Source organism: Furipterus horrens, unplaced genomic scaffold, assembly GCF_987537825.1.
Source record: "Furipterus horrens unplaced genomic scaffold, mFurHor1.1.pri manual_scaffold_3, whole genome shotgun sequence".
NCBI classification, from domain to species: Eukaryota; Metazoa; Chordata; class Mammalia; order Chiroptera; family Furipteridae; genus Furipterus; species Furipterus horrens.
The window spans coordinates 207,273,373-207,417,551 of NW_028327173.1; positions in this window are offsets into that span (position 1 = coordinate 207,273,373).

Below are 144,179 nucleotides of genomic sequence, written 5' to 3' on the forward strand. Positions count from 1 at the left end.
ATAATGATAAAAGGCTAAAGTAACAATTCCAAAAACCAACGGATCTATGAAGATAATCTCTGCATATACATAGCAAAACCCGGCAGCCTCCAGGAGAGCTTGGCAACCCTGTCCCTGCAGTAGGGGATTTTGAAGACAGTTATCTTAGTAACTGACAGGTATGGAGGAAAATATTAATGAGGACAATTGCAGCAATACAGGTTTGAACGTGCTTGAAAGTCAGCATCACACAGACAACCTGGGTTGCAGTCATGACATTGTTACCAGGGACACCAGGGCAAGCTATTTGATCATGCTTTGCCTAAGTCACCTCATCTTTAAGTGGGTAGGGTAATAGGGACTCACTTATACACACTTATGTGTATAAAGCATTTAGAAATTACCTGATAAATAATAGTTCTATATGTAGTAAACATTATTATTTTTTAACTGAACCAATGAACACTTATAGGCTACTACAGCCAACAATCATGGAATACATGTTCTTTCCTAACACACACAGGATATATATATATATATACACTTTGACTGCAAACTAAGCTTAAAGTAAGTCTCATTCAGACTACATTTTCTGACCCCAATGTAAGTAGATTGGTATCAATATCAAAAATGTATTGAGAAAATTACCATATTATTGAATATGTAGCAATATAGTTTTAAACAACTCATACATTAAAAGAGCAATTATTTAAAAAATTAGAAATATTTAGAGCTGAATACTTTGAAAAATAAACTTTTCAAAATATGTGTGATATAGCCAAAGCAGTGTGAAGAGGAAAATTTATATCCTTGAAAAATTATTCTATAAAAGAAGATTGAAAACTAATGAGCTTATTCTCCATTTTCTCCATTTTAGGAGATTAAAAAACACAACATAATAAGGACAATAAATTACAAGAAATAAATGCTTTTTATAAAAAAGTAAAAAGGTGAAATTAAAAAACATGGAATAAAGACGATCAACAAAGCAAAGCCTAGGTATTTTGAAAAAATAAAGAAAATAAAACTGATATAGAAAGAGAGTAAGCACAAATAAAAATAAAAAAGAAAAGGGATGTTATTCCTAAGCCGAAGATATTTAAGTGATGATAACAGGTTATCATAAGCAACTTTGTGCCAAAAATTTAACATTTTAGGCACAATGGAAACATTCTTAGAAAAAAGTACTAAAGTTCACTAAACAAGAGTTAGGCAAAACACGAATGGCCCTATAACAAGTAAGGACATTTGGTTAAACCTGAAAAAAAATCTCTCCAAATACCCCTGGCCACCATGGCTTTTCCAGCAAACTCTACCAGAGATTTAAGTAACAAATATTCCAGTTTTACACAGATTATTACAGATTACAGAATAGAAGAGAAAACATCCTAACTACTTTGGGGACAGATAAACCTCCACACCAAAAAGCCTACAAAGATGTTATTAGAATAAAAGTTATAGATCCATCTCCCTGTGAATATACATGAAAAACCCTGAAAAACTGAAGAGCAAACAGAATCCAGCCCTACATATACAATAAGGACCATTGATCCTGCCCAGGTCAGGGCACTTTCAGGAATGAAATTCAGTAGGGAAGTTTAGTAAACGTTCTGGACTCAGATTCAATCTACAAAAACCAATCACATTTTTTATACACAGACAACAAATAGATGATTTAATTTAATAAATATATTATTGCTAATAACATCAAAAATATAAGGAGTTTAGACCACAATTTGAAGACCTCCGGCCAAGATGGAGGCCTAGACGGACACACTGCATCTCCCTCCACAGCTAAGAAGAGATACAACTACAGTTACCTCAAAACTAGAGACAACCAGAAGTTTCAGAAAATCAAACTGCACGGAAGTCCAACAAACAAAGATATAAAGAAGAAATACTCATCCAGACAAGTAGGAGGGGCAAGGCCAGGGCAGAGAGGATGCGGTGTGGCGGCAGCAGCAGTGCTGGTAGAGGCAGGCCCGTGGAAAGTGCGGTCACACATTTTAAAAAGTCGGGAGGGACACCTGGGGAGTGCTCCCAGCACCAGACCAGACTGCGCAGCTCACGGTCCCAGCACCGGGGAAAATCAAGCCTCATTGCTTCTGACTGTGCAGACCAGTGGGGGTTGGGGCAGAGGAAGAAACTGCCAGTCTCAGCAGAGTCTGCTTGTTTAAAGGGCCCCCACGGTCCCAGAACATCTGCAGACCCATCCACTCTGGGAACGATGGCCAGGGCAACAGCTAGAGGGGCGCCAGTCCCATACAGAAGTGGGAGAAGTGCCTGGAAAAGGGCGAGGGCTGAGCAAGCAGTATTGTTCCCTCTCAGACCCCTCCCCCACACACAGTGCCACAACATGGTGAAATAGGTCGCCCTATACTGACAAATCCCTAAGGCTCTTCCCCTTACAATGCAACAGGAGTGACAGCTCTGCCTAACACACAGAGGCAAACAAACACAGGAGCCTGTCAAGATGAGGAGACAGAGAAGTATGGCCCAAAAGGGGGAATGGATCAAGGTTCCAGTGAGAGAACTAAGCGATGAGCAGACAGCCAACCTCACAGATGAGAAGACAGCCAACCTAACATATGAAGAGTTCAGAATACTGGTGATAAAGATGCTCACAGGCTTGACAGATGTGCTTGAGTACGGCAGATGCATAAGGGAAGAAGTGAAGGCTATGCTAAATGAAACAAAGGAAAATCCACACAAAACCAATGGTGAAGGGAAAGGAAACCAGGGTTCACATCAATGATTTGAAACACAAGGAAGAAAAAAAATAGTCAACCAGTACAGAATGAGGAAACAAGAACTGAAAACAAAATGAGGAGAGGCTTAGGAACCTCAGGGACAACTTTAAACATGCCAACATCCAAATCATAGGGGTGCCAGAAGGAGAAGAGGAAGAGCAAGAAATTGAAAACTTATGTGAAAAAATAATGAAGGAAAGCTTCCTAAATTTGGTGAAGGAAATAGACATACAAGTCTAGGAAGCACAGAAAGTTCCAGACAAGCTAGACCCAAAAAGGACCACACCAAGACACATCATAATTAAAATGCCAAAGGTTCAAGATAAAGAGAGAATCCTAAAAGCATCAAGAGAAAAGCAGAGAGTTTCCTACAAAGGGGTGCCTATAATACTCCTAGCTGATTTCTCAAAAGAAACTTTGCAGGCAAGAAGGGACTGGCAAGAAGTATTCAGGTGATGAAAAGCAAGGACCTACAACCAAGATTACTCTATCCAGCAAAGCCATCATTTAGAATGGAACAGCAGATCAAGTGCTTCCCAGACAAGGAAAAGCTAAAAGAGTTCATCCTCACCAAGTCATTATTATATGAAATGTCAAAGGGACTTACTTAAGAAAAAGAAGATCAAAATTATGAACATTAACATGACAACACACTCACAACTATCAACAACTGAATCTAAAAAATAAGAACAAATCCAACTAAGCAAACCAGAATAGCAACAGAATCACAGGTATGGGGATCATTCACAGGGTTATCAGCTTGGAGGGGGTGGGGGAGAAATGGGGAAATGGTGCAGGGACTAAGACGCATAATCAGTTGGTACAAAATAGACACGGGGAGTTAAGAATAATATAGGAAAGGGTGAAGCCAAAGAACTTATATGGACAACCCATTGACATGAACTAAGGGGTTGGGATTGCTGGAGGGAAGGGGGGTACAGGGTGGAGGGGAGCAATGGGGAAACAATTGGAACTACTATAACAACATGGTCAATAAAATATACTTAAAAAATATAAGGAGCTTAGAAATATATCTAACAAAAGATGATCAAGGTTTTTATGAAGAAAATAGGAAGGACAAATATTACAAAGCCTATAAAATCTATAAAAATTGAGATACCATGCGTATATGAATTGGAAGATTCTGTATCATACAGAGGATTTGTCTCTCCAAATTTATCTACAGAGTCATTGTAATTCAAACACTATCTCAATAGATTTTGTGGTCATGTAGATTATATGTGGGAAAATTGACTGGCTGATTCTAAAATCTATATGAAATTGCAAATGACAGAAAAAGAGAGGTTCTTCTGCATGAGAAGAACACGTTTGATTGGCTCGCTTTTGCAGATATCAATAATTACTTGAATAATAGTAATTAAGGCAGTGTGATATTATTCCCAGGCCAGGAGTATCAACCAATGAAACAGAGTAAGAGCCAGAAATGAATTGCGTGTGTGTGTGCACCTGCACACCTGTGTTCATTTTATAAGCAGACATGGCGTTACAGATCAGTGGGAAAAGCATGAATTTCTAAATACATGGTGTGGGACAATTTCTGTGTATTAAAAACAAATAAATTAGAGTTTTCTATCACGGTATACAAAAGAGTTTCAGGCTTCAAAGTGCATATGAAAGGTAAAATGATAAAAGTGATAGAAGAAAATATAAGATATATACTAATATATTTGTGTAAAGAAAGATTTCTTTAACAAGGCCCATAACTAAAATCCATAAAGGAAAAGATTAATAAATTCAAAAGATAGCAAAATAAAGGAACGCATAACCTCTAAAAACGGCAAAGATATTTACAACGTATGTAATTGAAAAATGATTAGTATACAGAATAAATAAAGTACTACATGTCAGGATGAAAACGCAGGTGACATAATAGAAAAACAATTAAAAGACTTGAACAGGCATTGCACGAAACAGAAACCTCAGTGGCCGATGACAGAGGCGGAGATGTTTGATCTCCTTGCTAAACAGGGAAACGAACCTGAGAGCCATAATGAGATGCTATTTCACACCCAACAGCTGGGCAAAAATTGAAATATCTGACAATAATAAGTTTTGGCAGTGATAGGGAACAAGAAGGCGCAGATTGGTAAAACTGGTGTGGGAAACAAGTAACCATGACCGAGGGACACGGAAAAGGCACATGGCCTTGGTGCGGCACTTCCTCTTGGTGTGTGCCCTGGAGAGTCTCGTGTGCACGCCTCTCTGCAGACATGGGGAGTACGCAGCCCGCAGAGGTGGGTACTGGCACAACAAACTCAAAGAGCCCCAACGCACACAGAAGGGGACTACAAAAGCGTCTCCTGGCGTCGCCACTCACTAGCACACTGCTCAGCTGTGAGAAGAAATGCAGCACAGGACTCCCAGCGTGGAGGGCTCTCAAGAACGATGCTGAGCCCAAAGTGCAGAAAGCCCTCCCAAACCCCACAACAAGCAACGACCGGGAAAGAGCTCACTTTGAAGAGAACCCAGTCCATATGATTTCATGTATCTCAAGTTCAAAAACAGACAACACTGAGCAATACCTTTGAAGCACACAAACAAGTCATGAAACTACTCAGAAGATAAGAGAGCGTTCGACAGAAAGACAGACGGCTGTTCCAGCTGGTGGGGGCATGGCACCAGCATGGGGTCTGCCCTGGGCGGGTCACACAGGTGCTGTGTTGTATTTTTATATATTTTTATATATTTTAAGAAAACATGTATTCACTCACTAGTTTATAAACGTCACTCTGTAGGTATTTATAATGTAGTGAAAAAGCAGATGTATACAGAGCTGATGACGGGGAATGTTCCAGTGTTGATGAATATGCTGTAGACGTGCGAGGAGTGGTATTCGCTGTCCCCTGGCATTCTGGAAGGCCATGGGGGCGTAAGGGAGGTCAAAGCATCATTGTGTCCATAGTGATGAGAACATCCTGGCTTGTGAAAAAAGGGGGAAGAGGGAGCACTTTAAATGGGGTGGATTTATTTGCACTTTGAAGGGGGCATTTCAGAGTTGTCAAAACTTGAGCAACTTTGAAGGACAGTTAAGCATGAGATGAGTCACGGGGTCACGTACGTGGCAATGCCATGTTGTGGTTGATGATGGACTTGGGTTGGATTCTCCTGTCTGCCTATTTGCTGGCTGTGTGAGCTTGGAGGAGAACTTTTATCACCCGGACACTCCGTGAGCTTCTCCATGGCAGAGTTAAGACATGGCAAAACTCACAGAGTGGTCTTGAGGGTTAAATACAGGAACGGCTAGGACGTGCCTGGAATGTCCTAGGCCACAGTGAGCGCTGACCACTGTCTTATGGTTGCGCTTGTGGCCGTTGCTAGCGTTGATGGATATAAAGGACGATGAACGCAGGGCGCAGGGTGTGAGGATCAGCTGGGACAGAGGGAACTCAGAGCCTGGGGCGGCTGGAGCCCAGTGGCTGTGGGGTGCCGGGGTCAGCGGGGCCACGGCAACCAATCGGGAACACATCCTGATAGGACTTACGTGCCACGCTAAGAAGTTCCAACGTGCCTTCAAGACGGTCAAGGGAGCCCCTGCAGCGTGTTAAGCAGGATGGGAGCACAGCCGTGGAGGGTCTTGAATCTAAGCCATGAGCCCTTGATGTCCATCAGCCCAGGGTGGCCGTTTTATGGGTAGGAAGATCCTACGAGCTGCCTCCGGGCGGAAGGTGGCTTGGCAGGGGCCAGGGTGGGGAGCAGCGGGACAGGCATTCGCGAGGCTGCCCTTGCTAGACATGCACAGGGTGCGCGGAGGCCCGAGATCCGGGCGGGGCTGCACAGGAAGGGACTGAGGAGCCACACGCAAGCCGCGTCTTTGACAGGATCTCTCGGCGGCTTCGGCTCAGAGCTGATTTCAGATGCAGAAAAGGGAAATGGGGGTGCACGGGGAGCTCGCGGGCCGGCGGGGAGGACGCTGCGCTCAGATCTTATCTGGACGCCCGGCTGTCATCGGAGCTGCTCAGAGCAGGCGCTTCAAAGCCTCCGGGGCGATCCCGCGCGCGGGCTGTGCCGGCACACACACAAAGCGGGCATGCATTATTCAGGGGGCACGGCCGCTCCACGCCGCCCTCGGAGCCTTGGCAGCGGCGGTCGCCCCGTCCCCAAAAGCCCACTGTGAAGCATTACAAACAAACAGGATGGAAGCCTTTACAGTCACTCCATGCTGGCGAGATCCACAGTCATAACAGGAAATCATGCATCTGCCGCAGAAAGACTCTCAGAGACAGTGCGGGTGTCGTTGACCTAAATTTCAGGGCCCCAGCCTAGGCCTGCAGAACTTGTCAGCAAAGAAATGCTGATGCGAGGCAGATTCGAAGGGTCTGCAACTCTTTCTTTCTTTCTGTTTTATGAGAATTCATTGACATAAATGTTTGCTGACCCTGAAACCTACTTCTAATTCTGCAATCAGCTTCCCCAAGGAGGTGCAGGAGCAAATAATCACACAAGGCGTCTGGGAAGAGGGGAAGCCTGGCTTGCTATTGGTGGAGGCTGATGTCATCCGTGCCGTGCCCGAGCGAGGTGACGGTGGGACCCGGCTGTGCCCTCCAGGGGCCTGCCTGCCTGTCCGCAGTGCCCAAGGGGCGGCCCGGGCATCAGCCACCTTCCAGATTCAGCCCCACCTGTGACACTGCTGACTAACGGGGCCTCCCCCGTGCGGGCTGTTTCAACGGTGAGAACATCTGTCTCTGGGACTGGATGCTTTTTTTTTTTTTTGGTGCTTCTATTGTCTTGTCCATTTTCCTAGCACTTGGCAATTACATGGTTCGCGAGGGCCTGGGCATGCAATTTAAGTCAAGTATCATTTTCTAGTTCCGAAATAAGCTCCTCTAGAGGCAGGGGCCAAATGACTTGCCCAGGATCTCAGCACATAGCTAATACACAGAGTTTTCTTAGCTGTCCTGTTTCTTTCCCACTCCAATAATACATCTTTTCAGGCCATTTCATTCATTTATTACTTGTTCAGCAATAACCTACTACATGCAGGCATGATGCTGAACGCTAGAGACACAGAACTTAATAAAATGTGGTTTCTGCTGTAAAATGCTCCCAGTCCCATAAAAGAGCAGACAGGTTATCGACCAGAAATGGAACGCTGTGATAAATGCCGTTAATGGTTCTAGGATATTCTGGAGAGGAGTCCTGTCACCCAGGTGAAGGTATTCAAGGAATGCTTCCTGGAAGAGGTGACGTGGATACTGATTTATCAAGAGAATAATGTGGATTCAGTAATATGAAAGAGGAGGGAGGAGGATTTGGTCAGAGACCGTGAGGGTTACAGAGAGCATAGCTCCTTGCAGGGGATCATTCATTTTGCTGGGGGGAAAAGCTACCCCGCTGTGAATGGCAAGGGGTAGCTACAACAACCAGCAACATGCTAGGCAGGTGCCAGGAGTGTTCAGGGGTTCCGAACTCTTGATTTAAATCATCGAGTATAAAGGACGATTCTTGAGGGTGGTCCCTCGGAACCTCCTTCACCGTTTAGCTGACTGAGGACTAAGGAGGTGAGCGACCTGCCCCATCACAGAGCTGGCCGGCTGAGAGGATGAAGATTTGAACACCTGGCCCATCTGGACCTCGCTCTCTGGCCCAGAGTATGTGCCATGGACTGCCGCCCCCTCAACATTTCCCCAGGAGACTTGTCACACTTCCCTGGAAACAGGGTTCTGGTCACCCAGAGAGGAAGCAGCAGAGGGACGGTGTGTAGCTTCCTGCCCGACAGCAGGCCCTGTGGCCCTCACCTCCTCGGTTTGCAGCTGGAAGAGGGGTGCCATGGGGCCAAGTGTGGGGCCTGGCAGAGCAGGCGTCAGTGTTGCCCAGGCGGCGAGTCTGCAGCTCCCAGTCCCTCTGTTGTCCTTGTCATTCAGAGCTCTGGGACCCATGTCCTGGCTCATGTCTGGGGGTCAGGTCTCTACTTGGAGCTGTCAGCCCTACCCTCCGCCCCCACTCTGGTGGTCCAGAAGGGGAAAGTTTTATTATAATAGTGTGTCTTTAAGACTCATCCCATGTATCCGTGGAAGGAGAGAGCTGGCCAAGCTAAGGCCAAGGAGAGTCTCTGCTTGTTGTCATCCAAACACTGCGTCTTGAGGAAACACCCAGGCCACAGCGTGGCCTGGCTGAGAAAAAGCAAGTGTGGCCAGCTGTTCGTCAGGAAGTCCCCTGCGCTCGGAAGAGAAAAGGTGGCCCTTCCCCTGGCAGACACAGTCCTCAATCAGGCGGCTGCCCCCGCCGGCAGAGCTCGGGCCAAGGTCCAGGCCTGTGGGGACGTGGTGGCCGGGGTGGGCTGCAGGTCCCTCAGAGGCCGGGGGAGTCCAGGCCTACCTGTCCTAGCAGTGTGACCCTAGATGAGCAGAACTGTACTGTGTCATCACATTCTGGTCCCAAGCTCTGGGTCAGGGCTAGCTCAGGCCCCAACTCTGTCACCAGCGGTGACAGTGAGTGAGCCTCCTCTCGGGTGCCCCATGTGCAGCATGTCCTACAAGACAGTGACTCCCACCATCGGTTCCCTCTCACCGAGGCCAGAAGTGGGGCTCAGAGAGGGCAGCTGACTTGCCGGGGTCACCCAGTGAGTGGGTAGTGGAACGAAGCGCAGGCGGAGATTCTGCCAGACCCTACTCTGGGCTCTTGGACAGATGACTGAGCCCCTCTCTGTGCCTTGGCTTCTGCATCTGTGAAGCGAGGGCTCAGGAGCTCCCTGCTTACCTCCGAGAGGAGCGAGAACCGCCTGAGCGGGGCAATGCACACTTTCTGAACGTCTCACAAACGTTGTCTTTGAATGTTCTGCCTCTAGAATCTTCTTCCCCATCCCCATACCCTTTCCCTATCCTCACCTAATTCTTTCCTATCTTTCTTTTTCTAATTGCGTATTTTTTTTGTCCATTCTTAATGCTGCATTCAAGCACCATTTTGGAGAGGTGCTATCTCGTGTCCCAGCCAGGTTCCCGACCGGGGTTTGCCACATCCCCGGTTGTGTCCCCTTACCTGCTTACTGTGCTGGCCCACGGGCCTGCTGACGTCAGACCCTGCACTCCCGACAAATGACTGGGTGCTTCAGAGCGCCAGTCATTAACCTCGTCGGCTCCTTCCCCATCACTGTCCAGCACTCACTGCTAGGTGTGTGCGGCCGCTCCTCCCTCTTCTGTGTGCGCTGCTGTGCCGGCTTCCTTCTCCCTGTGTGTTTTGACTATGTTAATTGATTCCATCTGATTACATTAATCATAAGTAATTGAGATGTAAAATAGTTTTCCGCTGAAGTTTTCCAGCCCTTGTCACAGGCAAGAGAGGTCCCCAGCTCCGACGGTCGATTCGCGCTGATACAGCGTTGGCTTCTCATCCAACGTAAGTGCGATTCATGAAACCCCGCACTTGTAGGGGTTCCTTGATTTATTAAAAACATCATTCTGTTATCATGTTTAGATTAACGTATGAGTCCTTTTAAAAGCTATGATAGCTTGATGAGAGTTAAGAGCGAATACCTGATTTTTGTGATCCTGGACAAATGAACTTCACTGGGCTTCCTGTGAAAGCCAATCTTTAGACCTAGTGTTTTTAGCTTTAATTTAAAAAATTTGAATGGGTGATTTTTAAACGACACAGAAAACCTGGTTGTAACAAAGCATGATACATGTCATACCCATAAATCATACGCAGGCGTAAAGGGCAAAGACTTCCTGCCCCAGCCTGGTCCGGCCGTCCTCTCTCTGGAGGGTATCAGAGGCCAAGCGGTGTCTTTCCAGGACTTTCCTTACACATTTTATATTGCTATGATTACATACCCACGGGTATCTGATTTAACTTAATTATGTTTCACTATTAGAATTCAACTACACTTTTGTTGCACAAGTGACTTTCACCAATACATTCTGGACAACTTTCCACGTCAGATCTGTCTGCTTTTTAAGTGGTCTGCTATTCCACATCCTATGTACACAGTGATAAGCGTCGTAAAATGTATTTCACTTGCCGGCAATTTCTAACTATCATGCATACACGGAGAAGGTTGCAACAAGCGGCCTTGTGCACCTAGTATAGTACACACAGGACAGGCTCTGAAAAGCGGAATTCCCTGGTACTCGGTTCTGCTGGGAAAAGTCTCATTGTTATTTATTTTGCTACACACGCATTGGTTGTTGGAGGTGGTTGTTCGGTTTTCTTGTCACGGGCGTATGCGGCCCAGAGCTCTTGAACTCGGCAGCACTGCTGGGACGCTACCTATGTGAGCCCTCCTAGGGCAATACACAATTTGTCCGTGAAGATTTCACCTGCCTACCTAAGACAATCAAAAACCTTTCACAATTCTCGTTGCCTCTGCCCAAAGCAGGCCTAACCGCCGATTCCCGCGTTACTTTGTTTTGTGTTAAATTGGGAAGAACAGTGAGTCTAGTTCATTCAGGAGTATTTTCTTCTTTTAAAAATATTGTAAAAGTGGAGAGAGACCAATTTTTTTTTGGCTGCATTTCCATGGTAACTGTGGTCTGAGCTGTCCAGGCAGCAGTTAGAGCATGAGATTAGGAGTCACAGGGACTGGGTCCTACCTCTCCATGAGATGCTGGGCCAGTGAGTCAGTCTTCATGCCTTGCCACCTCTCCGACTGCTGTCTCAGAAGGAGCAAATGTGGTCAGGACGGTCCCGGCCCAGTACTCAGGACAGTGAGCCCAGCAATTATTAGAGCGTTGGTTACTGAGGGGTAAGTAACGGAGGCCGCTGGCCTGAACTGTGATTCAGACAAACTTGTAGTTGAAATCCTGCTCGGCTGCTTCCGGGAGGAACGATCTCCAGCAAGTTAGTAATTCTCAGATGCCTGATCTGTGAAGGGAAAATATAACAGTGCGCACCTCGCGCAGTGGTTAGGAGGCCTGACAAGAAGACAGAGAGAGTGCTTGGCTTCATGCCCAGCAGGTAGTGAGCACTCACAGAATATTAGCTGTCATTATTCCCGTTGTCAAAAGTTTGGGACAAGCATATGTTATTGTCACACTTGAGACGGGAGACAGAACTAAGGCACTCCATACAAAGAGCTACCTATTGTTTAGATCCCGCTGATGACCAGTCGGGCGGGGGGCTGAAAACCCATTATTTTGTCAAGGGTGGCAGACAGCTCCACTCCTTCTGACTGATGGTGACATTTCTTGAGAAAAGAACAAAGCAGCACACTGGAAGGTGACCTCACCTTGCTTGTGATTGGGGTTGGCTTTGACACCTCCACTACAAAGACCATAGCTTTGCTGAATTAAAAATAAAGTTGGGAGCCCATAAAGCCAGAGTGAATGAAATGCATTGTTGGACGTGACTTTCCCTTATTTGTCCAACATGTGCATAAGATAATGCCGGTGACACTTGTCAAAGAAATGACATGTGGACCTTTAGGGTCGCTTCCACGGAAGTCGGGGATGGGAGCCGTGGCAGCTTTCAATGGTAACATAGACTTGTAGATGCCTTGTTTGCTCCCAGCGCTGAGCACATGATTGCACTCATGGCCTCCTTGGTTAGCCATTTGGAAGAGAGAAAATGATCTACTCAGCACCAGAAAGAAACCAGAGCTACCACCGAAGTCCCAGAGGGGACCTGTAGGGAGAACTTGCTGCCTTTCCTTTTGTAGGTGATGAAACAGAAAAGGGACTCACCGAAGACTGAAGGCCATATGGAATAGAAATAATAAAATTATTGGATTAAATCAAATTATCACTAGTACAATAAATGTAAGTGAATACAATTTGCTAGTTATAACAAAGGTATGTGTATAAAAATAATTTCCAGCTATCTTTTAAGTTATATATATAGGAGGTCAAAAGTAAACAGGTTAGAAAAAAAAAAAAAAGACAGTAAAAGAAAACAGTTTAGGTAGAAAATCTCAAGGAATCCTCAAAATATTGCTAGAAATAGTAGATGCATTGAGCAAGATCATGAGATATACTTTGTAAGACAAAAATAGATAAATTATTTTTTCTATGTCCTTGTAATGAATATATGGGCACCAAAATTCAAAATACAATACAATTTATAACCTCCCAGAAAAAGAATATTTAGGTGTAAAACTTATGTAGGATTTGTATGCTAAAAACTATACAGCACTGAAGAATAAATGAAGAGCCACACCACATTTATAGGCTGGGAGACTCAACAGAGTAAAGATGTCATTATCCATATATTGATATTCAGGCTTCGTGTAATTTTTAGCAAATCCCAGTAAAGGTTTTTGGTAGGTAATGACTAGATTATTCTAAAATTTATGTGGAAAGGCAGTGGGACTAGAATTTCTAAACCAACTTTTAAAAAGAAGAATAAGGTGGGGGCAGAATCAATCTACCCAACTCAAGACTGATTATATAGCTACAGTAATTACATCAGTGTGGTCTTTGCAGGAGCACAGGCACATAGATCCGTGGAACAGAATAGAAGACTCAGAACAGACCCACACAAATAGGTCTAATAATTTTTTTAAATGTTACACAAGAATTCAATGGAGGAAGGACAGGTGGCCTTTTCAGCAAACAGTGCTGGTGAAGTTAAAGATCCCAAAGCAAAACCAACAAACAAATCCCCAAAAGTAATTGACCTAAGTTTTATACTATCTACAAAAAATAAATCAAAATGGATGAGGGACCTAACCGTAAAACTATAAAGTTTAAGGAAAAAAACATAGGAAAAAACCCGCAGGATCTAGGGCTAGGCAAAAAGAATTTTTTTGATTGAATATAACAAACACAATCCTTACAAGGAAAATTGACAATTTAGACTTCATCAAACTTCATTTTTTTCACTCTGAAAAACACATTGCTGAATAGATGAAAAACTAAGCTGCAAAGTGGGAGAAAATATTTGCAAAAAACCTATCATTGAAGGGTTATTATATGAACTATACAAAGGACTTTCAAAACTCAAAAATAAAAATAAAAACAATTAAGAAGTGGTCAAAGACACGAAGAGACATTTTACTGAAGAAGTTTAATACAGGGTGGGGCAAAAGTAGGTTTACAGTGTTTGTATGGAGAATAACACAATGATTAATAAATCCTACAACAATACACTGTTTCATATACTCACAACTATAACCCTACTTTTGCCCCATCCTGTATATGCAGTAAATAAATAAATCAAGAAATGCTCAGCACCCCTCGCTCTTTGAAAATCGGAATGAACACCACAGTGATCCATCACCTATCAGAATGGCTACAATAAAGGCTGGGAACAGCATCAGATGGTGAAGAGGATGTGGAGAAGTTGGGGGATGTGCCAGGCACCTCTGGGGAACAGTTCACCAGTTTGCCACGCAGCTGCCATCTGACCTAGCAATTGCCCTCCTGGACAATTCCAGAGAGAGGAAGACTTTCGCTCACCCAATAATCTATACACAAATGTTAATAGCTGCTTTATTCATACTAGTCCCCGGGTGGGAAACTGCGCCCATGTCCTGCAATGCGTGCGTGGGGGAACGGCGGTGCAGATGTGCTGTGTGGTACGCGCAGGGTCAGAAAGGAATGCACTCCCGAGACAGGCAACAGCCTCGACGGATCACGGAAGAATTAGGCTGAGTGAAAACAAGGGAATCCCAAGAGGCTACCGCGCTGCGTGATGTTATTTATAGAACATTCTTGAAATGAGAAATTGCAGATCGGGAGAACAGAGTCATGGTTGTCAGGGACGGAGGAGTGCTGGGAGGGTGGGGACGTGGGTGTGGTTCTGATGGTTTGCCTGAGGGTCCCTGTGATGAGGGGAACCTTCGGCACCTGTCTGTACCCCTGTCAATATCCTGGTGGTGATATTGTCAAGGGTTTTGCAAGATGTCGACACTGAGTGGAACTAGGGAAGGTGTGTATTTCTACTTTTGTCTTATATCCTTCATGGTTTCTTAAAATCACATGCAAGCCTACGATTATCTTAAAATAAGGTATGAAACAAATAAACAAATAATTTTTATCTATATTCTATTTACAGGTGATACATCTAAAGATAATGATACAGAAATGTGGGAAGTAAAAAGATTTTAAAGATATGGTAAAAATACATTGCAAAGGACAGCTGGAATAGCAATATTAATATCAATATCAGGAAAAAAATAGACTTCACCCCAGAAAACTCTAGGGGAAAATAGTTTCATTAGATAATGATTAAACCACCACCGACAATTCTCTGGGAAGAGATAACAATTCTGAATCTGTATGTACCTAACAATATACTCTCCAAATATATAGAGAAAAAATGGGCAGAACTATAATAATAATAGCAAGTTTCATTTATTATAGGAGATTTTCACATTTCTCAGAAACTGCTCATCAGGCAGATAAAAAGTTATTCAGGAAAATTCAAGCAGTAAATATAAACTTCATCCAATGACACCTATGGTGACAGCAACAGGGAACTGGGACATACAAGCAGCCTTCTGTAAGGGTGTACACAGCACCCAGATTTTCGGGGGGTAATCTGGAACCCAATGTTCTCTCAGACCTTGCAATGATTTTTTCCCAGTTTTATCGGGCTATTCTTGCTATAGAAGCTGTGTAAGTTTAAGGTGTACAACGTGATGATGGTCACCCCAATAAGTTAGTTCACACCTCCTTTACCCCACATAATTGCCGTTTTTGCATTCCGGAGATTGTTAAGTCTCTACTCGAAATAGCAACTTTAATTTTCATTGTTTCAAAGGCAGGCCCTCTGTATCACTCGTGGTGACCTTTAGAGGTTGTTTCTCCAACAAACCGCTGCTGCTGCTATTATTCAGGCCATTGTTGTTCTAATTGCTTTAATGGGTACTGTTAAAACACAGGATACTTTAAAAAGTTGCAAATGGGTTCTGATTCTTTAGTTCTTCCTGACCCTCCCATTGCTCAGAATAAAGTATGGGGTGATCATGGTTGCTATGGCAACTCTGGGGGCGTGGAGATGTGTGTAGGTGCGTGTGGGGGTGGGGGCTTTTATAAACAAGGCCTTCTTCTAAATGACCTTGAGGCTGGCGCTTTTCTATCCACTTAACAGAAGGATCCACTGAGCCTCAGGGATCTGGGGAAACTCTCGATGCCCTGGACTTTTTCACTTTTCATCATTTGACTCCAAGTTCAGGACATTTTTCTAAGAAAACGTACCCTCCCCTCCCATTCCCCAGGACGTGACGGAGTTGGGTTTCTTTATGAATTGATATTCTCCAAATCTCTGGGTCGGGGGTCCTCGTTTAGAGAACAGTAACATGGCTTACTTCAGGGGAAGAAAAGTTTTAAGCTCTCGGCATTAAGATCCTGTCAGTAAGCCCTCTCAAATTATATGCTTCTTAAGGAAAGAAGACTCTTTAATAAAAATAGATCCTGCACGACATGCTATTCTTTATAATTGGACCAAAGATCACAAAGAGCATTCACTTACAAGATAATCTGCAAATGAACGAACAAATAATAGAGTAATCACCCCATCCTTATTCCTTGAAGCCTCTCCACGCCAGGAGGCCTGTTCTCTCCTGATGACCAAGCCTGACCCCTATTAATTTTAATAAGAGTTAAGTAGTCACATCAAGGAAAGTATCAGTGAGTATTCACAGCAAACCAGCCCCGGAGATTAAGACCTCCACTTTTGGCTTTCTGCTTAAAATAAGACACGTCGTCTGATGCTTATCAGCGTCTAATTGTGTGTTGTGTGTGTGTGTGTTTTCCTGCCGGCTTTTTGCAGAGAAGGCAATTTGCAGATCGTTGCTATCTGCCTCCCGACGAGGAAGAGATAAATTATATGAGAGGCAGTGGCGTTTGGCCCGTTTGATATCCTTTGCTGATAAACTGAACTGTACCTTCATAATTAATACCCGATCTTTTCTAAGTGACTCCATTGCACTGAAGCTGGAGGATATCTGACTGTAGTGAGAAATTGACTGTTTTGATGCAGCTTGCCTTTTTTCCCTTTTTTATCACTATCGTGAAAAAATGTGCATAGAACAAACCTACCGGAGGTTCTGTTGGACAGCGTCAGAAAGATCTCTCGGTTTTATGAAGCAGCCACTTCAAAGATTCGGCAGAGACAGACTTGCTTCTGTGAGCTTTTTAACATGTAAGTGACATTTGCCTGCGTTTAAATATGGCTTTGTAAGGCTGTGCTTGCAATCAGATTGCAAAAAAAAAAAGCCTCACTCTTAGAACCTGAAACCAAAGAGAAATAGATCCTCCTTTAATTTGGCTCTTGAAATAGGAAGCTGAGGGCAAGCCAGAATCAGAGAAATCAAATTAGATTCAAAATTCCTGCTCTCAGAAGGCAAGATCAGGACAAACATTTTGTCCCGAACGACGGAACGAAACAAAGCAAGATACGATTTAGTGAGATTTGGTGACGGAGACGCGAGACCGTGCTTTTGTGCAGGACTCCGTGACTTCAGAAGTATTTAGCAAACTGGTTTCCCACGCCGCCCCCTTCGATGGCGCTGGGATTATCAAGACCATTTTGCAGATAAGAAAACAGGCTCAGTGAGGCATCAGAACATCTCAAGACAGACTGGGGCCAATATGAGGGCTTCTGAGACCCACCACATTCAAGGCAGACTCCTCCACATTTTACGATACGTGGTAAGTCAAGGAGGGCGAATGGGGAGTAGACAGAAGAGAAAAGGAAGAAGCCCATGCCATCCCGTGGGCGGGTCATTCTCAATGTCCTTCATCTTCCCTTTCAGAGAACCAGCCATGTTGCTGGATGTTTGAAGGCCACCCATCCCGCTTCATGCTTAGCATCTCTGTCCCTCTGTCTGCACGGCTGATGTGGTGTTTGGCTTCCTGTCACACTCCCCAGCTGTCATTCCCACCAACAGAGGATCAGTTCCCTGCCCACGAAGAGAAGCTGGTGCAAATCCTCAGGGCCAGGAGGGGACAACATTTTGGAGTGTCCTTGGCATCCAGAGAGCCCCAAGCGCAGGTGACAAAATGTGTGGGCTTTTGCGAGGCAGCTGAGCTTCTGGGGGGGCCACAGGGAGAGTTGGCGAGGTGCGTGGCTGAAACCCCGAAGCTACCCTTACTAGACGTCATTATTTTTAACTACCTGCTTTGCAGAAATTTTATGGGGAAACTGAAGGAAAGCAAACTGAGACCCTGTATTTTTAAGTACCTTTTAACGAGTCGAGTAAGCGCAGACGTTTGCTGTGATTTCACACCACAAAGCCGTCCATCCAACCATCCCGCCATGCCACCGTCATCCATCAACTACCTATAGGATCTCTTCTTTATGTAAAAATCTTATCTACTCTGGAGCTTACTGATGGATAGAGGCAAGAAGTGACAACACTTTAAAACGCACTTTGAGGTGTTGAACGTCTCTGCAGAGAAACGTAAAGCAGGTTAAGGGGAGAGAGAGTGAGGAGAGGATCCATTTCAGAAAGCAGAATGAGTGAAGTCATCTCTGAAGAGGTGGCACTGGAGCAGAGACTTGACCAAAGAGGTAAACTATGGAAAGGACCAGGGAAAGAACATTCTGGAAGAGGGGTGTCCCAGGGAAGGGGAGTTTAGGGTACATACACACCACGGTCCATTGGAAATAGAACGTACTCTGGGACCTCTGACCCTGAGAAAGTACATACATGAATGTTCATCCCCAGCCGCCACTGACCAGCGTTGCAATTTGAGGAAAACTATATCTCCCTCAAGTTGTTGGCCAGCTTTGGAAATAAGGGGATAAACTGAAAAAAATGAGTCTGAGTTACGGCGACTAAAAATTCTGATTTCAGGTGAGGTTTGCCTCAAAGACTCTATAATCATTTTTCTTTCTCATTTCCCCCCACCGTAGCTCCCATTCAGATTAGAAAGCTATGGTGAGTCCCCTTTGAGTGCCAATCAGTGCACCAACGGAAGGTCCAGAGAACCCCAATGTCAGGATGGAGTGATGATATTCCTCGTGCGCTCTTAACGAAGTATCCTTAGCGCAGATACAAAATCATTCTTCAGAGTGAAAGCCAGATGCGATGCCACAATGAGGGCAATCATTAAAGACTCTTAATGTGGTAAACGGATAGAAGTTATTCTACGGAAGACGGCTCACGTGGTGAGGTGATTCTGTGGGCAACTTTATGTCCATATTCGATTGAGATATTATCATGGAAAAAAGATTGGCACTAACTTTTCAAGCCAGAATGTTTAGGAGAGATTACCTGTGTTCTGCCTTATAAATAGATGGAAGGGATGGGTATTCAATATCAAAAATTTCAGATTTATTTTTTTCAGAAAAAAAGGGCATTTACCTTTTCTCTTGAAAAGAAAAACAAAATAAATGCATGATTATTCAATAATATATTATTAAATCCATTAAGTCAATTAAATTAAATATTGCTTTATTTTCTTTCAGTGTTTAGGGGTTTTGTCCTAAATCTGTCAGTTGCAAGAATATTTAAATTTGGAACATTTATTAATAGCTGGGTGCGTGGTGATGAAAGCTCTCCTGTTGAAGAAAGACCACAAATCTAAGATTAAAAGACTGACGATCAGGTCACAGTTCTTCATTTGCCAGCTGTGTGACCTAGGGCAGGTTATGAGGCTTATCTGAACTTCAACGAACTAGTCTATGAATCTGGGCATCACACTTGTCCTATTTACTTCACAGAGTGAGAAATAAATTAAAAAATGAATAAGATGACTCTCAGTATCAAAACACTAACATATATAAAAACGAAGAGAGGGAGATAAGAGAGAAGAACAATTTAGAAGAGGGGGGATGGGAGATATAAAAGAATAAGTTAATTCTTACTCATTTTAATCCTAATTAGAGTAGGGCTCTGAACAGAGGATTTGAGCAGCAGTGGGTCGTAACCTGGGCTGATGTCCTCTCTTTGGCACGTCTAATACAATTTCCAGAGTCACTATGTCCCTTGGGTTTATTTATTGTCCTTTTTATCTTCACTTTCAAAGGGTAAACAGTCCTGAGAGGGAGCGTGTTGTATTGCTATCAGCCCTCATTCAAACTTTACAGAATTACCAACACCTAGGAAATAAGGCCAGATTCCTCTAGAATTTAAGGGGTCCCATGGCTGGTCATTAATGGCAAATACAGCTCATATGATTTTGCATTTCCTAGTCCTTCCTAAAGATGTGGATTCACTCCAATTCACCCAAATGTAAGAGACGGCTGGAGGAGCTTGTGTCGAGACTCTGAGATCTTCCCACCGCCAGGGAGGGGGGCACGGACCCCAGACATGCCTGAGAAGTGGGGCACCTGTGGACTGGGAACATCAGAGGAAGGGCTAAGGTGCTGAGGGCTGGAGCTGTGTCATGGAAGCTCACTGAGGTCCTCTCAACAACCATAGGAGACAGGCATTGTTTTTTTCTAGCTGGCGGTTTAAAAACTGAGGTTCAGAGCATTGGAGTGGCTTTATCAAGCTCATAACTGGTAGACGCGAACCTAAGATCTAGATCTCCGATACTGAAAGAGGCACTTTTGGGGGTACATGGCCAAACTATGCAGTCTTAAAACCCTGGCTAAGCAGCATGGGGTCTCCACTGCAGGGTACGGAACACAGCGAAGAATTTTGTTTTGGGAAGTGCTTTGATAAATATGGGCCTTTGATTCAGTGGCAATAAAATGTTTCTGGAAGATCAGTCTGGAGGTAGCCGGAATCTGGTTCGCAAGGGCAGCAGGGGGGTTAATCAAAAAGAGGCAGATGCAAGAAATATTTGTAGGAAAGGACAGGCAATGAAGTTGTCAAAGGCAGAAGAGAGACCAGGGTGAGGTGAACGACCCAGCATGTCCACGTGCGACGGGGAGAAGGAAGAACCGGGCCCATGGAACACGGGAAGAAAGCCGCAGCTACGAGGGTGTGTGCCTTGGGGTTGTGTGTAAAGGACAGGGTTTGAGTGCACAGTGATTTGGCTCTTCCTGGAGATCGCAATCATTCCCTGACCCCCTAAATCAGCATTTGCCCCCCAAAGTTAAAATCCTCAAGCACACGGTGGGTGGGGTAACCGTCTGTGGGCCCAAACTCAGCCAATCATCAGTGCGCGCTGAAGCTGGGGTACAGCTCAAACCCAAATCAGGAGATCAGCCCTAACGGCTCAGAGTTAGGGTAGGAGTGAGGTTATCCTTCAGCAAGTGGGCGCCGGCTGGCTTTTATCACACTTATTAGGAGCAAAACCCTTGCGATGAGCTGACAGGTGAGCCGCCGGAGACACAGAGCGAGGAAGCCCAGCCAACTAGAGCTGGCAGCGCCTGTGAGAACTGTCCCAGCAAACCTTCTTCCTGGTGGTGGGACAGGCCTGAGGCTGCCTCGCCTGAAGTCGGAACCACCCACTCCCTGTCTGGGCGCCGAGGGCCATGCTCGCTCAGCAACCCTGGCGACTTTTTTGGTAGAACTGCCTATGGAAAGTGGCTATTTTGGTCACCATGAGCATTTTGTCACCAGGGTCAATTGCTCCCTGAAATGAAGTCAATTAACACTTTGGTAGCTGTACGTCTGATTTTTCTGAGCTTAGTTAGTGTGAGTCCAGACATGAGGTGTAAGGGCTCTTCTTCCACCTGATGGTGTTGCCTGAAATGTGCCAAGGGGAACTGCAAATTCTGGTGTAGATGATGATATACCCAAGAGTAGCTCTTTCCAGAGACCTTCCTCTGTAACCTTAGGCTTTTCTCTCAGATCATAATACTCCATTATCTCTTAATCTGTCAGCCTGATTCACCTCCACGTCAATTCCTTATGGCCAGATCTCGGTCATGTGTGTTTAAGCTATGACTTTCATAAGGAAGCAGTGAGCAAAGCAGAAAGGAATGAGTAAGTGAATGAATGAATGAATGAATGAATGAAAATTTGCTCACTTCAGTATATCAGGGTCCTCATTCTGATGTCCTATTTGTGTGTGTGTGTGTGTGTGTGTGAAATACTTTTCCCAAAGCCTCGCTCCCACCAAAATAAGCTGGTACAAGCAGGCGTTGTTAAAAATGTTCCGCTGTGCTCCAGCCACACGGCCCTTTATTAATGACACTTTCAAGCTCTGTTATTGTGCTCAAATTGGCAAAGGGGAGTCATGCGCTCGCAGAATGTAATTTAAGAACCAATAAAAGTTGATTACATACATATGAAACGTATGGACCAGGGGTCGGAGTCTTGGACGGATTACAAAGCGGGTGTCACGTTTCCTCTTCTGCACGGGGTTTTAGGGGAGGCCCGCACAAAGCCACAAACATCCACAGCGTCCCTTTCACTGAACATCATGTAAACAGAATCATGTTCTCATTCAAACATACATCTGCAAGACCACAGTTCAGAAAGGGGTCTCAGCTTTATAGCGACTTTACTCTAACTGTAATTAATTAGGAGGTACAATAGGTGATCTTTAACTATGAAGAATTAAAATAAAATAGACTGTTAGTTCCCTGATGGGGAATGTGGCAGCTGGAGATCCATGAGCTTATGGAACAATGATCTCTTTTTACTTGAATGCACAAGCAAAATAAATAAATAAATAAAAGCCATATTTCCCTCCCTTACCACCTCCAAATTATGGCATTTACTGATAAATATTGAGATGGCTTTTTTTTTTTTTTTTTAACAGCAAAACAAAGTGCCTAGGTAGATACTTGGCTAGTTTTCTCCGAAGCCTTGGCCATGGAAGTATCCAAGTCTTGTTCCAACCTGTGTTGAAACACAGCCACCTCTGGGTAGGGACATGGCAGCTGTGAGCCAGCCCCACACGGCACAGCTGGTTTTGAACAGGAAATGAGGGAGACCTTCTCCAGGGAAAACTCCGGGGAGTTTTTGGTGAGCAGAATGCAATTACCCAGGCTGGCAGTGGGCCAGGGTGGGACGATACCCGCTTGACTGTAGCAAAGGCATCGTGGGGCCCTCTCCCCCCCAAAACGGGCTTATAAACAGAAGACAGAACGAGAATGTAATTATGATCATCTTAATCACTGCAAGGTAATTATGATTATGTTAATAACTATACTATTTTTCAGTAAAAATTCTTTAACTTTCCAAGGTTGAGAGTGAACACCGGTGGACTCAACAATAGAAAACAGCAGACTGATAACAAGTGATCCCTCACAGCGGGGGCAGCATCTTAAGTCACACCTTCAGACTCACTGACAGATATGCACGGATTCCTCAGCAGGCGCTGGTCACTGTGCTGCTGCTGGTCAAAGGTTGGCCTGCTTTGGCCAACAAAGAGAGCAGGTCGAACCCACAGCATCAGGAGTTGTTTCTAGAGCTTGTATTTATGTGTAGACTTTCACAAATCCTTTTATAGCCATTTCCTCTGTGGCCACATTGTAATTTGAAAATATGTGTGCTTTTATTAATCCCACTTTACAGATGAGAAAACTGAGGCTTAAAGAGATGAACCGACTTGTTCACAGTTATACATCGGTGTCAGAATAATGACACCACGTTAGTCCCCGCACTTCACCATTCTTCTGGTGAACATTTGAATAATACATAATTCTTCCCCTCTAAAAATGCTAATTTATGTTTCTCAACATATTTTTAGTGCTGGATTTAAAATTATGTAAGATGTAGTTTTGAAGTTGGAACCATCAAAAAGTTCAATCATGACTAGTTGACTAGAAAATATATTTGATAATAAAAATTCAGTTCAAAAAATGGATTACATAATCCATTTTTGCTAAACATAGCCTGTTAGAATCTAACGAGAGTCAACTCTGAAATCAATCACTCAAGAAGCTAAATTGTTAAAGTTCTCGTGAGCTGGTTTCCTGATAAATGGCACTCTTTGACGGAGTGTCTGGGTAAATACAGTGCACTCGTGATTGATCCTCAAGAATTTTGAGTCATTTAAAAAAGAATATTTCATTTTTATATTGATATGTGGTCACAAGGAATGACACACATGGATTCAAATTCCAGTTCCACCACTACCTGAATGACCTTGGATGTGGTCTTTCATTCGGGAGTGAGGCATCAGGAGGCAGACTGGGTTGACATTATATGCATAGCTGTGGATGACTAAATGATGTACATGACAATGTTCAGGATGACATTGGCTAAACAATATATGCTTCAAAGCTTAAAAATAATTTCCAATAGTTATTTCTAGTTACCTACCTTTTATCAAAATAAAATACTAACAAAATTGATAACACACTTTTCGATAAATATATTAATTTTCATGATTGTCCTTTTAGATTTAATTTGGATTTTTAAATTGAAAGGCTGAATGAACTAAATCATATTTGGGATTTGAAGACACAAAAATCATTAAAAAAATAGAAATCAGGAGCACAGCGGAGAACTGTTTCAAATGATCAGCAGTCCAAAGAACTTCATTTCTATAAAAAATATCATTTACCTAATATTTGTTAAATGCCTACGAAAGGACAGGTAATGTGCTAGATGATGAGAATAAAAAATTTTAAAGAGAAATAAAATGCATACTCCTTGATCTCACAAGACTTGTGGAATAATGGCTAAACCGATGTGGAGACAAAGTATTTTCATATAATACTTATATTTATTTATAAATGATAATAGGTTAAGATCAAATTCTCATGGAGACTCTAGTAAAGGTTCTAGATAGTTTCCATTGCCTTGAAACATCACTGGTCCTTGTTTACAAATTGATGGTTAAACTAGGCAAAGATAATGCTGGATGGTAGACCTGGTTTATTCAGGTGTTATAAGTCTTTCTCAGTAGCTTGTTCAACTAGGAGAATCCATGTACACACCCAGGAATCTGACGTGTAAGTAAGGTAATACTGCTTTCCGATGTAGACATTGGGCATGCTGGCTCCAGTCTCCCACACCATGCAAAGCCCACAGTAATGAATGCAAACATCTTGGCCCTGTTCTTTGGAGGGCCCACCAATTTTATGAATTTAACCAGAAGGAGGAGTTAATTTCATGAATCCATGATTGTGCTCCGCAGTGCATACAGCGCTCCATATTAAAGCTAGACGGGAGCAGATCTGCGGGGCACGGCCAGTTCAGAGCGGGCACCTTCAGCATCTCGTCTCTTTCTCGTCATGGCAGATGGAGGCACGTGAGGGACGTGGTAGAGAAGGAAGGGAGGGAGGAAGAGAGTAAAACTACAGGCTGGGCGTCTCCCTGATATCAGTCAAAACCTATGTCCACAATGACACATCTCCATTTTCAGCATTCCTGCCCCAGGTCTCCTTCCCAATTACATCGGCCGCGTGTGTCAGAGTTTCTGCAGAAATGGATTCCCACCTCTTGACTAATCCGCAGTGACCTACCTAAAAATGTGGAATCTAAATTTCTTTCTTTTCATTGTGTGACTTATGACCTTTGGGAAAATCACAATGTTCATCATCCATTTTATTTCAAACTAGTCCTATCTAATTCTTGAAGCATATTTAGAAGTTGAAGAAATCTGGCCAGGCTTAAATTGAAAAGCTATTTTGTTGCATCTCCAAATAAAACCTGTACAGAGAAGAACACAGGGCAAGACGGTGGCAGAGGTTTAGAGTGTGTTCTAGAGGAGCTGGTGTATGATCTCGGGAAGTCCCTGGTGCTTTTAGTTCTCCAGTGAAAAGAATGGACTCCACGTCTCTTGCGGCTACATGACTCACCACTCACAGGCGATGTCTTTGGTCCTGATGACTCACAAAGTCATTACTGGGTTCATACAATCTTCAGATCATTTAACGAGAGTCTCAGGCTGCAAAAATGACTGTCATTCCCCCTCTTTTCTCAACCAATGGAATATTGGAGGGTCTAAGTGTTCCCTTTCCTTTTCTTGAAGAAAGGGGCTACCTTATAGCTTCATGGCATCTGCATAGATAGATCAGTATCCTTGTCACTGTAATCTGAGTCAGCATGAAAAACATGTAACCAGAACACACACACATCCCACTGGAGTGGATGACATCATGGAGGCATTCCCCCATGTTTTTATTCTTGAGTCCCTTAGGGATCAAGATTTGACATGCGACTCTGGTAGGAGATGATGAATCGGGGAGTGCCACTTGGAAACAGGACTTACATAACACGCAGGATTTACATAACCTCTTTTGTGCCAGTGAGAGAGAGGGTGCTCAGCTGCAAAGGGGCCTTAAGAAAGTCATCTTGCTGCTTTTCATTTCACTGTTCCTTTCTAAGAGACCTCCCCGGGACCCCCAGGACAAAGAGCTTGGAGGCCACCTTTCACATCAGGCAACGAGCCCCACCCTGCACCCTGACCACGAGAGTGCACCATATTTTTCATTTCTTCAACTTGCATTGGCAATCTGTTTGAGCATAATTTACACATTTACACATTTTAGAGAGCAAGGCACAGTCATGCAACTTAATTCCAAAAAACATAAGCCCCGAAGGCTGCCTCTGCATATTAGCTTTGCAAAGCATATGAGCGCCTAGCTGAAATCCCTTCCATGACACACGTCTGCTTGGAGTCAGCATCGAGAGGAACCTGCTGTTTGTCGCTCTCTGGAGTGGTCATTCAGAGTCCTATCTGCTTGACCTTTCACTGTTGGCTCGGGGTGAGCGGGCCTTCATCCAGGGTTCGGCCTACCTTCCAGGCCTCCAGGTTCATTAGCATCCTATAGGCAGTAGGAGCTCTGCCCGAGAAGTCACTTCTGCCAGCAGAGCAGGTTTTTGCCCCACCCCCTTCCATTAAATGTAACGTGATTGGTTTACCCTCCCACACTGACCATTTCTTTTAAATGGGCTTATAGAGCTCAAGCGAAAACAGAGTTGGTGCCTCTTAGCCAGTGCAAAATCTTTGTGATTGTATAGAAATGGGTACCAGGGTAACCTCTTCTATTTCCGGCCTGATGACCTTGAAGACGGACTGTCCCCTTCTGGGACCACATTTCCATTTCTATAAAGAGAAGGGGAAAGAGTTCTCCAATAACCTTGTGGTAAGGAATCGTGATGAAATGACATGGTGAGTCCTCAGAGGACGTCACTTCTCTTCCTCTCCTGGCCAGCTAGTGGGAGGTGGCACTCTCTCGAGAAAGGACGAGGGCAATTCACTTTCGGGACAAAGTGTGCCTTGCGTCTCTAGAGGAAGGTGTCTCTGAAAGACGTTGTTTGTGACCGCCTGTGACAGTTGTCTTGCTGGGGTAGAGAGGAATTGAGTTTCTGCAGTAGTCAATTGGGCAGCTTCCTTAGAAGTGGTGATTAAGGCAGATTTACTGGAGGGCAGGATGACATTTATATGGACTGGAGGCATTTTCCAGTTCATTTTGTTTGGGGAGTAACCTTTCAGAAAGGGTAGATTTAATTTAGGGAACACTTCATTAGGCGGGGAAGTGATCACTTGAAGAAATATTCTTACAATGAAAAATGCCATCATCTCAGGAGGGTGTGCTCAGTTTTAAGAAATCTGACAGTTAAGGGAATTGAGGATTTGTGGGGGGTGGGTGTGCTTCTTTGAGTTGGTTGTTTTTGAATTTCTTTTATTTCTTGCATTTTTTCTTCCTGTTTTTGATTTTGAATAATCCATGTCATAGGACTGTCTGTTTACTGCTGCTGGATATTTCTGATGAAGTATAAATGATGAGGGCCTTATAAATGGAGATGCTTTGGGTGCTAATTTGTACATTGAATTTGCTCAAAGAGTAATTGATCTTTCCCCCTTACCACAAAAATCCACCTCTAGTATTGGAGCTACTTGGGGATCCTTTAGGTTGGCTGTACACTGACTCTTAGAGGGAGCCTTGAATGTCTAGCAGAAAATGCCAAGGCATAAGGCTGACTTCATTAACTTGGAAAACACAGTAACCCCTTGACTAAGCTTTCCCTTCTTGGCCCTTACAGAGCGGAGCACAGAGGTGCATTGATCTCTGGGTGGTCTTGGGCAAGTCCTTAGGCCTGAGGAGGTGTTTCCTGTGTTTTGCATTGTGGTGGTGTTTCCTCTGCTCCGTCCAATACTTTCCTTGCTAGGTCTCCTATTTGCTTAGCTGAGTGTTCTCTTAGGGTTCTTTGGGCTCAATCTCCAAAAGACTGTTCAAAAACAGGTCCCAAATATCTTTTCAGTTCTCCACGTTGAACTCATAGTGTTGGTCCGAGTACTGAGAGCAAATTCACCTTTCCCCTTCGGCAAAGCACCACTTCTGAAGATATCCCAGTACAGCCGTATTTAGTACCTGCTGTGAGCTGCCTTAAGTTGTATGCAAAAAACCAGTTAGCTCCCCTGTCCCTGAAATAGTCCCTGGGCTAGAAAGACTTCTCTAGAAGCAGGCCAAAGGCAGTAGGTTTCCTAATAGCACAGTCTATTCTGTATGCCAAAGCACTGTGGTTTTAGGGCATGATTGGTCAGAAAACAGCCTGGATGCAAGCTTCTAAATTTTGTGAAAAATTAAAATATTTGTAAAATAAATCTATTGCTTGGTATATAGTTTAAAAATTATTCCAGGCAAAAAGTTGCCTTTTTTTTTTCTCCTTCTCTTTGAAATTTGCAGACATTAAAAAAAAAAAAAAAATCTGGGAGCAAAGGAGACGCTGTAAAACAAGAACTCTCATAAGCTCATTGCAGAAGGGTAAACTGGTGTAATTTTTATGAAAGGCAACCTGCCAATATGCGTCAGGAACATTAAAGATGTTGGTGCCCTTTGGCCTGGTAATTCTATTTCCAGGAACCCACTCGAAGAAAGTAATCCAGCAAAGATAGCTATTATCCATGAATCGGCTTATTTAGGCTTTACTGTAATCATGGTGAAAAAAATGGGAACTACAAAATGCCCCCAACCAGGTGAATGATTAGGTAAAGGATTGTATATACATATTAAGTTATGTAAATAAATAAAATTTAATGATAGGAGAATGTTTATTGATGAAGGGCAAAATGCAGTGAATTCAGCTCTATAAAACGTGTATGTAGAGAAGATGATGAAAAGAAATCAGACCAGAATGTTTATTATTGGTTATCATCTTGTTTTGGGTTTATGGGACCTTTTCCCTTCTTTCTTTATACTTTTTGGTATTGTAAGCATGAAAAAAAATTCAAAACATTCTAAGCAGTAACCATCATTTGGCTAAAATTGTGTGTGTGCATTTGTGTATAGTGGAAGAAATCTGAGTTTTTTTTTTTTAAAGAAAAATAAAATATGTCTAGCAAGAAAGAGGAAACAAAGAAATAGTTGAGCTAAGTTCACATTTTTCAAACCTACTTGTGCTTCTAAAATAAAATGCTGCCTCTGCACACACTGGGTTCCTGGAAGCTGACCAAAATCTGTTCAGTAATATTAACTCCACTTCAAAAAAGGAAGAGAACATATTGAACCGCACTGACTGATGGTCTGGGCGCTTGGAAGAAATCCGTTGGTGAGTACCAAAGTGATGACATGCATGCTTCTATTTGCATTTTGAAAATTGACAGATAATTGAAAAGAATCAGCATATGAAATTGCTCAGAGGAAGCAAGATGAAAATCTCAAGGAACCTCGCCTGTGGAGGCGTCCTGGTGCCTGAAGTCTGGTGACAGAATGTTCTAGAATGGTACACGTCTTTAGCTATCATCTCACGGGTCCTCTCTTCACTGAGGGCTGGGAAGGGCTGCACCTGGCTGTCTTGTCAGGGCAATAGCAGGGCCCCGCATTCAGAACTTCCTGCGAGATTGGAAACGGTAGTCCACTGTGGTGCCTTTTCAGGTTTCAGAGAACAGCGTTAGTGAACATTATTCACTTTTAATTTAATTTATTAGTTTTTAACTAGAAATGGTTAAGACTGGCTTTACATGAAGCAAATATCCAATATACGTGTTTTTAAAGGATTACAACAATCGAAGAATATTTGAAAGGTTGCAGACATACACACTGATTAATTTAAAAATCGAATCCAGTGGAAATACAAAGTACTGACTTTGTCTCTGATTTTAAAAAAATAACAAGTATGGAATAAAAAAGATTTGTGGAGGGAAGGAGGTGGGGAGAGAATGGAAGGATGAAGATGAGGAGGAAGCAGAGAGAGAGGAGAGAAATTTTACTAACAGTGGCATGCACTTGGGGTTGGAGCTGTGTCAGTTTAGACATAAAATACGTACATGAAAATATAAATCTGGATTCACTGCCTCCCCCTTCCCCCGGGGCAGGGCTGAGGGTGTGGAGAAGCAGAGAGAATTGATCAGAGAACAGGGCTTGCGTGTCTATACTGGAGTGTGCCAGTTTCCCACAAAATGTATTTATTTAGCAAATGTTACTCAAAACAGCTTGGTAGCAGATGAGATTTACTTAATGGCAGTAAAACAGGTGAAACACTCCCTACATTTTTTGGTTTCTGTTTCTGTTTCTATCAAAAAAAAACAAACGAACAACAACAACAAAAAAAAACGGAGCTAGTTTCAGCTCTTGACACACTCAGAACCATGGCGTCTATCTGGGGAGAAGCGCAGATTTCACTTTAGGAACTGGCTTGGAAATACAGATTTCTCTGTTTTCTCCAAGCAGTTGATGGTTTTCTAACCAGGGGACAAGAGCGTCAAATCCGGATTCGACTCCGCGTTATTTTTAGGCCATTTTGGTGTTCTGACGGCCTTCCCCTTCGAGGCGCGCCATCGCGACTTGGCACAAGTGGCTGAGTTCTTCTAAGTCGTCTTCGCCTCTTCCTGCGGCAGCCCGGCTGCGCCTGGAGTGTCCTCCTGGTGAGGAAGAGCGCCCACCCCATCTCCTCCCAGCCCTTTCATCTGTAACCTTTCCACAAGTAAACGCTAATTGAAAAAGAAAGAACACCACTAATCTTGGAATTTAAATGCATTTAACAAAAGCAATTTCACTCTAAAGCGTCGTTTCGCCACTCGCTTTCCCCTAACAGATGTCGAGAAGCTGCAATTCCTATTAAGAACACTTGACTGTTTACGCAACCCGGGAACTTCAGCCCCAGCCTGCATCAATCTAAATGCGCTTCGAGACGTCAGGCCCCGGAAAAGTGCAGACGCTTCCGTGGTTATTTTTAAATGTAATCTTCACATAAAAGAATCACAGCGTTTTCCCTTGCACTTTGTCATCCTCGCTCTTTTTTAACGATGGCATCAAGCGGAGGCCGAGAAGGGGACTGTTTATGGCCCGTGCTGTTTAGGTTGCTCTGGGCGTGAGCTGGTGGGTGGCGCACGCGGCGGATGGAGTTATTAGTTAAGGGTATGAACTTGATCGGGGAGCAACGAGCTGCCCGGCCTTCGGTAGCTCCGATGTTTCACATCCGATCCTGTGTGCACGTGCGTCGGTGGGTGCTCCCGGACACAGACCTGGAGAGAGGGGCTGGAGGCTCGGGGGGTGTTACTGTGTAGGGCTCCCCCGCTTGGTCCTGGCTGGCAGGTGGGGACAAGATGAACACACGACCACATGTGGGTCTAGGAAACTGCCTTCCCCCTACCCCCATGTACATGGTCTTATCCTTTGAGTATCTCTGTATATGCATCATTTGTTTAAAATCCCTTGGCGCATAACATACATGTTTGGCATGCGTGGGCTGTGTGGTTTTACAGCCGTGTGTCTGCCCTGGGTTACGGGAGCTCTTGTCATCCTGCCCGTGCTGAGCTGCATGGTTGGCGATGATAGACTTTTCCTGGCTTCCCGGCATTTTGACGTGTTTTCTCTTTCCACTTCACTGTCTCTTTTGTTAACATTATTAAGAATAGAAGGGGCAGATGAAAACACAGGTAAGGAAATGGTGTAAGTTTGAAACTGGAAAAAGCAAGCATTCCCTGTTTGGGCTGGAACTGGGACATGTCTGTGCATCGGGGACAGGATAATAAATCGACTCCCACCGTCGAGTGTGTCACCTTGACTCTGCATAGCGACTGGGTGACGGGGTGGTTGTTTGCTTCATTTCATAGATGAGAAAATAGGGGGCCTGAATGGTGGCCTTGCCCCCAAAGCTGGTCTGTAAGGGGCCAGACGAGTACTAAAGCTCAGGAGCTATGCCACAGAGCGCGCAGGCTGCTGGCGCTTTTCCGCATGTACTCCCTTCTCCTGATCTTCTTTTAGAGATGTTCATTCACGGCAAGCTCCCACGGGGCAGAAGCTCGTCCTGATTTAGTATGCACGGTCCCCAGGTCCTGCACCCTCCAGCTCATCGTATCCGTGTGGTCGAGCGATGAATCCTGGAACTAACACACACAGTAATTGTTAGAGTCCCAACCCTATCTGCCTCTTAGGTGTGTGAGTTTCTCTGGCAGATGCTGATTTTTCTGGCCTATCATGAAAATACATATGTGTGTACATGTTTCTGGAGCCTTTGGGCCCTTGCCTCCAAGTCAGCTGGTGCATCTGATCGCCACACTTAGGAGTTCAGCTGTGTGTCTGGGAATCTCTGGGCGAGAACAGGGTTGAATTTGGAAGTGGGCAGCCCAGGCCCGTGGACGGTCTCGGACTTGACACAAACGGGGCTGTGTTGGGGCTTAACTCTCCAGGAACTTCAGGAAAATGGTCTTGTCTAAGGCTCAGTGTCCTCACGATGGTCACAGGAACGGTCTGCCCCGAAGAGGGACGGCAAGGGCCCAGGAAGGAAAGTGTGGTGCCAGAGTGACTTGTCCCATTAATGTGCAGTAAGTGCCATTTTAATTTAGTAGGAAGTATAAACTCAGAAATTCAACATAGCCAAGCACGGGGGTTCAGACCGTGTGTAGGCGTAAGTGTTTCTGTCTCCTAATTGACTCCTGTCTCGCTCTGTTTTCTGCTTCTCCTTGTCCCTCTGTCTTGTTCCTGCCCCTCTCTCTGCCTTTCTGCTTGCTTCGCTGCCCCAGCTCCTGCACCCCCTCTGTCTTCTGTCATTCTTTCTTTGCTCTCTTCCAAGGTTCCCCAGGTCTCCTTTTCCCACCCCTACTTGCAAATCCCATTCTCAGGTTTTGGTGGGTCCTTGGTGAGAAGGACCACGATGGCCCAGTGGGGAGCAGACGCAGGCCAGTCTGTCTGGAGGCGCTCTCCAGTGCAGAACGCTGACCGAGGTTTGTGTCCTGCAGACGCTTCGGCTCTTAGAATCCCTCTGTGTCAGCTGGGAGGCATACCCCAAATCTACCTGGGGAGCCCTGAGGTGCACCCAGGTTTGGGCTTCTCTATGCCTGAGTGTCTACAAGTCTGGCCATGAGAGAACTTCCCAACAGGAGGTGACAGCAAGAGATGGTGAAGCAGGGAAGAGGGGACACACGAAGATTTAAAATCTTAAAAACAACATACTCCAACCCCTTTCTTTTATGGAGGAAGAAACTGAATTTCAGAGTTCAAGAGCCTTTTCCAGTCTCTGAAGCAAAGAAGACAAAAAATGCTCAATTTCTTTAATTCTCAACTTCTCTCATTTTCTACCTAGTATTTTACGGGACACAGGAAGGGACAAGGGCAGGTTTCAAAGATGAGAAGGAAGAAAACCCCACTGAGGGTCTCCTGGCGATCAGTCTTGCCAAGGAGTCCAGAGGCTGAACTACACACTCAGTTTGAAATCAAAAGGCCCTTTGTGAGCCGCGTGACCTTGAACAAGCCATTTGACGTCTCCAGGCACTTTCTCTAACTACCCAGCAGCGGAAGTAGATCTAGGTTTAAGCTCACCGAGCATCTGTGGGCTCCTGCTCCCCTGGGACAGTTTGTAAGCCGTAGACCGTTCAGGTCTCTCAATCAGCTTCTGGGTTACCTTTCACTCTCCGACTTTTTAGATAATGGAGCGCAACCTGAAGTTTCCTGCCCTCGTGCCCTCTCACCGTCTTCATTCCGGAGACACAAACTGAGAGTCATGGAGGAAAGGAGACTTGGGAACCAGATGCACTCGCGTTTGAATCATTTTCTTTACTACATTCTAAATTTCTTTGCACTACGTAATGACGCTGAACTTTAGCTTCCTCCTCTGTCAGTGGAGATAAGGAGGCTGAGCTTGCAGGAATAACGGGGCTAAGTCAGAGGGTGTATACGAAGGCACCCAGCCCTATGCTGGAGGAACGGACTCTCCAGGAGGCAGAAGCCAACGAAAGGCGCGCCTAAGCACCTGCTGGGCTCCACTGGAGCTGGGCTCTGAAGGCGGGTGAGCAGCTTAAAGAAAGATGCAAGAATCTTCCCACGTAAGTCATTCAAGAGAACACACTGAGCCTCCCACTGGGACTGAGTCATGCTTCTCAGTTTTGAAACTGTCAGAATGTTTGGAAAAACAACACGAAAACTATTACTGGTGTGCTCAGAAATTAGGAAGTTCTTAATGAGGCAGGAAGAGGCTGGAGGAGCAGGGACCAGTCCCCCGGACTGCTGACATTGTCCATGTGTTCCTGTGCAGCAGGCCCCAGCAAGACCCCCGTGGACAAGCCAACGGAGAGAGACAGGCGGGCCATGCCCAGTGACATGCGTGTTCTGTCCACCAGTTCGTCTATGCGAAGCCTTAGAAGAGATGATGAGAAGAACAAACAGGAGGTGAGTGAGTTGTAATTATTTAGATCCTGTGCTCTTCAATATTAATCCACGTTGCTCATGTCCAGAAGACAATAAAGAAGGGCTTTGGTAGCATTCAGTGACGTGCTAAGTACAAGTTCTTCCTGTCATCTTGCCCGTCATTTACACGGTTGAGCATCCTTGTGCAAAACTTCAGCCAGACTTTCCAAAGCCATCGCATACACTCTGCTGGCACTCAGCTTTCTTAAAGACAAAACAAAACAGAAAAATGAGCTCAAGTCCACTGTCACAGCGTCCGGACCCCCCCTTGCCCTGCAGAAGGAGCCCCCTGTTGTTGTGGCCCACACGCGTCTCACTTCCCTGGCCCACCGCTTTTGCTTCCACACCGGACATGCCCTCATGGTGCGTTCCCATTGTGCCTTCATTAGGAGCCCCCTGACCCTGTCAGCCCTGGTCGCCTCCCCTGCTGCCTGGGATGGGCAGGGTCTCCTTTCTTGTGCTGATTCTTCTTCCCAAAATTGCACCTCTTTCTCCTCGAGCCTACTCTTTCCAACTGCGCGTTAGGGCTTCTGATGATGCAATGGGACACTTCTTGGCTTCCCAGCCCTCCCTGGTGCCACGCAGAATGCTGTGCCCATGAATCCGTGTCATGCACCTTTTGGTGAAACCGTTGTCTTCAAGCTTCAGTCACTGCAGATCTGTGCCTCCTGGGAGGGCGTGCCATGCTCTCTTGTGCATTTCGGAACCGTGTGGAACAGGTAGGGATTCTGGCTGGGCTGCTTTCTAGATGTGACTTTGGGCCAATTACGTAAGTTCTCTTTGCCTCAGTTTCCTCCTCTACCAAACAGAGAGATCCATACGGCCTGTCTCCCAGGGTGATGTGAGGAGTAAATGACTTAACTCATGTAATGCATACAACCGGGCATGGCCGCTGTTAGTGCTCAACACGGGTCAGCTCTTAGATACACAGGAAATGAGTAAGGAGACTCGGAGAGTCATCTGTCCAATCGCTGCTGATGCAGGTTGAAAAACACATGTGCAGAGAGGCTGAGAGCCCAGGCCAAGGTCATATCCATGTGACCAGCCTGGGATAGGGGCCCAGCCAAGACCTCTGACTCTTTGTGACAGGGAACTTCATCGTGTATTTGTGTGTATATATATGTGTGTGTGTGTGTGTGAGAGAGAGAGAGAGAGACACAGACAGACAGACAGGCAGACAGAAACAGAGAGAGAGAGAGAGAGAGAGAGAGAGAGGGAGAAAGAGAGAGAGAGGGAGAGAGAGAGAGAGAGAGAGAGAGAGAGGAGGATCATAGGATGAGGAGAGAAGGCAACACCTGCCTGCTTCCAAATCTGAGCAGATTTCTAATTAGGATAACATTCAGCTATTCTTATGACAAAATATAGAAACGGAGGAACCCATCCCTGGGCCTGCTCAGAAGCACACGGTGGCGGAAGGTAATCAGGCTTCCGCGAACCTCTGCAGCCGCCCGGCCCAGAATCTGGCTCGCGCTATCTTTGTTGCCCTATCTTTTCCCAGAGCCTTTAGCAATCACTAACAATCCTATTTACTCTGCGTACAGACAAACACAGTCACCGTCACCATCTCACCAGTTTTATCTAATATTGAAATTTCTCTCCCTAAGAGGAGCCCTGAATATATTATGATATCTGCTGAATAAATGATGTATGTAATATACTGTGCAGAGATGGTGTTTATGCAGCGGGCTCTAACTCAAATGGAGGAATCATTTCGTTTTCATTTGAAAGGAAATTCAATTGGAAACATTTTCAAAAAAGCGAAATCATGTTTTGTTAAAAAAATATTCTTGCAAACTTTTGGACTCAAGACCATTTTTTTGTTGTTGTTTCTCAGTGGGATTGACTGTCCTATAATGTCAAGCATATTTTTCCTGCAGAAATGGAGGCTGTCTTCTTGTTTCTAGGTGAGGCAGGGCCCGCTAGTAGCATCATCAACATTGTTTTCATGTATAATAGGTCAAACACATCTGATAGCATTTGAGACTTTGCAAAGAATTCTTTCAACATGTCTTGGAATGAAAGGGGGGTTGAAGGGGCTCTCGTTTTGCAGAGGAAGAGGCCCGTCTACACCACAGGCAGTGTGGTCAGGCGGTCACTGAGCCCTCAATGGCTCTGTTGGCGGTACTGAGTGTTTAATGTCCACAATGCAACTTTTCTGTTCCTCGTACGCTGTGTGCCAGGCAGCCACAGTGGTGGCAGCAGTAATGGCATTAGTGGAATATCCTTTGCCTATTAACAGTTTAGAGAGTACTGTTTGATTGCCACCACATCCAGGGATACAATGGGGACCTGAGGCTGGAGAAGAAGAGTGGAGAATTCATGCAGGGTGTCATGCGTGATGAGGGCAGGACTTAGGTTTGGACGAGTGCTTCTGTACCTGGATGCAGGTCCTCCAGGTGGTCTTGGTGAGTTATGAGCTCTGGACCTGTTTGCTTCCTCCCGAGGCCCCGACCCTTGTGGTTCTAAATCCTGAAACAGAATTTGGCCGCCGCTGTTTTCACAGAATTGAAAGTCAAGAAGAAGTCAAGTCTATGGTGAACGAAGTGCTGGTCTTTATTTCTCTTTGTTTTCTCACCCTGTGAATTTGTTCCCACATTCTATCTCCTCTCAAAGACCAAAAAAATAAAAATAAAAAAATAATAAAAAATAAATTGAACAATCACAACAAAACAGGAAACCCTCTGGGATTTCCTAAGCAGATCTTTTCCATTTTCAGCCAAGGAAAGCAATTTGCAGATGACGCTCAGAAAGGGGAAGCAGCTTCCCATAACCACAAAGCTAATTAATGGCAAACTGAAGACCAAGACTCGGGTCTTTTAAATTGATCCTTCCATTAGGTCCTGAGACTGCTCCTTGGTGCGTCTTCAGCCCGTTAAGACAAAGCATCCCAACCAACTAATCACGGGTCTTCCCCGCTGGGTCTGTTAGCCTTCCCAGACCCCAGTCCTAGTGCCCCAGAAGATAGCTCGCGAAGAGTTAGGAAAGTAGGGCAAAAATCTTGCTTTTTTCGTATCCCAGAGCCTGCCGAGAAGCACACATTTGGGGGCAGCATCCCTTAAAGCAAGAGTCTTTCATGAAGGCACAGGGGTGGGTGCAGAGAAGGTCAAGTAAGTTTGAGAAAACTCTGGTTTCAGCAGAATTCTGGAGTCAGCAGTTCCTCTGAAGCAGGATTTCTTGGCTTGTTTAAGGGGCTAACATCATGAATGTCCAAGAGAAAAAAGGGTGAAGTTTTTTCCAACTTATTTGTCTAGAGATTATTTTTTTCCCCAGAGATGCTTTGTATGGCTAAGGGTTCATGGTCAGCGAACTGTGGTCCTCAGGCCTATCTGGGTAGCCGTCTGTTTTGTAAATAAAGTTTTATTGCCACACAGACCTGATTACTTGTTGACATTTTCCCTATGGCTAATTCTGCTCAACAAGAGCAGATTTAGGCTCTTGTAACAGGGACTGCATCTGGCCGTTTACAGAATAAGGACATAGTCCCTGAGAGAATACTAAATGGGCTCCTTAGTCTCAGTATTAATCCCCACAAATGTTAGAGACAGAGTAGTTTTCCCCTTCTTCATGGTGGCATGGGTCCCTCCTTGCAGATGGTCACTATGGACATGCACTTGGAGTTACAACTTAGAGGGCATTTAGTTTCCCACCCACAGAACAGTTAGGGAAGACCTGGCCTGTGAAGGAGACATCCTTGAGGTCATGAGGATGGGCAGGCACAGGGCAGGACCGGCTCCGTCTGCTGGGTGACGGTTTCTTCTACGTGGCGCTGCGTGGGAGAAGCTGGGATGGGAGGCAGTGTCTCTGTCTCCGAGTGCGTTCTGATTGGAGGCCCCGTCACAGTTCCCCAGAGAAAAGAAGGGCCGCTGAGTTCCTGCCTGGTGTGTGTTAATAGTTCCGGGGCCTGGCAACCTGGTTGTGCTGTAGGTTTAAATTTAGCTCTCTGTTCTTTAATTTTTTTCCTTGTTGAAGCTTGGCTTCCAGTGAAGTGAATATGAAAAGGATATTATGGGGAAAATCAACCCGCCTGGCTGATTGTGTTCTCCCCAAACAAATGTGATGATGAGCGAACACTTTCATTTACATAAACAATCAGGCGAAAGGGTCTCACGACATGCGAGCATTTATAGTTGATGACATCGTGATCGTAACCATAAATAACAATATTTTTATTGTTGGGTCATAAACATCATTACTCAGCATGTCTGAGGTGAGTGGGCACTTAAGAGGCTAAGAAGGAGATGATGAGGGAGACTCCAGTGGGTGCCCGGTGACGTGGGAGGGGACAGCCTTGCCAATGGAGCATGTGCAATAAATGTCTTCGCCAAGGGCCCGATAGGAAATATGATGAGGCCGTGAATGTCCTGGGATCACTTTGGGCAAAGGAAACTTATCCAGGCAGAAAACTGATGACACTCACCCCACAAGCCTGAGCTGAGAGACAAACAGTGCCAGGCTCTGTCCTTAGTGAGTGTGTGGTTGGGCAGGGTGACAAGAACACCCACAGGCCAAGGGGCGGCAGCGTCACGCGAGGAACGTGTCAGAGCAGAGAAAACAAGTTTTCTTGAGGTGTTGTTGGGCACGTGATTCTGATTTTATTGTTCTGCCCTGTGGCTTTGTTTGGTGTTTGGGCTGTTTATCACGTAATTTCAAATTTTTAGTTTTAAATTCTTATATTGAAGTCTGACATATTTCCATGCACTTATTAACCTTTGGAACACAGGCGGATGAATTTTCTATATGTTCACATTTCCCTGACCACCACCCAGATCAAGACACAGGACATGCCAGCAACCTAGAGGTGGAGTCTTTATTTTTAAATGGGGGATTGTTGAATGAAACAGATAGTTGAAACCCAAGCATACCCTTCTAGATTAACCAGGAGGAAAATATCCTAGAGACAAAAAGAAAAAAGACTGGAAAAGAGGCAGGATGTCCAGTGGTCACAGCTCACAGGTCACAGGAACCCAGCCCTGCCATTTACAAATGGCTGTGTGTTCCTGCCACTTGCCTCCCTTCTTGGAGGCTCAGTTTCCTCATCTGCAAAAGGCAGGTGGCAATACTCATCCATGGAGATAGAACTGCAAGGCAGTCGTGATGGCTGTGCATGGTGGCCTATCAGAGCAGGCCCAGGAGGACCTGGCCTCCTGCGGGAGCTGTGGGGATTAGCATCATCTGGTGAGGATATCCAAAGATCACACTCTGCAGTGTTGACAGTGGGCATAACCACTAAGTAACAATTTACTTGTCGAAAGAAAATAAAATTCATAAAGGAAGGTGGGGGGCATGTTGGTGATAAAGGACCATGCATTGCGCAGTTCAAGGTGAGTGTATTTCAAGTAAAACTGTGGCATTTCAGACTATTTAAAAAACCTAGGGTTCACCGCTGATAGATGTCTGTCTATTTTTTGTCCCATAACGTCTGTGCTCTGTCACTTGGGTCTTGGTCATTTTCTGGGAATAATGAATGTCGGCCTTGGCTGATGTGAGAACATGAAATTTCAAGTGGTTTCTGAATGATAAAGAGTGCTTCTGAACTTGAGGACAATGTTTTGTCACCTGGGATCTTATTATGCATTACCCCCAGGTGATGGTTGATTTTATGTGTCAGCTTAGGTGGGCCAAAGTGCCCAGGTCGTTGGATAAACATTAATTTGAGGTTTCTCTGAAGGTGTTTTGTTGGTAACAGTAACTTTTAAATCAGGAGACTAATCAGTTGACTTTGGGTAAAGCAGATTGCCCTCCATAATGTTAGGTGGGCCTCATCCAATCAGTTGAAGGCCCTAATAGAAGGAAGCCTGACCTCCCTGAATGAGAAGAAATCATGCCAGCAGATGGCTTTTGGACTTGAACTGTAGCTCTTTCCTGGGTCTCCAGACCGCTGGCCTGCCCTGCAAATTTCAGACATTTAAAGCCCCCACAATTACATGAGCCAGTTCCTTAAAATCTCTCTCTCTCTCTCTAACCTCTCTCTCTCAAAATACACATATGCTCTTGGTTCCATTTCTTAGGATAACCCTGACTAATACTCTCCAGACAACCATCCAATTTTGGTGGTTTTCATAATGCTAGGCAACCATCTCTTTAAAAGAAAACAATGGTCTTTGAAGTCCTGAAGGCCAGGGTTGGAATGCTGACACAGGCACTCACTAGTGTTTCGCAGCCACAGAAGTCTTAGCTTTCCTAAAACTTCCTTTCCTCATTGACACAGGGCGGTCATGGGCTCTATGCTCTGCTCTACCTGAGAGAATTAAATGATGAGTCATATTACCTCTAGACGATGGTGAACACTGCCCGCATGTTGGTTCCCCCTTCTTTATTCTATAGACAAGCCACATTCTCTCAGACAGAGGAAGCCAGCTAAGAGATTACTGGGGGTGGGGGTGGGGGGGGAAGATGATTGAAACCCCAATTCTTCTCTGGTAATTCAAGTTTTATCCCTATAGCTAAGCATCATCAGAAGCTGGCCAAACTTCTGATGATGTAGGCAGGAACTATAACTTGGAGAAAGAAAATTCAATAAGAGGAGACAGTTACAAAATACGTTTTTGGGCCCTAAACATTTTGGTTTATTTCCCACACTAATGCCTTAATGTATAACATGTCTTAACTAGTATTTGGCTATTTTACAACTGATACAATCATTTTGTCGAAGGTTGTAGGGTTGATTTCTTTATCTTTGTGAAAAAAAAAAAAGTTAGTGTACAGTTTTCTAACTTAGAATACTGGAAATCTATCCCACGGGCCTTTCAGCTACAAAAGATCTCAGAAAAATGAGTCCTTCACACCAATCTGAAAGAATTAAAAACATGAATAACTCTCAATGAAACAAGAGGATGAAAAATAGACTTTTTTTTCTTTCTCTGAATTCAGAATCAAGTTTTAATATTTTCCTTATAAATACCTTGAGTATGACTTTTCAGTTTTTCAGTCCTCCAAAACAAATGGCTATTTTCTGTGATGATGACAATCATATAGTGCCTAAGGGATTAAGAACACATTCACTTGCACGATTTCCATTAATGTTCGATGAGCTCCCTCCAGAAAAGGAAAATTATTCCTTGATTATCTCCTTTTTCGTTGAAGGATCTGGAACGCACGGAGGAGGGCTGTCTCACCCAACATCGGGGAACTGAGGGGGCTGGGAAACTGAGCTCTCTCTCTGCCTGTGCGCTCTTTTGTCTGTGATAATAAACTGTATGTCCAATGTAGACACATCGAACAACCAAACTGAGGTCCAGCTCCCTCCCAATGTCTGCATCCCCCGACCCTGCTTATTCTTGTTCCTTCTCATCTTTGAAGACACATCCATATCTGTTTAGATTTTGGTAAATGAAGACTCATTCCCACCCAGAGTTCAAAGTTATCAGGAGTCCCTCCAACAGGTCACAGTGCAAGTGAGCAGAATGGGCATCTCCTGCTTAGAGGTCAAGTCCTCCCTCTGACATGCATGCAGCCCAAGTTCCTTCTCTTTGGCCTCAGTTCTCCCACCTGAAAATGGGAAGAACAACAGCCAGTTAGCAGCATGATGATGATGATGATGACGATGATGATGATGAAATCTGTGCCCATGTACAAGGGTTAGCGTCAAGCATAAAATAGGTGCTTAATAAATTAGCAAACAAAGAAGGATGTCCATGAAATGGTGTGATTTCTGGTTCAGCTGATCTAGCCACTAAAAACAGAAAAAGTAGAAGATGTTCAGTGGGTCTCCTGTTTCGGAGTCTATGCCAAGTGTTTGCATCAACATTAAGTCAATTCAACCCCACTTCAGCGTCTTGGATAAGCATCACATCTGCCATTTTGGGAGAGAGGGAGTGAAGAGTTTTAGCATCTTTCCAAGAGCAAGGACTCCAGATCAGTGGAGGGCTAACTAATTCCTGTGCTTTTTCCAATATGCTGTTTCCCTCCAGGGTGCTTTCTGGTCTACCCAATGCAGCTGAATTAAGGACCAAACGTGGTTTTGGTCCCAAGGATTTTTTTGTGTAGCCACAGAGGGGGAGAGTTGGAACTGTCAAATAAAAGTAGGTGGAATGCATCCAATCAGCAAGGACAAAAGGAAAAAAAACAGGTACGCAGATTGTGCACAAATATTACTTGCTTTGAACCTAATTGAAAACTAATAAAGTTGCAACCATAAAGTAGAACATTTTGTAAGATTCCATCAGATATGGAAGGGAGGGAGTATCACCCAGTATCCATGAAATGCAAAGGCGATTTCAAAGCTGCATTTCAAGTGGTGGCAAGGGATCCCCTCGGACTAGAAATGACCTGTCCAGGGAAATGGTAGCCGTTGGTGCCAGCGTGGAAGCTAAATGCTGGAAATGCAGCCAGAATCGCAGTCACAACATACTCTTCATCCCATTTCTATGCCTGTCGTCACCACTGCAGACGGTTGATTTGTCCAGAGAATTCAATTACCCTTGGCCTTGGAAGGCTGTGTCCTGTGGTTTATGTGCCCCTTACTGTCAGCCCCGACTGTCCATTCAGTCCTGGGGTGGGTGGCATGGGGTGGCTGGATGGCAGCCGTCCTGGAGAGCACGTGGACAGGAGGCCGAGAGGAAGGATCACTTTGTTTTGAAAGTGATGGAACTGATCATATGGTCCAGAATGGGTGGTCCCTAGGAGCCCCCAGTAAGAACAGCACGGTTCATTTTTATAGCAATGCATTTTATACAAACTCTTTTGTCAGTGGGAAAAAAGGTCCCATCTGACATGATTGCTGGGGAAGCCTTGTTCTCCTTTCTCCCTCTGGCCCCTGATATCCTCATGCCCATCTACAAGAGCACGTAAAATGCCGGGCACGCAGGATGGTAACGAGGGGGCAGACTTTCCCAGACATCAGAATTTCAATAAGGATGGAATCGGCCTCCCAAAGAGGACAGCGATCTCTTCACAAACACTGTCCTTTGTCCGGAGGCGCACAAAATCCCCAAATCCCTAAAATATTTCATCTGCAGATAAGATAATTTTGCTCCAGCCTGGGCTGAAAAAGACAGGGTGAGAAAGCGGTCTATCAGATGTAGCCAGGCAAGCCTGGTTGCTTAGGGAGAAGGTAAATTACAAGGTTCTATCTTATCTGTATTTCAATTAAAATCTTACTTTTGGTTCCTAGCAGTGTGACCCGTTGAAGTCTTTCCAAGGGAAAAAAATGCCATTTCAGTAGGAGGACGTTGGAGAAATCTTTAATGGGCATTTCCACGTATGATACAAGCTACTTTTTATGTGTGGGAGGAATGAAACTGCTCCCAAACAAAAAAGTGTTCTTTCCTGTGGTGTCTTGGTGTGAAGCCCAACAACTAGTGTTGAGGAAAGCAGGTCTTTATTTATAATATTCCAACCTGGGGAGGGCAGTGAGCACTTCAGCGCAGGCCCCCGTTCTCCCGCGGAACCCGGCACTTCCCTTGCTCCCCAAAAGGCTGTAAACTATAAACCAAAACCACGCCCAGAAGTTCCTCGGTCCTTATTGGTCAGCTGTCTCCTTCAGGATCTGGCGTACGATGTCATCAGCCGCCCTGTAGCGGTCCAGGAAAGCATGTGCACTGGATCACGGTCAAGTCCAGGGAAGGCACAAGTCCCAAGAGAGTCCCCTTCACATGCTCCAGGTTTCCAGAGTCCCAAAGCCCAGGCTTCGGAGTCTGCTGAAGTCGGCACAATTAAAGCAGCAGCAGGTCACCTTTCCTACTAGCTCAGGCTGCGTGGCCTCCCTCTCTTTCTTTCTGACTGCACGGCTTTGCGCCCTTTCAAAACCGCATAGTTCTCTCCTGCACATGGCTACGGCCTTATTTTTAAATCCCTGACCTTGGCCTGTGACGCAGTGGGCGTGGTAACCGGTTCTGACCATGTGCAAACCTTCTGCAGGCCCAGGTAAGCTCTTTCCTCACCATTCCATGGTCAAAACCCCTCCCATCTCCTTGGGGCCTTGGAAGAACCAATGCCATTTGCATAACTAAGACACTAGCTACCAGTTATAGTTATGCAGAGACATCTTAAAAGCTGTGCTCCACTGAGTCCCCTCCCCCATCCCCAAACTAGGGGCTCTGGGGAATTTTGGGGACCCTGCTCTGTAACAATACAAAGAATATTTCAAAAGAGATGGGAAACTTTACAAAGGTGTGAAGGGCAGTGGATACATTACCCTGGCGAATTCTCTCTTGCAAGGTCTCCCCCCCCCCACCCACTGAGTCCTCATTTGAATATTTGCAAACCCACCCCAAATACTTAAGAAATCACGGCAAAGAGGGCGGAGGGGAGACAGCCAAGGAAAAAGAGTTAGGAGCTATCTGGATATCTTGTCAAAATCCTTTTAAGGTGCTAAATTCAGGGTCAGGTTTTTCTCAGCAAAGGTGGTGGAAACAGAGAAGCCAATGGTCAGATTTCGAAGATGTTACCCAGAAGAGTAACTTTTATTGAAATAACCTGGTAGAGCTCTGTGAGATTAGGTGCCCTGAACCACCGTAGACTAAATCAGGAATCGAGCAATAGATCGATCGGTCAGCCAATCAATCAGCAGAGCTCTGTGCGAATTGGTACAAGACCATGTTCCCAAGGAAGACTGAGGGAAGTGTAAACTGTGAGCTTCCAAGGCAGGCAGGAAGGAATGAGGAGTTCTTATGCGCGTAGGGCTGTGCTGTGTCATGACGGGCTGGGTGGGGGCGGGGTGACGGGGCAGCTTGCTCTGGGCCGGAAGGAGCAGGTGTGGGTTCCACTCACTGGCTTTGCTACAACCGACCCGGGCAGAGGTCAGTGAAGTTGCTCTGTGAAGAACCAGATCATAAATACCTCAGGCCTGGTGAGCCATGTGGGCTTGGTCACAGTGACACCGCTCTGTGGGTACCGAGCAGAAAGAGCCACAGATGACATGCAGATGAGGAGCTGGGCTGCGCTCCAACAAAACATTACTTACAGACACGGAGACTTGAATCTCACAGAATTGTCACCTCCTGGAATACCGTTTTCCTTTTGATTTTTTTTCAGTCGTTAAAACATGCAAAAACCACTCCCCACTCAAGTCCATCCCAAGGGGACAACGGGCAGGTCTGGCCTGTCGGGGGCGTCTGCCTTCTTACCTTCTTACCATCAATGCCAAGTTCATCGCTGAAGACGTGGCTGAGAGACAACACGGGCTGGAGGGCGGGCCCTTTTCCTCTTGCGGTTCAGTCCTGTCCGGACACTTCGTTCGGCTAACTGGTGACTGTTGTGTTAACTAGCAGCACTTACCAGGAAAGGCGATGGGATAATAAGGTAGGGAGTGAATTACCTTACTGAGCTAACATTTTTTCAGCACTTTCCCCAGGCCAGGCAAGGTTCTGGGCACCCACCCAACTCCTTAGCCCTTAGGTCAACACAGCGAGCTAGGTTTTATTTCTACGGCTGCCTTGTTCCTGAGGAAACAGAGCCCCAGGGACACACTGACCGCCAGAGGGCACAGAGCTGAGGAGAGGTGGATCCAGACCACTGCAGGCATGTGGGGCAGACTGAGAAAGGTGGGAAGTGCCCCGTGGAAGTGCCGATCTGAAGCCCACGAGTCCAACTGCCCGGCCTCCCCGTCGAGCCTCCACCACATTTCAGCTGCAGGAACAAGCTTCCTAACCTCTGAGCCCCGTTTCCCCATTGGTAGAACTGAGCCATCATTGTATCAATTTCATAAAGTGAGGTTGAGGAGTACGACCGTCTGGTCTATAATCGGTATCTAATAATGTTGGCTAAATGTTATCCTTAACCGTGAATGAATCATCCTAAGTTTTTGATACTTAGTGATACGTGGTGCTATGTTACATCCTTTGCTTTGAAATGATTTCTTTCTGATTTGCAGAGATTTTTCTTGAGTCAATTTTTGTTTTGTGTGTGTGTGTGTCAGGATTTGGCAAAGGAGGCCGTGCTCACTGCATCCATAAACATCAAGTTTATGATATTTTACACAGCTGCGAAATGTCCTGAGGATTTTTCCGATGGCCCCCAGATCTCTCCCAGGAGTTGTCACACAGTCCCAGACTCCACTGGTTCTGGAAACAAGTGACAGGTGGCCCTCCTGAGAGAATGCAGAATCGGTGGGCTCGAAGGGCCCCGGAGGGGGACCTCCCCTGGCACCCCTGCCTCTGAGGGCCCCACATGCCAATCCCCGCCCCCAGCGCTCTGGGTGGGCAGCCCGTTGCTGTCACCTCAGGAGAGACCCATAGCATCAGCTCAGCCGGGCTCCCTCTGGCTTCCTGCGAAAACCCCTCATTATTTTAGGTAATGGAATTCCTCCGTTGCGAGCACTTCTGTTTTCTTCTCAGTTGGTTTTCACACCAAGCCCAGAGCCATCGCTGCATGCCCCCAAGGGCTCCCGTCGCGGAAGCGTTGGTGACCCCCTGGGGTTCACAGCGCCATTTTCTGACACTCAGGGTCTTTCAAAGGCTCCCTCGTCCGCGGGTGCAACAGTGCCTCCTCAGTCCCCATTACTACCTTCCAAGCACGTTAAGAAGCACAATTCAGCCCCTCAGAAATTGGGGTACACCTGAAAGCCAGCGGCACGCTCAGGTGGCAGGCCCTCCTCACTCCCCCCCAGGGCTGCCACCCTGACACCGTCATCTCGGCCTGCACGTGCGCACACATCGAAGGGCCAGCCAGCCCTGCAACTGGGAGAGTCGCAGAGATCAAAGGAACCGGGAGAAAATGGCGCAGAGCCTTTTTAGACCCCTAAGTCCCCAACGGTTATGGGAGGGTGATAAACGAGTCGGGTTTAATCACATCCTGAAGAAGAGTCAGAAATCGGCCAGTTTCACATAACAGTGGGACCTAGTTCATAGCCCAGCGCCCATGACCTTGATTGTGTTGTGAATTCTTTTAAGAATTGCTGGATCAAGAATGGTCTCGATGGCAGAGAAAATGACAATATATGGGTGGGAAAACCAACCACCAAAAACACACACTCTCACTGAAGAAGTGATTCAGGGCAGTTACAATCTGTGAACAAGTTTTGAGACTACTATACCCATATTTTCCCTTTTATCATGAGAGTGACACACGATAAAACTCTGCCTCCTAAAGTGTAAGGGGTTCCTTCCTCTAAGTGTCAAAGAAAAGTTCTAAGCAATCAGAAAGCATCATGCCACAGTCTTATGGTCCATGTTCCCCCTTAATTTTTCTTCATGGCACATAAACTGTTGTTTCATCTTTCAACTGGGGTCCCCTGAGAGTCTATAAAATATGGTGTGTGACCCTCAAGGACTCTCGTGGACAGGGGCGCACCACAGAAGGAAAGCGTCTTCGCCCCTGAGGACTCACAGTTGAGAATATGAGGACGTCAGCCCCAGGTCCTCTAGAAATCATCTCTCTGGAGCACCCCTTTCTTCTCGGCGCACCCCTCCTTCTCCTTCAAGGCTCAGATTAAATATCGTCTTCGCCGCGATATTTCCCAGAGCGTGCGTCATCCGTCACTGCCTGCAGAATTAACAGTTTCCTCCCCTGGGCCTCTCTAATGTCTCCGCTGGTTCCAGTATCAGGTGCTTTGGTGTAAATCCTGGCATCTCTGCTTGAACAGGACAAGGAAGGCTGCCCGATCTGTTTCTTTACCTTCATGTGCACGTGTATCTCATGCTCAGCTTGCACGGCCGACCTGGGGATTTAATACATTAATACCTGGAGGGCACTTAGCAGAGCGCCTGGCCGAGGGACAGTCGAGTCGGACATTATCGTGCCCCATGTCAGCACTGAGCCCACTGTGCTTCGGGCTCGCTGTGCCACGGGTCCCCGCGTCAGCTGCCGGAGAGCCAGACTGGCGTGTGAAGCCAGCCTCGTTTTACCCCCCGTGTGCAGGGCAGCATCTGGCTTGGAGTAGGGAGCTGATGATTAAGCCTTTCGATAATCATTGATTAAATTAAATACCTAGGATGAATCAGCCAACATTCTCAGCTCTGGTCGTAGGGAGCTTGAAGAATATTTGCTGACTAAATTAACAATGATTCAGTTGGCAAAGAGTGGGTGATACCCAAAAGACCACTAGGCACCCTTTGCTTGGCCAAAGGGCAGAACTCTCTGGAAGTCATCAGCTAATAGCAGTCCATGAACTCAGAATGCAACCTTTGTTGAGTTTTTTGTTTGTTTGTTTGGACTCACAAATAGTCTTTTAAAATTGCCGCCAGTACACACGATAGCAAGCTGTCCAATGGCACTTGGGCCCAACCTCACTCTTTTAAGGGACTATCCCTGACTCGGCAAGGATCATGGGACTCTTCATCGTATACAAGCTCTCCACCTGCAGGAGTCTGGGGGATGCAGATGCCAAGGCACCCAACTTCAGTGACTCCCTGCCTCTTCCTCTCTTCTACCCACTGTCTCAGCTGTGGAACTCCCTTCCAGCCTGTAACCTCTCTCTTTGCTCAACACATCCAAGTTTACTTGGACTTTATTCCTCTTTTGATTCTTTGTTGGTTCTATTTTGGCTTCTCTGTGCCCTTCCTCCCCAAGAATGACTTTCTAGGTAGCTCTTGAGTTCATTGCCATCAGTCTTGGGAATCTGCCTTTTCTTTGACACCTTCATAGGAAAACTCCCCAGTTCTCCTCACCCGGTAGCATCAACAAGAAGTTGGTATGTAAGCATTAGAGCAGCTCACCAGGGACCTCTGAGTTTCTGTCTTCTGGGCACATGGTACATTTGTTTCTGGAATTCCGTTAGTTCTGGCCAATGAGTTGTGAGCTGAAGAAACAGGGATCACTTCTTGCTATGCTACTTATTTATATGTAAAAGACTGTCCAGGTCCCTTTGTCCCCTTGCTTCTGTGACCAGCATCATCAAGACGGCACCTGACTCATCCCTGTGAGTCTTAGAGTGAGAAGGTAAGCAGCAGAGCCATTGGACAGGCATGGAGCAGGAGGAGGGGATGAAGCTTACTTGTTGCCAGTTACCGATATCGGAGGGTTTCTTTCTTCAGCCATAACCTCTGTTTCCTTTTGGATTATTAGAAGGACCCATGAACTCTCTTTATAACATGGATGAAATCCTTGCGGCATTTTTTTGCATGGCATCGGACAAACATTTCAAGATCTGTAGATCTGTAGCGTCTGGAAGATGCTCTGTGTCTCCAAGTTGTGTGTTGATGAATCAGTTCTGGCATTTATTGCAATTGAAAAGTAGCCGGAAGCTGTCTAAAGGAAATTCCACTCTGCAGGGCGCGGGGCCGGGAATTAGGTGCTGGTGGAGGCGGCATTATGAGCCATTGTGTTTGAGGTGGGGTTCGCTTAGATTCATTCATAGTGTGGAGTCATTTCCAGATGCCAGTCGCCCCTCTGCGTGCGGCAGCAGCGGCTAATATTTCTAAACATATTTCGCTCAGTGACACCTTAATGGGACACAATAACACCAGGCCTCCCTCTTAGAAAAATGGATACTCTCATTTCTCTAAACACTGGGCCTTTCCCTTCAGCCATTTCCATTTAAATGCAAATTTCAATCATGTCCACCGTTCTGGGTTCCAACATGGAGCGCATGCCACTGCTAGCAGCTCGAATCCAAATTTCAAGGGTCTGGGAGCTGTTCCCTCTGGGGGGTCCCAGAAAAGCTTAAATGGATTCTTTTTCTCTTGTCCCCTGGTTGCTGAGATCCGTCTCAGAGGGAATCTTTTGCGTCCATTGGGAAGAGGGGCTAAGTCAAAAGGAAGGATGGTCCCCGGAGCAGGAGGCCCGGGGGCTTAGGTGTCACCTGGAGCGCCTGAAGTGACCCAGTGGCATTTTGATGTGCCTTGGCTTACACGCTTAATCTTGGATCCTCAAAGACAGAATTCAGGGCCCAGGGACCCCTCAAAGGGCGCTGATGTACGATGGCTGCGTAGCATTTCTTTCTTAAGACAGATCTCAGGTTCTCAGCACAGGACTCTGTCATCCGCAAGTCCTGAGTTGAGTCCCTACTTCCCTGGTCTGATGCCTGATAGATCCTTCCTTGCCTACAGACCAGCTTCTGGGGTGCAGGCCAGGAGGCAACCCCCTGCCCCAAGTAGTACAGAAGCATTGGCGTAACTTTCTGAGGTGTTTGCTGAGGTAAGTTCTTAAGAATATAAAAAGGGGTTGCTATGGGCCTCCATTGTCCAACCAGTGCACAAGCTGGGACCCAGGGGAAAAGACCACTGGGACTTCCGAAAATCCTGGAAGCTTATCTCTCAGAGGAAAGAGCATGTGTTCTGGAACCATAATGCCTTGGTTCAAATTGAACAATGTTGTTTTCTCGCAATGGAGTCCTGTTCAAGTGCATTGATGCAGACCTCAGTTTCACAAACACGAGTAGATCCAAGAATAGTAATTGTAACTCACAGGGCCATGGTCAGGATAAATGTGCTAATCATTCAGGGAAGAGGCTTAGGGCGGTGCTTGACCCCCAGGAATGCCCTGGGCATCCTGAGGGTACAGTGCAGAGCCCAAGGGGCTGGGTGCACATGGTCGAGCCCTCTGAAATGAGCAGAGAAACCTTTCTAGGCCAAAGGCCTTTTCTTGCCATGGGATGCAGGATGGGCAGGAAGGCTGGCACAGTGGCCTGGCTTGTCTTGAGACCAGAGAAAGCCCCTGGGAAGCATCATGAAAGAAGAGAAGGGAGCAGGCCTGCTATCAAAGGGGAAGAAGCAAAGGGAACTTCTGCAGCCCGAGAGCCCATGTGGGAGACTTGGTCCTCGGGGCTTTCTGTTCCGAATCCGCGTGTTCTTGCCATCACGAGTTGCTGTAATTTTCCTGAACATTCTATTCCCTGGTGGGCAGTGGGATGTGTCTGAGTGGAGACACCAGCGTGGCTCTAGGCTGCAGTCATGGGAGGAAATGTCAGGGCCGGGGAGGGGAGGCCCTGGGCCGTGCAGGTGGAACAGCCCTGGGGAGCGTTTTTGTGCCACCTAACTGCTTCTGAGAGCAAAACTCACCACGTGAGCCTGACCCCTGGTCACGCCAAGCACTGGCTGCCGGGTGAAGAAGCAGAGACAGCTGAGACTTATGGAGCAGATAAAATACAGAGCTGAACAGATGTGATTTGGACCGACCCGGACCTGGGAGCAAGCGCGGGAGGGTGGGACATGCCCGCCTCTTGGTCAAGGGACCCAGAAAGGGGCTGCTCTTCAGCTGGCGAGGGTTTCGGGTTTCCTTTTAGAGTGCTGTTAGAGAGATGGGGGTGCAGACACGACAGACAGCAGCAGATGGGAGGAAAGGGATTGTGACGAAGACGGAAAATCAGCCCAACGGCCGCAGAAGAACAAATCAGAGAGAACCGGGGACACACTTGCCTGGGTGGGGTTCTTCTGTGAGACTCTCCATTTCTTTCTTTTTCTTTTTTTGTCGAGATTATGAATTTCTTAAGAGCAAGAACTAGGTCTCAGTGAGAAGAGGGCAATGCTTGCTATGTGCCTGTTGAACAAACAGGTGGGTAAACATGTGGATGAATGAGGGACCTTGGGTGTGTGCCACGAAGGGCTTCTCCTTTCCTCCCGCTCATCGTCACCATCACCAGGTCTCAGGTGTGCACCCCTGTCCCCGTGGTGCCCACTCTCCAATTCCCCAGCCCGCTGGCCCCATTTTGTCGTGTGGTTTCTGCTCAGATTTCCACCAGCTGACCCCAAGGGGCCGCTGTCTGTGAGCCCTTCGCTGGCCACTGTCTGCCGCTCAACCCTGGTTCACGATATTCTCACACCTACCCACGGTGGGGACCGGCCGAAGGGGTGTTCGTTGGGAATCGTGCGGTCACCGCCGCACCCTGGGTGACCGACTGCAGCAGACCACAGGGAGTGGTGATCTGCTTCCTTGTCTTTGCCCGGAAGCAGAGGCTGACTCGTGGCAGATGCCCAATAACTATTGATAGACGTTATCAATGGCTCTTTATCAACTTTCCTATAGCTACGCTTTGTGGGGGCCCCGAGGCCATTCTAGGCCCTGGTTCTTCACACACATCACTGAAGAGCTTTGTGCTTCTATCAAAATAGACATTGCCAACCCCACCTGATAGATTAACACACAGGCACACTCAGTGGCTCTTTTGGAACAAAGCCCCTGCAGACCCCAGAAAGTAACAGGAAAGGTCCAAACTTTGTGGGCTGGGACCAGGTGGCCAAGAACCCAAAGCACAGAGGACACGCAGGGCAAACATTTAAGAACGCCCCCTTCCCAGAGCCAGTGCTCGTCTCCCAGGCCAGGAATGTGCACCGCACGAGGGGGCTCGCTCTCAGCAGATGGGGAGCCCTCCCTGCTGGGAAGGGCCGTGTTAACCGGAGTCAGATGTTGCATTTTCAGGAGACAGGCCAGTCCCTGTACATTTGGGAGAACTTGAAAGAATTCTGGAAGAGCCATAAATCTTGGCCTGGAGCCTTTTATCAACCTCTAATTTATCATGGTCTCTTAATTACTTTGACTGGAGAAATCGTAATCCATATGTATTGGAAATTTGGTCTGTCCTGGCCTGGTTTTCATGACAAGGGCAGTTCTTGACACATGCGCTTTAACTTACAGTGATTCCACTTGGCGGCAGCTCGCTTCTAAGTCCCTTTGCCGGTAGCGCTCACTCACCTAGCAGACACCCCACCATCTTCTTGGCGCCATGTCCTGCGCTTGCCCGTTAGGTCCAAGGAGGAGGAAGAGAGTCTCAGGCTCAAGAAACCTGATATCCACTGGAGAGAACAGACAGCCAGATAATTCTCCTTGACAGTGATAAATGACATGGAGGCCAAGTAGAGGGTGTTGGGCAGCCACCAGGAAAAGGCACATGAGTAAGTCCCAGGGCATCAGGGAGGGCTGCCTGTAGGAGGCAGTGTCCTGTCTTGAGACTGGAAGATCTTTGAAAAGTAAGGACCATGCAGAGGCCTGGAAGAGGACAACATGGAATGCTGGAGAATTAAAATTGGCCAGATGTGGCTGAAACTGTAGTAGGCGACTTTGTAGGCATGTCGATAGGGTCCCTGTAGGACCTCTCCTCTGAGCTCTTGACAACCTGATGTGCCTACTTGGCCCCTCTGGTTGGTTGGTTGAGGAGCCATTGCAAACCCAATATGGCCCAAACATGGCCCCAACTCTTGCCGTCCTTCCGTGCCCTCTTCTTTGCCCCAAACCCACCCCATCCCAATTCTTCCCCATCTCACTCTGTGATACTGCCATGTTTCCATTTGGTTGGGCCCTGTATCTGAGAGCCAGACTTGCTTTTTCTCTCTCCCAAAACTCCCTCATGCAGCCTGTCAAGGAGTTCTGGTAGTTTAGCTTCGAGATGTGTTGCATCTGTTCATGTATCACCCCTGCTACTGCCACCGTACCCCGGTTTCGGTTTCAGCCAAATTAAGAAATTGTGCCTCTTTTTTCCTCTTTTCTTTCTTCTGCATCTTATCCTTCAAGTCTTATACTAACAGCTGGGTCTTAGCCAGCCAAATTCTTCTTCATGGGTGCAGGGGATTTGTTTTGTTTACTGCTGAATCATGGGAGCCTAGGTCTATGTACAGAAACTGTAGGTGCTCAGTAAACATTTATTGACTAAGCACCCAAACATGACAACATCTCTCTGAAGGCAGAGGAGAAGGTCCCGTTGTAGAATGTGAAGTCATGTTCTGTCCCAGCGTTCATGGCTTTTGTTTTCTTTTAGACTTCAGTAATTTTATTGGAAGATAAGATCCACTGCCAGAGACAACAAGAAATGTTTGCAGCGTTGCTCAGGGATTGAGTGAGCTATGTGGACTTCAGAACTACCAAGCCATTAATATTACTTTTGAACTAAAAATTCCCTAGGCAGCAAAGGAACTCAGATGCCAATCACCAACCACCAGACAGTGGGTCTGCTCCCAGTTGGTGGATGCCAGTACAGAGTTGGCTCTCCTGTGTGCTTCAGGGCTACCAAAGACTAGTAAACACAGAAATGATTTGTCGTGACACCTCCGAAACATATCCTCCACGTGTGCGGTGCTATCCCTTTGTTGTCTGGTTATTTAAGCAACGCATGTTTGTTGTACTGTAGAAATAATCTGGCCAGAATGACAAATATAATCATGTAGTTGCTATTTCTGGGTTACTGCAGCGTGCCAGGCTGTGCTCAGAACAAGTTAACATCTTTCTTTTTTGTAAAATAATTTATTTATTTATTTGTTTGTTTATTTATTTATTTGTAGAGAGAGGGAAAGGAGACAGAGAGGGAGAGAAACATCGCTGTGTGGTTGCCTCTCACTCGCGCCCCCAACTGGGGACCTGATGTGCAACCTAGTCATGTGCCCTGACTGGGAATCGAACCAGTGACACTTGGCTCGCAGGCTGACGCTCAATCCGTTGAGCCACAGCAGCCAGGGTTTAACCTCTCTTAATGCTATTGTCACAACCACCCTAGGATGCAGATATTATTATACACATTTTACAGACTGGGAGGCAGAGGCACTGAACAAGGGACCACTTCCTCAGGATGCCACTGCTGGTAAGTAGGTTCAAACTCAGGAAGTCTGGTTGTTAACCAATAAGAATAACCAAAAAAAATTTTAATCTTATTCATTGCTATGCACTGAACTGTGTCCCTCCAGAAGTCCTATGTTGAAGCCCTAACTCCTCCTACCTCGGAATGTGACCGACTATCTTTGGAAATAGGATCTTTAAAGAGGTAATGAAGAAGGAACACTGAGGTCCTATGAGTGGGTCTTAAACCACTGTGAACGGTGTGCTTATAAGAAGAGGAGATTAGGATACACATTAACACCAGAATTACAGGCACACAGAGGTACCGCCATAGGAAGAGGAAGCAGAAGGTCCTGTCTGCAAGCCAAGGAGAGAGTGCTTAGAGGAAATCCACCCTACTGACACCTTGATCTTGGACTTCCAGCCTCCATGACTGTGAGAAAATAAATGTTCATTACTTGGATGCCCCAGTCAATGCATATTGATATGGAAGCCCCCCCCCCCCCCAAGACTAATATATCTGCCAACATAAACTGACACCAACTATAAAGTCATTCAGTCATTCAACCCACGTATACTGAGCGCCTTGCACATGTGTCTGTGACCATGCTAGGCCATGGGTAGACAAAATGCATTCTCCATGATCTTTATTCTGAAAGAACGGATTGTGCATGCTTGTCTTGGAGCAGGTTCGGAGCTCTGCCTGGGGGAATCTCAGGGCCCCTTAGGAACAGGAAATAGAGTGCCACTCTGTGATCTGAGGACTGTGCTTATTAATGCCTAGGGGATGAGTTCTGAGACCCTCCAGGACACAAACTCTGCCAGTCCTCTCCTCTCTGGGAACACACGGTCCCCCCTCCATTTCTCCCACCACGCACGATCTGCTGCAGGAGCCGAAGAAACAGTGCGTTCCATGTGCCTAAGAGAAACAGAAGTGAGGCCCTGGCTGCTGTGGCTCAGCGGATTGAGCGCCGGCCTGCAAACCAAAGGGTCACCAGTTTGATTCCCAGTCAGGGCACATGACTGGGTTGTAAGCCAGGTCCTCGGTTGGAGCCTTGCAAGAGGCAACCACACATTGATGTTTCTCTCTCTCCTTTTCTCCCTCCCTTCCCCTCTCTCTAAAAATAAATAAATAAAATCTTTAAAAAAAACAAAACAAAGAAAAGCTATGAGTGAGCAGTTTCCAAAGTCCCCATCAGCATAGCACCAGGAAAGCCTGGGCTGATGTTTGTCATTTGGGGGAATTTTTGTCAGTCCCAGAATAGAACAATTCATACTCACTTCCCAGGTAAGGGCCTTATTTTATAGTGGAACCTGCCTCTGTGCGTCTGGGTCTGGGCTGTGGGCGTGGGCCTCTCCGGACGGTAAGCTTCAGTTCAGGGCGACACCTTCCCCCTTGTTCAGTGTTCCTGGTGAGCTTGCTTTCGTTAAGGAGCAAGAGCATTGAGACGCTGCTGAGTATCTAGTTTTGTATTCTCAGTAAAGTAGGCCCTGGCTCCAAGCTTATTAAAGCCGCCATGTTGACCAAGATTCGCTCAGGACTTGAGATGTTGCTTCTGATTCTGCTGCACATGGATGTACATTGGTGTGCTCTGGATAACGTGTTGTGCGAATGGCAGTTTGGGGTTCAGATGTGTCCCCTCTGTCTGGGCCGCCCCTCGTCCTGAGATGGCCCCCTCTCACCTCTCTGCTCGCTATGGGATTGGAGACTCTGTGCTGGCACCAATGTTTCTTTAGAAATCGAAGGTTTCCTTCCGATGTGGCTCCGACTCGGCCCTCCCCTTGGGTACTCGGTGGAATAGTGTCCCCCGATACTCATACCACCGAACCTCAGAATGCAACCTTAGTTGGGAATAAGGTCTTTGAGGTATAAGATTAAAATAAGATCATAATGGATTAGCATGGGCCCTAATCCACTGACTGACGTCCTTATGAAAAGAACAAAGGTCACTGGATGCGGAGCCATGCACGGAGGGGAGATGATATAAAGACAAATATGGGGAAACCCACGTGAAGACAGAGGCAGACACTGGATGCGATGTCTCCAGGCAAGGTCAGTGGGGGTGGCCGGCAGACCCCCAGACGCTGGTAGAAGGCGTGGAGCCGATTCTCCCCAGCAGCCCCCAGAAAGAACCAATCCTAACAACATCTTGATTTCAGACTTCCAGCCCCCAGAGCGGTGAGTAAACAGAATCCTGTTGTTTAATACCACCCAGTTTGTGGTAATTTGTCCCGGCCACCCTAGGAAACCAACATGCCTTCTCATTAACGAAGCGGGATGCCCTTGTGTCTCTCCATCGATCTCACGGCGGCCCCCAATTTTCCAAGGTGGGGAGACTTCCACTGCCCGTTCCAGGCTAAGTCCTGCCTTGGAGGCCAGCTCTGTGTAAGGACCTGCCTCTGACCCCATGAAGGAACTGAGGCAGGTCCCCCTCACATAGCTCCAGTCTTGGCAGCTCTTGGCTCTCTCCCTCTCCCCATGAGTCCCCTCTGTGTCACCCCTTTGGCTTCTGAACACATGGTCCAGCTTCCTGTCACTTGCAACTACATTTCAGTGTACCCTGAGAGCCCCCATGACATGTCAAGCTAGGGGCGAGGCACAGGGAGAGAAAGCTGGCCTCTCAGGTTTGGTGGCACGTCCCTGGATTCCTGTCTGCTGGTGTCTTCCGTCGGGAGTCAGACTCTCTGGTTGAAGACACCACCTGCTGTGGGCCTCAAAGCCTGTTAGTCCTCAGGGCTTTTGAATGGGATGTATTGATAGGGATGGGTTCCGGGTCATGGACCTCCAGTCCCAGTTCATACGTATGATGGGTCCTGCTCTCAGGAGATAGAACATGCAAAGAGAATTCTTGAGTGGCTCAGGTAGCCTACTCAGGTGTATGTTGGAGGAGAAGCTGGAGGGGCTGTGACAGAGGCCAGATGCAGAGGGCAGATGCAGCCATAGGTGGGGTGGTGTTTGGAGGCAGAGCCAGTTGGAGATGAGGAAGGATCTTCTGCCAGGTGGGCAGTGGTGTGTCTGTAAGAAGTGGCGGTGGGGGCGCAGGTCAGTGGCAGGGGATAGCCGTGGTGAGGGCATAGAGTCTTGAGTAGGACTTGGTTGGCAAAGAGATATTGGTGATGAGAGATCTAAGCAAGCCGACGTGAGGCGGGGGTGGGTGGTCTCCAGGCATGTGAGAAGAGGCGGAGCAGGAAAGAATGTAGGCAAGAGAGAGAGAAAGACCCTCGGATGGGAGCAGTCTGCCCCCTGGAAGCACAGGGTCCTGCCTAGGGGCCAAGAGATCAGCCCCCACTCATGACTATACCCACGAGAGTGGAGGAAACTCCTGGCCCACCACGCAGCGCTAGGAGCAGGGTACCAGATTCCACCGTAGGCTTTGAGGTGAGTGATAATTCGGGAAGATGCAAAACGGAGCATCCAAAAGTACAGGAGCCCGCATCATGGTTGGCCTTGGGCTCGGTCTCCAGAGAGCGTACCCAGGATGCTTAGATTGTTCCAGAAGAACTTCAAAGACCAGCTGCAGAGGGGACAGTGGAATGAGCGGAGTGTGGAGCACAGCAGGGTGGGAGTGTTCAGCCAGGCGGGCCATCTAGCTTCTAGATACCTTCCCGAGGGCCTGTCTCTGCTGAGTGCACTCCTCCCGTCCACGGTGAGTGGGGAGGGGGGTGAGAGACTGGCTGCCCCTGTCACAGTCTCAGTGACTTCTGATGGGACATTGTGAGGAATCGGGATGGCCCGATTATAAAAGGTGACCATATGGTGTGTTAAACCACATGGCGTACTGGAAGAGCTGTATCAGAAATAAACAGCAGGAAGTGATGGAGGAAGTAAGTCACATTGACTTCTTGGTTATTGCCAAGGTGATAAGATTATTAACATATCGAATAGATACAGGGTGGGGTAAAAGTAGGCTAATAGTTGTGAGTACACAAAACACAGTTTATCCTTGTATTATTATTTATTAATTATTGTTACTACTTTTCATACGAACAACTGTAAACCTACTTTTGCAAATACACACACACAAACACACACACACAGACACACACACGCCTTGTAGAATTTAAGATCAGCTCTGAAGGAGAGGCCACGCAGGATATTAAAAGTTTAACGAGGTGTGGTTTCAGAGGTGTTAACATTTGACAAGCAGACATAGCAGTAGCCAAAATCTTATAATCTGAAACAGACGAGAAGTGACGGGCTCATGGGCTGCTTGCTCAGAGCCCCGTTTGGGGCTGTGGGGATGTCCTAGGAGGAGAGAGATCTGACCTGAGTTATGGGCCAGCCTCTGAGCCCCCTAAAATAAGATGAGCATGCGTGCCTTGAGGTTTTTGTGGCCCGATGGGGAAATGAATGGGGACTCCCGGCATAGCACTGGGGCCCTTGTGGGGGCCAATGGTGGGTGCTTCCAGGGGACCTTGGGGCAGGCTTTGCCATGGTTGTCTAGGAAGGTACAGAGGGGGCGTGTTTTGTATCATGCCAATGGCTCATGCTATCAGTCCTGGAGCCTTCCATAATAATTTCATTTTGCCAAACTTTAACATCTGGTTGAACAGCTCAGAGGGTAGCAAACCTGACTCAGCCACTCCTAATGGAGTAACTCTTTTATGAAGGGGGTGGTTCAGTGGCATTTCTGGAATGTGTCCAGGTGGCTGGTTTCTACAGGAGAACAGAGAAGGGAAGTAGGTTTGGCTGTGTCAGCAATTTAAATAAGGCCCCAAGGGACCTGTGAGAGGGGCCCAAGGAGCTCACCTTCCCAGCCAGCTTTCTGGATTCTTCTGTGACACGTACCACCTGTCCTGCCCATGTGGGTGTCACCTCTAGTTGCTCTTGGTTGATTAATGTGCACGTTGTTCTCCCGGAAGATTTCAAGGTCCCAGAGGGCAGGCTGCAACTCCTGCACAATGCGTGATGGCCATGCATTGACTCATCCACTCATCCATCCATCCATCCATCCATCCATTCACGCCTCCATTTATTCATGTTTTAGCTCTGAGAAGCACAGACGGTGGTCTTGATCGAAGGCTGGTCTAGGCTTGACTCCCACCCCATCTCTCACTGTGCATCTAGTATTATTTGCTGGAAGAGAAAACGTAGATAAAGGGGTCCTGTCCCTCAGAAAGCACAAGTTTCAGAGAAAAAGACTGGTTTGCAAAGAGCAGGGGACTGATGATGGGTTATGTGCTGTTTTGCATGGTGGCAAAACTCACTGGGACGTGCTGGACATTTTTTCTCTTGTCACGGACTCTCTATGTGCTTTGCATGTGTCCGTGCATTCAATCCTCCCCAAACCCAAGAGATCAGTATGTTGTGAAAAGTCTCCACTGGACAGCTAAGTTAATGAATTTATAGAACTTTCTTGAACCCATAACAGTGGCTGATGTTTGCAAAGCCCTTTCCAGTGGCCAGATCATCCCATTCTTATCCATCTAACCCTCCCAAGAGCCCTGCCCCAGATAAAGACATTGAGCCCTGAAGAGTCTAGGAAACGTGTCCAAGGTCACTGAGGCTGGAACAGATGTGCTTCTAAGTTTGGGGAGCTTTCTGTATCAGCAATGGTCCCCTCAGTGTTCCTCTGAGCGTCACCCAACTAGAAAGGCAGGACATCTGTCCTGGAGTTCGGCAGAGGCATGCAGGTTGCTGTGATCTTGATCAGCTCAGGCAAACCCATCCCACCCTTCCCATGTGCGGTCTACGACCCCCTTTCCATCCCTATCGGGACCCCTGCATTTATTTCTGGCACCTTCCTGCTGCATCCCCCGATTGTTTCTGATCTCTGTCCAGATAGGTTTGTTTGCATTTTTTTCAAGCTGCATCTCATTTTTGACTTATCATGCCAGCTTTGATGGGTCCTCGCATGAAGACTTCCCCTTTGATCATGCTCCTGGGCCGTTATGATATAGGATGTCTTTGGCAAACTTTATTAACCTGCTCTCAATTCATTAAGGATGCTGCAAAATCAGATCCTTCCCACCCTGTACTCCATGGACAAAACCCTTGGACCACTAAAAGCCATCACTTTTATTACATTTGATCTATTTCTGAACCTGAATTATCATTTATGCTCATCCGCATGACGCTGGTGAGTGCCAATTTCCAAAGTGGGAAGTCCACGTGATTTCCTGGCACCAAATGCGGGTACTTACCCTGGCTTTCTTCATCTGGTTTTACAAACTTATCCAAAGGAAAAGACTTCTCCTTCACAGCACATGTTATTATTTATAGGTACAGACACACTATTATTTTATATTATGATTCCGAATCTTTCCAGTGTTTCCTGCAGTCTTTGTTCTGTTGTTTCTCTTATTGGAAACTGTCCTTTGATTTACCGCCTGGGATTGTTCTTTCTTTTCTTGAACATTTACTAGCTGTTAGGCATCTGGTGCAAAGCCCTGCGCCTTGAAGGACACAGACAAGGGCAAGACCCATGAGAAAATGACTCCGCCTCCAAGAAGGGGGCTAAGCGGCTTTGCTCGAGCTGCCCATGTGAATTTACTGGTCCTCACTGACACTAGACTGTGGTTGAGGGTCTACAGAGAGGATCCCCTTTTGTCTGAGTAACAGTGTGGCGGGCAACGTTCAATAATCCACCCACTTAGATAAGACTAACGGAACTATGAAACCAATGCGCGGGACTCCATGAGCTAGAAACACTATCTGCAAAATCCAAAGGCAGCCTATGGAGTGGGAAAAACCGCTTGCAACTCCTATACCAACAAAAGGTTAATATTCAAAATACAGAAAGAACTCATACAACTCAAGAGCAAAATCTGACTTAAAAACTGGGCAGAAGACCTGAATAAATATTTTTTTTTTCCAAAGAAGACATACAAATGGCCAACATGTCCTGGAAAGATCCTCAATGTCACTGGGCATCCGGGAACTGCAAATGAAAACCACGGTGAGATATCACCACCCGCGTGTTAGGGTGGCTACCGTCACAAAGTCAAGCAATAGAAGTGTCAGTGGGAACGTGTAGAATTGTAAATTGGGGCAGCCGCTCCGGAAAACAGTATGGAGGCTCCTCAAACAATTAAAACTAGAACTAGCATTCGATCCAGCAGTCCTGCTTCTGGTTCACGATGTAAAAGAAATAAAATCACTCTGTTAAAGCTATATCGGCCCCTCCGTAGTCATTGCAGAATTATTACAAGAGCCAAGATATATGAATAGCTTAAGTGTCTGTTAATGGATGAATGAATAAAGACATTGTTATAGATAATGAAATGTTATTCAGCTATGAGAGAGAGAGGAATCCTGAAATTTCTGACAATCTGGATGAATCTTGAAGGTTCTCTGCTAATTGAAATAAGTCAGACAGAGAAGAACAAATACTGTATGCTATCATTTATATGTGGAATCTAGACAACTCGTAGAAATGGAGTACAAGGGTGATTCTGAGGGGCTGGGGGTGAGGAGAGAGGGTAACGGGAAGATGCTGGTCCAAGGTACAAACTTTCTGTTATAAGACAACGAAGTTCAGGGATCTAATGTACGACACCGAAAGTTGCTCAGGGAGTCGGTCTTAAACGTTCTCACTCTACTCCCTAACTTTTTGAACATGCTTTTAAATAGTAATACCTCCTTCCATGTGAAAATATTTTTCTTTTCTCTATCATTATGATTTTGAAAAATGTCTTATTTTAGGCCCTTGTTATCTATTTATATTCTGTGTTTAGCCCCAGGGCAGTCAGATTCTCAGCTGTGAGTCGGCAGGTGGTCAGCTCTTTCCGGTCCTCAGTCTACTCTATGGGCGGCCTTGTCACAGGCGGAGAGAGAGGGAGCACTGTTACTAGTAGCAGAGTCAGAGCCTTCATCCATCACCAAACTTCTAGAAAACAAGAACCATGTCCTTTTCTCCCAATATATATCCCCCGTGCCTAGGATGACGGCGGGCACCCAATAAAAACTTAATAAATATTTGATGAGTGAGAGGGTGAATTACTGAATCTCTAACCAACTTCCCAGCCATTCCAATCTGCAATGTATATTAAACATTTACCTCTTTTAAAAATGGTTTCCATTTACTCAACCCCTCCTTCCATGCTCTGTGCTAAGCACTTAACAGATGATAACTCATTTGTTCTTCTTAACCACAAATCTATGTGTTTTTATCAGCTGCACGATGGAGCTGAGAAAACGGAGACTTAGAAAAGTGAAACGTTTTACCCAAAGATCTCAAAAGAAAAGGCCCACACCACCACCACTTCCTCCCCGAATGCCCACCCTTGCTGCTTGCAATTTGGTCTCCTCCTCCCATTGCTCTTATTAAAATTTCTGGCTTGAGGGTTCCCAGTGGCTTTTTGCATCAGGAATTAGATTTGCTCGCTCGTAACAGACTGTGCTGTAGGGACTGTATCAGTTTGCTTGGGTTGCTGTAACAAGTAGGAGACACGTAGCAGCTTAAAAAAGGAGGGGTTCTTTTTCTCCTGCCCCCTGGGGTTGGAAGTCCAAACTCAAGGTGCGGGCAGAGCCCTGCCCTCTCTCCCAGCTCTGGTTGCTACTGATCGCCGACCGTCCTTGGCATTCCTCAGCTCCCAGCTGCTCACATGTGGCCTCTGCCTGTGTCTGCACATGGCCTTCCCCTCTTGGTGTGTGTCTGTCCTCAAATTCCCCTCTTCTTACAAGGACACCAGTCACATCGGACAGGTTAGGGCCCCCGAAGGACCACACTTTGATTATAGCAGCAAGATCCTTATTCCCTCCTAAGACCCCATTTGTCATAAGTTCTGGGGTCCAGGACTTGAACATCATGCACAGAAGCCACTGTCCCCTGCATGGGGCCTCTGTCCTAGAGGTCACTTGTGATTTAGGATGGCTGCTAAGCCAGGCTCCGTTCTGCACCCACGGTGGTTTGATGATAACACAGCCCCACAGGGCACGTGGCTTAAATGGCAGAACTGCACCATCTCACAGCTCTGGAGGCCAGAGTACAAACTCAGTAGGGGCCAACGGGGCTGTTCCTTCGGAGGCTGTGAGGAAGGGTCTGTTCAGGTCTCACCTGCGTGGACGGAGGAGATGGCCATCGTCTTCTTGTGTTCCTTTATTCCATCTTCCCTCTGTGTGTGTCTCCGTGCCCAAATTTTCTCTTCTCTCAGGGCACCAGTTATAGTGACTCATGGCCCATTACAATGGTCTTACAGAGCTTGATTAACTTTGTCAGAACCGTGACCTCACCCAACGGCACATTCCAAAGTCCTGGAGGTTATAGGGCTTGAGCCTATGGACTGGACGGTGCATGACCCAGCCCGTGACAGCTTCTACCTAAGAAGTTCCTCGGAAGAGTCCCTTCTAGCTCAGTGATCACACTTTGTTCAGTGACCGAACCTACATGCAGGAGTAGCTGGGCAAGTGGATCTCTCATCTCACCGGGAAAAGGGGGTGAATGGGGCTCGGACGCCAAACTCACACGTGAGCCACATTCTGAGGGCTTCTTATTTTTTTCACCCCCTGAACTTCTGCAGCATCGGCCTATTGACCATCCCCCCCCCCTTAGAATTCCCATGGCAACAGTCCCCTCCCTTGGCCCTCCAGGGGCTGTGAGCCCCAGCACTCCTGCCCAGGGAGGCACTGAATTCTGGCATCAGCGCTGGCCTGCACCAGGACAGGAAGGCCTGGTGGGGGGTGGGCACTTGAACTCCAGCCTCCCAGGCTAACCCACTTCCCAGGGCCCGTCAGCATGCCTGCCCTGTGCCACGGTCCCGGGTGTGTCCTCATTGTGGCTCCTGGCAGACGAGGGGTGTGTGGTGGTTCTAGACCCCAGGGCCAGCACACCGACTCCAGGCCGTTGTGACCATGCAAACCCTTCCCACGCCAGCAGCACACACATCACCTCAGCACTGGGGGGCTGGGAAGGATTCTCGTGAACTAGTCCTTCACCCCCATGAGATGGAGTGACTCTGACCCTGCTGCTGTGCCCTGGGTCATTCCCAAAGCCCCACGCCTCCCAGATGTAAGAGAAAAAGGCCCTTCGGTCAGGGTCAGGGTCAGGGTCCTGCTGTTCCCATCACATCTGCACACGCACAAGGAAAGTTTTCCCCACGAGTCTCCCCTTTCCCCTCTCCTCTCCCTGCAGGACCTGGCCTACCCACAAGGCTTTCATGTTCAAGACCAAGGTGTGGCCCCCACAGCCAGCCGCCCCGATCAGCCTCCGCCCCAGGTCCCGTCTGCCCTTCCAGCCTCCTGATGGACCCGGCACCCCGGCTGCTCCATCCGTGCCTGAGGTCAGCAAGCACAGTCATGACTCTGGGTTCCCCCCAGACCCTTATCTGCCGACCCCTGTGAGCTCCCTGGGCAGCAGAGCACCTTCCGTGGTGACAGGTGGGGGACGGACAGTCGGACCGTGTGAGTTCAAATGCCGGAGCCACCGCAGCTCAGCCGTCTGAACCTGGGCAAGGCGCCCGCCCTGGCTGTGAGCACACATTTCCTCTGGTGGCTCGCTGAGTGGTGATCGCTCTGCAGTGTCTGTGACAGTGTCTCCCACGGAGATAGCGCCCCTCATCTCCCTTAGCCACACAAGGGCGTTTCAGCTGCTCTCCTGGCCTCTGGCTTCCTCCTGTCTCATCTAATCACTACGCCTTGTCCTCAGTAGGTAGCTCTGGATGATCTCCTCTGCTCAGGAAACTTCAGGGGCTCCCACTGCCCCCTAGTTTAAGCTCAAGCTCCTCACCTGGGCCTTCACAGCCCTCTTCATGTCTCTCACTGGGTCCACCTGGGTCCTTGAGGCATGATGGGCAAGCCCGTGGCTCCCCCGCCTGACATTCCCTCTTCCTCTTGTCCCATTTACACACATTTGAATCTCACTGGTCCTTCAGTATTTCAAACTACCTGCTTCCGGAAGCATAACTGTTCCTCTATGCAGTGAAGGTCTTTCCTTCTTCAGGACTAGCTTCCTGTGACCCCACAGCACCTGTTCCCTCTTTTCTACCTCGGGTCACACACCTGTGTGTACACGTCCAGTCCCCCTGCCCTTGCTGGCAGGGGTGCATCCCAGTGTGGTGACACGTCTGTCAAGTCACTAATCGCCAAGAGCTAAGCTTCTCTGATCTTTGCCAATCCCAAGCAGCCCAGCCTCTGTGTGGCAGCGTCCTCACCTTTACTCATTTGCATGCCACTGGCCTTGCTGGGGACGCTGGGACTTCAGAAGCCCAGTGGGAGCTGTGCAGAGCCTGGGTAGGAGACAATGCCCTGCGAATGCCATCCAGCACGGAGTCTCAGCAGAACATGAGCAGACACACAAGGGGCTGGCACAGGACCGGCGTGCATGGTGGACAGCCAGGTGGCATCCTCCGGGCCTTGTTCCTCTCGTCCTTTTCACCTGGTCCCGTTGTCACATGTGCTACAAGGCCTGGCCCCAGAGACATCTCCGGCTGCCTCCTTCTGCACACCTTGTGCCCAGAAAAACAAAACCACTTGTCCTTAGTTCTGCTGGAGAATTTTAATGAAGCAGTTGCTTTGTGTAAAAGGTTTCCATAAAAATAGGTATGAAATATTTTACATAAAATTATAAGAACGAACTCGAAGGGAGTTGCCCTTGGCTGCAGCAGCCGAGTGTCAGGCAGCGAGAGAGTTTTGGGACATCACCTTTTTCACAAGAGCGCAGCAGTGCAGTTCTATTGTTCCAGTTTTTCACGTGAGGACACTGTTATGAAGAGGTCACCCGTGTAGGAAGAGTTAGGGGTGACAATGTTCCTCAAGTCCGCCATTTACCACCCTCCCCCACTTCTCTGCAGGTCTGTGTCATAGACACCATAAAGTTGGAAGGATTCCGAGGGGATGCTAGACTATCTCCACAATTAAATGACTCTGAGAATAGACTTCTGAGTCTCACAACATTGTTTTCCCCCCAGATTTATTGAAGTACTATGGATCTTCCACGGTGCATAATTAATACATACAATTTGATGCATTTGGACCTATGTATACATACATATCTATACTCTCACGTGGTCACCACCACCGTTACCTCCCAGAGTTTCCTCACGTCCCTTTAGGTCTTCTGTTGTTCTTGTTGTTTTTTGATGGGATGGAGAGAAATGTGGAGAGTTGTTTACCAGGTAGAAAGATACGTTTATACGAGATGAGTAAGTTCTAGAGGTCATTTCTGCAATAAGCATTGTGTACTTAAGAATTTGTTCTGAGGGTCGATCTCTTGTTAAGCGTTCTTGCCCAAAGGATTGTTTTGATTGGTATAATATACTTGATTTATCTCTCCTGACAATAGTCATGAAAAGGCTGGTCATTCACTGCTCCTTGGTGTGGATGGTCCTGCTGCTATGGGACTTAAGTGACAAGGTGACCCCTACCCGTCCCAGCTTCTCTGTTGTCAAATTCAGAAGGTCCAGACACTATGAACACCCAGCATCTGGCTGGCCAGTCATTTCTAGAGTTACGGGAAAGGTCCTGACGGCCCACGGCTGAAACTGGGTTTCAACAAAAATAATGCTAAAAAGAAATTCATGGGCAGTGCCTTCTTTAAATCGAGGGTGTTGAATAACACTTGCAGCTGCTAAATATTTGGAAATGGGCAGCTGGTGACTTGGTCACTTCCAAGTCACACGGAACCACTGATACCGTTTCATTTCATCCGGTCCCTTTGGGGCCACGATGCTGATCTCAGCAGAAGGGACAGGGGCAGAGGGTGGCTGGGCACCACGGGCCTGGAATGTGTCTGCAACACGCCAGGCACACTGCTGCCTTTGCCTCCTTCAACCCTCGGGCATCTTCACCAGCGGGGCCGGGGCCCAGTTTTACATACGAGAGCATTGAGGTTGGAAGGCCTGCGTCCCAGGCCGAAGCTCATGCTGTTCTTCAGCGGCAGAGAAGGGGTTCACGTCCAGGTCCCAGATGAAACTCTTCTATTTTTTTCCTTCTAAACCACACGTCCCCCTTTCCACGCTTGCCTGTGCTTTTGATGACTTGGGGATATATTCTAGAAATGCTGGTCAGAACCACGAGGGAGGGCCTTCGGAGCAAGGACTCGCTCACCAGCCACAAACATTTTTCCCTGGGCCAGAATGAAATTTTAGAAGTAAATACTCGAGTGAAAGAGGACACTTTTCTTGGAAAGTTCTGGTAATTTGATGCATGTAAACACATTCTTTTCTAAGAACCCCTGTTCCATGGGGGCCTGCAGGCAAGTTACATCAAGCAGAGAGCAGTTCTCACTGAGAAGGACCTCAAGGAAGGCGGGCTCAGTGCTGAGGGCCAGCACTTACTGACCATTCCCGGTGCCAGGCACTGTGACAGGTCCTTCGCACGTGTGATGTGCTCTTCCCTGTCCCCCTGCGGATGGACGGAAGCATCTCCCTATCCAATAGGTCTGGGGACCGAGGTCTTGCTCAACTTGTTAAGAAGAGACAATGCAGGGATTCAACAGAAGACAGTCTGCGGTCAGAAGCTGGGCCCTCACCCACTAAATGTTACGCGTCCCCAGCCCTTTGGGGCGGAAGATGCTGCCGGGGCCTCTGAGCCAGCAAAGACCTTCACGACCTTCACCGCCAGTGGTTTAGCCTTCAGCACCACAGCTGCGTGGCTGCCACGGCAGAAACGTATCATCTCACAGAAGTTGGGGGGCCAGCGGTCTGAGACCCAGGTGTGAGCGGGCCACACTGCCTTTGAAGGTGCTGAGACTTCTTCCATGACCGTCCCCTACATGCGCGCAGCCTCCAGGGTTCCTCGGCGTGCAGATGCGTCACTCTGGTCCTCTGCCTTCACATGGCATTTCTTCTCGTGTGTGTTCTCTCTGTCTTCCTTCCGTGTGTCTGTCTTTGTGTCCGAGCTCCCCTCCCCTTTTACATAATTGGTGTCCTTTGAGATTTGGGCCCACCCCAATGACCTCATTTTAGCTTGAGCACGTCTATAAAAACTTTATTTCTAAATACCCACTCAGGAGTACTGAGGACTGGGATTTCAACCTATCTCTTTTGGGGAGGGCACATTTCAACCCTTCATAATACTGAATCCGTTGGACGCTTGCAAAGGCTGTCGCAATAGGCCCAGAATGACTGTCCCGTTTCACTTCCTGCTGCCTGCCTCCCTCCCCAGGCAGGAGTCTAGCGCCCCAACTGCACAGCCCTGTTCCATGTTGTCAACCCCTGAGTCCTTCCCTCTTCCGTGCCTCTTAACCCTGCTCCTGCTCCCTGCTCCTTTCTATCTGGGAAGTCTCTGTCCATTCCTCAAGGACGAGGGTTCCTGCTGCCCCCATCTGGAGGACTGGGTAGACCCCACTCTCCCACAACTTGCACTCAGTGTTACCTCCTTCGCTGTGGTCCTCCGTGTAACCCTCTCCTTGCTTATGGGTGGCCCCCCAATAGCCTGCGTGCTCGCCCAGGCCAGGGTCAGTGCCTCAACACAGCTAGGTCCCAGAGTGCCTGCGTACAATGCCCAGTGCAGGCAGTGGTGTTGGAGACACTTTTCTCATGCAGGAGTATAATGGTCTTCCTTCCTCTGAAGTTGACTGTGGCGTTTCCTTCACTGTCACACAAGAAAGCCCTACTGAAAAGTCTCCGCAGACCCTCCCTGCACCATTATTGTGTGATCCTATGGCTTCTTCTGAGTCTCCAGAGAATGTCTAGTACAGATTGTATGGGCATCCAACCTCTCAATTTATAAATTATCTTTTCCTTTTAATGTTGTTTTAAGTATATTTTATTGATTATGTTCTTACAGTAGTTTCAATTATTTTCCCCTTTGCTCCCCTCTGCCCAGCATCCCCCTTCCCCCCACAATCCCACCCTCCTTATTTCATGTCCATGGGTTGTGCATATAAGTTCTTTGGCTTCACCCTTTCCTATGTTATTCTTAACTTCCCCCTGTCTATTTTGTACCAACCGATTATGCTTCTTAGTCCCTGCCCCATTTCCCCATTTCTCCCCCTTCCCCCTTCCAGCTGATAACCCTCCAAATGGTCCGTCCCCATACCTATGATTCTGTTCCTGTTCTGGTTTGTTTAGTTGGATTTTGTTTTTATTTTTTAGATTCAGTTGTCGGTAGTTGTGAGTTGGCTGTCATTTTAATGTTCATCATTTTGATCTTTTTTTTCTTAAGTAAGTCCATTTAACATTTTATATAACAATGGTTTGGTGATGATGAACTCCTTTAGCTTTACCTTGTCTGGGAAGCACTTCATCTGCCCTTCCATTCAAAATGATAGCATTGCTGGGTAGAGTAATCCTGGTTGCAGGTTGCCTTTCATCACATAGAATACTGCTTGCCAGTCCTTTCCTGCCTGCAAAGTGTCCTCTGAGAAATCAGCTGATAGTCCTATAGGCACCCCCCTGTAGGCAACTCTCTGCCTCTCTCTTGCTGCCCCCAGGACTCTCTTTTTATCTTTCACCTTTGGCATCTCAATCATGATGCATCCTGGTGTGGTCTCCTCTGGGTTCAGCTCACCCAGGACCCTCCGTGCTTCCCAGACCTGTATGTCCATCTCCTTCGCAAAATATGGGAAGTTTTACTCATTTTTTTCAATTCTTACTTCCTCTTCTGTACTAGTTGACTGTTTTTTTCTTATGTTCCAAATCACTGATTTGAACCCCGATTTCCTTCCCTTCACCATTGGTTTTGTGTGGATTTTCTTTCGTTTCACTTAGCATAGCCTTCACTTTTTCTCTTATGCATTTGCCATACTCAAGCATATCTGTCAAGCCTGTGAGCATCTTTATCACTGGTGTTTTGAACTCTGCAACTGTTAGGTTGTCTATCTCCTCATCAGTTAGGTTGGCTATCTCGTTGCTTAGTTCTCCCACTGGAACCTTGATCCGTTCCCCCTTTTTGGCCATACTTCTCTGTCTCCTCATTCTGACAGGCTCCTGTGTTTGTTTGCCTCTGTGTCTTAGGTAGAGCTGTCACTTCTGTTACATTGTAAGAGGTGGAGCCTTAGGGATTCATCAGTACAGGGTGACCTGTTTCACCACGTTGTGGTGCTGTATGTGGGGGAGGAATTTGAGAGGGAACAATGCTGCTTGCCCAGCACTCACCCCTTTTCCTGGCACTTCTCCCACTTCCATATGGGACTGGTGCCCCTCTAGCTGCTGCCCTGGCCGTCCTTCCCAGAATGGGTGGGTCTGCAGAGCTTCTAGGACTGTGGGGGCCCTTTAAACAAGCGGTCTCTGCTGAAAGACCAGCAGTTTCTGCCTCTGCCCCAACCCCAACTGGTCTGCACAGTCAGAAGCAATGAGGGTTGATTTTCCCCGGTGCCGGGACCGTGAGCTGCTAGGTCCAGTGAGGAGCTGGGAATGCTCCCCAGGTGTCCCTCCTGACTTTTTAAAACATGTGACTGCACTTTCTGCTGGTCTGCTCCTGCCACTGCTGACACCACACTGCATTTGCTCCGCCTCTCCTACCTGTCTGGATGAGTATTTCTTCTTTATATCTTTGTTTGTTGGACTTTCATGCAGCTTGATTTTCTGGAACTTCTGGTTGTCTCTAGTTTTGAGGTAGCTGTGTTCCTTCTTAGTTGTGGAGGGAGATGCAGCATGTCTGTCTACGTCTCCCTCTTGGCTGGAAGTCCAGACATCAATCTTAATGTTTTTTTTTTTTTAAATAGAATTTTTTCCCCCTTAATAGTTTGTACTATTTGTGTCTGTTTTATGAAATCCTTCCCTAAAGTAATAGAGACAATCACCAAAATTTGCTTCAAACAGTCTAAAGTTTTTCTTCTCATATTTATATCTTGAATCAATTAGAACATCTTCTCGCACATGGTGTGAGGCTGAGGCCTAACCTTTTACCATATTGACAACCAATTATGTTCTAGCACAATTTGTTGAAGAGCAACCATGGAATTTCACTTTTTCAGTTTCACGGGTCCTTTGAGAGGTGGTTTTTGATTCACTTACATCTTAGCTGCTTCTTCATTCTATTCTAGATGCATCAGGAATTGTAAAAATTTGATTAATCTTTTCCAGAATCATCTAGAGTCAAAAGACTAAAAGGCTCAGGGATATAGAGCCCCAACATTTAATATGTTAAGCATTATTGCATAAATATTTGCATAAATTCTGGCATTAGAGAACTTTATGTGCTTCAATTTCAATTTAAAAATTATCAGAAAGAGCCCTGGCCAGTCTGGCTCATATGGTTGGAGGATTGTCTTATACACCAAAAGGCTGGGGGTTCAATTCCTGGCCAGGAGACACCCTTAAGTTGTGGGTTCAGTCTCTGGTCAGGGTGTGAACAGGAGGCAACCAATTGATGTTTCTTTCTCACGCTGATGTTCTCTGTCTCTCTCTCCCTCTCTTCTTCCCTCTCTAAAATCAATACACATATTTTAAAAAATTATCAGAAGGAGATGACTATTTTAATTAGTTAGATGACACAAATCCCAGAGCAGCTGGCCAGTTAGAACCACAGTGGAAGGGACAATGTTGGGACCGCTTCAGAGAAGGAGCCACACTTGGCTGGGGTGCTGTGGCCTGGAATTATTTTTATCACTTTCTGTACCCTGGGAGGAGTGGCTAGGAAAATCCTTAAAGTAAGAGGGCCTTCGGGTTTATCCCTGGAGGGACCAAGAGAAGACTAAGAAAGAAACTCCAAGTCTTGTTTTTTAGACACCACTGAGGGTAAAAAAACCCCAACAAACCTCAAGCAGCTGAGGAGGGAGAGGAGAAACAAGGGGGCTGGGTCATCAGTCTGGTGGGGGCAAAGGAAGAACCATATGGGAAAGGGACCCTGGGGACCAAGGAAGAAAAACAATGACAATAATCCCAACACCTGCTACAAATATCAATAAGAACATACCTATTCCAGATCTTACACTGTGCTAGATACTTGGTATTTATCAGATTGTTTATGATATTCAGAACCCAGACCAGGAAGCGAGGCTCTGAGATGATAAGTGGCTTCGCAGGGTCACCTGTCAATGGCTGTACGTTGTATTCAGATCTGGAGCTCTGCATAGGAACATCTCACATTACCGTGTGCATTTGTCACTCAGCACAGTCCCCGGTACATGGCGGGTCCTCGGTCAATGCTTGATAAATTTTGCCAGAGGACAATAATCAACCGTCAATTGACGGCCCTAGCCAGGTAGCTCAGCCAGTTAGAGCGCTGTCCCATGTGCCAACGCTGCGAGTTTGATCCCTGGTCAGGGCACATACAAGAATCAACCAAAGAATGCATAAATAAGTGGACAAATACATTGATTCTCTCTCTTTTTTTCTCTAATCAATAAAAAACAAAAACCATAAAGTGACATCTAGCGTGTTTCTGAGATCCTGAAAAATTTTCCTATGTGTCTGGGCCCTTTGCTACATTGGACTCAGACCTGCCTTGCTATTCTTCGTGACAATGTTGGACTGACTGTCAGCATGGACCCGGGCTCCCAGGTGAGAATGCCTGGCCCGACACACCTGGTTAGAGTCCCAGCTTTGCCCCATTAGCTGTGGAGGATGTGGGTAAGGCTCTTAGCCCCCCCGACCCTGGCCCCTTCCTCTGTACAACAAAGCCTGTGGGTCTTCCTCAGGGGGCTGCCACGGAGACTAAATGACATGATGTGTGTAAAAGGCCTGGCAACCAGCAGGCATTCTAGGACAGATGGCAGTTATTCCCATTAGTGTCATGGCCCCCTCGCTCGCCGGTGTCACTTCCTGGTGCCTGGGAGCCGGTGGCAGAGCCCGCATTCCCACGTAGATCAAATGACCACTTTGGTTGATTATAGGGTTTGCTGTGTGTGTTCTAAACAACCTCTCAACACTTTCCCCCTTGGCTGTAATAGGAGTGAGTCAGAGGGGAGCCAAGGGGAGGTAGGAGCACAGAGCCAGACACCCCAGGGGACAAGGAAGCACCTGGACGTGTCTCCCCACGCAGGCTCCCGGGGAGAGGTGACCAGCGTAGCATAAGGCAGCCAGCTGGGGGCATTGTCATCCCTGGATGCTGAGCCTCTTAAGGGAGTGGGGAGCTGGCTGGGAGAGTGTTCTCTCATGGAGAATTCCTGGAATCGGAGGAGAAGCCCTTTGAAACACTTTGTCAACACTTCTCAGTCTGGGCACTGGCTTTCTTGAAGGCAAACAAGAAACCATGTGTGAGAGCCAAGGTCAACGGTGAATCGTGGAGGATTTTGCCTGCTGGCTCCCAAATGCCTTCTCCTTCCTTGAGGCCACCTTCCGAGCGGAGCACCGTCCTAACCCCCCCCCCACCCACCTCTTCCACGAGGGAGGAAATGTAACGCATAATTGCTGAGGACCCACGTTGTGCAAGGAACTGGGTCTGGAATCCTTCTACCAGCATGATTGCCTCCACTACACAGAACAACAACAGCAGCTGCTGTTCCCTGAGTACTTACTGTGCACCGGGCACCGGGCTAGGATGTGTGTAAGCGTGTGTGTGTGTGTGTGTGTGTGTGTGTGTGTGTGTGATTTCTATTTAACATTCACACCAGGATTTTTGGTTAGAGACCATTATTATAGTCTCCATTTTAAAGGGGAGGAAATTGAGGCTGTGTTTTTTAAAGACACGAGGTTAGGAAGTGTAAGGAAGCCAGGATTTGAACACAGCTCTAACCTGAGATCCTTAACCCTGTGACCATCCCCGGAGCCACTGGGGAAGAACGGTGTCATTTTCTCTTTGAAGCAGAGGAAAGGGAGATGCAGATTGGTGAGAGGACTAGGGGCGGGGTCCGGCAGAGCAGCCCAGATCAGGGTCAAGTGCCTGCAGGTTGGAGAAAGCTGCATTTCAGCCCGGGTGCGAGCGACCCCTTTTCCAACTCTGCCTGTGGCCAAGTTCTTGTCCTCTGCAGAATGAGGCGAGAAGCGTGTTGGGGAAGTTTGAGGGACATCGTATGCACGGAGTGTTCCATGAGCGGGCGTGCAGTCATGCATGACGAGTGACAGAGGACAGGGGTCATTCTGACGTTTGCGTGTACACAGCTAGAACGTGGTGGCCAGGAACAGAGCCTGGGGTTCGCTGGGGCTCACGCCTGCACCCGTTCTCTTGTGCCCTGGTGACCAGATCAATTCATCCATGCCCGTTGTGGAGACCAAGTCGGCTTCGGGCTGTCTGTGCAGCCTCTCGGGCTCTCCCTCCCGGGACTGTGAGCGTCGGGCATTTCAAAGGCAGTTGGATGGAGATGTGAAGCTGTTTTCGCCTCCGTAGGTCTCCCAGTAGCACTGACAGGGCTTTCGCGTGATTAGGGAAAGATGGCTCCTTCCTCTGGGCGGGGCCGGCCCTTGCCAGGGCACGCAACCTGCGAGGGGACAGGGGGCTGGATTTTGCCCACCACTCGCTTCTTGGCCAGGAACCCTCGTGAACAACTGAACAAAGCAGCCTCAAGCCTCCCCTAATTTAACTTAAAGAGTAGGAAGCTGAGGCCCAGGTGTACCTGCCCGGGTCACCCAGTGAGCAGCGGAGGGGGAGAGCGTGACCAGTGACCATGACTCTCTGCTACTGCGCTGCCCTTGGCTGTTCCCGTTGGAGAGGCTGCCTGGCCGGCGCTCAGCAGGAGTGGCTGCTGCTGAGTGCTGTGCCCGAGACCCACGGGGCAGTAGAGGAAGGGGCAACAGACCTGCGCCTCTGCTACCGAGCACGGGGGCTTTATTCAGGGTCCCCCACGTCTGTAAAGTGGGATTAATGCCATTTTGCTTGAAGCCTTATCCTGAAACATATGTGAGAAAATGCACCCGAAGTTTCCTAGACCTGGCGCAACATGTGTGAATGGCCTTGAGTGTCCAGGGAGAAGAGTCTAAGCCTTGTGCGCTTAGGATTAAATAGGAGAAAGTCCAGGACCGAGTGAGACCTTGGGGCAGGAGCTGTTGAACTTCATAAGCCCAGAGGGTCTGCGTCTCCAGTGCTGGCATTGAACCTGGGCCAATGGAGGGCCCAAGGAATGAAGAATGAATGAATGAACACACTCTATCATGTGCTCAAGGTCACTGAGAAAATGAGGGGCAGACCTGGGAGTCAAATTCTGTTTGTTGGTTTCATTTTTAAGTTTTTTCAATTACAGTTTACACTCCGTAGTAAGTCATCTTACTGCTCACCCAGACTCCCCTGGGCAGACTAGCAGATGACAATGTCTGGGAGACTCCCCATAGCCTGTGCTTGGGGAAGGGTGTGTGTGTGGGGGGCTCATGTGTGGGGTGTCAGTACCGTTTGGTGTTGGGGTTCTGGTTAACCTCTCCTGGAGCAGGGCAGACACTCACAGGACTCCCTTTTCCTCACAGCACTGAGCGAGTTGAATCATCGCCGTCCCTGTGGGTTTTCCCAGCATCACAGAACGGCCTTAGAGTTCTGAGCTCCCCCCTCCCCGCCCCCCCCCGGCAGGAAGACCACCCACCTCTCCTTCCAAAAGCAAACCCTATTTTCTCCACAAACCAAAATGATGGTCTCTCTGCCACCACAAACATCATTTCCTGAGAGTTCATGAATTCCACAGTCATTCAAGCCATGTAGAATTGGACGCTGAGCTTCCACCTTGGACTATCTGAATTATTTCTTGGAAAAGTGATTAACGCTGGGACGCTATGAGAGCTGGCACCTGAGTACGGCCGTCTCATTATGCGAAGTGCCCATAGATTCACCCCGAAACACCTTGCGATTCCACAAGTGCCATTACATCCCCTCTGCATCTCTTCGGCGCTTATTACTTAAATAAAAAATGTTAATTGTTTCTGAGAAGTGTTCGGTGAGGGATGGGGGCTGTCATCTCTGAAGAGCCAGGCCTCTGAATTCCCAGGTGGCTGCTAACTTTCCTGCCTAGAGCTGGAAGCTTTCCACCAGCCAACCATCAATGGGAGCGATCTAAATAACAAGTTACATCAAACCCCGTTTTCACGCAGGGGTGGGGGGTGGTTATTTATTGAGTCCGGGACCGTGGCGGAGAGGGTGCAGGCTCCCGAGTAATTAGAATCCTGTCCTCAATGGGGAGCGAACAGTGGCTCCCTGCTCTCTGAGCCTTCTAATGGGTCTGCCATGGCACTGGCTCAGCTCCTATAAATAATGTGCTCCCTATAAATAAGGAGTCATTAAAAACAGGGCAGCACCCACACTTCACTTCATAAACGTGAGGGAGGTACTTAGGAAGAGGCTCCTCCATAAACAGGGTGTGCTCTGGGTTACAGATGGCAGCCTTTGGTAACTTAATCCATTCCATGGATGATTACCCCCCCACCCCGCCCCCACCAAAGGCTGCAGGGATGGGGCAGAGTTGCTATAGGCATGGCCTCTGGAGACAGGCAGACCTGGCCGCAGAGATTCAGGGGTGATTCTCAGTGTCTTTGAAATCTTGGGCGAATCACCTGGGCCATCCAAGTCTTGGTCTTGTCCTCTGAACTCCGGAGATAGCAGAGTCTCCCCGATTTGTGTACTACAACCCGTGCATGCGTTGGGCTGGTTGGGTATGCGCAGAAGGTCTCTGTGTCCTTTCGCATCCTTTCCTCGCCTTGATGTTCCATCCCTGTCTTTGCATCGTCAAAATGGTTAGTCCCGTCTACTGACGTTTCGCCTCTCAGGTCAGGGGTGTGTCCCATCCCTAGCTTGGGCCAGATGCACTCAAATGTCAGCCGTGGAGGAGCGTGGTTTTTCCTATTTACAGCCTTCCCCTCCTCGTTTTCCCTCTCCCTGGGATGTGTCTGATTCTTCCCGGAGTGGGCCACGTTGGAGGGTTTTGGCCGGGGGGACGGTAGTGCCAGGGATGGCTTCTGTGCCCATTTCAGTTGCCAGCATTTGTACAAAAATTATTCTTCTGAGATGCTTTGGTGGGTTCCTCAAAGATCCTCCTACCAGCAACTCCCTTGCAAGGTCCCTGGTGAGGGTGATGCTCCCTCCAACGGGTCATTTCTGAGTCATCTCAGCCATTAGCATGTGAGGGGTCTCTCCAACATCTTGAAGCTGAGATCCTCTGAGCCTTTCAGGACATTCTTTGGGGAAGCCCTACTCTGGCTGATACCCAGAACTACTGGAAGGAAAGCACATCCTGATAGATGCTACCTGGCTTGGCTTTGTCACCCACAGCGAGTCCCGTCTTCCACCTTTAGACTTCGATCGGTAAGACAGAATGGTCCCTGTGGCCCCCAATCCAGGGACCACATATCACATTCCTCTTAAGTGTTTTTCGATGCTTCCTTCAGTTGCTAAAGGTGATACCAAAGTAGCACGCCAGCAACACTTTTCAAAGAGATTTTCACGCTCTGATCTCCTTCCCAATGACTTCTCAGCTTGCAGAGGAGGCTGATGGGCTGATAAAGGCAGAACCAGGTTGTGGATACTTTTGACTGTGGAATTGGGTGCCTCTGTTTTTCTTGGCCTCAGAGCTCAACTGAAAAGCAGACAACAGGAAATGCCCCGTATTCTACGGACTGTGATGAAGATTGGACGTGAATGTGTTTCCACTGCTTGGCAATGACCCGTCCTAAGATGTCAGGAGAGTTTAGCTCTCAGTTTTATACACCGTCGAGCACCAGATGAAAAGCGCAAACACTTCACACATATTATGTGTCGGTAAGAGTCTAACTACTTTACATGTTCCAACAGCACTATGGGAAAGATTCTAGCGTTATCCTCAGGACACAGTGGGGACTCCAAGATTTGGAGGGACCCCATAGCTGGTAAGTGAACCCTGGAATGCAGCCCCAGGGCATAGGTTCACCTTCCTAAATGTCCCAAGATGCAAGTGGGGTAAATCTTTCATCTTCCAAAAAGGATGTTTATACAAGCAAAGTTCATTCCTAGGAATTCATCAGGACTCCATCTAAGTCCCAACCCCGTTGCCGTATTTGTTTCCCGTTTCTACCGGTGGCAGGCTTCTGCTGCAGAGTCTGAGCAGCTGCTGTGGCGGTCAGGCCTGCCTTCACGTGAAAGCGTCCAAGCTCCCCGAAGCAATCTCAGACTCCTCCTTTTCTTGAATTCACACCATCCTGGAACTGACGCTGAACTGATGCTTTGGACTTCCTCCGTTGAGTTGTCTGGTCCATCTGGTCTACCAGCCACCCCTCCCTCCCCGGGCTGCCACCCCCCCCCCCCCACCTGGTTTTTCCCCTTGTTTGGCTCCCACCACCCCTACTCACAGTGTGGCATTGGCCCCTCCGACACAGCATCAGGGGCACCTCTCGTCCTGGTGGCGAGACGTAGGAACTCCCTGGGCCCCTCTTGACCCCCCCCCAGCGTGGACCTATGCTGCCCCCCCTATTTTACACACCCCATGTTCGCTCCCCAAGCCCTGACGGTGTTGTCATATCTCACTTGATCGTAACTCATGTCTCTCCATCAGATTATCTTGTCCTTTGTCTCCTTGCTCATGTTTTCCTCCTCGTCTAAAACACAATGTGTGTGGTAAAGCGATAGGAAGCCAGCCCAGAAAAATAGGTCACTGCCTTCAGTTATCTCATAGTCGGAGGGAAGAAAGTACAGGTCAAGGGCAACGCGTTTGCATCTGCTCACTGTGTAAACTGTCCCAGGGCGCAGCTCCTTTCCGAGCCTCACATTTTCCACCTTCCCCCGAGAGGCTGGACCCGATGATTAAAGTGGCTCTTCCCGCTTTAAAGAACTAGGACTCTGGAACTGCGGCTTCTCTTAATGTTCCTGGAAGAGGAGACAAGTCCAATTTGAGATACTTGAATCTGATTAATGCGGGAGCGGTTACCATTGGGATGCAGGCCTGCCCCGGCCCCTTCTTCTTTTTCGCCTCCAGGCCGCTTTCATGTTTCTGGGCTTTGATCCCATCGCCCCAGCCCGGCTTTATTAGTACCACCTGGAGAGGAGCCCGTTCCCCACCAGACACGGGAGGAAATGCGGGGAGTCAGCGCGCCACTTTCCGTTAGCCGTAGCTCTGTTCACACGCGGCCGGCCCACGCTCCTCCCTTCTCCCCTCCCTGTTCGGGAAAGGCAGAGCTGCCACCAGCCTGGGTCCGAGGGAGGAGAATGTTGGGGTGCTTGCTGAGACCCCTGGAAAACCGAAGCCAGCTTCTGGGATTTTCCCAGCCCAGGAGAACCAGGCAAGGGTTTTCTGAAAGACTGTAGTCTGTCCGAAGAACACGCGCAAACAAAAGGGATAGGATTGAAAGGCTGGGGATGTCTGACTGACCTAGTCCTGGTGGCAGGTCACGGCTTGCTGATACCCCCTGAGGACTCCTGGTTTTCCCTTGTTTTCTACCCCATCAAACAGGAACCTGGGTGCCTTCTAGACTTTACGTCTTTCAAATACGGAGTCCTTCTCTCTCTCTCTCTCTCTCTCTCTCAAGGCTTTTTATACACATTCTCTTTACCTGGAATACACTTGGTCAACCATTCATGTGCTAACTCCAACTGATGCTCAGAGGTCGCATTCCCAAGGCCTTTTCTCCTGACCTCTCAATCTTTGCTGAGGTGTCCAGCTCTGCATTCCCACCACATTCCATAGTCATGGCGGATGCTGCATCCGTAGCGATGACAATCAGCTAGGCATCCTTTCCCCTCTTGGCGAGTCCTACCATCTGCACACATGGGATGAGATGAAAAGTCAATAGGCAGGTAAAATACAGGATGACAGGGATCGTTCTAGATGACACCTGGGGAGCTATAGACACTCAAGGCAAAGGCGTCTTATCAAGATACAAGGCAAAGGCAAAGGTTCCCCAGAATAAAGCTCTGCTTGATGAGCTGAGAGAGGAATTGGAAGAGATATTCTAGGAAACTGAACAGCAGGCGCAGAGGCTTCACAGTGAGGATAAGTGTGGTAGAGGATTGAGAGGAGAGAGATTGTACCAGGTAGCTTTTGCTGCGTAACAAACCACCCAGATACTTAATAACTAAAGCAAGCAAACAGAAATTGTTATGGGTCAGCCACTGGAGATGGACTCAAATAGCCAGTTCTGCTGATTGGAGTGAGGCTCACCTAATCTTGGAGGCTCCTCACTCCTAACTCTGAAGGCTGGCATTGAGTCATCTGGAGACTGCCTGCCTCTGGTTGGGATGCCTCTCGTCTTCTCTAGCAGAATATTCCAGAATCATTTTTCCTAGTTTTTTTTTCAAAATTTCAAAACAGAGATCAGAAGCTCAGAAAACTTTTTGAGGCATGGCCTCTGCACAGTGAGTTCTGACACATCTTATGGCTAAAGCAAGTCGCCCAGACTTAGGTGGGGTAGAGCAATGTGCCTGGATGGGAGAAGTCACAGAGAACTGAGACCGTTTTTGTGATCTCCGTTGGCATGTGATCCTGAAGCGATCCAGGGCCGTTGTATAAAAGGACCGTGAAGGATACCAAAGGATCTGAAGGAAAAGGAGACACAGACAGATATTTTTAAGGAGGAGGCGAAACATCAGCATGGGCTCCATGGCAAGGTTGTTTCCGGGGTACTCTTGTTGGCACGGGAGAGACCACCACTTACGTAGCGAGCATCCACAGAGCTGTCAGCCTGCAGACTCCCAGGGCCACGGTGTGCTTTGGTCTAAAACAGTGAGTAAGTGCAGAGATCCCTGGAGTAAAATATGAAGCCAGAAATAAATCCTTACATTTACGGTTCCTTGATTTTTGACAAGGGCACCGAGACCATCCAGTGAGGAAAGAACAGTCTTTTCAACAGGTGGTGTCTGGTATCCACACATCAAGCATCCGGATCTCCACATGCAAAAGAATGAACTTGACACCTGCCTTATGCCAGGCCCAAAGCTCACTTCAAATGAGTAATAAACTCCTCCCTTCCGTGTATATTTATTTTTCTGAGATTGACATGATGGAGGGATTTCTCCCATCCTCGCCCAAAGGGGAAAAAAACTTAAAAAGAAAACAAAAACTTAAAAAACAAACAAACCAACAAAAACACATCCCCGCCCCCTCCAACACACAAGAATTGGTCTGTTTTTAGTTGGCGAACACTTAACATACTTATCTGATCCTGTTTGCTTTGACTCCTGAGGAAGCTTGGGGGGTGAATTTCGCAAATTTCTTTGAGTAATTTTCTGAATCTTTGGGGCAGGGGTTCTCAAAGCATGGATTACCTGGGTACCAAAACATGTCCCTATGCTGTTGGTGTGTTTCCCTTCAAAGATGACCTTTTAGCAGGTCTATGGAGGGTCCAGGGGCATGCCTGCTAGTCAGACAGCGGGTGATTCCACACAGCTGGTAAGGGGTGACACTCGGAGACCCCTCCTCATGGCATGCCCTTTTATATTTTAATTCCCCCTGGTTTAATCTGAGCTGTTGTCATGCATCCTCGCCCAGATGTGTATGCGTATGCTTACTTACAACTTATTATTTTCATTTTAAGGCAACATATTTTTTAATAAAGGAGGATATAAATTCATCACTTAGCAACTGAAATGTTCGTGGCATATTAGAGTTTCCAAAGTGCTTTTGCGTGTGTTATTTTCTTGACTGCGACGCTTGTCACAGCATCCTGGATCTTGCATCAGTGATCTTATTTAACAGATGCCAGAAGAGAGATAAGGAGAAATGAGATGTATAAAAGCAAGTATTAACTCAAAGGAACCTGAAAGGACTGCATGTGTGGCATTCGCAGGGTGGGCATTCGCTTACGATGCTGCAGAGATAAGGTTACACTCAGGCACTTGCAGAAATGGGTCAGGGCTCCATCGCAGAAGAACTCATCTCTCTAAAAGTTGACCCTGGAGCAGGAGCTGCCGATCTCAGCGTTGGCTTCCGAGCTGGAGCCGGTCCTTGATGTGGCAGCTCCTGGGCCAGCTTCACGTCAGCCCGTGTCTGGCATCCGAAACTGCACCCGTTGTCCCCTCCCCCACTCTCTGGGCTCCGTCCAACACGAGGGGGTTGAATACTCATAGCCAACCATGCACTCTCGTCCACGGTGAGAGAACCTGCTCCTAGCCGGGCCCTTTGGAGCTGCGAGCTCGGAGGCCCAGATGACGTGGGGCGGGGGGAGCAGACACCAGGCGCCACGCATGAGAGACCTGCTAGAGAGCGGCAGCGTTGGGTGGGGAAAACTAGACAACCCTGGTCCAAAGTCCAGGCTGTTTTCTCACGGACTGTCTGTTCTGTTATGTAATTTACTTCTTTGCTTATTTATTTGTTTTGTTTCTTTAGATTCCACGTATAAGTGAAATCACACGGTATTTGTCTTTTTCTGACATGTCACTTAACATAGTACCCTCTTGGTCCATTCACGTGGTGGCCAATGGCAAGATTTTATTCTTTTTTATAGCTGAGTAATATGTCATTATGTATCTGTACCGCAAGGAAGTTTAGGTTATAACGTTGAGATGGTAAAGGAGGATTCTCCCAAGACAGCAGTGGAAGGGACTCTGTAGCTCCCTCAGTCAGACTTGAGCTGGCCATGTTCCAGGTTCACTGTTCAGCATATCACAGTTATTCCTTGAAGGCCCTGGAGTTGTCTTCAAGCTGGGTCCTATTCTTTTGTGCATGTGATGGTCAGCTCAGGCACGGGGGAGCGACATCACTCCCTGGAGTCGGTCAGTGGGAGAAGGCAGGAATGCGCCCCTGGGTTAGCTCAGGACCTCTCAGGCCTGGCTGCAGAGCCGCGGGCCATGCGGCCCCGCTCCCTGTTTGTCCCCCAGCCCAGCGCCATGGTCGGATCACACATAGCAATGGCTGTCAGAGCACAGGCACTCCTTTTCAAACACACCACTTCCTTTTTGCTCTTGATGGAAGCACCGCAGGGCCACACGGAGTGAGGTCAGCCATGGCAACCCGGCCAAAGTATTCACGGAAGACTGCCTTCCATCCTTCACCCTCCTTCTGGTCCCGCCACCAGGAGGCTGAATGGAAACCAAGGGCAAGAACACGCCGTGTGACCACCCACGTCCCAAATGCAAGGTCAAATGCTGTGGAGAAAGTGATAAACCGTGGCTCTCCGTGAAAGCAAATACCATTAAATATATATTCAAGGTAACAGAGTGTTTGGACCCCAAGATGCATTTGGACCATAATGGAAACTCACTTTCCTTCTTCAAGGGTGGAGGAAGCAGGGGATTTTCTTTTCCCAGACAGAAGCCATGGTTATGAATATGCATTTCTCAGTGATAAGATTTGTATTCATAAATATGTATGTGTATAATCACTAATTCGACAAGTATTTTGGCATACCTATGGTGTTTTGGGGCTCTGTGTGTGTGTTCACACGTGTGTGCACAGGACGTCTCTGGGATTCATTCTTCACCATTTCTTTTTAGCATCTGCTCCCCCTTGGTGCCCCAAACCTTTATTTCAGTACAGGTCCCACCTTTGTGGTGGAATGTTACCCTGCCATCTGGCTACTTTGTTGGTTTAGCACTGGTGAACTGACTCAAAATAAACCAGTTCCAGTGTTATCCAGGGGATGTTGAGAAATAGGGTGCAGTCTTACTGAGGAAGCCTAGAACAGAATCTGGGTATGTAAAGTTTTGGGCTGAAGTGACAGCTGCCAGGTATTCTGACTCAGTGGGAAAGGAAGACTACGGGAAGAAGAGAGAGAGAGCGGAAAAGGAAAGAAAGAAGGAAGGGAAGTAGGTGGGGGAAGCCTGCGCAGAGATCAAGCATGGGCAGGAGCTGAGAAGGAAGAGGGTAGAGACATTTTAGGAGAGGGCCTGTTCTCCAGCCGTTGCTGGAAGGCATTCGTATTTACTAGTCTTCCCGTCTTTAGCTCCTGGAGGTTTCCTGCTGTCTCTGTCACCAGGTCCCCACTGTGCTCCATGTAACTCCGCTGGGTGTGAACAACCGCTTCCGAGGCTTCCCAGGGTCGAGGAGATGGTGCTTGCTTTGGGGTATTGGTTCAGCATTTGGGTAAAGGCGACTCTGTGGGACAGCCTCTAAGAAGTGGGGAATAAACTCTTTAGAGGGGCGAGCGTCTGGGGACTCTTCCCAAAGAGGGTCATGCTCCCACTGTGTGTTGGAAGGTGAGCACCTCTGCAGCTGGAGGAAGCCGTGCAGACTCAGAGGTGTGATGTCACAAGGCATGACCTGATGAGCGGGGTCTGGTTTGGCGGTGTGGGAAGGATCATGGATGATGAATAGATTCAGACAGGAGGAGAGACTGGAAGAGAAGATGGGGACATAGTAGGAGGGACCTTCTAGTGCACTTTGAAGACTTTGGGCTTTAACTTGGTAAAAGGTAATAAGTGGGTCCTATTGCAGAAGATGACATTGGCATCCCCCTGAATTCTGCAACAGACATCTCTGCAGCAAGGGAAGCCCGCATATGGAAGAATAGGTCCTGTAATCTTCTCCATTCCTCACTCTGTGATTATTTTCTGATTTGTAGATTTTTCCATAAGCTCTTCCTTAAAATACCTGAGACACATATGTTATTCTATTTCTTGCAGTTGAACACATGTTGATAAACCCCAAATCTCCAAACTCAATGATTCCTTATATTTTTTCACATAGGTATCAGTAGGAGAAAACATAGGAGACTCAGAAGAAGTTGCTATAATACTAAACAAGGAATAATAATAATACAAAACCACCGTGACAGCCACGGTTGTCAGTGTTGAGGGCCTGCTGTGGGCCTGGGGCCATGCCAGCTGTGACCGGGGACACACACACACACGCACCCCGTCGAGCTGACCGAGGGTGGCTGTGTTCAGGGAGTGGACAGAGCCTGCCCGCATGCAAATCCTGGCTCTGCCACTTGTTGGCTATGCACCTTGCATGTGTCACATAGAAGGGGGACGGCCACAATGATCCCCTGGTGGGGCTGTCATGAGGATTCTGTGCAGTGACTGAAGTTCAATGTGGGGACACTCTACGCGCCCAGGAACAGTAGGGTTTTTTTATTTTTATTTTTTGTTGTTCTTTGAAATTCAGAAAAAGGGAGATAGATAATAGATAGACGATAGATAGGTAGATAGATAGTAGGTAAGTAGATTGATAGATTGATAGATACTGTCAATATATTTAAATGTGTGTCTCTCAGCCTTATTCCAACGCAATTCAAATTCTATCCATTTCTTTTACTTCAAAATCCGGTCTGTGTCCCTGACATAAAAGGTCCATTTCAGACCCCCTCCAGTTAAGGGGGAAGCTGACAATGACTCTTCCTAACTGGTTTTAAGTCAAAAAATGTTGTAATTTATTGACTACACTTAGTGGACATAGATGGTTTTTATAAAATCATCAGTTTTTTAGTTTATAACTCAGTAAAAGATATACTGCTGGAGACATTTTTAAAAAATTTAAAGCCCATGTTAATATTTTAGCTCTCGGCCCCTGGTTCCTTTCATAGTTATTTCGTGAAGTATTGTGAACACCAACACATAGACACACAATGGCGTATCTTTTGGTTCCATTTTCATTCTTTAATAACTATTTTAAAAGTTTATTTGACATTTTATAAACACCATCTCACATATCTGCTCATTGTTCCTTCAAATGGATGATCGTTCCCTTAAATATTTCCTTGTCGTGGCTAATGCTACTGCTCCCAGACAGGAGTGAGTTTGGACAGACGTGTACTAATGTCATTAAGAATAAAAGACGTTGTCATGAAGCTGCCCCATCGCATCAGCAAACCCACAGACTCTCCCAGCCCTGGCGTCACTGCGCAGACACTGGTGTTCTGTGATGACAGCTTAGACCCAAGTGCAAACACGGCAGCCACCCTCCCGAAAGGAGGGACCCAGTCTCCACAGCCAGACAGAGGGAGGTTCGGAATCCACCCCTGTCTAGCTGGTGGCCACGATTTGTCTCTCTGAGCATCCGTTTTCTCACCCTGTAAAATGCGGGGAAGGTGGCATCCCTGCACAGGGACTGCAAAGATCAGATGACACGTGTCCTCAATCCCACACCCTTGGCATGCTCATCCCACATAAGTGACGCTTATCTCTCCAAATCCCATCTCTCCTGTAGACAGAAACCTTGTGCCGGCAGAAATGGTGTCCGTTTTCTGTTATAGCTTTAGTGTCCGGAACAATGAGTGGCGCGTGGCAGGCACGTGGTAAGCCGCCGCTGAACAAATGAATGAGTAATCGTCACCATGAAACTGTGGGAAATGGAGTACTCGTCAGTCTTCTAAGGAAACCGTGTGAGCTTTATTTTTTAAATGCTCAATACTATACTCCTCCAGGTGACCAAGCTGTGCTTGCAGAATATTTCCCACTAGCATGTAACTGTACGTACGGAAACTGTAAAGTATCTTCAGCAAAACACACCTTGACTGAATCGTCCAGAACTCTAAAGGACAAGGGACTTCCTCAGGGGAATCACCCCCCTCCCAATACTTTGCTACCAAATCACAAAGAGGGGGGAAAAAGAGAAAGTAATTTTCCCAACAAAACATCTCTACGTGTGGGGGCTCAGCGATGTTTACCTGACATGGGTCTGTGGCTGATGAGAACGTTCTTATTTCCTGGAAGGTGGGGTGCACTGGGCCTGATCACAGAAATAAGCCGGGTTGCCTGATGTAAGAAAAAGCAAAACCAAACCAAAAACAAAGACGAAAAGGAAGTTTCTCACTCACCCCTGGCCCATACAAACAAGGTGCAGGCAGATTACATCGTTCCCGTGACTCAGTTCCACAGAAGCAGGAGGCAGAATCCATACTGAAGCTGCGGGTGCCGGAACATTCGATTTGCTTTCTGCCATGGCAAGCAGGTCTGGCTGCTTTGTGTTGCTCTAAGCCGACAATGTGTATAAACAGGAGCTGAAGTGTGGCTCTTTGGGGACACCCAGGCCCTCCCCCTCTCCTCCTCTTCCTCTACTTGAGGAGGAGCCTGGCCAGCAAGGGCCAGGGCCAGCAGCGTGGTACCCACTTCTCGAGAAGAGTTTGCCTCACTTCTGAGCTTTGAGGCCCAATCAACACTAATCATTTTTTCCCTCCCGGAAAATAATTAGCTCCCTAAAGCTGCCTGCGATCAGGAACTCTTTACATCGGGAGCAGGGTCATCAGTCAGTCTTTTCATCACATCCCATCAGGGGCTGTGACACACACTGGGGACATATGTGTCCCCAACCAGGGCTCCCACCAGCATCCACAGATGCTCTAGGATTCCGGTCATGGGCTCTGAGGACAGGCAAAGCAGAGCACAGGGACAGCCTAGGAAGGATGGGGTGAGGCCTGTCCCCTACTGGCCAGCTTATCCTAAACACGTCCTCTTCATCTGCATGAACCTCGGTTTCCTGTCCACAAGTGTCAAGCATTTGAACCCCCTTTCTGCCGGTTGGGAGGACTCAGTGAGATCAGGCTGGGCTGAGAGGGCAGTTTTCCAATCACAGAACTCTAACACCTGGTGATTTCCAGCCCAAGGAATTGGCAACCGTTATTGGTAAAAGCTGATCCCAGGGATGAGCGAGTTGACCTTCTCATTAGGAACAGATCTAACAATCATTCCACAGACAAAGGACCCAGGGAACACCTGTCTGACAATTGACAATCAGCTGTTAACCTGTTTGTAAGCATGCCTCTACTGTCCTGAGGGCTTTGAGTCACAGCCTAGACCCTTTCCTATTTGTTTGGAACTTTCGTGTCTTCATCTCTTGGTTGAGGTCGTTTAAAGGATGTGTGTGATCGGACCACGCTCAGCGTTTGCGGCCCAGCCAGTGCTTGAACAATAGCAAGAGGAGCTCAGTCTGAAGGTCTAGTCTTACACCTCCCTTCAGGGCGCAAGGGCCTGGATGCCAGACACAGGCCTGGACAGGAGAGGGGGGTGACAGAAGTCTTCCCCTGATGACTGCCTTTCAACGAGGCTTTGAGTGTTTTCCACACACTCACTTAATCTTCTCAGCCACCCAGCCAAGGAGGTTGGTATCCCCCCAGGAACGAGGGAACAAAATAAGAGAAGTTGCAGACTTGAGCCAGGCCACAGAGCAACAGGAAGCGGGCGCAGCTGGGTTTAGAACTCACGTTGATCTCTCTTCAAAGCCTCGCGCCTTCTGCGTAACTGCTCAAAGCCAACACGCTACCTCCCCCGCTACGTCGGGACTCAGTGCAAAAGAGATTAAGAATGAGTCAGACCTCCAGGCTGGAATCTTCCCTTCACCCTCTGTGACTCAGTCCTTGTTTGTAAAATGGGGATAATACTACCGTTATGCTTCATGGCCTATTATGGGGCAGATGCTGTTCTCAGGGCTTACAAGTATTGACTCACTGAATCCCCACCAAAGCTCTAGGAGGTAAGTCGTGTTATTATTCCCAGCATACGGATAAGACAGCTGAGTCACGGAAAGGTTACAAGTAAGTTGTCTTCAGATACAGCAGGGCTGTGGCAGGGCCTGAGGGAGCATCCAGGTGGGGGTCCTAGCGTCTAGCCTCCTGTGCACTATCACCCCTGTGACCAGGCTGAAACGGCATGAAATCTGAAACTCCTTAGAACCACGCCTGGCCCATCGAGTCATCCAAGAAACACGAGCAATTCTTTAGTGTCATTATCACTACCGTGGTTGTTAGATGGGCTAGGGCTAACCCTTATGAAGCTCAGTCATTGAAAAAAAGGAGTTCCAGAAAGATGGCTCCCGAGGTGCTGACTTTCAGGGAAAGAAGAGAGGGTATGACCTGCCGCAATGAAGGGTACGTCCAGGGCTGAGGGTGAGATTCTTTTCTGAATCTTTAATTGGGACCATTTCAAACAATTCAGGAAAAGGATGGTCACAGTGTCCTTCCCAGCCCTTAAGCATGAGGGGGTGAGGGGAGGCAGCTGCAGTCCTTAAAAAAGGAAGAAGGACAACTAGAAACCTGACAACATAACCCCAGGTAATCCCCACAAAAACAGAAGACACCAGTGTTTGAAGAAACAAGGAAGCTACAGAGTTACTCTCGCATAAGCTCAGTTATTTATAATATTTTCCCCTTAAAATGTGTTAAGTCAAATTATTCCTTACATCTGCTTAAAAAGTCAAAGAATACAAGACTTTATCATAAAAAGCAAGGCCCCCTGAGCCCCATCCACACGTTCAGCCTAATCCCCCGAGGAAACAAATGTTTACTTTTTTCTATTATTAGGTCTTTGAAATCATATGGTTTTATATTCTTATCTCTCTGTGATATTATTTACTGATTTCCTACTCTAATGCAACAGATTCATTCACCTAGATTCATTGATATCACTTTCTACCAAATTGTTCATTAACTCTGTTTATTTCATTATTCATTTTACTTTACTATTTTAGCTCATCTGTTGGTTACCTGTGTGGTTTCAATGATATTAACATATTATTCCTTTATTGCTTATTCCATAAATCTGGTGATCTAATGCGCACGTCTTCCCCTGCCACCCCTCCCCTTTCCCATAGGGGGTGCCACCCCCCTCACCTTGTCCAGGTGAACAAATAGCCTCTGCGCTACCACTGCACCTATCCTGTCCATAGGTTCTCTTTGGTTGAACCTATAAGTGAAAAGCCAATACATCGCTCTCCCATGAGTATAAAATAGCTTACGTCCATCATTGTTGAGGCCTTCTGCGCCCTCAAGTCCTCCTCCAGGTGTGCTGCAGAGAGCCCTCCTCCTGGTTCACCGGTCCTTCCCAGGAGCCTGGCCTCGCACCCTCTGCCCTCCCCACATGGGCCGCCCATGGAGCTAGGCTCACCTTCAAGGACCTTTCTCGTTTGGGAGAGTCGGAAGGTAGAGGGTTGAGTCTTTAATGGTTATGTCAACAGCAACAACAGAACAAAATAAAACATTTGTTACGATACCTTCACAATGGATTGTTAATTTGGTCAAGTGTAAAATCCTGATTATAAAATCATTTCTCCCAAAGCTTGAAGGATGTTGTTCGCTGTCCTTTAGAGTCTATTTGTGATCATCAAAGCCTGAAGCTATTTAAATCTTTTTTTTGACAGGTAATTGTATTTTATATTTTTCCCTTTGTTATAGTTTAACGTTTTTATCCTAAGAGTTGTAAAATTTACAAATAAAGATAGGTGGATTTGGGGCAGACTGAATTTTTTTTACCTCAGAAATAAATTATTAAAAGAACAATATCACCTGAGATAGGCTGTCCTGTTCCATCTTCATCACCACTAAAATTTGAAGATTTGATTAAAGACATAAAAATATAAAACCAAATTTAGACAACATAAAGAAAGCATCTGAATGATCACATCACAGTTCAAAGTATCGAGATAGATTTAAATATGTTGAGTTACCTCCAACATGTGGCAGTGTGAGAAGAAACAGAACATCCATGAGATTTGGGAAGCAACTGCATATATGATTTCAATTATTTTCAGTATCCCACACCCACCTCTAAATTCATAATCTCTCATCCTAACGTCTATGAAAAGAATCAAGTATGGGGAGGGCATGTGCTCTCTCTCCTTGGCCCCCCGATATTTTCTCCTTTCTCTCTGGCACTCTTTCTTTCTTTCATTGTTAGCAGATGTTGAGCTCTGGTTTCTCCTCTTGTCCTTCCTTCCGCCCATGTACCATGGATGTCGAGTAAGCACAGCCCATGCCTTCACTGAGGTTAGAGTCTAACAGGGCACGTAAACATGAGACCCGCCATGTCATTGAGAAACATAAGATACGGTGGGGATATATACCAGGGCTGCCTAATGCGTATTTGGTGGGGCTGTCAGCTAGCCCACTGCTTTGAGTCAGTAACCTAGAACAGACCCTGGCCGAGCAAGCCGGGTTCACGGATCTTCTCAGACGTTCTCCCTGTAGTATTTCTTCCTACTACATCTTGAAACATCAAAGTCAACATTTCAGTATGAAAAATCCAAATTCTCAGAAAACTTTATGTTAGTGTCAGAAAACCCAGGAACTAGCTCAGGGCTACCACATATTTGGTGCTCAGGAAATTGTGGCTAATCCTTAAAAAAGGTAACAGAAGGTCATGAACATTGTTCCCTCGAAAGCTATCCAGTCCAACATCCACGTCCCCAAATCCTGTTTTACAGGAGCGAGAACTGAGGCTTAAAGTACTCGTTTTTATGTATTTTCTAATTTTATTTAATGAGCACATGTGTGTTCTACAATGAGAAGAATAAGAGTATCATTTTAAATATGAATAAAAAGCTGGAGCCTCATTACATGAAACATCGCCGCAGAATAGATTCCCTGACTAGATGAGGTGTTACTCTAAATTGATTTGTGGCGTCCTAACCAATTCCACGTCCACCCTTCACAACCCGGACCGTGATACGTCTCCCCCAAAGGCACCTGGGAAAGATCTGGAGAGCGAGGCATGGGCGTGAGTGACTGCAGGGGCCGAGAAGGAGCAAACGCTGCACAATTGGTGGAAGGCGCCCCTCCACCTCTACACACTTGGGTGTCGGGGTGCTTGGCCCGACAACTGCTGGAGGTTGAAAGGAGGTGATGCTGGCATCGTATTGCTTAACAGTCCTGGAATGATGGCCTCTGGAAATTCCCTGTCCCTCCCCAGTGTGTAAGACTAGAGCTTCCTGTGCCTCCCACGGGACACTGCGGGGGGTTAACAACACAGATAGGCCATTTTCTAGGGGAAGGGGTCCATTGTGGTCATTGTTGTTTCTTTCCCATCTGTCTGTATGTAGTTCTGTCATTTAAAGCTACGTCAAATTCTTCTTGGAAGCAGATTAGGGAGGCAACCGCATTCCCTGAACCAACACGCACGGTAAGGAAGGGCAGGGTTGTAACGGGGATGGAAGTGGTGTGACTCGGAAACAGGGGCCTGCCCTCGGACTACCACCGCCATGTTCAGTGCGTCGCTCATGCAACAAGAGAGGACCGGGCGACGCAGCCGGTTCCCTGAGAAGCCATCCTTGACTGCACAAGGGTGAGCTCAGTTTCAGACGTTCAGAATTCAGAGTGCTGCACAAAAATCATGTGTTATGCCTGGCAGAGCAGGACGGAAGGGAAGAACACATGAGCGCAGAGAGCAGGAGAGAGGGCCTGGCCAGAGAGGGAGAGTCGTGAGCCCTGGCTACACACCCCGTGGTCGATGTCCTTGGTTTGCAGGAAGCCACCTGGAAGGAGATGTCCAGGAGTTATGGTTTCTTTTCCTCATAAAGAAATGGAAGTAGGTGGAGATCTGTGTTCTATAGTCTTAAAATGTGGTTCTGAAGAAAAAAGACCAATCAAAATGGCCGGTAGGGTTTGGGTCTTGTCAGTCCGTGGAGACTGACTGACGCTATGGGCAGGGACAGGGAGATCCAGAAGATGGAGGAGAGCAAGAGGAATCCACTGTGACTGGCGTGAGGGTCTGGGGCCTGAGAGTGGAGTGGAGGGCAGGGGACTGCTGCTTCGTCTCTGTGGCCCAGGTTAATCAGGTTAGAGGGGGCGGGGAGGGCCTAGGGCCGTGCCTCAGACCGAGTTAAAAGCTCGAGTGCCTGCCAGATGCCAACAGCCTATGGCAGACAATTAGGAGACTGTCTTTTTTCTCTCTCCCAGGACCCCTAACACAAACTGTCTCAACCACAACAGTTGGGTCTGAGCATATCAAACCAGCAGAGCAAAGAGGGACCCCATGAAATAACTGTGGTTAGTGGCTTTGGGGGCTGCGGGTGGCGTGGGGGGAGGGAGGGAGGGTTGCCCAAGAGAAAGAAACTTGCTTCTAATCAATGTGCTAATCCAGGACATAAGGTCTCCTTTCTCTCTCTCCCTCATTTAATTTCCCCAGGTTCAGTCCTCGCCCCCCCCCAACTCTGCCCCCTCCCCATGCCAGTTAAATGGAAATTTGCTTCAGTTTTTCTTTCTTTTTTTTTTTTTAATATAGATACATTAAAAAACAGACACTGATCTTCAAAGAAGTCTGCAGTTCCACTAGCAACGGAATGTTTATAGCCACAATTTGTTTGGTTCTGATAAAATGCACATGCCCTCTTATTCCATTTGATTTTGCGTCTTAGGCCAGGCTTGCTCCATGCCTCGGTCTGCAGTCTGTTCAGGCAGTGACGGTGGGGAGGGGGGCGGGAAAGGGAGAGAGAGAGAGAGAGAGAGAGAGAGAGAGAGAGAGAGAGAGAGGCTTCTCAGGGCTGGGACTGCGTCTGCCTATCTGTCTGCCTCTGTGTGTTCTGGCCGTCCTACTTAGCGGAAGGGACCCCTGCTACTGCTCAGGGGTCAGGATGACCGGCAAGGGGGACATTCCAAATACTCCCTGACGTCCTAGCAAGGGGAACGCCGATCTTTGCAGATCTAGTGAAAGTTGGGATGTCATCTCCCCGATTCCTTTAAGGAGGTTGTGGGATGGAGGTGGGCGAGTCTTAAAGCCAGAAAGACGTGGGTTTAAATGTCAGCTTAGTCACTCTCCTGCGGTGTGACCTTGAACAAAACTTTCTCTGGGTCGGTTTCCCTCCTCCCTCAGGGATGTCTCCCTGGCAGGATTGTTAGGCGATGCAGAGCATTGGGGCCAGGCCGGGGTGGCAGAGGGGGCCTGGGGCAGAGGCAGAAAATAGCGCATTTGTGGGAGGGGACTGGGGAAGGGGGCCGCAGGCGCCCCTCCACAGGCCTGAGACCGCAGCACTGCTTGTAGAAGCAGAAGTGTGGGCCGAGTGGCTGTTCAGTCCTAGGAGAGAACAACAGGAACTGAGGCTGGCAGATCAAGAGGTCAAGTTCTCAACCATGTGGAGGAATCTGAACTTTTCCCTGCAGGTGGTGGAAGGGTCTTGGGGAGTCCAAGGAGAGGGGCCCCGGTGGTTAGGTTGTGTTCTGGGAAACTGACCACGGGCAGCGAGGCGTGAAGGAAGAAGGAGGGACGTTAAGGCCCAGTGATGCTCCTCCACGCTGTGCGTGTATTCATGCTGCTGCTGCTGCTTCTGCTGTAGCAAAAGGACGCACCACCAGCCCATGGTTGAGAGGGACGACAGCCCTGCCATGTGAAACCTGGAACAGGGTCATTCAGTTCTCTGTGCCTCAGTGGTCCTGTCTGAGATGGGAGGGAACTGGTGTGGGTTCCTTACGTGGATATGGTGAGGCCTGAATGAGTTTCAAATATGTACAAAATGCTGAAAAAAAAAAAAAACCTACTTAAAAATGGACGTGACATACGTTTGGTAAATATTACAATGAGATAACATTTCAGTCTACTCTGTGATGGCTAAGCATCTTGTACAAAACATCCCACTTTTCCCTGTAAGACAGTTACTGTTTTCCTTCGTTTCTTTTTTTTCTTTCTTTTTTTTTTTTAAGTTTATAAAACCTAAAGCTCAGAGAAACTGAGTGATTAGCTGCTCTGTGGAAGAGCTAGGATATAAGCTGGGGTTGCTTCCAAGACCAGTGCTCAGAGACCTCTCTTACCGAACAAGAAAGCCAGGGAACGCAGCCTCAGGACCTTCTATCTTCAGATGAGTGGCATCTAGAAAACACCCACTGGGGATATTGCTCATGGAAGAGCCTGGCTTTGGTGCTTTATAAAGACTTTCCCTCCTCCATCCCACCCATGCGGTGTGTGTGTGTGTGTATGTGTGTTTATTGGGGGGAGTCATTTATCAGGTTGGCTCTGGCCAGAGCTAACAGTCCTCATGGTTTTGAGAAACTTTTAAATGAAGCTTTGCTTTTGGACAGATCCACCAACCAAAGAGCAGATTTCTACATGTTGGCTCTTGGCGAAGGTCTCTGTCTTCTCTTTCTCCCCTCTCTCAGCTATATTTGGTGGAAGTTAAATCTGATAAAGAGGAGCTCTATTTAAAACCAGTCAGGCTCTATTTCCAAAGATCTGTGTGATTTTATCTAAAAAGTAAATTTGTAATTATAATGGGAAGTTTCTCGACAAGCAAGACCCTGGCACCAGCTTCCCAAGCCCACGGAAGAAAGCGAGAGGACGATGCAGCCCTGGGGTTGGGCGAGGTTCCCGCACCCCCGCCCACAGACCGGCTGCCGCTGCACGTCCCCCGGCTACCACCAGACCACTTCCAGCACACACAGCTCTCTGCTCTCGGGGATCCTCTTCCGACCTGAGACATTCTGGCTGTTGGTAAAATGTCATTCTCCAGAGTTCTCTCCTGAACCTAGCTGGTTCCCAAAGCACTGTTCTGTCTGTTTCCCAGGAGAGCTCTTCAGGAACTGTAGACGTTACTTGGTGTTCTTCCTGAGTCTTTTATTCCTTGGGTTGACATTCTGGGTTTGTTTAGTCATTCCCAGAAAGGGCACGATTTCCATATCCCTTTGGGTAAAGCTGTGTTCCGGAGCTAAGCCGGGTCCACGTGGATGGCACTTCTACCGTGGAATTATGAAGCAGCTTTGTTATCAGATGGTTTCCAGTATAATTGGTGTTTTGCATGAACTTACTGGGAGCAAGTTGGGGCAGCCGTTGCGTTAATGACCTTAGTGATCCTTCCATAGGTCTTCATTGCTCTTGGAAGAGGAATCAAACTCCTTCCCCTCACACGCACAGCCTGACTAGGTCACAGCCCCTGCCCTCGCCCCAGATCACCTTGCAGCTCTGTCCCCTTCCCCTCGCTCTCCCAGCCACCCTGGCCTGGTTTTGTTCCTTGAATGTGCCAAGCTTACCCTTCAGGGCCTTCTCAGGTGCTCTTCCCTCTGCTAGAGCACTCTCGCCTCGCACCTGTGCAGCGTGGGCTCTTACGTGTCTGCAGGTCTCAGCGCCCTTCTTGACGTTTCTCTCCGATGTGCTCCCTGGTGCCTCCCTCGCCGGAGCTCAGCATCTCATTGCATTTCCTCCTAGCCCTTGTCAAGACTAAAATTACCTTACTTCGTCACCTGTTTTCTCCATCAGTCCACTCTTCCCAAAGAGGATAGAGGATCCATGCGTGGAGGTAACGTGCTCGCCTTGTTGACATTTGTGTTTCCGTCGACGGGAACAGCGTTTGGCACATGGCAAGGCCCAAAGTGGGGGAAGGGGGACGCTTGTGGAATTAAGGCCCCTATGAATGAATGGATGGGCTGAGTGTGAGGAGGACTCAGAGCAACTGCATGGAGTGAGGGCATCTTAGATGTAAAATATTTGAGAGATGGAATCTAATCCACCGTGCTTATTCCACAGATAACGAATCTGTGTCCAGTCAGAAAAGTGGGTGTACCGAGTAATACACTGTAAATCTGTGCAAAAACTCACACAAGAATCCAGCTACCTAATAGAACTGACACTTCTTTTTTTTTGCAATGATCAGCAAAATGCCTCTGTATCCATGAAATACTACAAGCATTTGGATGTTTAGCGATTTCTGGCCCCTCTTAGAGAGGCTGAAGTTCCACGAGCTGGAGTTGGTGGGTGGCACGCCCCCTCTCCAGCTGCGTTAGTTTGCTGGGGCTGCCATGACAAAGCGCCGCCCACTGGGTGGTTCAAGCAGCACTTGAACACTTCTGGGGGCTGGAAGTCTGAGTCAGGGTGTGGGCAGGGCTGGCTCCTCCTGGGACTGAGGGAGAAGCTGTTCCATGCTTCTCTGAGCTGCCGGGAGGTTCGCTGGCCATCGTCAGTGTTCAGTGCCATGTAGACACATCACTCTGGTCTCAGCTTTTATCTACACACAGTTCTTGTGTGTCTGTGTCTGTTTGCAAATCCCCGTTTTCAGAGGAACACCAGTCCTGTTGGCTTAGGGACAACTCGAGCGACCTTATCTGGAGTAGTTCTATCTGCAATGACTTTTTTCAAATAAGGTCACATGCTGAGCTACTGGGGGTTAGGATTTCGGTGTATGGATTTTTAGAGGACACAATTCAGTCCATGACACCAGCTTACACATTTCAGTGGGCAGTTGCTGACTTTTGGTTACATGTCTTCTTTTTTGTAAAGTATATTTTATTGATTATGTTGTTATAGTATTGCAATTTTTTCCTCTTTGCTCCCCTCTGCTCAGTACCCCCCTTCCCTCCAGCAGTCCTACACCCTTAGTTCATGTCCATGGGTCGTGCATGTGAGTTCTTTGGCTTCACTCTTTCCTATGTTATTCTTAACTTCCCTCTGTCTATTTTGCTCCTACCAATTATGCTTCTCAGTCCCTGCACCATTTCCCCATTTCTCTCCCTCCCCCTCCCAGCTGATAACCCTCCAAATGATCCCCTTACCTATGATTCTGTTCCTGTTCTGGTTTGCTTTGTTAGATTTATTTTTTCTTTTGATTCAGTTGTTGATAGTTGTGAGTTTGTTGTCATTTTAATGTTCATAATTTTGATCTTCTTTTTTTTTAACTAAGTCCCTTTGACATTTCATATAATAATAGATTGGTGATGATGAGTTCCTTAAGCTTTACCTTGTCTGGGAAGCACTTTATCTGCCCTTCCATTCTAAATGATAGCTTTGCTGGATAGAGTAATCTTGATTGAAAGTCCTTGCTTTTCATCACCTTGACTACTTCTTGCCAATCCCTTCCTGCCTGCAAAGTTTCTATTGAGAAATCAGCTGAAAGTCTTATAGGCACCCCTTTGTTGGTAACTCTCTGCTTTTCTCTTGCTGCTTTTAAGATCTTTGGCATTTTAATGATAATCTGTCTTGGTGTGGTCCTCCCTGGGTCTAGCTTGTTTTGGACTTTCTGTGTTTCCTGGATTTCTATGTCTATTTCCTTTGCCAAATATGGGGAGTCTTCCTTTATAATTTTCTCACTTAAGTTTTCAATTTCTTGCTCTTCCTCTTCTCCTTCTAGCACTCCTATGATTTGGATGTTGGCATGTTTAAAGTTGTCCTAGAGGTTCCTAAGCCTCTCCTCATTTTTTTCAATTCTTGTTTCCTCATTCTGTACTGGTTGACTGTTTATTTCTTCCTTATGTTCCAAATCATTGATTTGAACCCCAGTTTCCTTCCCTTCACCACTAGTTTTGTGTGGATTTTCCTTAATTTCACTTAGCATAGCTTTCACTTCTTCTCTTATGCGTTTGCTGTACTCAGGCATATTTGTCAAGCCTGTGAGCATCTTTATCACCAGTGTTTTGAATTCTGCATCTGTTAGGTTGTCTATCTCCTCATCTGTTAGGTTGGCTATCTCCTTGTTGCTTAGTTCTCCCACTGGAACCTTGATCTGTTTCCCCTTTTGGGCCATCCTTTTCTATCTCCTCTACTTGACAGGCTCCTGTGTTTGTTTGCCTCTGTGTCTTAGGTAGAGCTGTCACACCTGTTACATTTAAGGGGTGGAGCCTTAGGTATTCGTCAGTACAGGGCGACCCATTTCACCACGTTGTGGCAGTATATGTTGGGGAGGGATCTGAGAGGGAACAATGTTGCTTGCTCAGCACTCGCCCCTTTTTCAGGTACTTCTCCCACTTCTGTATGGGACTGGTGCCCCTCTCGCTACTGCCCTGGTCATCATTCCTAGAGTGGGTGGGTCTGCAGATGTTCTAGGACCGTGGTAACCCTTTAAACAAGCAGACTCTCTCCTGGAGACCGGCAGTTTCTGCCTCTGCCCCAACCCCCACTGGTCTGCACAGTCAGAAGCAATGAGGCTTGATTTTCCCCAGCGCTGCGACCATGAGCTGTGCGGTCTGGTCTGGTTCTGGGACCGCTCCCCAGGTGTCCCTCCTGACTTTTTAAAACATGTGACTGCATGATCCTCTGACCTGCCGCTGCCACTGCTGCTGCCACCACCACATCGCGTCCTCTGCACCCTGGCTCCACACCTCCTACCTGTCTGGGTGAGTATTTCTTCTTTATATCTTTGTTTTCTGGACTTCCATGCAGCTCGATTTTCTGGAACTTCTGGTTGTCTCTAGTTTTGAGGTAGTTGTAGTCTTTCTCAGCATGTCTGTCCTTGCCTTCATCTTGGCCGGAAGTCCTACATGTCTTATTTCTGTCATTGAGCACCTGGGCCCAGGTTGCAAGGTCTGAAGGGGTTGATGGATGAAAGTTCACATTGAGTGGCTCTCCCAAGGTGGCACAGATAGTGATAGGTAGAGGTAAGATGTGGCCTTTCTCTCTTCCAGGCCATGCATGTCAGCATCTCCCACCCACAGAGGAAGCTGAGAGAATGTTGCTGTTTGAGGAAGAGTCAGGAAGTTAAGAGGGGGCATTGGTTTGGTGAGGGGCAGGTGACAAGTTGGATCTGTGACAAGTGAAGCCAGAAATATCCAGAGAAATATCCAGAGAAATATCCAGGAGGCAGTGGGAAATGCAAGATTGATGTGACCGAGTTGTCCCTCAAAACCAGTCAAATCATAATCTTCTCCCATTTGGTGAGGCGCTCATCAGAATGATCATTTGTTGGAAATTCAGGTACATTTGTAACTTCTCCCTTAATGCAAGTAGATAATTAGGAAGCATTACACATATTCATAGAGTAAAGATTTTGAGGTAAAACAGTTTCTAAGTGTTTTACTTTAGATGAAAAATGTTTTATTGTGTGTTACTCTTATGAGAAGCATGACTATTTTTTTAAACTACCAAAATGTCAGTTAAATTATATTTTGATAATCTTCTCAATGTGTCAGCTGCCCACAGCTCTTTAAATAATAATCCAATTAAAAATGGGCAAAGGACATGAGCAGACACTTCTCCAAGGAGGACATAAAGAGGGCCCATAGGCATATGAAAGTATGCTCACCATCACTAGCCATCGGAGAGATGCAAATAAAAACCACAGTGAGATATCACCTCACACCGGTCAGAATGGCCACTGTCAACAAATCAACAAACAAGAGCTGGCGAGGATGCAGAGAAAAGGGAACCCTACTGCACTGTTGGTGGGAATGCAGACTGGTGCAGCCACTCTGGGAAACAGCATGCGATTTCCTCAAAAAACTAAAAATGGAAATGCCTTTTGAACCAGCGATTCCACTGCTAGGATTATACCCGAAGAATCCTGAAACCCCAGTTTGAAAGAACCTCTGCACCCCTGTGTTCATAGCAGCGCTGTTTACAATAGCCAAGTGCTGGAAACAGCCTAAGTGCCCATCTGTGGATGAGCGGATCAAAAAACTGTGGTACATCCACACAATGGAGTGCTACGCAGCAGAGAGAAAGAAGGAACTCCTGCCTTTTGCAACAACATGGATGGAACTAGAGAGGATTATGCTCAGTGAAATGAGCCAGGTGGTGGAAGATAAATATCATATGATCTCACCTAATACAGAAAACTAATGAACAAAACAAACAAATAAGTAAAATAGAACCAGAGACATGTACACAGGGAACAGAATGACAGTGACCAGAGGGGAGGGGGGAGGGGAAAAAGAGGGGAAAGAAGGGGAGGGTCTAGGTGAGGAACTAGTATAAATGACCCATGACATGGACAACTAACTGGGAATGGGCTGTGGGAGAGGGGGGAGGTACGCGGGGCAGGGGACAGCTAAGGGCCGAAAATGGAACAACTGTAATAGAAAAACAATAAAAAGTAAATTAAAAAAAGAAATAAAAAAGGACATAGATGAAGAAAATGGAAGAAAACACAAGTAAATGAGAAGATATTCCACGTTCATAAAAAAAGAAAAAAGAATTAGAGCCCTCCCAAATAAGGCCGTAATTCCATTAAAAAGAGCTGGAGGGCCCAGAGTTCAGGGTCTCGGGGATGAACCACAGGCTTGCTGTGAGGTCACACCATTCTGAAAACCAGAAAACAAATTTGCTATGCTTTGCTGGGGACCTGCCACCCATCGTGATCCTAATGAGGAAAGGACACACAGTCCTTAGGAGATGATTAGGAACGTCCATGATCCCTTCCACTCGGGAAGCTAAATTTCTTGTGATCAGGTAGGAATTACTGTCTGACTCACAGAAGAGAAAAGGGAGGCGTAGAGAGGAGAGAAGACTTCCCCCCACACAAGACTGTGCCAACAGCTGCCATGGGAGTGCCCCACGGGGCCTGGCCACAGTGTGGAGACAAAGAGTAGCCGTGGCTGGGTGCCATGACCCCCCGATTGCAATGGGTCACGCTTGTCTGGGGTGTGGGGAATGGCCACATGTTTGCATTCATGAGTGGCTGACTTCTTAGAACTGAAGTACCAGGGATCACAGAAAGGAGTTGGTTTAAGGGACAAGTAAGGTACTCATTATTCAGGGGCCATCACTGTGCTTCAGGCCATACACCCAGTTTGTGAGCCGGGTTAATGTCACAGTCACACACGAACATCCCGCAGCTCTGCCTTCATCAGCAGCAGCATCACCGCCACCACCATCACCCTCCATTTTAAAGTTGAGGAACCTGAGATCCTCTTCATCCCAAATATATGTAATTCATGCCCAGCCCACAGCAAATTCTTTACAATGGGTGCTGTGCGTGTGGGCTCTCAGTTCTTCTCAGCACAGCCCTGCACCTCTCTACGTGGGCATACGCTCTCAGGTCCCTATGGCGACACAGGGTGCCCCCTCTTCTCTCTCCACTAGACATGGAATTTTTTTTTTAATGTGGAATATAATGAACAAAATAAACAAGTAAATGAAATAGAAACGAACTCAAAGATACAAAGAACAGTCTGGCAGCTGTCTGAGGGAGGGGGGACTAGGGGTCTGGGTGAAATTGGTGAAGGGAATAAACAAACAAAATAAAACCCCATAGACACAGACAACAGTGTGGTGGTTACCACAGGGAAAGGGGAAGGGGAGGAAGAAGAGGGTGAAGGGGGGATAAATGGGGACGGAAGGAGACCTGACTGTGTGTGATGCACACACAATACAACATACAGACGATGTGTTGCAGAATTGTGTGCCTGAGACCTATAGACTTTTATTAACCAATGTTACCCCAATAAAGTAAATAGAAGTTAAAAAATAAAATATAATAATTCTTAAACACGCAAATAAAAATTTAAAAAACGGGGTGAAAGTCAAAAAATCCGAGTTCCCTGTAGCAAACGGTAAATTTAAGGAAAACTTGCACTTAAATTATGAACAACTCTTTGGAACTTTTTCTCCGGCTCCTCTAAATGAATCAGATGACTCATCTAAATGCTGAGAAATGAGTCAGGCAAACTAACACATGCAGTCAGTGACAACAAAACATTTTTACGCAATACCTACAATCCACAAATATAAACATTCTGCTATATTTAATTTCAATCGTTTTTGAAATTCATTATTCTGGAGAGAATCAAAGCCTAATCTATCCCTCAGTGACCCCATTTCTCCTGTTTTCTGTCCAAAACCCCCCAGGACTCCAGAACTGGTCTGTACTCTTCTCATCCCTGTTTTAAGCTTCTGTTACCCATGCGTTTGTCTATAACAATTGTGGAATGTTTGTAGAATTGTAACAACTGCAATTATACTACTTTTAAAAAAGCTCTCTAAAAATCTGTATTTGCACAGTGTATCAAACATATGGAAAGTACAAATAATATAATAGACACAGGTATTTACATAATGCATATTTGACACATGTGAATATTTTCTTTTCCCCAGATATTTTTTTCTTGGAAGATATAAAATCTACAGATGTTGCTAATGGACATTCCCTTATCCACACTTTCCTTTCTTCCCTGAGAAAATCTTTTCTAGAACTCTATTATTCTTTTCTACATTTTCTGCTTTTATTGTATAAAACTATCCCCAAATTATATAGAATATTGTGTTGTGTCTTTTCTTAAAGTTATATACCTAGAATCTCCATCCTTATCTATGACTGTGTCTCCAATTCCAGGTCTTTCCAGCTTTTGTTCAAATGAACTTTGGAAAATTGTCCATGTTAACACATGATACTTTATCCATCTCAGTTGCTCTTGAACATAACCCTTATTTATTCAGTCTTCTTTCAAATGCCACATAAGTAGTGTTTTTCTATTTCAAGTAACTCTACACAAGTATCCCTGTACATTTGTTGATATTTATTTGGGAACTAAATGGATCTAGAAGTAGAATGGCATATCATTGAGTACACACGGCTTCAAGTTACTAAATTTTTCTAAATTATGTTCAACAAGGTTGTGGCAACTTCTATTTCCATTAGCAGTATAGGAGATTTCTCTGTTTTTTTCATATCCTCACTGGCAGGATATTGTCCAGTTATTGTCAGGTTATTTTTAATTTAAAGTTCTTAATGTGAAATAGAAGTACATTGTTTGAATGGGGCCACATTGCTTTAATTTATATTTTTATGATTACTAGTGAGTGGAACTACTTATATATATACACATACATGTATATATATAAAATCAGTGGCTCATCTTTTTACTTATAGTATCTCCTATATCACAAATGCCTTTACTTTTAGTATAATTACATTTATTTTTTCAGTTTTTCCTAGAATGATCTATGAACAGAAAACTCTTTTAGTCTATTGAAATTGTCATTATTTTTTTAATCAATATTAAACAATAATCTGATTGAGCATAGAGTTCTAGATTACACAGTTTCCTTGTAACTTCTCTTTCTCCTTCTTTCCCATCTCTTTTTTTTCTGTTTCAATCTAATTGGCATTCTTCATACAAAATCCACACTTGCTTTTTTGCAAAGTTGTCATGATATGAATTCATTTCTCATCTTAGTCAAGATTCAGTGTTCTCTCTCAAACGGAGGGATCATCTCTTATGTTAATTTTGGGTTATTTTTATTTATTACATTTTTGAGAATTAGCCTCTACCTCCACAAATGCTCTCAAATAAATGTTGGACAGTCTGTGTCTATACTCCATAAGCTTTATCTTTCTTTTATGATTTCCGTCTCTTTTTTACTGTGAGGCACTTAGAGGAATACCCTGAAACCACTCTGCCAGTGACTCACTCCCCTTCAGCCACTGCCAATCTGCTTTTTAACTTATGCATATAGTGGGTTTTTAAAGTTTATATATGGGTACATATATATGTTATAACCATATTTACATACACACATGACTTACATAAATATACATAAATAATTCTATTTTTATCCCTGTGTATTTTCAAACTCTAAGTCAATTCTCTAATTTTAACCAAACACCTTACAGGTTAGACCCTCATCCCCTCCTTTTCATATTGGAATTGCTTTCACAGCGGTGACAAATCTGAATCCCGTTACCCTCAGTATATTTACTCACTGGCTCTGGTCTAGAATGCACCAAAAAGGAATTTTGGAATTGCTAAACCATACCACTACGAACAACAAACTTAACCAAAATTTAGATTTTATTTACAACTTCTTATATAAAATTGCCTTTCTTTGAAATGGACAAATCTTAAAAGCACAGTGCAGGCATTTTGACAATTTACCACTATCAAGAAAGAGAAAATTTCCCTCTTCTCAGGAACGTCCTGCCTTTCTTCCTGGTAAGTTCCCCTTCCTGGTTCCGAACGGAGGCAAACGCTGTTCTGATTTTTCACCATCAGTTGGTTTTGCCTGTCCAGGAATATCATATATGAAGTCACACAGTCTGGGTCTGTGTGCTAGGTAGCTTCTTTCACTCAGCGGAGTATCTGCGAGATGGACTGATGTTGTAAAATGTATCAGTAAGTCACTTAATGTCATTGCTGAGTAAAATTTTATTCTATTATTTCCTTATCCACTTGCCAGTGGATGGGCATTTGGGTGGGCGTTAGTTTTCAGCTATCACAAATAAAGTTGTCACAGACATTTTTGTTCAAATGTGTTTGAAGGTATAAATCTTTATTCCTGCCTGACGAACACCTAGGATTAGAAATCCAGGGTCAAAAAGTGGAGCGATCATTCAATTAAAAATGTCATCTACTAAACTTTCTCAAAGAGGGTGTGTCCTTTGACAGCCCTGTTATCAATATAAGAGATGGATGTTCGATCACCCACTTTCCTAGTCATTCTCCGTATAGTTTTCTGTGGGCGGTGGCATCTTATTGTGGTTTTAATTGCGTTACCCCGGTGACCCAGGATGCGGAGAACTTCTCAGATGCTTATTGGCAAATGTCATGTCCTCTTTTGTGAAGTGTTTAATGTCTTTTGCTCATTTTAATATTAGCTTTTTTTTTTTAAATCGTTGAGTTATAAGAATTTATATTCTAAATAAAAGTCCTCTGTCCTATTTTGTAACAGTTTTCACTCATTTTCTTAAATGTGTCTCTGGATAAGAAGATTTTTAAAAATTTACCAAAGTCTAAACAGTTCTTATTGGGTTTTTGTGCTTATCGAATCTGTGCCCTGTCCAGGAAACCTTTCTCTGCCCTCAGGTAATGAAGCTACTCTTTTATGTTTTCATATCTGAAGGCTTTATATTTTTATCTCTTAGATTAAAATAAAATTAACTTTTTCTATAGTGCCAAATAAGGGTTGAGATTTATTTTGTTCCCATGTGAATGTCCAGTTTGTTGAAAAGATTTCACACTCCTCATTTAATCCCTTTGACATTTGTGATGAAAATCTAACAGCCGTGTAAATGTGGGTTTCTTTCTCAATTCCTTATTTTGTTTAACTAATTTATTTGTCTATCCTTATGTCAACATCGCAATCTTGTTTATGTGTCTGTACAGTAAAACTAGAAGTCTGGTATGGCAAGTCCCCAACTTTGTTCTATTTGTCAAGATTGCCTTGGACATTTTAGGTTCTTTGCATTTCCACACGATCTGCTTGTCAATTTCCCTCTCTCTGTTTCTCCCTCCACCTAAAATTATGATTAGGATTCTGTTGAATTTATGGCAAATCTATAGGTAAACTTGGGTAGGACTGATATTTTAACAATATTGAGATTGTGATACATGAATATGGTATATCTCACTCTTTAATTTTTCTTACATTTTCTCAGTGATTACTTTAGTTATTGATGTAGAAATATTGCACTCATTTTAAGCTCATTACCAAGTGTTTTATGTTATTTTAAATACAGTTTTAAAATTTTGTTCTCTAGAATATATGTAAATAAGTTTATATTGTATATTGATCTTGTTCTCTGAGTCCGTAGTTTCTAAGTGTTTTGTTCACCTGTTCATTAGATTATTAAGTATTTTCTAAATTAACAATCAAGTTGTTTGAGAATAAAGACAATGTTCCCCTGTCCTTCACAATATTCATGTCTTTCATTTATTTACCTTGCCTGTGTATTTGACTAGGACCATCTTTATCTAATTTCTAATGTTAGGGGAAAATAATTTAGTGTTTTTCACTTAGCATGAGGTCAGTTGTAGGTTTTTTATATCACCCCTTTATCTGATTGTGTTAAGTTTCATTCTGTTATTTTGCTGAAAGTTTTTATCATGAACAGATACTCAGAGTTTCGTCAGATGCATTTTTTCTAACTATGGTTGATTTTCAAATGTTAAACATTTTACTGCTGGGATAAACCTTATTTGCTCAGGATGTTTATAATTATTTGATATTTTTTAAAAATATTTTATTTACTTATTTTTAGAGAGAGGGGAAGGGAGGGAGAAAGAGAGGGAGAGAAACATCAGTGTGTGGTTGCCTCTCGTACACCCCCAGCTGGGGACCTGGCCCACAACCCAGGCCTGTGCCCTGACTGGGAATTGAACCGGTGACCCTTTGGTTCTCAGGCCGGCACTCAATCCATTGAGCCACACCAGCCAGGGTTAATTATTTGATATTAGACGGAATTAACTCTCCTAATCTTTTGTTAATGTTTTGAACATTTATATTAATATTAAGTACGGGTTTATGATTTACCTGTAATATCGTTGTCAGGTTTAATATCAGGCCTTTGCTGGCTCATAAAACAATTTGGAAAATATTCATATTTATAGTTTCAATTTTGTCTCATCAATTTTGGTTAAAATACTGTCCATTTATTCTAAGTTATCAATAATTTTTTCTTAATATCTTTCTAAAGTCTGTAGAATCACTAATAATATTCCCTGACTCATGTTTTATATTGCTATTTTGTTTTTCTTTTTTTTTTCTTTTTTGTATAAGTTTTGTTAATGGTTTATTGATTGCATTAAATAATGTTGACAAAAGAGCTCCGTCTTTGCTTTTTATGTTCATTTTCTAATTTACTAATTTCTGCTTTTATCTTTTTTATTTTTCATTTATTTTGGGTTTGATTTGATCTTTTTTAACTCTTCTAATGGAAACCTAGATCATAAATTTTATACCTTGTTTATATAATACAATATAGTATGCTCTACTATAATATTAACATTTAAATTATACATAAATATATTTAATATCTATATAAATACACTTAATATTTATGCAAATATATTTAAATTATATATAATATAATCATTTATAGTTTAACATTTCTATCTATATACTGTTCTTAGTTGCTTCCTATAAATTTTGATAAATTGTAGTTTTATTGTATTTCAGTTCAAATATTTTCTAATTTCTCTTGTTATTTATGTTTTGACACATAAGATGTTTAGAAATGGATTTCTTAATTTATAACTATTTGGGATTTTCTGGACATCCTACAATTGATTTTTAATTTTATTGTGGTCAAAGAAGAATATGTTCATTATTTTTCTTCTTTTAGAATCGATTTAGACATTTTTGGCCCATTTTGTAATACATTTTTGTTAACAGTGCATGTACACTTTATATCTCAGTTCTGGGATATAATGTATTATAAAGGTCAATTTAGGTCAGCATGGTTGATGCTGTTATTGAGATCTTTTATATGCTTACTAATATTTCTATTTAGTTTTTCTGGAACTTATATTTTAAATATTTGTTATTTGGTGCTGGAAATTTTTTTTGGTGTCCTAATGAATTGATTCTTATAAAATGTTCATCTTTGCCCAGATAAAACTCTTTATCTTAAAGTCTATTAAGATAGCAACTCCAATTTTCTAATGGTTATGTTTTAGTAATATTTTATTTTCCATTCTTTTATTTTCATTCTAAAAACAAACATACATTGGTATTTAAAATTCACCTGTTGTAGACAAGATATAGTTGGTAATGCTTTTATGTTCAATCTGGATATCTCAGCCTTATATTTGGTGTTTGGTACATTTCAATTTAGTGGAATTATTGATAACAAAAAATAATGTAAATGATTATTTATTTTACTATTACTATCCTCCAAGGCTAGTTCATTACTTCTTTATTATCTTGTTATTTTAAAAATGTTTTGGCATAATTGGGAATAATGAATAAGTAATGATGGAATAACCTCAGGTTGATGAGAGAACAACATATTTCAGATAAAACTAAAATAACATCACTAAGAACCTTTCATGTATCTTAAGTTTATAAATGAGTTTAATGGACCCATGTAGTAACTGCATGATAAAGTACGTTTTGTTCTATTAAAATAGTCTTCAAAATGCTTTGTTCTTTGGAAGATTGCTAAGAAAAAACAGAGCCACAAAATATCAATTCTTCCGACTACGATAGGTCCAAGTGTTCAAAATACAAACTCAGAGCTAAAGTGTGACCTCCAAGACCCTGATAGTGCACCGATGTTTAAAGTGTTTGTTGGCCGATTCATCCATCTCACTCATCTCAGCAATGGTTTATACTCACTGCGTTCTCTTGACTATGGTCACATTTTCCTGTTGCACCTCTAACAATCCTTCATGGTATCCCAGATCCTGTAAGCGATGCGTTGTAGAGACACTGGATTGAGTTATGTTCTGCCGAGGACTGTGACTTTCTTTTTCAGCAGCCTGTGAACTTGGCTGGAATACACTCCAGCTTCTGTTTCTCCTATGGTGAGCAGTATTTCAGCTGTCCCCTCAGTTCTCTCGGGCTTCAGCTGGTACTTATGGAATCTGCCAATTGTGCATAGCTGAGCAGTTAGGGAAGGATTTAGGCAGGATTTTGGGGACTCACAGCCTCTATCTTGCTTTTTAGTATCTTTCCCCTTATTATTGGTTCCAAAGGTGCCGTGCTTAAATATGAAGCCAGAAAGACAATGGCTTTTTCCTGACCATGCTACATAGGCTGGAGCGTGTGCTCAGCAAAAAGTCCCGAGTACACGCATCCCATGCAGTCCACTTCATGACTTTCAACGATAAACTTCCCTCCAGGTTTTGCCTGCATTTACTTACTCTCTAGTAGCTACACATGGTTGATTATTTTTTTCTCTTTCTGATCTTATAGTTGTTATTGTGACACAGTTAGTTCAACCAAACTATTCTACCATTAACCAAAGCCAAAATGTAACCATTCAGTTTTAGTTTGGACAACTGTCATTTTTATTCATAGACCTTCTAAAGGGTTATTTTTGTAATCTTCTCATTTTTTTAATCTTTTTATTCTTTTTATTGTCTCTTCAATTATTTTAAATAAGGCTTATGGTCTGAGCTCTTGTCCCAGGGGAGCCATTAAGTTTCTGGTCATTAAAACCTACATGCTCACACCACACCTGTAGGTCATCGGACTTCAGCTCTAGTTGATACCTGGCTGTGAATTCTCTCTTTATGTCTAAATCCTAGGAAGTTCTCTTCTCTTGAACTGACCTCTGCGTACTTACCTATTATTTTTCTAGTTGACCCTGTGTTTTTGTTGTCTCGGTCAGTGGAAAGAGATGGCTCCTCACCACCGTGTGATATAAGGTGTCAAGTGCATTACTGAGCACAAAGCAGACGGTGAAGGTAATGGCCCATGGCCATATACTTCCATTATCCACATTCAGAGAATTTGGGACATGCCACGTTAATAATACTGACTATTAAAAGGCAAACACATCTGTTGCCCTAGGGAGTGTCCACGTTGTTTATCACCCCAAACTCTCAGTCTGTCATATCATACACACGCGTGGCTTTTCCTAGCGGCAGGCCTGTCTCCTGTGGAAACTGAGCGCACTCCATGGTCCCCACGGATGGGAACGCCTATGGTACCAGGTTACAAAGTGTCCACTGCCTGGGCCATAAGCAACGTTACCAATATTCTGTGGCGGCCACCATGGGAATGACTGAGCTGAGGGGGATTGTCCCCAATCTTCTTCTGACGGTTCGGTACCCCACCATTCCATGTGTTCAATTGCTCTAATTCCCTTGGAAGCCTGGACTAGTGGAATGTTGAAGTTTCCAGTAACCCAAACCTCCTGTCTGTCACACTTCAAACCCAGGGCTCTGCATCCAACTGAGAATTCAAAACACTATTTTCACACTTCACTTCTGACCAAAGGAAATGTGGTATGTTGGCTTTAGCTTTGAATTTCAATCAATGTATTTCAAAATACATGAAATTAAAGTGTATTTCCAGCGCATCTGACAGTCACCAAGAGCCTAGCTTCTTCTACCCTGCCCCGGCCAACCTGGTTCCTATTTTGCATGTTTCCAGTCCCTGTTTGAAGTTCATCCATCCGTGGGGCTTGAGTTTTGGCTTGGCTTTCATTCCATGCCACGTTTTACCATCACTTTTCATTTCACATGAAAACCGGGGGCCGGAGAAGAACTGGAAAAACTGTGGTTAAAAAAAAAAGGGGAGGGGGGAGGGTTAGAATCATGCCCTAATAAAAGAAGCCAAATCAGAGTTTTCTCTACAAGTTTAAAATCAGACTCTAAGGAACTGTGTAGCTATTTACTGGCAGAAATACCATTAATTGAGCATCTACTGTATGGATCATAGTACGGCCTCCTGTGAGGGGAGACATACACTGCAGGTTCTGTGTCTGAGCAGGAGGCAGACAAGTAGCATGCAGTTAGGATAAAACACGCTTAATCAAGAATTCTGGGAGCACGTGAATACAGAGGCATGTTGAGAAGGACTTAAGAAAAGACCAGGTGTTTCAGTTGGATCTTGAATCCTGAGCAAGACTTTTCTTCATGATATAGACAGAGGGGCCAAAAGTCCTTAGGGTGTCGATGTGGGGCGGGACCCTCGCGTATGATGGCAGCTGCCTCCCGTATCCCATTTCTCTTATACCTATTTCTCTCCAGGGGTAGAAAACCCTACTAGAGCTGGTTCGGTCTACTGAGGGTTGGTTCTAATAGTGTTTTCTTTCTTATCCTGAGAGCCATGCCTCACTCCTTGTGAGGGTATAAGGGGAGAGGCATAGGGGCACACAAGGCTATGACCAAGCATCCACTGGGGGACAGACTCTCAGAGATACTTCATCTCAGTAACCCCCAGAGCAATCTCTAACCAGGAACCCTTAGCATCATTTTCCAGGAGAAGAAACAGAAAGTAAATACCGTCAGTGGGCCTGACTTCAACTTCCTGGTGATGCTGGGGTTCCATCTCCCAAGACTCTAGTTATATTCAGAAATGTGTCTTCTTCTGTTGTGCGTTTCCAACTGGTCTTTCTTCACCCTCTGCAGGGCAGCCACCATGGCCACCTTCACCTTCTCCATCACTGGGCACTTGGCCATGCTTTCTACATGCAGGTCTCATTGCTTCTCACCCCTGACTCCCTCGCATGCCTGTTTTACAGAGAAACAAACTTGAGGTGAGGCAAGGGGATGGCAGGCCTTCCATGGAGCAGCGAGTCAAGCTCAGTGGTCTGATCCAGTGGAGGGTTTCCGTGTGTGTCTGTCACCGTGACAGCTTTCCTTCCGATGTTTTGGGTCATGTTGTTTGAAGAGAGTAATACATCTCACTGTAAAATTTCAATGAAAAACTATGCCCCGTGAAAGCGATGTTTCTCTTTCCACTGATCCCTTTGCTCAGAATTCCTCCCACGGGACATCACTGTGACCTTCAAGAGCTAGCCTATGGAACCACAATCAAATATGAGTACTGCTCGGCCTTAGTTCTGCACCAACGTTAGTGGTCTGTGGCCCAGATTTGTCCCTGGCTTTGCACATGTGGCGCCGTAGCTTGGAGATGTAGACGGGGCTCCCCCTGCTTTGTAACAGCAGCACCGTGTCTACGCACCAACCAGCGCCGCCCCACGTTTACGTTGTTTCTAGTCTTTTGCGATTGTCGATGGTGCTGTGACAGTTAATTCTGCACATATGTCTGAGCTTGTCTAAGTGTGTCTGCTGGGCACTCTCTGGTCCTTCTGCTCTGAAGAGATTGAGCTGATCAACTCAATTTCTTCCGCATTCTTTCTAGCATTCCATGGGCGTTATCCTTCCTTCGTGTCGCAGTATTGACTCTTAACTAAAACTTTCATCTTGAAAACAAGGGTTTTATTTTTACCTACAATGGGGACCCTTTTTTTTTTTTTTTTTTTTGCTTGTCTCTGGTCAGTTCCGGTGCCCCAGGTGGGAAAGGTTAGAGAAAGAGCCCCTCCAGCTGAGCTGGTGCACAAGGGGTCTGCATGGGCTGTCATGGTGGCCACAGCTGTTCTTATCGGGAGGAAGGGATCACGCTACTGTCGTCCAAGAGGGACTCACAGGCCGAGCACAGCTGCTAAGACCATGCGCCGTGAATGCAGCTATATTGTTCGAGGGGCCGCAAGGACCATGGTTGGGACAGGCGTGAACAACAGCTGGGCCAGCCCCTGACTGCATCTCACACATGTGCGCGGCGGAGGGTGGCCACTCCTGGCTGGATCCCGGCCTGCAGCTCTAGAAAAACACAACCTGGGCCCTGCTTCTAGGGAAGGGACAGGTGGGCGGGGAGGGGCTTGAGGCACCCGTCACATTTGAATTGATCATTATCCAACCGCCCGGCAAAGTCTCCGTTAACCAAACTCTTAGGAAATGGGTGATGTCGTGGAGTGTTTCCTACATCACGTTTTTGGAGCACTACCTTTGGAGTCAGCCTCTTGGGCTATTTCAGGGTCAGCCAGAGACCCTCGTTCAAACATGGATCGCTCCACTACAGTTGCTGCTGGAATCTGTGTCTCCTCATCTGTCTCCTTTGCCCCATTTCTCCAAGGATGAGATTCCCCCAAGATGTGCTGACCAGATGCCTCAGGTTGGCTGCCTTCTTCACTAACAGGACCGGGTGGCCATCGACCCCTTGCTTTGCTGGAATGGAATAAGGGTTCCCAGTGGCTACAACAGACAAAGGGCCAGCGCTCGGTTTCAGTTCTTTAATTTCACAGTGTGGATGAGGAAGAGAGGGAGAGAGACAGACAGGTGGACAGACAGACAGACAGAGAAAGGGGGAGAGAGAGAAACATAAACACAGACCAAGAGAGAGAGAGAGAGAGCGGTGGGGAATGAACGGTGTTCTTAACGCCCTCAGGCTGCTGGGTGGGGGTGGCCGTCACGTCTGCTCCCATTGTCCTGGCAGGAGCACAGTGGTGAGGTCCTGGTCTACCCACAGGACAGCTGGGAAATGCCCTGGAGAGAAAACGGTGCCGTGAACACATAGCGTTGGCTCTACCACATTTTTTCCACTTTTGAGGGGCTGTAGAAGACATTTAAGGGAAAAACAGTCGTACCCCGTGCCTTCCCAAGGCTTTTGGTGAGCCCTTCAAAGGCGCCTTCTTGGCAGACGGTATTTGCAGGCAAGGTTAACTTTTGCATGAACTTACCTTCTGAACCCATTGATTGTTATGGATGAAAGAGGGCTCATTTCAGACAGCGGTTGCCTATGAAACCAGAGCAGCTCTTTTGATTAATGTGGCCAGTTAAGCTAAACAAAGAGATTGGCCATTACTGGGTAAAATCAGTCACTCCAGAAGCCCCAGAGAGACCAGTTCCTGGAATCAAAGCAAATTAAATCCAAATTAATCCCTGTGGTTGGAGGCGGTTGACAGAGAAACAAGGCCCTCGTCCATTGCCGTGGGAGTAAAAATATGTATTACATCTTGGGAAAGTGAACCAGCAATATTTATCACTAACTTTAATCACTTCCCCATACTGTCTGCCATAAAGATCCCACCTCTACTCTGTGAACCCATCTCTAGAAACCCTGTAAAGATGGGAGGAGAGGAAGGGGTCATGAACACACCCCTCACACCTTTACTGAGGGCAGGGAGAGGTTAGGAACTAGGTGGTTGCCCACAAGAGCAGCTGAATATGCTGTAGGCTAGGCAATTCATGAAAGACTATGCAGAACTTAAGAGTCGTGGGTTGTTTGTGTTACAAAGATTTGTCAGTAACAGTGAGAAATGCTCTTGATATAATAAGAAATGGAGAACTGTACTTTCAATATATCTGAGTACGGTGACCATTGCATCATGTGTAACGTTATAGGAATTAGAATAATCACAATAATGATAGCACTCGTGGGCCAGAGATCTTCCAGGGCTTAATTTCACCCAAATCTAGAAAGAAGGTGGTAATAGGTCCATTTGATGGGTAAAGAAGTAAAGGATCAGACAGGGGAGGTCTTTGCTGGTAACCCAGTTGCTGAACTGAGACCCAAACTTCGGTCTGCCTCCAAAACCCACACTCCCAGGGAGCTGGTCAATCTATGCAAATACATTACTACTCAGAACTACAAAGGGTGAGTATCAGAACTTCAACATGCAGTGGTTAACTATGTGGCAGAAATAGCAATAGTTGAGAAGGTTTTTTGGGTATACTGTATTTTTACCAATTTCCTCATCAGTCAATATATGTATTGATTTTTGCCACTTAAACAAATGAGCTCATTCACAAACAGTAAACAGATGAGTCCACGCGAGAGGCGAAAGCTGGAGGAGTGCCCCCACTGAGTGAAGGCATGCTTGGGTCACGACATCTGGTTATTTTCTCTCTGCTTGCTTATGTTCCATAGTTTCTTACATACAACTTAGAGAATAGAAAAGTAAAGACCAAAGAAGCATATTTACAGGCCTATCTTATTTCTTCTTGATGACAACATGACAAACCTGTCTCTCTGCATCGGAGAGACAAGTGCCCAACCGGGTCAGGCCATAGAATGAAAGAACTTTCTGACTCTCCAGAGGACGATATGGGGGCACTGAGCACGCGTGTCGTGAGGCTGTGATGATTTAAACTGGAGGTTTACGTTTTGGGACGGTGGCTGGTGGCCCAGTCACATCCTACTGCCGTGAGGGCAGCGTCAAAGTCAGTGCTGGGTCGTGGAGGAGGAAGAACAGGACCGATCGTCCGAGTGAGTGAAACTCCTGGAAATCATGCCCTGTAGCGTCTTGTACCCCTGAAATCAGGTCTCCACTATTAGGGAGTTCGAGAGAGAGGGGGGGGGGAGAGAGAGAGAGAGAGAGAGAGAGAGAGAGAGAGAGAGAGAGAGAAGGCAAAGAGACTGAAGGATATGACAAGATTATAATTAACTTGCCAGACTGGGTCTGCCACCTCGTCTGTTTTTCTGGAAAATGTCTAGTTGGGCTCACTGGGATGAAATTTCAGGGCACTGGGGTTCATGGTCTCCTGGAGGGGGGCTGTGGGGACATTGGTCTCTGCTGCTCTTCCTGTTGGTTCCTGAGTATGACTGAGTGGAGGGTCCTGGTTCATCGTTCCCTACTTGGTATTTCTGTTTTGTTTTTTGGACACAACTTTGAGAGGAGGTAGAAAAGGATAAGTGATCATTCTCACCGGCCTCCTTATTTGTTTAAAAAATCAAACACTTCACTGGCAAGGCTGGTTTTATCAATGATCTCTGCTAAGCACCTCCAGGAGTTTCCCCTTTCCTTGAATCCCACCCTGTTTCAGACTTAGCCAGGAGTCTGGGGGAAACTGGAACTTGCAAAACGTGTCCTCAGGGAAGCTGGGGCCTCAGTCCAGGTGAGAGAACTCAAGGGGCACGGATGGCATCCAGTTCTTCCTTGCGGGGTCCCCTGGAGAGCAGGACTGCAAGGCTCAGAGCCTTCAATGTCCTGCCCCCTGACTCTCAGCTCCCCTCTCATGTCCAGACGCCAACCGCGTGGTAGGAGGTGGCTTCCTTCTGACAGCCTGAAATGGAGTCAGGAGTGGTCAGAGGTGAGTTGCTTCATCTCAAAAGGGTGGCTCCGCCTTCCTTGGCTGATGGCTTTGGGCCCGTCATTTAACCTGTGCCATGGCTGACTCACTGATGGAGAGGACACTGAGTGACAGGACATTTCTGAGGGGCCCTAATACAGAGCAGCTTCTCCCAAAATGTTAGCCTCCCTTTTTTCCTTCCGCTGGCTTAGAGTTCCCAGCTCACGAGCTCTGGTGAAATTCCGCTCGAGAGGATATTTTCTCTGTCATCCCCCAAAGTCTCCCTGTTAGCTCAAGTGGTGCTCACGGGAATCCCAATGGTCACACCTCCCAAGTCCTCATGGTCACCTCCGTCAAACAAAGCCAGGGTTGGTGACTACGGAGGCCGCTGAGGAGTGCTTCTTCCTCCACGCGGGAGAGTGTGCCGTGGGGAGGGACACAGTCACTTTCTCGGGCTTGGCGTCTCCTGGTCAGCCCACTGTCCCCACTGGGCCTCAGCTTCCATGCTTGTAACATGAAGGGGGCTGTGGACGATAAAATGAAGCTGTGGGATACATGTTGCAAACCGCAGAGCATTAGCTCTTATTTTTTTTTGTCTGTTTGGGAGGTACTTCCGTGTCATGATTGATATGTTTTAGCGATTTTGGAAGGAAAGGGGAAGGACCATGTTCCTTATCTTGATTTTCTGGAATCTCACTCGGATACTTTAAGCGCTTCTCCAATGTTTCTGGGCCACTTTTTTGGGGGGTGGCTTTGGGAGGAGCCACTGAGCTCTGTTAGACTCCCTTTCTTCTTCTTGGAAATAGGCCCAAAGACTGTCCGCTTCCTAGAGGTCTCTCAGCTGCCCTTGGCGGCTCATGTGGGGTGTCTGGTGAGCCCTGAAGCTCACAGCAACGAGGAGGGGACGAGAGTGGAGCACTGAGTGGCGGCGGACCCACGGACCCCCCAGGGAAGTCACAGGGGCCTCTACGGGGTCTCTGCCTGTCACTCAGGGGCTCTCTGAGCGGCTGAGGGCAGTGGACAACTTTCCACAGAGCCGGCGCACTGCAGGTTTCCAGCGATGGATGTTTGTAACATGCTATAAACCTGGAATATGAATCACCGGGCCAGCCCGATGCGTGCGTCTCTCTGGTCGTCTTTTATGTCAACGTTAACGCTTGGCAAAATCTGCCTTCATTTCATTCGAACATAACAAATCAGTCCCAATATTTTATATACCTCAAGGGACCTAGGACACTAGAAGATGATACTTTTCGTTGGCCTGAAGCTATCCCTGCATATGTTTTAAACATAGAGACACTCACTCCCGACCAGCTGAGCAGTGGGCTTCCTTCCCTTGGGCATTGATGGCCTGGGCCCCTGGACTCCAGGTGTTGATGGGGGTACACTCACAATCTAGATGACAAAGGATTCTCTTCCAGGAACTGCCCCACAATGGCTTCTCTGGCTTTTATTTCTACATTCGTTCCTAGAGTTTGTTTTGGTCAGTAACATGTTCATCGTAAATACATTTTTCCCCGTTTTATGATTATTTTAGAAACACCCGCAAATGGAAATTGACACGCACCAGGCATATACATAGACATCTATGGGAAGTGCATCCCTGAGGATGTTCTGTTACGTAACACAAAGTGCATTGTGTTACCAGCATCTCAGCAGCTGTGGGAAGACGCTCCCAGCACTTTGTCTTTACTGCCTGTGCTTGGACCCTGAGTTACTGGCCGTATGACTTTGGACAATTTACAGTAGCTCATGGATTCTAAGGAGGTATTTTAAGAAATATTTTAACGCCCAACAGAGACTATCTCTTGCGATTGGTGGCATCTTACAATTAAAAAATGTCAACAGCGTCTTCTCTCATCCAGCACGTGAAGTAATGATGTATCTGACAATGAAGTAGATCTTAAATTCACTGAAGCCCGGTAGTTCTCTTTCTCAGTTTCTATTTTAATCTCGGCAAAATCACAAAGACGGAGTTGTTTAAAATCCTCAGTGGATTCAGTAGACTTCTTAATATGGGCACTCGAGAAAAAAAAATACATTGTTATGATGGCCACATTCGCTTATTAAAAACAGCTGTAGTTTAAGCAGCAGACCCTCTGTGGGCCATGGTTACTCCCATTGCACAGATGAGAACACTGAGGCCCAGAAGAGCTGGGTTACCGGCCCGAGGCCAAAACTCGCCGCCCGCACAGGGTCTGACTCCGGAGTTTGCGTTCACCCCATTCGGGCTACCTCCTTAGGTATAAACACGCTTTGAGTTTCATATGTTCTCCACCCTCAAAGAGTAACCTGTTGTTCACAAGCTGCAAACCTGTGCTGCTTCTCGATGGGAAAGAAATGAGGCGTAGCCTCCGATCGCCAACGAATGCCACCGTGACGTCCTACTGACTGCGTACCGCTTCCCAAATAAGGATATTTATTTCCAGGTACCTCCAAATGCTGTGGTTGTTTAATCACTCCGGCCCCTCCAGTAATCACTCTGGAATGCATTGTGCAAGTCAGCAAGTTCTGTTCACTTTAATATACATGAGGAAGAGGGAGGGATATTTCTCACTGAAGGTTTTATGGGAAAATTCTCCATTTATTGATTTTCTTCCTTAAATCGTATTCTTTAAACCCTGCCCACCCCACCCCTCCACACAAACACACACAAATGTACACCCATATATATATGACAGAAATGATGGCTTTGGCCATGTTTGTCCAACCTAACAAAAATATAGCATATTGGCAGCATTATCTGTCATTCCCACATTTCACCTGGAGCAGGAAACCGTTTGATCTCCAAAGGCTGCAGACGACATCAGTTCACGAGAAAATCTTTTATTCATGCACATTAAAATAAAGACAACCATATGCAAGGGTTTCTGTAACTCAGGAAAGGAAATAGATGAAACTCGCTTTTGCTCGCAAAGCCCTGCGTGCTGTTTCCACGAGCGTTTCTGCGTGCCTCCCGGCCCTGTAGATTCTCGGTGAACAGCACACGTCCCCAGGTGGGGGGAGCCGGCCAGCCTGTGGGGGTCATCTCTTCCCCGGGGAGGACAAACAACAAAGGTTGGCTAATTTAGGGACGTCGTAGGTCACATATTACATTGCATACAAGACAAGACTAGAACAGCACGTACCTGCCTTGCCATTTTTAGCTTAAATCCAGGTTCTGAAAGGAGTGGGGCGACCTTGGGGAAGATAGTCCTTCTCTTTAGACTTTTGTTTTCTCTTCTGGAAAATGGGGATAGTAATGGCTGACCTCACAAGGTGACTGAAAGGACCCCCCCCCCCAAACTACTCCACCTACACATGCCGCCATGGTGGTAGGCACAGCCCCATCCCCCAGTCTGCTTTATTTCAGTGCCTTTGCTTCCTGGTTCCCAGTTGCAGAAATGGTAGCGTAAAGCGAGACACTTGCGGGAGATTTCAAGTTACTGCATAAATTGTAAAAATACCTGGGTTGGCTTGTCCTGTTCTTTTCTCTTCAACAAGAATTGTATGTCTCCGCTGAATGACACTTTATCTTCAGCAATCTTGGGGACTGCAGGCAGTACTGCCTCCCCGCCTCTCAGGGTGGAATGTGTCAAAGCTGACAAGTCGGGGTTGGGGGTCCCCTCTGCGCGCACTGGCCCAGCTGCCAACCTGTGACTTCTGGATTGCAAAAGCAAATGTGTCTGCCTCACAGTCCCCGGCTCTGGGTGGTTAGGAAGGCAGGTAGGGGATCAGCCAACTTGGAAAACACAAAAACACACTTTCATATTTTCCTGTGTGCATCTCCTCACACCAAGTAGACAGAATTGTGTTGTATTTGAGGTTTCTGATCCCTGACTGTCCATGGAGCCACACACAGTATTGACAAAGGCTTATGGCTTGTTTTTCTGTCACCTGCTAGATGTCCTTAGACAGGTCAGGCATTCCAAACTGAGCTTGAATGGCATTTAAAATGGCATTGGGGACCAGGCTTTCTAGTCTGTTGAGCCAAAAAATATACTTCCACTTTTCCTTGTTAAAAAAAGAAAACTCATCATGGTGGAAATGAGATGGCCCATTTGTGGATGAGACAGAAGCTCAGAGAAATCTTGTTTCTTGGTTAGGTCAGGCAGCTAGTAGCAGAGATGGAATCAGAATCCAGGTGTAATTGATTTCCAGGTGGAACGTTTATCAGGCCCTGTTACCCCTACATCCCTCCAACTCTTCCATGTTGGAAGGAAGATGCACTCTTTTTAGGGTTTGTCCCAATGAGCATGGCACTGAGCAGAGGACTCAGCCCAGAGAAAGGAGCTCAATAAATTGTCGCGGTCACTCATTTATTGGTTCGTAGCACCAAGGAAACCCTCCTCTACTCTGCATTTTAATGTTGGGGCTGAATTCTGTGAACTGCATTTCCAAGGCTGCTGTGCCCTGGCTTCCTGCGAGCTGTGCCCATGATGGGAGGGTGGGAAGGAACTGAACTTTTGATTCTTCTTCCTTATCTGCATCGCTCTAGCAGCAGCAGTTGGCTCTAGTCTCCACCTCCTGTCTCACTTCCAGAATTAGCCCTTTCTTGGCTCCATACACATACAAGCAGTGGGTGGGTGGTGCTCCCTCTGCACGGGTCTGAGTCCTAGCTTGGAGTTGTTCTTTTATACCCAGCCCTGATATCCCCGCCACTTTTCTTTTGTTCTCTGAGCCCTCAACTGTAAGTGCTTGCTGTGGGTATTACCCATTTATTGTTTTGAGGTAATATTGGTTGTCCATTTGTCCTTCCAGTTTTCTGATTTGTCCTATTAAATCCCCTCTGTGTGAAATACTTAGTGTGGTTTGTGTTTTCTTTGCTGGACCCTGAATGATGCAGCTGTTGGTCAAAGATTCTTGAATAAACACCAGAAGTTGGGCAGAGTTCATTTGGTTTCCTAAAGGAGTTCGCAACCAATGAGAGGGAGCTAAATTCTCACGCAATGCAGAGGTGAGAGCTAGATACAGGTGTGGGTCAGGTACAGTGGGACAGGCCAGGGACAAGGTGGCTTCTTGAGACTGGAACCACTCAAGCTTGGGGTTGGGTTTGATTATTAAAAGACGAAGAGGATTTTGCTGGGAATAGGACATGAAAATGAGTTCTTACACAATCTCAAAAACAATTTACTGTGGATGACAATTTCTAAAAAGTCTCCTTAAGTCAATCTTTTGAAATGAGGCAGAGTATATATATCCATCCCTAAATAGAGAGCTTCCAGTTAAAAGCTAAGGTTCATAAGGCTCTTAATATGGGGCAGGTGCCTTGTTTGGCTGTGACACAGGCACATCCATGTCACACTCCCTGCAGCCCTCCTCTCTTTTAGAGGGAGGAACAGGTTCAGAAGGTGTGCAGGAGGTCTTACCCAGGGGCCTTGCCTCCAGAGGCAGCACTATGTCACCTACGATGACAGCTGTGGATTATTATCAGAGGACCTGGGTACAGTTTCATCTCTCTGGCCTCAGATGAATCACTTAACCTCCTTGAGACTGGCTTTTGTTCTTAGAGAAACAGAAACACTAGTGGGAAGGGGGAGGTTCAAGTCCAAGTGGAAGCCCACAGTGACCTGCCAGTACCAGAGTGGACTGAGACAAGAGACGCCTACAATTTTACATCTGTTTTCTCACATCCTCAGCCCCTCCAACCCCCCCCCGAGCAAAGAGGTGGCTCAGGTGCTTTCTGTGACTCCCTGAGGTTGTGCATGACCGCAGGTCTCTGAACTACTAGTCACTGGACATTAGCAAGGACTAGGTGCACTAAACCCCACCCTGGGCCACCCAGTCTGTGATGACCTGCCGGCCTCCTCATTGCTCAAACGACATTGCGGACCACGATCCTGGAAAGATGTTCATAAGTGGCACTCAAGAAAACCACCAGTCACCAAGGGCGCATCAGGAAATCCATGGTGAGAAGACCATCTTCAGTTTTCTATAACTCAGTGTAGTAGTGTCCGGTGACTGCTGTAGAAAATTACCTAAAACTCGGTGACTTAAAACAACACAAATGTATTCTCTTCATAATTCTTGGCCACCGGAATTCCTCAGTGAGTCATTAGGGGCTAAAATCGGGGTGTCATCCGGGCTGATTCTTTCTGGAGGCCCTGGGAACAAATTCATTTCTTGTCCCTTCCATCTTGTAGAGGATTCTGGCATTTCTTGGTGGTCAGGCCACTCTACTTCTGTTGTCTTATTCGCTCCCCTCTACTGCCTGTGGCCTTCACATGCTCCTCTCATCTGGGCGCTCAGAATTATACAGGCCTGCTGTGTAATCTGGGACAACCTCCCCAACTCAAGATCCTTCAATTCATCACATCAACAAAGTCCCTTTGACCGTGGAAGGTAAAATAGTCACAGGCTCCAGGGATTAGGACGCAGATTCCATCTTTTTGGGGAGGATGAAGTTAGTACTCAGCCTACTGCACACATTAAACTCAGTTTCTATTTGGAGCTCTTTCCTCACTAGAGAAAAAACCCCAAACCTCACCTTTTCAGGGTAAACCCAGTAGGATAGGGCCCTTCTCCTCTTCTCCTTGAGGTTGACTCTCAGGTCCTCAGTTAATTGTCCCAAGGTGCAAGAGAGGTGGTGGTATCTGATCTGTGGCCCTCACCTACCTGCTCTGGCCTCAGTGAGGGGTCAGCTTCCACCTGCTTCCCATCTACCTGGCTTCCTCTTTTCACCTGGCCTGAGGCCTGTTCTTACCTGCCAGTCCCTGAGTCATGGCCCTGCTACTCCAGCCAGGTAGGCAAGGCAGGCTACTTCCCCATCAGGTGCCCTGATGCGAAGTGAGCTGCCTGGCTGTCCCTACCAGTCACACCCTGCTCCCCCGGGGGGGTAGGGGCTTACAGCCTTCAGGTGCAGACGACAACTGGGGCTCACGGACACCTTGCCTTCACATTCCTAATGCCTCCCTGGGAACGCCATCTGTTCTGCTGGTGGAATTCCTCACCCATAATCCTGCAGCCCACGGTGGGCAGGGAGGGCACAGCACCCCTTCTCAGGTGGTGTTCAAGGGGCCTCCCTTTGCCACGTACCTCTCCTGCTTTCCTTACCGTTCCCCACTGTGTCAGTTTGCTCAGGCTGCCGTAGCCAAGTGCACAGATAGGGGGGATGAGACAGCAGACGTGTATTTCCTCACAGTGGGGAGTCCACAAGGCCAAGATCAAGGTGTGGGCTGAGTGGTTTCCTCTAAGGCCCCTCTCCTTGTGTTGCAGACGGTCATGTTCACGCCACGTCTCACACGGCCTTTCCTCTGTGTGTGTCTGCGTCCTTCTCTCTTCTTAGAAGGAAATTCTCTCCTCTTAAGAACACCAGTCCTATTAGGCTAGGACCTACCCTAGTGACCTCATCATGTTAACTTAACCGCTTCTTTAAAGACTTTATCTCAAAATGAGGTCACATTCTCAGGCCCTGGGACTTCGGACTTCAGCATATAAATGTGGGATACGGGGGTGAACACATTTCAACCCATAACACCCTTTTAGGAGGTTTTTCAAGAATTCTTGGGGTGGTAGCAGGCACTGATCCTGCCTGACGAGGCACCTTTCCAAATCTCTCTTCTGGCTGCTAACCAGGCCACAGCTTCTGAACCTCAATTCACTTTGAGGTCTCTGTTCTCCAGGTGACCTCTGACAGTTCTCCAAAGCACTGGGAGCCTCCCACCTGGTTGCTGGGCTGGGAGTGACAGGTCTCAGAACACAGGAAATATGTGTAAAGGGATCATGAGTGCACATGTATGTGAGTGTGTGTGAGGGCATGTGACGGATGGGTGTCGGGGGCACTTCGAACGATTCTTGAAAGTATCCTTCTGCAAAATTAGCAATTTTCGCTCAGATTCTCATTAGGTGCAACACCTGGTGCAGGTGCTTTATAGATGCGTTTCTTTTTTTTTTTTTTTTTTAATCTGCATCCCACAGAGGACCAGCACATTTGCAACGAGAGCCCCATGTTACAGCTGAGAACACTGAGGTTTGGAGAGGGCCCTGTCCGGAGTCTTACTTCTCTGAGGCAGAGACAAAATGCAAACCCAGACCTAGCCGTGCAGTAAAGACGGTAACAATTCTGAATTCTTTGAGCTCTGTGTAGAAGTGTCCCAAGTTCTCAGACTTTGCGTCTGCCCTTAGCATTATTCTCAAAATAGGATGGAGTAGGTAGGAGGCAAGGGTGGGGCCATGTTATAATTTGAGTATGAATTCTATGTCCTGCCAGCTTGCGTTGTATGGCCTGTCTCTGGCGACACTTTCTCATTGGTTAGATCCTGTTACTTTTCGGAGCAAATCTATGTGGCAGTCGGTATAACTCCCAGCTCATGGATGAGCAACCCAGGATAAACCAGACACCCTGTGCCCTCAGTTACTAAGTGGGGAACTGGAATCCACCTGTCTGGTTTCAAGGCAGTAGAAGAGGCCAGCTCACCGCTTGGACCAAAGGAACGGATTTGTTCCTGGAGGAATCGGGAGTCCCAGGGTTTGGGGGAACACCAGGGCCCTTCAGAGAGCAGTGGACGACTTTGGCTGACTTCTAAAATGTCAGTGTGTGCCTGGATCACCACCTGCCTCGAGTGGTCGGCGACCAAGATGTTTGGGGCAAAGGGGTCATGCATCCCTGCTGAGGATGTCATCTTACCCTGTATAGAACACACAGGTGCACACAAGTCTCCCTTAAACACAATGAAATGTTTTTATTTTTTTTTAATAAGAGGGTTTATTTTTATTTTTAAAATTTATTTATTTGTTTGTTTATTTCTTTTTAGAGAGAGGGGAAAGGAGAAAGAGAGGGAGAGAAACATCACTGTGTGGTTGCCTCTCACTCGCGCCCCCAACTGGGGACCCGACGTGCAACCTAGTCCTGTGTCCTGACTGGGAATCGAACCAGCGACACTTGGTTCGCAGGCCGATGCTCAATCCACTGAGCCACAGCAGCCAGGGCAATGAAATGGTTTTGATACATCTTTTAACTAACCAAAAGGAACATCTTGACAATTTTAATCAACTCACATACACTCACGATCATCTTGAAAGGTGCCCATTTGGGGATCTTATGTCCCCAACCGCCGGGTGTCCATAGCTGGGATGTTGGGATACAGACCCAGGATTTCAATGACTCTGACCTTGGGACATCGACAGCCACAATTTCCTTCCCACCAGTGCCCACCAGTAGCAGAGAGGAACCGTGGAAGGATGGGGTGGCCACCCCTGAGCTAAAGTTGGCCTCTGCCCCGCTTCTGCCTGGAAGTGGTCGGAGAAGCTCAGTGATCCGCACAGAGACACAGGGCAGGGCCAATGCCGCAGGGCAGGCATCTCAGCGATGTCACATGAGCCACTTTTCAGCTCTTTCATTTGTTCACGCTTTTCACAGTTGGACCCTCTTTGGCCTCTTTTCCATCATTTTTTTCTCTCCTTCCTCTCGCCTCCTCCCTCCCCGCCCTCCCTCCCCCTCTTCTTTTCTTTTTTTTTTTTTTCCTTCTTAAGAGACATGAGTGAACATTCCACCCTTCAGACAGGGGGGTGTTGGCTCACTAACACCTGCTGAGGATTTATTTAGGGATTGGTCATTTACAGAGATTTCAGGACATTCTTTGATAACCTTGGATAGCATCCCCACTTTGCAGACGCAACGTCTGAGTCTCAGAGATGAACTAATGTGCCCGCGGCCGCCCAGCTGGGAAACTACAGCTCCCTGGCCACGCCCAGCTCTGGCTGACCTCAGAGCCCGCGCTGTGAGGGTGTCTCGTACCATTCCTGACCTCTGCCATCCCTGCCAGAGCAAGCGAGGGCTCTGCTGAGGATGGGGCCAGCCGCCCCTTCATCTCTACGTAACTGTGGGCCCAGTGGTCTGGCTGAAGCCACGGGGAGTGCTCACAGGCCGCTCAGGCCACCACCTGGAACAAATTTCCAAAGCCAAAGCCAGCAGGTGGCCGAGCTTGGATCCGGGGTCCCATCAAAGCCCCTTGCCGCCACATGGCGGCCCGGGTTCCTCGTGGTGCAGGGCTCCTGGGAGGATCAAGGCAGCTTCTGTTTTTTTTTGGGTAAACCACGTGGGCATCCCACTGTCAGGTGTGCTCCTTCATGACCATGCAAAGGCCTGCTGCCAACGCGGCACAAGGATTCTGTGCAAGCACTGCCGTTTCTCTTCTCAAAAGTGTGGGAGCCCCACGCTGGCGAGCCAGACAGTGATGGGCTGTCCAGGGAAAGGAATGTCCCTCTAGGATTATGGTGCTGGGTTTATAAATTAGCTACAGTAACGGTTACGGCAGGGTGTCATTTTAGGAATTAAGGTGAAAACTTATTCTAAGCACCTACACCAGGATCTGATATCTGACTCATAGTAAATGCACAGTGATGTCTTTCTCCTTCCCTTCCTTCCTTCCTCCTTCCTCCCTCCCTCCCTCCCTCCCTCCTTTCCTTCTTCCCTCCCTCCCTGCCTCCCATCCTTCTTTCCTCCTTTCCACAGTAATCACCTTGCCAAGCTTTGTGTGAGCCTAGCGTTGCCAGACAGAATACAGAGCCCAATTAAATTTCAAATGTTCAACAAATTATTTTTAGTATAAGTATGTTCCAATGATTGCATGGGGCATGCTTACACTAAAAAAAAAAATGTCGTTGTTTATCTGATTTTCAAATTGAACAAGGTGCCCTCTACACTAATTTGCCAGATCTGTTGACCTGATCTAGCTGCCAGGCAGACAAGAGCAGTGAATGAATCCGGTACTTCCTTGCTCACAAGGGACCATGAATGGTCTCTTTTCCTCCTGTTCCCTGCCCTGCTTCCTCCTCCTGGGTTCTCTTGCTTTCCCACTTCATTCCTTAATAACCAGGTAGCTTTCCCTGTTGCTGACTTTGTCCCAGGGCTCCTGCTGGAGATGCTACTTGTCCCTTCTGCCTTTTGCTTTGCTTGGCCAGCCATACCCATGGGGCACAGGACACGTGCTTCTTTTAGGAGTGGCCAGTTGCATGCCCTACCCACTCATGGCTAAGGCTGGCCCTGCCACGGGTGTTCGACGCGTACCTCTAAGCGACAGGCCACCGTAGCCCTCCACGCCTTCTCGGGACAAGGGCCTGGAGATGGTCTGATGGATTCTGAAAGTTCCAGCTAAAGGATGACGTCTTTGCTGCCAGAAGATGCTGGGGGACATGGGCTAAGAAATATCCTTGAAGAGATGGTCCCAGCTTAATCCTCAGAAACCAGGACTGTCCCCAGACATGGCAAAAGAACTTTGCAGAGATGATTAAGGGACAGATCTTGGTGGGGATTAAATGTAATCATAAAGGTCCTTATGAGACAGAGGCAAGAAGGTCAGGAGAAGCAGAAGATATGAAGACAGAAGCAGAGGTTGAAATGATGTTTTGAAGATGTAAGATGGGACAAACTGAGGGGAACATGCCACCTCTAGAAGGTAGGAAAGGCCATCCCAGTGTCTTGTCCCCTGAAGACCCCAGTAGGAGCCGTAACCTGCTATCACCTTGGTTTTAGACCTCTGACCTCCAGAACTACAAGGGAATATATTTATGGCATTTTAAGGCACTGAATTTATGGTAGTTTGTGACAGAAGCCAAGGATTCCCAGAGGAAGGACAATGTTTAGCCAAGGCCCTGTCCCGGCTGGCCCTGCAAAGGTCAGAGCTGCTCCTGGGCTATGCCACCTGCTTGGGGCTCAGGCAAGTCCCAAACCTGGACTCAGAGCAGAAGGGACCCAGCCAGCCTCAGGCAGTGGAGATGGGGACGATATCTGGGCACGTTCGTTCCAGAGGCTGTTTCCACCCACAACGGACTGACGACCCACTGATGCTCACAGCACGGTTCGGAGAGGTGAGGCCTGAAGCCTGGAGTCACACAGCAAACCAGGGGTTCAGGGGGGCCTAGTTCCGGATCCTGAGCCACGGTCACAGTGGCACCTCCGCAGAATGCCTCTTCTCCCCAGACCCGCTGAGCTGCTACCTCCTGCTCAGTGTGTCTGGTCCCTGCAGGCCTGCAGCTCTCTGTAGCCTGTGTCTGAGGACTGCTGCCACATTTACGCCGCAGCTGTGGCGTGAGACCCCAGATGTGGCTCCGGGCTCTCAGAAAGGAATGCCCCTGTGGTTTTCCATGACTTGGGAACCTCACCCAGAATGGAGCCTTGGGGCCGTGGCTTTGCAGAAAGAATGCCTTTTGGTGTAGTCTTGACCCCATGTCCAGCCACCAGACCCGACTTTTCCTCCCTGAATAAAGAAGACATTGTTCTCTGGCTGCCCAAGCAGCAGCGCCACTGACGTGTGCCGGTAATCAGAGCCAGCCTCGCGGGGCGGGATGGTGAAGGACGTGGTCATTGAGATGTAAGAGAACCACGTTAACTGCACATTTGCCGAGTGAAAGAGAAAAGCTCATATACCTCTCCCCCCAACACCCTGCATCCATCCCAAGCACCATCTCACCCACCACTGACTTTAATTCTGTTTTCGTTTGTAGTATCAAGGACACCTAATCCGAGGCTGCCGTACGGAGTGCCACTGGCTCCAGGTTCAAGCCAATGAGCATGTTGGTCACGCCAGAGCGATGGTGGCATCAGAAGTGGGGGGGGGGGGGGGCTGACATTCTGCATGTCCCCATTGACTGGCCAGCATGGGGTTTGTCTAAGGGCAGCTCAGTCTGTACTTGGTTCAGACCCGGCTGAGTCATCTCCTTCCCTTGGGGAGCTGGTGGCTTGCTTGGGTCAGGAGAAAGCCCAGGAGCGAGCAGGAGTAATGCTAAGCTGAAGTAGGTGTCCGTATTTATTCCACCTCACAAGCTTTCATGCTGTTCTGCGCTTTTATTCATTTCTGCCTGGTTGTTCTTCTGAGCCCTCCCGCCTCAGCACAGATGTCAGTATTGATTGTTGGGGTTATGGTCCCCGTTTGTTAAAGATGCCCTGTGTCCAGGCTCTTTGGAACCCTTTCACACCGACTTGAGGATGCGCCCTGTGTCTCGCCTCAGTGAATGAAATGACCCCGTATCTGACGCAAACGAAAACCTAACTGTAAGGTCTAAAAAGTGCCTGGCGATCAGGCTTGCCCCCTTGAAAACTGACTGGCACACAAACAGACGTGAACTAAACTGCTGGAGGAGGAGAGATGAAACTATAAGGGCAACCCAGTCACCCTAAACATGGCCATTTTAAAGCAGCCACGACCCCAAGCCCTAACCCTAACCCTAACTGTAGCCCTAACCTTGACCGGGCCAGCAGAAGGGCCCAGCCATGCCCGTCCAAACTTCCAACCTAAAGAGTTGTGGGTTAAGTGGCTGTTGCTTACGGTCAAAAGTTCTGGGCTGGATTATTATGCGGCAGATCTAACTGATACACTTAGTCTAGGAAGCTTACAACAGTGTGGCAGGATGTTTATTTTTTCCCTTTTACGTAGTGAACCACATGCAGACACTTACACACTCATTAGACTCTCCAATTAAATGGCAAGATCCGTCGGAGCAGGTTCCCTCTGGCTTCTGGGTGCAGTAGAAACTGCACAGCCTTCAGCGGGGGCAGCACCTGGGTGTTCCGTAAACACTAGGCAAATCGTCCATGACTTAGTGGGGAAATCAGGCAGAGCTGGTTTCGAGCCCTGGCTCTCCCAGTGTTGCCTTCTCACTGACTCATGGCACGTCACTGCTCTGGGCCTCAGTTTACCCACCTGTGAAACATGACTGACAATGGCCGCATTCTTATTGGGAAGGTTAAACGAGGTGATGTGTGCGTGGCTGGCCTGAGACTGGGCCAGGCCGAGGCTCAACCGTGGCAGTGAACTTGGCCACACGGTGACAGCGGGAATGTTTTCAGCAGGTTGTGGATGGAATGCCAGTCTCCTAACAGAAACCTTCAGCCACGCTGTCTCAGCAACTGCGTGCCCCAAGGGGAGAGCCTGGCACCGAGGCGGGTCCGGCATGTCTGGGCATCCGGGTTCCTGCTGCCCCCCTTTGGACGTGGGCTTCACTTACACCTCAGAAGCCCACATACAAACACATGGACTGCTCCCCTCTACGGCATTAGATGTCTCTTTTATTGAGAAAAGTAGCAAGTCAATGAGAGACTAATGGAGAAGAAAAGAAGCATCGAGGACCCATTTCATTCGTGTGTTCCAGGAAGGGGGACCGGATGCACAAAGACCCTCATGCAAAGGAATCTTCACTTATGAACGGTGACATAGAATATGAATGGATACTCGGCAGCCTTGGGGAGCTTAACCCAGAGAATTGGGCAGAGGACAGAGCGCATGGGCCTCATGGGTCCTTTTGCGGGCTTTTATTTTCTCCTTAGAGCTATGGAAAAATAAAACAAAGGTTGTAAAAAGATCTGTAAAGTCCAAGTTAAAATTCGGCTCATCACGGTGTTGGTGACCAGGACTTCTAAGAAAAATTGTCGTTATGTCTCAGGTGACGCACCTGTTTCTGACTCGCTGTAGGGGGTTGGCCCCTGGAGCCATCCTGTGTTGCTTGCCAACTAGAGGTTTGTAAATGATTCATCAGAGCCTCAGAAAGTGTCCGTGACATAGGAATTATGATAAAATCAAAATCTATAGCACTATAGCAATGACCCACCCTGGGAGACCGCTCTTCTGAGGGCTTTGTCCACGTCACCTGCAAAGCCACCTGGCCGGCCGACCCTCAGAGCGTCTGTGCCGGGGCTGATCCCTGTTCCCACAGAGGTGGATGTAAGAACACACTTAATTCTCCCCACACCCCTAGGAGTTACAATAGTCACCCCTGTTCCATAGACTTAGAAAGGGTCACACGGCAAGGCTGAGCTCTGGACCAGAGCCATCCGAGGCAGGAGGCCGTGCCCGCAGTCCCCAGGAGCATCCCTGAGCAGGACGCCACACATTCTCTCCCATTCTGCATAGACGGTTCTGTGACGGACACACACAGGCCATAGAGCTGGCGCCTGGTGGAGCTCAGATTTGAACCCAGGGAGGCTGAAGCCAACCATGCTCTCCGTCAGCACTGCATGTACCGCTTTCACAGACACGTGCGGAGATGAAGCTGTCACAGACATAGGTATGTATGTGGCACATGCTAGGTTCTTTATTTCTCCACGTGTGCTCCTGGGGACCCAGAGCAGAACTCCGTGGTGGGAACTCTCACCACTAGTTGGCGGTAATGAGTCGACACTGAGCTGGGACATGAGCAGGAGGTGCCACTTTTTGGTGCTTCCTCCCAATCACCGGCCTTGTACGTTGTGGAGCAGGGACAGAACCCACTTCCAAGTTTACTGCCTCTCAGGTCTCCTGTGGAGCGGAAGGAGGAGACAAAGTTTGCGTATTCTACACCCCTGGACAGCTTGGTTGCTTTGCTAACTGGGTTTTTAGTACTTGCAGGAAACATTGTCTACTGATCTACAGCCACGGACTAGGGCAGCGAGAAGAGAGGGGGCAGGATGGTTAATCCGTGGTGGAGGTGCAGCTGCGTGAGGCTGGGGGGCTTCTCCTGCCTCAGGGCGGTGGGACCTTCCACAAGTCGCCGACCTGCTACGTGGGTGTGCACAGCAGCCCACTGGTGTTGCATCTGAAGCTCCCTCCTCTCGGCATGTCCAGGTGCACAGTCCCACCTGTGGCAGCGTCTGCAGAGCCTCGGTCAAGTGCCCCCTCTCCCCATACTCACAAAAGGAGGTTTGACCGTGCGGGCGTTCTCAGGAGGGCAGACGGCCGACCTTGGCAGTGAGCGCTTCTGTAGGATTTGGAAGGCTAACCCTAGTCACTAAATATATATTCACTGAGCTCCAAACCAGGCGTGATCGCAGGGATGGAGGTGCAGAGTGAAACCACGCGTATGTCCTGTCTCTAGGGAGTCAGGCCGAGGGGGGACACTTATACTTATGCAGAGGGAGGGCTGCAGCCACGCTTGCCCCCAGCAACTCGGTCGCAGCCGGAAGCTAGGGGTCCGCTCTCAGGGATCATGCATGCAGAGCCGTGAAGCATCCCAGAGGTTCTTGGGAAGGCTTTTCCAACCCTGCAGGAGGGCAGAGATGCCTGGCTTCAGGTCTGAGAGATGTTTCAACAGGCAGTCTTAGGTTGGATGGAAAGAGACCGCAAAGCCGTCACCGGGACTGGCTCCTTGCTCTGCCTGGTCTCCTGGCTCTGGGGTGGACAGGGCGTCTCTCCACAAACAGGGCGTCTCTCCACAGACAGGGCCTCCCAGTGGAAGGAGCGGAGGACTCGTGCCTCAGTTGTGTCCCTTGGGATCATCCAGGAGACCCGACGAGGGGAGTACTAGCTCTGGTCCCATTATCACAGTCACCATGTCATGGGAGGCCTCCGAGGTGGAGCGGGCTGGGCTGCCGCAGCGGCCTGGGTGGTTTCGGAACCTCTCTGCGCTTCTCTTCCCCCTCAAAAGGCCTACTGAAGGGCTCAACACGTTCCAGAAGGACCCCAACATCAGGCCCAGTGTGGTTCTTGAGTCTAAGGCTCCTTCTCTCTGCCACGCCTCTGCCTCTGGACCCCTAGACACCCTACACAGGTCACCAGCCACAGGGGGCTTCTTTCTTTGGGGCCCAGGGCTGTGTGTCTCGGCAGAACTGCTTCTTCCTGCCCCTCTGGTTTCTGGGTCTCTCCCCGGACAAGACCAGAGCAGTCTGGCCTACTTTGGAGGTGAGCAGCCCAACAGCCCGCGATGGGAGGAAGTGATAAGTGCAGCTGCAGCCTCAGCCCCTGCCTTCCTCCTCGGCAGAAAGCCCGGTTCTCACGGTCCCAGCAGCCCCGGCGGCTGGGCTGGGGCTCTGCCCTTCACAGTTAGTCACCAGCCTGGGCGGCTTCCCTCTCTGTGGTGGAGCCCGGCATGGCAGCCGCCGAGGCAGCGGAAGAGGGGCCGAGGACGGGTCTGCCCCGGCTGGCTTTGGAGGGGGTCTCTGGGGCAGCCAGGGTGCAGGAAGCGGCCGCATCCGAGGGGGACCATCCCTCCAGACACAGGGCCCAGTGCCCTGGGCGGGGACAGAAAGGGACCGGAGACCATTGCGTTTCTTATGTCTTTGCCAATTCTGGATTCTGGTCTGAAGACACTGGGAGAGCATCTCAGTTACTCTTTGAGAACCACTGGGGTGCAAAGAGGGGGTGCTGGAGGTTACTGGGCACGATGTGGAAAAGGCTTGTTGGAAACAGGAGTCAGAGTCAAGACAGTTGGTTATTTCTGACTTTGCCTTTCGCGCCACCTGCTCCACGAGCTCAGGAAAGCCTAACCTCTCTGACGCCATGCCCTTGACAGTGAAGGACATCAGCGTCATCTTCCTCAAGGGTGGTCACGGAGATCCCAAACAACAGTGGGTCTCCAGGGTGCAAACGTAGATGATAAGGCTGGACTTGTGGTAGCGTTGCTTTCTCGCAGCAGAAATATTCTTTTGAAAGAAAACAAGTGTCAGTGAGCATGCTGTGCTCTTAACCTTGAGTGCACGTTAGCACCCCCTGGGCTTTGATGACTGCGGCCCCTGGACCCCGGGGCACGGGGTTCAGGTCAGTGTGTCTTTGCAGAACCTGGAATTAGCAGTCCTTGGGAACTCCCCAGCTAACACCGTGCTCAGCCAGGGGGGGCGCTTGCTCAGGTCCCTCCTAAAAAACTACAGTGACTCCAATGTCAAGTCTAGCTGTCTTCCATGCTAGAGAGAGAGAGAGGAAATTTTGGTCACCAGACTCCCCTTGGGTGGGACTGCTTTACAGAGACAATGCTGCGGGGGGGGGGGGGGGCGGTGATGGGCTGAGATCATTCTATGGGTTTCTGCAGAATTTTCCAGTATCAACCCAAAATATTTACCGAGCGCCGCATACCTGAGTTGGCTGTTACTCAGAGGTTAGTGAAAAGAGATGAACTATCAGCCTTAGGCTAGGGACTGCGTGTAATTAGATGCTTTCTATGTTATGAAAAGAAGGCAGGAAGAATTTTCTTAAGTAAGGGCTAGACAGAAAAGGGGAGCTTCTTTTTCTCTTTTCTTCTCCTCCTCCCCAACTCCCCCTCACTCTACTTCCTCTTCCATGGCCCCTCCCCCTCCCCCTCCCCTCTGTCCCTTTCCTTTTTAGCCTCCCCTTCTTCCTCTTCCTCCCTCCACCCCTCCCATTTCTCCCCCCTTCTTCTCTCTTCTCTTTCTTCTTCTTCTTCTCCTTCTTCTTCTTCTTCTTCTTCTTCTTCCTCTTCCTCTTCCTCTTCTTCTTCCTCTTCCTCTTCCTCTTCCTCTTCCTCTCCTTCTCCTTCTCCTTCTCCTTCTCCTTCTTCTTCTTCTTCTTCTTCTTCTTCTTCTTCCTCTTCCTCTTCCTCTTCTTCTTCTTCTTCCTCTTCCTCTTCCTCTTCCTCTTCCTCTCCTTCTCCTTCTCCTTCTCCTTCTCCTTCTCCTTCTCCTTCTCCTTCTCCTTCTTCTTCTTCTTCTTCTTCTTCTTCTTCCTCTTCCTCTTCCTCTTCTTCTTCTTCTTCTTCTTCTTCCTCTTCCTCTTCCTCTTCTTCCTCTTCCTCTTCCTCTTCCTCTTCTTCTTCTTCTTCTTCTTCTTCTTCTTCGACTGTCTCTGTAACACCCATTTGCTTCTTTCGGGTTATTATCCATTTAAAAATACAAGGACAAAGCTGCTATGACTATCAGCACCAGCACTGCCCACAGCACCTCAGTGCCCAGACATCAGCTCACTGAATGAGAACAGATCTGAGAGGCATTTCAGGGTCAGGCTGCTCCTGCTCAGCAGGAGCGTGCGGCTGTAGCTTTCACTGATTCTTGAAAGCCTGGTTTTGCCGTCTGCAGCACCGTCGACCCTACGTCTGCCTCTCCTGACCACAAGGCGCTTCCTCGTTTCCCTTTCGTGGGTCACTCTACGGTTCCCATATTTAGAAAGAAAACATTGTAAACGCAGTTGAAGGAAGCATCTCTGAGTCATCCTCTGTCTCCTCAGAAAACATTCCTAGAGGTGATGTGATGGGGACAAATGAGGCACTGGGGACATTGTGTGTCCTGTGACCACCGACTGCTTTCTGGAAAAGGGACGGACACACTCGGATACTCACTGCTTGGTGGGAGAGACCGAATCACCCACCTTCAGGGGCCCTGATGAACATCATTCAGAAATGGATAAGTAACCACCAAAGACAGTGCCTCATTTTGGTTCATGTCGCCCCTGTTGGGTAATTGGAGATACATATTTTTTCTCATGTTTATTAGTTACTTGGACATCCTTCAGCTGTGGGTTTTTGTGTGAGTGTGTTTACTGTTAGCGCCTGGCTATGCATTGGAATGACTTTGCCTTCATTCATGAGACCTCTTTCTAGATCACAGATATTAATATCTTGTCTTTATGTTACAAACAAGATTTCCCAGTTTGGTTTTTATACCGTTTAAATTTTTCTGTGCTTTAGACAATGTTTATTATTTCTTTTCTCTCTGACATTTCAGAGGAAAAATATACTCATGGGGGAAATTTATAAAAATGAAGATTGAAGTGTTATCTATGAAACAAAACATGTTATGAGTTCCACCAGAAATAATCACTATTACATTTTGGTGTAGTTCTAGCAACTGACAAGGGTACAACCTTTTTTAAAAATTTTACTTGAAGATTGGAATTAAATGGTATACACCAGACTGTAATCTGCTTTGGTGAACATTTTCTTTGTTTGGTCAATAGTCCTATATGGCATCATACTTACTAGTGATAAACTCTTCCTCTTCCATTATGGGGATGAAATATGTCATTTTAAACAGTTACCAGTTGTTGGGAATTCCAGACACTTCCAACTGTTAGCCAGAATAAATACTGCGGAACACCCTTCCACATAAAGAGCAAATCTAATTATTTCCTTTGGATATAGTCCTAGCAGTGCAAAGGTTAAGTCTAAAATCTGCCCATTTTCCAGATTGTTATTAAAAATGGCCAAATTGTCCTTAGAGAAGGTGGGGCCACACCCCCCTCTCACCCAACACCGGAGATGGCAGAAGAGCCTCATAGAAAACTCCAGTAACATAGGTCAGAGGCTTGTACATCCCAAGTGCTTCCTAAAAGCTTATTCCTTTCCCTTATTTCTTCCCTTCAAGTTGAAATTCTGAACTTTAGTGAAATTTTGAATTAAGAGTTTTGGGATTATGAAGCCATTAATTTTTTTTTTTTTTTTTTTTTTGTGGTGGTAGTTTTGGTTTATTTTAAGATCTTACTTATTTTTTAGAGAGGGGAAGGGAGGGAGAAAGAGAGGAAGAGAAATGCCCTTGTGAGAGAGAAACGTCAATTGGCTGCCTCTCCTGCGTGCCCTAACTGGGAACCGAACCCTGAACCCAGAGATTTACTCTGACCCAAATCAGACTGATGACCTTTCGCTCTGTGGCATGACACCTGACCCCCTGAGCCCCAATGGTCAGGGCCACTTGTGGGGATAGTTTTAGTTTGATCATTTGTTACACAATATTAACACCCCATTCTCTTTTTATCCCCTCACTATATAATAATATTCTTTGTTTTATTTTTATTAAAGTTATATATGCACCTAGTTTAAAAAAATTAAGAACAAGGCTTATTATCCTATTTCCCATGTTCAAGAGAAACCACTTTCAACTCTTTTGGTTTGTTTTATATTTACAGCCGTATCTCTAAGTAACATGAAGCCATTAATTTTAATGGGTTGTTTCCTAAAGTGTGTGACCACGTGGACCATTTCTAGTTTAAACAGCTGCAGGCTGACATCTCTCCCCCCAGACCGCTCTGTCTGTCTCTCCACACCTCTCTTTTAATCATGTTCTCCTAATTTCCTTACGGCCGATACCCAGAGTGACAAGCCCACATGGTGTCCATCAGTGCTGGTTAGGGAGGCTGACAGCTGACATTTTCCAAAGGGACAGGGCGATGTGCTGGGACCAAGACATCGCAGGAGACCTCAGGCATGTAGGTGGGTGGCAGGGAGAATGTACGAATTATCTTGACGCTCTGGTCAACAGAAATGAGACCACTGAGTGACCCTACACAGAAGGCTCAGGCTGCAACCAAGATCGTTTCTATTAAAGGGACGGAGCTGAGAGTCCCAGGCAGAAGTGTGGGCGAGTAAAATTTGAAACTATTCTAAACATTAGCAGGGATGCCCGGTTTTGAGGGTTTGCTATGGTCTAGGTTGAAGGTGGGCACATGTAAGGGCTGCAGGCTAAGCCTGGCCCACTGTCTGTTACCTGAATAAAAGTTTTATTGGCACACAGCCATGCCCAGCTGTTTGCAGATGGCCGGTGGCTGCCTTCACACTACACGTGCAGGGTCAAGTAGTTACAGCAGAGACCGGAAAGCCCGCCAAGGTGAGCGTCTCTACTGCTTAGCGCTTTCCAGGAAAAGGTTTGCTAATCCTCGGTCTCGGCAGTATACCTTACAAACTGATTTTTATACATTTTTCTTTATAGCTTGTTCACATATAACGTTTCACTATTATTTTATCCTGATTTGAAAAGAAGTATGTGTTCATTGTGGGCAATTGAAGAAATACAGTTATTTTAACTCAAGTCTAGGAAGGAAGAAAATTCAAATTACCCTTCTAACTTGACCCCACGGTAATGAATACTCAGTGGCTCAGTTTATTTTATTTTTTTTCCTTCTATGAAATGGTCTTGATGTAAGTTCTAACAGGGCTGTTCTGAGGATGTAAATGAGCTGAGGCACGGAGCTGCCTGGGACATGATAAATCCTCTGACTGCCCCTAACTCTCAGGGTATCTTCGGCCCTGTTAGTGGGATGGACTTTCTCTTGTGGATTTGTAGCTGATCCTTATATAATAAATATATGACGTTTGTTTTTCCTAATGGAACCATAGAAATGGGCCAATCCCAATGGTATCAAAATTCCTTTCCTTCAGCCCCTGCTAACTCAGCACCGAGTACTCTAGTCCCTTGCAGAGCACCAGGGGAGCACTTTGCACTCGTGGAAAGGAAGCGATATTATCAATCATTATTGATTCAAGTGGACCAGTCTTAATCTGAATAGGAAAGTGAAAACACTTTGAGTACTTTAAGCAGATGGGATTTAATGCAGGGAAGTGGCTGCCCAAGTGACAAAGACTGTGGGGACCTGATCAGGAGCCCATGAAGCCGTGCAGGGATGAGCAAACGCAGGAAGCCACAGGCCTCTCCAGGCCAAAGGGGATGAGGTGGGGTTTCCCAGAGCCAGCCTGAGACTGCCTGGGGCATCACCCCGTCTCTGATAGAGCCCTTTCCCTGCTGGGCCGCAGGTGTCCGACTGCTGCCCCCCTTCTGGACCAAGACCCCTTCATCCTTGTGACACCATGGTCACAGGGAAGATGTTCAGACGCAGCCTAAGAGAAAGAGTGACCACAGACAGCTGGGACATCTCCCAGGGAGGACCTGCGACAGGTAAGAACATGGGCCAGGGGACAGACCAACCAGGGCTGGAGTCCGGACTCCGACCTTGACTCATGGTGTGGCCTTGGGCAAGTCATGTCACCTCTCAAATCCTGTGCAGGAAACATGGTTGGGAAATGCTCCCCTGCAGGGTCATCTTTAGGCTGAACTAAGAGCAAAATAAACCCAGTTTCTCTGCTCAGTGAGTTTGGAATCAAATGAGGCAGAAGGCATAAATCTTTGTAGCTTTTTTAAAAAATAGTTATTCTTAAAATTTGGAGTGATTCTTATTTTATCAGTGCCAAAGGAGGAGGGTGAGTGAAGTTAGGGTCCTTCCTGGAGGGATGACTGTCCGTCTGCACAGAGGGGAAATGGCTAGATTTCAGAACCCCACACTCCCAAGGCAGAGAGGAACCAACTGTGTCATCTGAGCTCCCACGGCCTGGCTGGACACCAGGCTGTGCCGCTTCCTTGCGACATGGTGGGCGGGGCGGGACAGCGAGTCCTCCCTAAATCAAGGTCATCCAGAGGTTTTTGGATCTGGGGCAAAATGTAGATAATAGAACCAGTTTTACCACAGGATAATTGATAGAAATAAGAGTTTGGCCCCTACAGCATCTCATCAATGTTATAAAGAAAAGGTTATGAAACCACATTATTTGAGGACCTGCTGCGGCATCATCATCTGTCTTTCAACAGGTAAGTGAGGTGTAGAGAGCTCAGGTAACCTAACCAGGGCCCGCCAGCCAACCAGCCAATGGGGGGCAGGGTTCAGGTAGTGAGGATGGTTGCCCTGCCATGTAAGGAGAGTGGATCACAAATCTATTATTGTGCGTTTGTAGGGTGGACAGGAAAGGGGGGGAGAGGGAGGAGCAGGCGAGGCGGATTCTCCCTCTGTCTTCCCTGCCCCCACCGGCTCCCAGGCCATTGGAAGAAGCAGAAACTCTCCCACCACCACCAAACCGTGACAGGAGTTGACGCCTCCCGACAGGAAACCGCTCCCTTCTCTCATCTCTGTCCTGGTCAAAGCCAGAAACCTGAGAAACATGCAAACAAAATCCATTCTTTCAAGTTAGAGTTTTCAACACTCTCTGGGGCTTCGGGTTGACTTGAGCGTGGCGCTGGGGATCCTGCTGTCACCCGCCCCCTCTGACTTACCAACAGGGCCAAATTCCAGCTGACAGGGAGGGGAGGGCCAGAATATTCATGTGTCCCAGGAAGGCCGTCCTGTAAGAAGGGATGCTTGGGAGCCGCGGGGCGCTCCGGGGTTTGTGAGAAGCGGCCATGTCTCTGTTTTGGGTTTCACAGAGGAGTCAGGAATGTGATCCACAGGAATGCCCCTGTGCCTTGACCGAGAGCTGAGTTTCGCATCCCCTTTTCTATCTGGACCATCATTGCTGTTTGGGGAGGTAAGTTAGGGAAGGTTAGACAGACCGCGGCCGCGTTACAGAGAGAAGCGAGGGCCGCACTGCGGACGCACCTGCTCACGTTTGCCCGGGTGTCTGTAAGCTGACGTGTGCTCCCACTCACGGCAGATGCCCCCCGGGCGTTCAAAGGGACCACAGGAGGCAGAAAGGTGGAGGGCAAGGCGAGGTGGGAAGTCCTCTCAACAGTTCTGACCAGAGGACACCTTCCAGAGACAAGGACCGGCTGGAGCCGGTGATTTCAGGGCGACCCATCCCCATTCCCATGGCCACAGAAGTCACTATGGAATTCAAGTCCAAAGGAGGGAATGTTTTTTCTTTTTTTCAAAACATGAGCCCAAGTCAGAAAGAAGGAAATAATAGTAAAAAAAAAAAAGACAAGAAAGGAATGGAAGCACTTAGAAGTTTAAAAAATACATTATTTTTTAAATTTTGGAATACTTTTGGATTTACAAAGACTTTTCAAAGGCGGCACAGAGAGTTTCGGTCCTACCGTCGCCCCGCCCCCCGCCTGCTCGTTTTAACATCTTACTGCTCTCCGACAGCCAGCGGGCCCGTACTGGGACATGACACACGCTCAGCTGTGCGCTTTCTCGTACGTCCTCAGCCTGCCCTCATGTCCTCTGCCCCAGGGCCTCACGGGGGACACGGGTTATGTTCTCTCGTCCTGTCCCCTTGGCTCCTGTGGACTGTGCTCTATCCTCTGACTTCCTTGGTTCCCGAAGCCCCTGACGGTTCTGGTGTGAGCTTCTCGGCTGTGCTATAGAACACCCTCGATTTGCTTTGCCGATGTTTTCCTCATGATTAGACTTGGGGATAGGGTATAAGTTTGGGGGAGGAAGATCCAGAGGTAGAGGGCCTTTCTCATCACATAGTATCAGGGACGTGTTCCCTGTGCCGACAGCAAACTCCCACTTCATCAAGCCCACTGACGTCAGGTCAGCTGTTTGGAAACTGCCCCTCCCTCCCTCCATCTGGGCTGCGTATCCATCCTCTGGGTTCCTGTAATACTCTGTGGGCTCCTCTGCTCTAGCATTCCGTTTGTTTATTCATTGAGCAAATGCTTATGGAGCACTTGAGATAGTTGTGATCAAAGCCCGCATTCACTGAGCATTTACTTTGTTCCAAGCACCTCCTGCACTGACTCCTGTAACCTGTGCAGTAACCCTGGGAGGCGTATCTTTGTTAGCTCTGTTTTCTGGCTGAAGAAATGAGGGTGCAAAGCAGTGAAGCAGCTGTCCAGGGCCACACCACTCTGGCTGTTTGGTGGGATGAAACTGGGGTTTGAATCCAAGTGGTCTAGGTGTGGGGTGGAGGTCTCAGTGGCACTAGCTCTGTGGCTTGTCTTGTTACAGGCAGGACTCCAGGGTGAACAGGGGGCAGAGCCAAAGCCACAGAGAGCGTCGGCCTAGGGGGAGAGACACAAGCGAAACACAAATGCAAAATGAACATGTTACCGTGGATGGTAGGATGGGAGGTCCGGAAATACGCCTCTCTGGGTCTCACTTTCCTCGTCTGGAAAAGGAAGATCGTAAGAGCTCCTGCTCTGTATCCTGGTGTTAAGGATAGAATGATGATCCTGGTAATATACCAGGAATAGGACCTGCGACTAGGGAGCCCTCGATCCTTATGTGTCGGCGATGCTCTTACACTTTGCCTCCCCTGCCCTCTCAGAGTGGGCCCGCAGGGACCCCCTGCCGAGTAGATGCCTGGATGGATCAGGAGCGGGCAGGAACTCAGAGCATCCATCCCAACTGACCTTGGCATGTTCTGCTTAAGAATGGGTTCTAATATTCCTGCCCCTGCGAAGCCCCCAGAAGATGATATGTTTTCTGGAGAGCAAGGGCAGCAGGTCCCCAAGCCTTCCTGCTCTCTCTCAGCCTCGGGGACAGCGGCCGGTGGCAGGCTGGCAGTTCCACCCCCGTTCCACAAGCGTTTGCCATACAGTCACTTGTGGCTGGAAATGTACAAATACAGTCACGTGTGTGACCCAGTGGACGGTGGGAATCTCCATTGAAGGCAGCTGTCTGATGACCAGCTGCCTGGTAACGAATATAGCTCTAATCAAATCAAACAACCCAGCAGGATGTATCGGTGGAGAACAACTTCTTTTAGATACAGTCTAGTAGTCGGACCATTAACATCTTTTTTTGTTCAATTAGTTCAGTTGGTTTGAATTAGAGACTCTTGGCTATTAGCTAAGACAAATAAATGCTACTCCTGTTCAGCATGAATACGCCCAGCCTCCTCTCCCGATACTCACGCATGGCAGAGCTACCCACAGAAGAGGTCTCTGAGGGGATTCCGGCGTGGGTGGGAAGGGGTCGTAAGGGACAGCAAAGTCCCACGAACTCCAACATGGAAGCCCATCGCAGCCCACAGTCTGGACCTAGGGGCCGGGGAGGGAGGGTCACGGCCAATTTTCTCTCACAGAGTCTGGAAACCTGACTAGGGTCTGCGCAGCCCTCGGCTGGATGGTGCTTCCAAAACCAGACTTGGAGTCTTCTCTCTCTCGCATCTCATATCAAATGGGTCCCCAAACTCCAGGAGCTCTCTATCCTGCATTTGTCTCAATCTACCTCTTCTCCCCATCTTTAAGTCCTCAGGGAAGGACCTCATCATGACTCTGCCCAGTCGATGCATTCATGTCCTTAGCTGGCCTTTCTGCTTCACGGTCCCTTGAAACTGTGTGTGTGTGTGTGTGTGTGTGTGTGTGTGTGTGTTAGTTTCCTTGGGTTGCCATAACAAATACCACAGACCCAGGGGCTTAAGCACTAGAAATTATTTTTTTATAGTCCCGGAAGCTGGAAGTTCAAGATCAAGGTGTTGACAGGTTTGGTTTCTTCTGAGGTCTCTCTCCTGGGCTTGCAGATGGCAGCTGTCTTGCTGGGTCCTCACCCGGTCTTACTCCCGTTTGTGTGGTTCTGTGTCATGACTCCTCTTCTTGCAAAGGCACCTGTCATACTGAATGAAGGGCCACCCATAGGACCTCATTTTACCTCTTTACCTCTGCAAAGGCCCTAAGTCCAAATACAGCCCCATTTGAGGTGAGCACTTTCACTTGGGAATTTTAGGGGGACACACTTCAGCGCATAGCAGGCTGTTTCCCAAATCAAAAACATAAACAGGACACTTTCCCACAGAAGTTTTCCACTAGATCCCCGTGGCCTTGGGAACAAGGGTCCCGTTCCTTAGCTCCACCCACGAGGCTCTCCCAGGTGCGGGCCCCCCCTACCCACTCTTCTTCTCTCTAACCTGAGATGAGGTCTCATCTACGTCAGTCCCAGCTGACGTTCTCAGCGCGCATGAATGCTGACTCCTGTCCTCCTTGTAACAAGGAGATGCTGGAGACCATGTCAGGGACCCGGACTCCATCGGGAACCCCTCTGGGCAAGTCCATGTGTTAATGGTCTCACGGTCCCCTTGACGTCTAGCATAAAACAGACTCTTGATGAGAGATTGTTAAGTGACATGTTTTCAAACCATGGCTGGCCTTTATGTAGTTATAGTTACGCAGAAGCCAGCCTCCTGGAAAGCAGAGGATGTTTAGGGTGAAACAAAGTATCCCTCCGGCCGGTTTGGAGGTGCACTTGAAACATCGCATCGCTGTTCCCAATTAGGATAGAAGCTGCTGCCCTGGATGGGTATGAAAAGGAGGCCTGCTGTCCCTTCTTTCTGAGCGCCCACTTTTGGAGGTCACGTTCACAGATGGCCCAGCTGAGAGCTGGCCCAGCCATAGCTTCTTAGCCTGGTGAGCAGGCACTCAGTGACATACTCCATCTCCTTCCACAACTTAGAAGGAACACAACTACCTCAAAACTAGAGACAACCAGAAGTTCCAGAAAATCGAGCTGCACGGAAGTCCAACAAATAAAGATATAAAGAAGAAATACTCATCCAGACAGGTAGGAGGGACAGAGCCAGGGCAGAGAGGACACAGTGTGGTGGCGTCAGCAGTGGTGGCAGCAGCAGGCTGGCAGAAAGCACAGTTAAATGTATAAAAAGTCAGAAGGGACACCTGGGGAGCATTCCCAGCTCCTTATCAGACTGTGCAGCTCACAGTCCCAGTGCCGGGGAAAATCAAGCCTCATTGCTTCTGACTGTGCAAACCAGTGGGGGTTGGGGTGGAGGCAGAGACTGCCGGTCTTTCAGCAGAACCCACTTGTTTAAAGGGCCCCCATGGTCCTAGAACGTCCGCAGACCCATCCACTCTGGGAACGATGGCCAGGGCAACAGCTAGAGAGATGCCAGTCCCATACGGAAGTGGGAGAAGTGCCTGGAAAAGGGGCGAGTGCTGGGCAGGTGGCATCGTTCCTTCCCAGACTCCTCCCCGACACACAGCGCCACAACGTGGTGAAAGAGGTTGCCCTGTACTGACGAATCCCTAAGGCTCTGCTCCTTACAACATAACAGGAGCAACAGCTCTACCTAAGACACAGAGGCAAACACACACAGGAGACTTCCGGCCAAGATGGAGGCCTAGACTGACACGCTTTGTGTCCCTCCACAACTAAGAAGGAATAAAATTACTGAACAGCCAGAAATAGCCAGAAGTTCCAGAAAATAAATGGAAGTCCAATGTATGAAGTCATAAACAAGTGGTGCTCATCCGGACAGGTAGGAGGGGTGAAGCCGGGGTGGAGAGGTCAGGCTGTGCTGGTGGCAGCAGCAGCGGTGATGGCGGCAGGACGGCGGTGAGCATAGACACCCATATTTAAGGGGAGGCGAGAAGTGCCTGGGGAGCACCCCTGGCTGCACACCAGACCCGTCAGCTCGAGATTCCAATGCCAGGGAAGGCAGACCCCCATTGCCTTGGACTGTGAGGCCCAGAGCGGGTGGGGACAGAGGAGGAGGCTCCCAGTCTCTCAGTGGAGAGCGAATGGCAGGAATCCATCTTGGACACCCACCCCAACAGAAGACGCCACAGTGTGGTGAGAAGGGTTGCCTGGTTGTGACAAGTGCATGGGGCTCTGCCCCCTA